The sequence below is a fragment of the Malaclemys terrapin genome, chromosome 4 (genome assembly GCF_027887155.1).
Source record: "Malaclemys terrapin pileata isolate rMalTer1 chromosome 4, rMalTer1.hap1, whole genome shotgun sequence".
NCBI classification, from domain to species: Eukaryota; Metazoa; Chordata; order Testudines; family Emydidae; genus Malaclemys; species Malaclemys terrapin.
Genome location: NC_071508.1, coordinates 21338569 through 21481018, shown reverse-complemented (window position 1 = coordinate 21481018; position 142450 = coordinate 21338569). Strand labels below are relative to the sequence as shown.

The 142450-nt window shown below is 51.1% G+C and overlaps 3 protein-coding genes across 3 annotated transcripts; 1 reads left to right on the top strand and 2 right to left on the bottom strand.

The window, feature by feature from the left end:
* Positions 1-33271: 33271 nt before the first annotated feature.
* LOC128835700 (voltage-dependent L-type calcium channel subunit alpha-1S-like) lies at positions 33272-139048 on the top strand. Its single transcript, XM_054025286.1, has 19 exons — positions 33272-33327; positions 34114-34201; positions 34648-34755; positions 35620-35672; positions 37929-38042; positions 38349-38550; positions 43273-43431; positions 44019-44129; positions 45968-46055; positions 114576-114646; positions 122174-122302; positions 123161-123226; positions 123741-123832; positions 124804-124900; positions 126411-126513; positions 133199-133300; positions 133442-133566; positions 136512-136702; positions 138901-139048. The coding sequence occupies exons 1-19, from the start codon at positions 33272-33274 to the stop codon at positions 139046-139048; spliced, it is 2103 nt and encodes a 700-aa protein (XP_053881261.1).
* On the bottom strand, positions 61082-88543 carry LOC128836620 (solute carrier family 26 member 9-like). The gene is made up of 17 exons (XM_054027065.1): positions 88505-88543; positions 85236-85400; positions 83555-83707; positions 82136-82218; positions 79989-80136; positions 76506-76619; positions 75202-75279; positions 73850-73945; positions 71095-71201; positions 70357-70426; positions 69433-69525; positions 68121-68240; positions 66819-67136; positions 66371-66425; positions 64961-65106; positions 62173-62250; positions 61082-61150 (listed from the first exon to the last, which is right to left on the bottom strand). The coding sequence occupies exons 1-17, from the start codon at positions 88541-88543 to the stop codon at positions 61103-61105; spliced, it is 1911 nt and encodes a 636-aa protein (XP_053883040.1). The 3' UTR covers positions 61082-61102.
* Positions 94093-113909, bottom strand: LOC128836016 (N-fatty-acyl-amino acid synthase/hydrolase PM20D1-like). Its single transcript, XM_054026008.1, is given in 14 exon segments — positions 94093-94728; positions 98642-98741; positions 99478-99646; positions 101114-101185; positions 103856-103934; positions 104242-104303; positions 104600-104675; positions 105575-105694; positions 107627-107760; positions 108588-108674; positions 109518-109750; positions 110425-110511; positions 113695-113797; positions 113799-113909. Coding segments are annotated over 14 exon segments (1596 nt in total). The 3' UTR covers positions 94093-94565.
* Positions 139049-142450: the final 3402 nt, after the last annotated feature.

Here is a 142450-nt window from a genome sequence, read left to right as displayed (position 1 = left end):
AGGGGGTTGGGGTGCAGGAGGGGTGTGGGGTGCGACAGGGGCTCAGGGCAGGGGGTCGGGGTGCGGCGGGGGCTCAGGGCAGTGGGTTGGGGTGCAGGAGGGCTGTGGCAGGGGGTCAGGGTGCAGGATGCGGCAAGGGGTTCAGGGCAGGGCGTTCGGCTGCAGGAGGAGTTCGGGGGGCGGGCTCTGGCCTGCCCTGCCCCGCCCCCACGCTGCTCCGGGATGTATGTATTGCTGTTGCTTCAGGCACCGCCCCCAGCATCTCCCATTGGCCGGGAATGGGGAAACGCGGGCAATGGGAGCTGCTGGGGGCGGTGCCTGAAGCAACATCAACACACACAGCAGTGTGCCCCCTCTTCTCCATGTTCCGGCCGCTTCCCGGCACGGCGCGGGGGCAGGGCAGGCAGGCAGGGAGTCTGCCCTGCCCCGGTGCACGTCGGGCCGGAGCCGCTCTAGGTAAACGCTGGGGGAGGGCAGGAGCGGGGGCTGCGAGGGGCTCGCGGGCTGCAGAAAATTACCTCGCGGGCCGCATGTGGCCCATGCGCCGTGTGTTTGAGACCCCTGACCTAGACTGACCCCCCCTCCCCCCCACATTGCACAAGCCAGAGACCTGCCCCCCAATAACACCTAGAGTCTCCCACGGATGGGCTCCCCCAGCAGGGTGTTCTCACTGCGGCTCTTACCCTCTCCAGCCTTGGGCCGGGGACCATCAGGATCTCATGCAGCATGTGCCTGGCCACCACCGAGTCATGGACGCTGGTGTCTCTCATGCTATCAATAGCAGTGCAGAGGAAGTCCATGCGCTCGGATCCGTTGAGGTACTTCCCAAACATCTGAAACAAACCCGCCAGTGAAACCACTTTTGCTGCCCAGCGCGGTTCCAGTCAGTCACTGGCCCAGCCAGGAGTGCAGGCAAACCCCACTCTGCCGGGACAGGGCTGGGTTACTGCACCTGGGCAGCACAGTATCCAGTCAGCAATCAGGAACTGCCGTGCATGGCAGAGGCCAGCCGGGCAGTCCACGGGGGCACAATACTGCACAGCACGGATACACTCTCTAGTTCTCAGCAGGGGCTGGCACTGGTGCACAGATGCAATGATGCCTTTTGTTGCATTAATCTCTGGGGAAGCTCCCACCACGCCTGACAAGGAGCTGGGATCAGGTTTGGATGAGCCCCAGTGCATCTTGGGATGTGGCATGTAGGGAGGCATATTGGGCTGCATTAGTAGAAGCATTGCCAGCAGATTGAGGGAAGTGATTATTCCCCTCTATTCGGCACTGGTGAGTTCACATCCGGAGTATTGCATCCAGTTTTGGGCCCCCCACAAGAGAAAGGATGTGGACAAATCGGAGAGAGTCCAGCAGAGGGCAATGAAAATGATTAGGGGCCTGGGGCACATGACTTATGAGGAGAGACTGAGGGAACTGGGCTTATTTAGTCTGCAGAAGAGAAGAGTGAGGGGGGATTTGACAGCAGCCTTCAACTACCTGCAGGGGGTGGGGGGTTCCAAAGAGGATGGAGCTAGGCTGTTCTCAGTGGTGGCAGATGAGAGAACAAGGAGTAATGGTCTCAAGTTGCAGTGGGGAAGGTCTAGGTTGGATATTAGGAAAAACGATTTCACTAGGAGGGGGGTGAAGCACTGGAATGGGTTATCTGGGGAGGTGGTGGAATCTCCATCCTTAGAGGTTTTTAAGGCCTGGCTTGACAAAGACCTGGCTGTGATGATTTAGTTGGGGTTGGTCCTGCTTTGAGCAGGGCGTTGGATTAGATGATCTCCTGAGGTCTATGATTCTATGAGGTAGAGTGGGCCATAGGCAGGGCTCTGGCCCAGATGAATGGGCTCAGTCACACGCCTGGGTCTGTCCCTTCCCCCGACTCCTAGGGTGTTAATTTCTGACTCCTGATAACTCTGCGCACAACAATCCCGTGAAGCACTGACTGTACTTACCCATGTGATATCGCTAGTGTTGGTGAACAAGGTGTCCCAGGAGCCGTACAAGGTTTGCCTGTCCTTGAGGAGCTGCCGATGCTCTTCACTGTTCCCCAGTGGCATAGCTATAAAGGGAAGGGTGTAACAGCTGACCTGTGTACAGTACTATAAAATCCCTCCTGGCCAGAGCCCCCAAAATCCTTTTCCCTGTAAAGGGTTAAGAAGCTCAGGTAACCTGGCTGGCATCTGACCCAAAGGACCAATAAGGGGACAAGATACTTTCAAATCTTGGCGGGGGGAAGGCTTTTGTTTGTGCTCTTTGTTTGGGAGTTCGTTCGCTCTTGGGACTGAGAGGGACCAGACATCAATCCAGGTTCTCCCCATCTTTCTAAACAAGTCTCTCATATTTCAAACTTGTAAGTAAAAAGCTAGGCAAGGCGTCTTAGTTTTACTTTGTTTTCTCAACTTGTAAATGTACCTTTTACTAGAGTGTTTATCTTTGTTGCTATGCTTTGAACCTGAGGCTAGAGGGAGGTCCTCTGAGCTCTTTAAGTTTGATTACCCTGTAAAGTTATTTTCCATACGGATTTTACGGAGATGATTTTTACCTTTTTTCTTTAATTAAAAAGGTAATTAATTTCTTTTTAAGAACCTGATTGATTTTTCCTTGTTTTAAGATCCAAGGGGTTTGGATCTTGATCCACCAGGAGTTGGTGGGAGGAAGGAGGGGAATGGTTAATTTCTCCTTGTTTTAAGATCCAAGGGGTTTGGATCTGTATTCACCAGGGAATTGGTGAAGGTCTCTCAAGGCTATCCAGGGAAGGGAATTAGCTTTGGGATGGTGGCAGCAGACCAGACCTAAGCTGGTAGTTAAGCTTAGAAGTTTTCATGCAGGCCCCCACATTTGTACCCTAAAGTTCAGAGTGGGGAAGCAGCCTTGACAGCCACCATCATTGAGGCTGAGCCAGGGAGGGGAAACAGACAGCAGGCAATATAAATCAGATGTTCGGTTAGCAAACGGGAGTTTTGCAAGAAAGTTTAGAGAGGGTGTGTGAGAGACAAGTACATCTAACAACCATACTGTAAACTCAGGCCAATAACCCCCTCCCCAAAAACAAAACTAAACAAACTAACCCCCCTGGAAGAGTAAAAATAAACCAGGCAGAAGGGCAGCAGCAGCATGGGGCTCGCCAGTTGATTGCACTGAATGCAGCATGTATGATTACCAGCCCTATGGGCAGGTAGCATATGTGGGCATTTGGCCCAAGGAGCTACTGGCCCTCGGAGACCAGGAGGCCAGAGGGGCTGAACTGGTGGAGCCAAGGAAGACAGCGAGGTACATAGAGGAGACTTTTAGGGACACAGTAGAGTGGTCCCACCCCCAGTCTGACAGCCTCTGTGCTGCTGAGGAGGGTGAAAGTTTCGGGGAAGGAGAACATCGAGCTAGAGCAGAGGGAGACGATCCCATAGTTGGGACCCACCTTCCAGAGGAAGTCATGATGTCCTCTCAAATTGAGGTAGGAACCCCAGTTACAAAGAAAAGCCTGGTAATAATAATGGGGGATTCAATCAATAGACATATAAACAGTTTGGTTTGTGATGGCTGGGAAAACCACATGGTAAATTGCCTGCCTGGTGCAAAGGTTGCAGCTCTCACGAGACATCCAGACAGACTTATGTGCCCTGTGGTATGTAACCTAGCGTTTAAATCGGCCTCTGTATGAGATAGCTAATGTGACAGTGAATTTTAAAAAAGTCTCCAGATGTGATCCCTGGTAAGCCTGACTTCAGTACCAGGCAAATTGTTGAAACTATAGGAAAGAACAGAATTATCAGACACGTCGGTGAACACAATTTGTTGGGGCAGAGTCAACATGGCTTTTGTAAAAGGAAATCATGCTTCACCAATCTACTAGAATTCTTTGAAGGGGTCAACAAGAATGTGGAGAAGGGTGATCCAGTAGATATAGTGTCCTTGGACTCCTTTGACAGGGTCCCTCACCAAAGGCTCTTAACCAAAGGAAGATGTCATGGGATAAGAGGGAAGGTTCTCTCATGGGTCAGTGGTTAAAAGATAGGAAGCAAAGGACAGGAATAAATGGTCAGTTTTCGCAGTGGAGAGAGGTAAATAGCAGGGTCCCCCCCAAGGATCTGTGTTGAGACCAGTGTAGTTCAACATAGTCATAAATGATCCAGAAAAAGGGGTAACCAGTGAGGTGGCAAAATTTGCAGATGATACAAAATGACTCAAGATCGTTAAATCCAAAGCAGACTGCGAAGAGCTACAAAGGGATGTCACAAAACTGGGGGACTGGACAACAAAATGGCAGATGAAATTCAATGTTGATAAATGCAAAGTAATGCACATTGGAAATCATAATCCCAACTATATATACAAAATTATGGGGTTTAAATTACCACTCAAGAAAGGTTTCAGAGTAGCAGCCGTGTTAGTCTGTATCCGCAAAAAGAAGAACAGGAGTACTTGTGGCACCTTAGAGACTAACAAATTTATTAGAGCATAAGCTTTCGTGGACTACAGCCCACTTCTTCGGATGCAGAAAGAGATTTTGGAGTCATCGTAAATAGTTCTCTGAAAACATCCACTCAATGTGCAGTGGCAGTTAAAAAAGCAAACAGAATGTTGGGAACCATTAGGAAAGGGATAGATAATAAAACAGAAAAATATCATAATGTCTCTATATAAATCCATGGTGCGCCCACACCTTGAATACTGCGTGCAGTTCTGGTCGCCCCATCTCAAAACAGATATACCAGAACTGTAAAAGGTGCAGAGAAGGGCGACAAAAATGATTAGGGGGATGGAACAGCTTCCATATGAGGAAGGATGAAAAAGACTGGGGGCAAGTCTACACTTCAAACACTGTATCGCCTGTTGGAGAATAACAGAGTTCTCACTCTTTTGGTTGGGTACAGCACACGCCGTAGCTGCACTGGCGCTGTAGCATTTAAGTGAAGATGTTCCTATGCCAACAAGCTCTTAATCCACCTCCCGGAGAGGCGCTAGCTAGGTCAGTGGGAGAGGTGCTCCTGCGACAGGGGTGTGGATTTTTCACACCCCTGAGCAATGTCGTTATAACAATATAGGTCTGTAGTATAGACCTGGGACCATTTAGTTTAGATAAGAGATGACTAACGGGGGATATGATAGAGGTCTATAAAATCATGACTGGTGTGACGAAAGTGAATAAGAAAGTGTTATTTACCCCTGCACATAACACGAGAACTACGGGTCACTTTATGAAATGAATAGGCAGCAAGTTAAAAACGAACAGAAGAAGGTATCTCTGCACACAATGCACAGGCAACCTGTGGAAATTGTTGCCGTGGGATGTTGTGAAGGCTAAAAGTATAATTGGGTTCAAGATAATCAGGGCATGCAAACCCATACTCTGCATGTCCCTAAACCTCTGACTACCAGAAGCTGGGACTAGATGTCAGGGGATGGATCACTCCAAATTTCCCTGTTCAGTTCATTCCCTCTGAAGCATGAGGTACTGGCCACTATCAGAAGACACAATACTGGGCTAGATGAACCATTGGTCTGAGTCAGTATGTCCATTCTTATGTGAGTTATGAAGAGTAGCATATAGATAGGGGAAGCTAAAGACATCAGGGGAAACTCCATGGCTTGCAGGACTAAGGATAATAAGGAGGTTTTTTTAAAAAAGTGATTTAGGAACAAAAGAAATCTTAGCAGTGGTGTAGGCTCATTACTAGATGGAGACTCTTTAAAAGGTTGCAGAAAAGGCAGAAGTGTTCAAGAAATATGTTTTCCGTGTTTGGAAACCCCATGTTAGTGTATTTAGGAAGGACAAGGGTCTCCACGGCTCTTACATTTTAGCTGCAGCATGAAGGAGTAGAGGTGGTAAAATGCCTCCATAGACGATCGGCAGATCTCCTGCTCCGGATGGCACAGAGTGACACACGCCACCAGCTGGCCCAGGATTCTGAACTCCTCCACTTCCTGATGGAGAGAGGGCGCAAAGGGAGTCACTCGCCCCTGCAGGCCTAGCACAGCGTGTCCCCCTGGCATTGCCCTAGCAATGGGTTAGAACTGGGGGAGGCAGAGCCCAGTGCAGAGAGACTGGGGACAAGGAGAGCAGGAGGAGCCGTGGGGCCCATCACCAGGGGCTGAGGAAAGCTCAGCAGGGACGGGGAAATCTGGTCAGCAAAGTCAGCAAACCTTGCTCCCGAGTGGGGACCCGGGTAACGAATGAACTAACGTCCAGTCTCCATCTCAAGGGCAAGCGCCTAATCCCAGCCCCTTCTCCCACCCCCCACCCTCCATTGACCTCAGGCCCAGGAGCTTGGGGTCACTTTGGACTCCTCTGCTCTGCATCCCGCCTCTCTCACTCCATCCTGGAGTTCCCCAGAGCCCTCCCTTCCTGCGCCATCCCCAGCCTGCCGGCTCTCTCCCGCCGGCTCTCTCCTGCAGGCTTGTCCTCTCATCTCCCCCTCCTGCCAGACCTTCCCTTGCCCCTCCTGCAGCACCTGCGCTGGCTCCCTGCTCTTCCCCACCTCGCCCCAAACCCCTTGCCCTCCTCTCCAGGGGTCTGCACAGCCTCCCCACACCCACTCCCCAGTGCTCTGGCTCCTTTGGCCCCTCCCATCCCTTTCAGTGTGTCCCCTCCCACCTCCCTCCTTCTGTTCTGCTGCCCCAGCCTCTGGGGGCACATCATCCAAACGCCCCCCTCCAGCTGCTGGAGGGGAGGCCCTGACACAGGGGGGATGGAGCAGCTGGAGCAGCTAAATGGCCCTGAGCACCCAGAGCAGGGGGCGTTCTTCTGGCAGCCTGGCAGGAGCTGATGCCAAAGCATCCCACAGGCAACTGACAAAGGGGGTGAACAGATACCTGGGTTCAGAGGCTGCTCTCAGGGCCATCCTGTGTAAATGCACTGACCCTGTGGAGCAGACTTTGGTGCTAGGGGAACAGCGGGGAGAGTCCTTGGAGACAGAATTATGGGGCTCGACCCAAAGCCCACTGGAGTCAGAGGACAGACCCATCGACATCAGTGCTCGGTAGATTGGACTCCTACCGAGGATCTTGCTGAGTCACTATTCTAGGCCCGGGTTTTCCCTGCCAGGGAGCGCTGCACCGCGAGGCTGCTCAGTGCAGTTAGGAGGCGGCCAGGGTCACAGGCTGCTCACCTTGCATTTGGGTTGACAAGCCATTAATTTCATGAGGAAGGTGATCCTTTCCACTGCCCTCAGCTGCCCATGCACCTCCTTGGATGCGGTCCAGGGGAGCAGGGCCTGAGAGAAACAAATTGGGACAAATTGCTGAGGAGAAGTACCAAAAAATAGCACAAGCACATAGGGAGAAAATCAGAAAGCTTAAGGCAAAAATGAGTTCTAACTGGCAAGGGACATAAAAGACAATCAGAAGCAGCTCTATAAATGCATTCGGAGCAAGAGAAAGACAAAGGAAAGTGAGGGGCCACTACTCAGCAGGGAAGGAGAGCAAATAATGGATGACACAGACAAAGCCAAGGTGTTTAATGCCTTTTTTGCTTCAGTTTTCACTAAAAAGGTTAATGGCAACTAGATGCTTAACACAATATTAACAACGAGGGGGAAGGAAAACAGGCCAGACTCGGGAGAGAACAGGTAAAAGACAATTTAGGTCAGTTAGATGAATTCAAGCTGGCAGAGCCACATGATATTCACCCTAGAGGGAGCTAGGCAAAGCAATCTCTGACCCGTTAGGAGGGCTGAGGTCCCAGAGGACTGGAGAAGGGCAGACACAGAACCTATCTTCAAAAAGGGGAACGAGGAGGCCTCAAGGAATTATAGACCTGTCAGCCTAACTTTGGTACCCAGAAAGATACTGAACAACTTATTAAACAGTTTGTAAGAACCTAGAGGAGATAATAGGGTGATAAGGAAGAGCACCATGGATTTGTCCAGAACAAACCATGCCAAACAAAGCTAATTTCCTTCTTTGACAGGGTTACTTGCCTAGTGGATGGAAGGAGGCAGTATATGATGATGTATATGAAGTTTAGTAAGGCTTTTGACACAGTTCCACAAGACATTCTCAGAAGCCAACTAAGCCAGTATGATCCAGATGAGATTACTATAAAGTGGGTGCACAACTGATGGAAAGACCATACTCAAAGAGGAGTTATCACTGACTCGCTGGCAAAGTGGAAGGGTGTCTCAAGTGGGGTTCCCCAGGGGTGTGCCTGGATCCAGTACTAGTCAATATTTTCATTAAGAACTTGGTTAACGGAGAGGAGAGTATGCTTGTAAAGTTTGCAGATGACACCAAACTGGGAAGGGTTGCAAGCACTTTGGAGGACAGATTAGAATTCAAAATGAGCTTGCTAAATTGGAGAGTTGGTCTCAAGTCAACAAGATGAAATTCAGTCAAAACAAATGTGACGTAACGCACTTAGGAAGGAAAAATCAAATGCATAAAAACAAAGTGAGGGATAACCGGCTAGGTGGCAGTACTGCAGAAAAGGATCTGGGGGTTATCATGGGTCTCACACTGAATAGAAATCAACAGTGTGATGCTGTTGTGAAAAAGGGAAATGTCCTTCTGAGGTGTATTAGCTTGTAGCACTGTGTCCAGTTCTGGGCACCACGCTTTAAGAAAGATGTGAACAAACTGGGGCCAGTCCAGAGGACAGCGACAAAAGTGCTCAGCGGTTTAGAAAACCTGACCTGTGAAGAAAGGTTGAACAAACTGGGCATTTTCGTCTTGAGAAGACGGAGGGGGCACCTGGTAACAGTCTTCAAATACGTTAAGGGCTCTTATACAGAGGATGGTGACAAATTGTTCTCCATGTCCCCTGAAGGTAGGACAAGAAGTAATGGGCTTAATCTGCAGCAAGGGAGATTTAGGTTAAATATTGGGAAAAAGTCTAAGGGTGGCTAAGCACTGGAACAGGTGACCTAGGGAAGTGGTGGACTCCCCATCACGGAGGTTTTAAAAAACAGGCTGGACAAACACTCATCAGGGACGGTCTAGGAATGCTTGGCCCTGCCTCAGTGCAGGGGGTGGAGTAGATGACCTCTTGAGATCCCTTCCAGCCCTGCACTTCTGTGTTCCCTCTTCCCAGGCTCTGGAATCGAGGAGACCGAATCTCTGTCAAGGACATTTCCCTCTTTTTGGAGCACAAACCACCCACAGAATCTACTTCCTGTGGCCCCAGAACTAGAACGTTGGGGGAATCTCGCTCTGGGCTCTGGCCAGGTTGGTGGGGCCCATGGTGAACACAAATGAATGCCAGGGTCAGATGGGGGCTCAGTGGAGAACACGACAGATCCTGCACTCCTCCACCCCCACCCCGTGCAGACGTTTTTCAGATATAATGGGGGCACTTGGCCCTCCAGCCCAAGAACCTTTGTATAGAACGTACTTTGAGGAGCCAAAGGCACCGGGGGGGGAGGGGGAGAGGAGGAGGAGTGTCCCATGCTTGTGATTAAATGGAGTCTTGGTCCCTGAGCCCCACCCCAGCTACAGGACTAGTCCCCTTCCTGCCCCCACGGCTCCAGACCTCCAAGATCTTCTCCACCACCAGAAGTCTGGGCTCCTGATTCTCACACGCCAAGGCCTTCAGCATCTGATCCATGGCTCTCAGAGTCTGTGTGCAGAGCAGAGGAGACACCAGAGCAAGTGGCATTACCCAGCCAGGAGATGAACCAAGGCCCTGGCATGTGACACCCCCCAGGCCACGGCAGCACCTGGTATTCCAGCTCACCCACTCACTTGTACCCACAGGGGACCTACTGCAAACTCCTGGCAATAGGACACCACTTGCCTTTGCTGTCCCCAGAAAGGCCACTGCATGGAGTCTAACCCACTGGAAGAGTCAGAAAGGACTGCACATTTGGAGGGGAGATTTCCAGCCAAGCTTCGGTTCCTCTGGCCTGTGTGCGTCTGAAGCAGCCAATCACAGGCCTGTGCCCCCAGCCACGCACTGGGGATGAATGTGCTTGTGAAGGGAGTGTCTGTTCCCCACTAATTGTCGGTGCATGTGAAGGAGAAATGCCTACTACTGCTACCCTATGAGGGAGTTACTCCTTTATCTGCAGTGGTGGGGCCTGTGCTTTGGTGCTGCAGGTCCTGAGCTGAAGTCCTGCCGAGGAGCTGTGATTATTATACTCATGTGCCAGTGCCAGGTTACCCGGGGGACAGGTACACGAGCGACCGGCAGGATTCCCACTTGGTTTCGGGTGGCTCTGCGTGGCCGGTTTGGGGCTTACCTTGGTGTAGAGAGCAGCCTCCTTGCCCTGCATGGTCTCTGCTGGAGGCAGGGAGAAGACGCTGGAGAAGCAGGCTGCGAGCAGGTTGGATCGTTCCAGGTCCTGCAGCGGTGGCTTCACTCTGCTAAGAGAAGAGACACGTGCGGATTGGAGGGCTGAGGCGGGACTGATGCGCTAATGTTGGCGTCAGGCTCCCAGGACATGGAAACACCTGAGGGGGCTCCAACTGGGGGGTGGCAGATGAGAACAGGTCAGGGGGCGGTGGAGGGAGCTGGTGCTGCCTTCTCTCATACCAACAGGCAGGGACTTAGTGCAGTCTGCAGCTGTCTGCTGTGACCCCACCAGGACTCACCAGCTGGGGCAGAGAGCGCTGCGCTTCGCCGAGAAATGACATCCCGCAAACGGCACGGACGGGAGACTAGAGCCTGCTGGCACCAAAGTGCCTCTGAACCAAGTGGCCACAGTGCAAAGGAGCCTGCCAGTCCTGTCCCGCTGGGGGCAAAGAGACTTCCACCACAGCTGTCTGCACTGCGGCTGCACAGTCCGGGCCAGCAGAGAGATGCTGCATCAGCCCGCAGCAGGGCAGAATCCAGGCAGGGATCCAAGCCCTGCCCCTTGCCCAGAGCTCTCAGCCTGCTGGACAGGGCACCCAGCTGTGTGCAGGGGGGGAGGAAGGTGGAGACAGCCCAGACAGCATTAACCCCTTCACCCCCACTGCCAGAGCATGGCCCCAGCACATGCAATGAGGTGCCAGGTGACTACTTGCCCCCTGCAGGACAGAGCTGCGCCCCTCGTGGCAGGCGGCAGCCAGTGAGGAACAGCTACGCCCACTGCTGACGCAAATCACCCCCCTCCGCCCCAGCAGAGACGGGATCGTAGCCAATGCTGTCGCCTGCCCCGCTGTCAGGAAGCCAGTGCCCAGTGGGGAGAGCCGCTCCAGCGCCTGCTCTGCCTCCCCCTCCCATTCCTGGGGAACCTATTGAGCCAACAGCGAGAGCCCAGCTCCAGCCTGCAGCATCTGCCACCTCCGGACGCCTGATGGGCAGGCTTCTGGGAAGCTCAGAGCAGGGCACCAGCGGCGCTGAGAGAGAGCCCCCCATGGCACAGACAGTGCCACGGGCCAGGGCTCAGCCTGTCCAACTTCTCAGCCACAGGGGGTCGCTGAGCTGCCGGTGTGACGCAGCTGGCACAGCTGGCAGTGACTTCAGTTGCTCCGCTCCAGCAGCACCCAACTGCCCCTCTCCCCCCAGAGCCATCTCCTGCGGGGTCCCAGAGGGGACCAGTCCTAACCCCCTCACTCCCTCCCCCACATCTTCATAAGGCCACGTGGAGAGGTCGCCAGGCATCGAAGAATCCTCCACCATCTACCCACTGGTGCCAGCCCACATGCACCAGCACCATCACCTGCTGCCACGTGCCCGGCGGAATCAGAAGATGGGGGAGGAGCAGAGGGGGGAATGCCCTGGAGAACTGGCCATGCCAAGAGGCTGGCGTGTCTGGCTGCACACAGCACTGGCTGGGGCTGGGCCGGGCAGGCTGGGTACCTCATCTCCATGATGGTGAGCATCGCTTGCTGACGCACCATGTCGGTCAGGGAGTCGACGGACTCGTGCTGAAGCAGATCCTGGGGAGACAATGTGGGGAAATGCCAGCCAGGCTCCAAGCTCCTTCAAGGCTCCGACTGGGGAGCAAAGCGCAGGGCCTGCAACATGTGGGCTCGGCAGCCAGGTCGTCCTACTGCGGACTTGATGGTGTGCAGGGCTCCAGACGGGGAGCGCAGTGCAGGGCCTGTGGTCAGTGCCCGGCCTGTGGTTAGTGCCCCAGTGTCACGCACCAGTGCACTGAAAGGCTCCATCCGCATTAGCACCCAGGGACACCACCTGAGATCAGGCCCCCTTGTGCCCGGTGCTGCACACACACAGTGAGAGCCAGTCCCTGCCCCAGAGAACTCACGAGCTAACTAGAAGAGACAAGGCATGGAAGGGAAACTGAGGCACAGAGGGGGAAGTGACTTGCCCAAAGTCTTACTGCAGAACTGGGAGTAGAACCCAGGTGTGCTGAGCCCCAGCCCACTGGACCACCCCCCAGCCCACGCTGTCCCACGTTCAGGGAAGGGAGGTGAGCTCTGGAAAGCTTTCTGCAGTGCTGGAGAGCAAAGACTTGCCAAATCTACAGAGCAGATTTGTTGCTAGTTCCCTAGTGGGCACTGACTGCAGAGTGTTGGGGCTCTGGGCAGGGAGACTGGCGTATACAGAGCGACCCGGTGACTTGGGAAGCTGGGTGCAAGGGAACAATCTACATTTCCATACAGTTCTATGTTTAGGAACAAAGAATGCAGGCCACACTCACAGCATGGGGGGCTCTAACCTGGGAAGCGGTGACCCTGGAAAAGACTTGGCAGTCAGGGTAATCAGCTGCCCATGAGCGCCCAGTGCGATGCTGGGGCCAAAAGGGCTAATGCCATCCTGGGATGTAGAAACAGGGCAAACTCCAGTTGTTAGAGAGGTTATTTTCCCTCTGTATTTGGCACTGGTGCGACCGCTGCTGGGATCCTGTGTCCAGGTCCGGTGCCCACAATTCAAGGAGAATGTTGATAAATTGGAGAGGGGTCAGAGAAGAGCCACAAGAGTGATTGGAGGATTGGGAAACATGCCTGACAGTGAGAGACTCAAGGAGCTCAATTAGTTCAGCTGAACGAAGGGAAGGTTACAGGGTGACTTGATGACAGTCTGTAAGTACCTACACGGGGAGCAAATATTTGATAATGGGCTCTTCAGTCTAACAGACAAACGTCTAACACGATCCAATGATTGGCAGCTCAAGTTAGACAAATCTGCAGAGATCTCCAGGCCAATCACTAAACCCGCCAGGTAACACAGCCCCAGTGTGTGTTTTACTCACCGCTATCTTCTCCACTAGCAGGGCTTTGCGGTCCATATCTATTTCTGGGCTCCATGCCACGATGTCTATGACGAGGTTCAGGATGGAATTCAAAAAATTCATTTTCTGGGCCTCGTCCTACGCCCCGCAGAGATTAGACACAAACAGGAAGGTTAGCGTGGAAAGGAGCTGCCAGTGGGAGAGATGTTAGAAAGCTTCCCCCCAGTGCTGCTCAGGCTTTGATATGCCGAGTGGCAGAAGGCCATTCATCTGGTAACAGGAGTGACTATCTGGGGAGGGCAGGGCAGCTCTGTGTGAAACCGGACTAGAGAGGGAGCAGCTCTCACGGGGTAGGTGTCCAAAGAGGAACTGCAACATGGGGGGTAGGCAGCCAGACAGTGTTACTGGGGGCTTGACAGAGTGGGAGGAACAGCTGGGTGGGACACCCTGACACCCCAATATTCGCCACTGTCATGTCATTAGGATATGTTTTGTACAAAGTACGTATTGTAAGGTATCATTCTAAAAGTCTTTATCTGCTAGACATTAATGTCTCATTGGATTGTATGTGCTATCGTTGTATGTGAAATTATGAAGTTCAGCTACGTCTGTGTTCCTGAAACACGTTGTGAGGTTCAAAACAGCCTTTCAGGTACAACAGTAAAAACGCCAAACAATGGCTTATTGAGGAAATGCACATAAGCAGCAGGGTTACCCCAGGAACTGTCCACAATAGAAACCTCTCCGAGAGAACGCTACACAATGGGAACTGTTGGACCCAGGTCACAGCAAAAGAGTTTTCCAGCGGGTGGGAAGAGGAGATAAAAGGGGAACAATGACATCAGGGGGGACCTCACGCTCCCTGCAATAAGACACCTGGAAACACCTGAGGGACAAAGATTGAACTATGAGAAGTGATGGTGCCAGGCTGGAGAGAGATTCCTAGCCTGTGTAAGAAAACCTGGGAAATCCAAGCTGCAAAGCCAAGGCAGCTTGTGCCTTAAGAATCTGCCCACCTGTTTATCACTCAGGGTGAGAATTTGCTCATGTAGAGCCTATCTATCCAGTGTGGAAAGCTTAGTTTGCGTGTTGTGTTTATTTACTAATGCAATCTGCTTTGTACCGTTTGCTATCTCTTATAACCACTTACAAGCTACCTCTTGTAGTTAATAATCTTATTGCTTGTTTATACCATAACCCAGTTTGTGCAATTAGTAACTGGGGGGAGGGGCAAAGAGTTGTGCATACCTCTCTCCACATGGAGGGAGGGGGCGAATTTCATAAAACCTTTGGGTCTGTACTCCAAAGGAGGTGGGCACCAGAGTACTGGGACAAGCCCTTTCACCTGAGTCTTCCCAGAGCTGATCTCAGTGTCTGTGTCTTTCTGCAGCTGGGCGTGGCCCTGCCTGAGTGTATGGCTGGAAGAGGCTTGTGAGCCTAGCCCAGCAAGACGAGGTAAAGGGGGCCCAGGCTGGCAGAACAGGTGGGCTCGGTGGTAGCCCGGTACAGCAGGTGGCACCTCAAAGGGGGGCAACCCGTCACACTAGGGACTGACCAAATCCAGTGGGCACAAGTCCACAAGGGGCTGGAAATTGAAGCTAGACAAATTCAGACTGGAAATGTACGTTTTTAACAGAGAAAGTAATAGACCATTGGAACAACTGAGCAAGGGGCATGGTGGGTGACCTTTTGTAACTCAAGATGGGACTTTTTAAAATGCTGTAGTTTAAACAGGAATTATTTGGGGGCAGGTCCCTGGCCTGTGTTATACAGGAGGTCACAGTGGTTCCGTCTGGCCTTAGAATCCATGCATCATCTGGAGAAGGGCAGATGTGGATGTGGACAGGGCACTAGCTGACAGGTCAGAGGAGGGCTCTTGGTACCTGGTCATTGCCCTTCAGAAAGGAGTCTATGCATTCCAGGGCCTCTCTCTCCTTCCAGTTTGGCCCCTTAAAGCAGGCGGTGCTACATGGCCATCGTGAATCTGATCAAAGACAGAGCAGTGGTAATACCTGGGTCTGCCAAGCTGCAGTCTGGGTGACAGAGATCTTAGAGAAAACCCTTGCCCCCACTCCCGCCCCAGCAGGGGAGCAGCCCCGATGCACGGCAGGGTCTGGCACAGCGATCCCTGGCTTCCCCACCTCTTTGCTGCCCAGCCCAGCAAAGACCCAGTCGGAGCCCTGGTTCCCAGCGGCCACCCCACTTCCCCGCCCAGCATGCAGGCTCAGTCTGGGGATTTGGGGAGCGCCACACCTGGAAGGAGGGACGATGTCAGGCCATGAGGGGTGTCCCCACTCTCTGGCCCATTGCTGGAGGGGGCAGAGGGACTGGGAGTGAATCGGTCTGGTCCTTGTAGCAGGAGAGGGAACTGCTGCCCAGTCTGCATGGGATATGGGGACCCAGGGCCTGCCCGTTCTGCTTGTTCTCACTGCCTCTCCTGCCACCAACAGTCAGCCAGAGCCACTGGGTGTAACCTGGGCAGGCACTGGGCTCCCATCGTCAACACTCCCCCCAAATGCCCTGTGCTGCGACATGCGACAAAGGAGCCAACAGATGGGGCTGCAACATCAGGGAGCATCTTATGCTCTGGCCGGCGCCCTGCAATCCTAGGCTTTAACAACCCACCGTGCACCAAGCATCCCCTTCGACTGGTGGAAAACATCCTCTGACCCAGCAGCGTGACAGATCGGGGTGGGCGAGTCAGTCAGTCTCCACCTGATGCTTCTGCCGCTATACCCCAATCTGCTTTAGTGGCTGCAGCTGCTGCCAGCAGGAGGGGCCATTCCCCCCTGCCTGGGTTTTCCTGTCTCTCCATCTCGTGGCAACCCAGAGCAGTACAAGGTCTATGGAGTCTTCTCCCCACAATGACACCCTAGTCTTGCCCCCCAACCCCCACAGGGGCCAAGCCCCACCCCAATGCAGGGCCATGGCCCCAGCCATTTTTGCAGCTCCCTCCGCCCACCCAGAAGGCGCCCACTCACCGGGATGGCGCGCACACTGCTGCTGCTGCCATACCCTCCTCTGCCGACTCTTCCCTGGGGGAGGTTTTGTCTCCTCCCAGGCGAGCCTGGGCTCTGGGCTGCCCTCCTCAGCCATCCTACAAGAAGCCAGGACAAGGCATTGCTTGTGAGTGACAAGAGGCGATGGCCCCGTTCAGCATCAGGGCCAGCCCAGTTATTTCTGTCCCACCAGCACCTACAGATGCCAGCTGAGTTCAGGGCCCTGTTGCACCAGGTGCTGCAGACAATCGCTGGGCTGGAGGGCTCAGACTCTAACTAGCCAAGGCAGCCAGCAGGGAAACAAGGGAAGAGATGTGCTCAAAGTCACCCAGGATTAGAACCCAGGTGTCTGAACTCCCAGGCCAGCAGCCCATCCCACAGGCCAAACGGCCTCCTCTGGGTCACTCCCACCTCTCCTTCTCCCGGTTCACAAGCTGCACAGCAGACAGGCTGGATCCAACCACTCAGGATTCTTCCTGCCCAATGAAATGACCCTGATCCCTTCCCCAAGGAATATTGGGGCCGTGGCAGTTCGCAGGTGGGCGAGGCCAGCGGGGTGGGGGAGGTGGGGCGGGCTCGTGAGCAGCAGGAGTTGCTCAGACACACCCGTGAAGGGGCAGGAGCAGAAGGCAGGAGAGCGGCAGGGAGGCTGGTACCTTCTCATCCAACCTCGGTGTGGCTGGCGATGCAATGGAAAAGCAGAGGCGGGCAATAGAAGATTCTCCTACCTGGAGTCAGGAGTGGGCAGAAGCTGGCGTGTATATGGGCCACCCACTTTCTGCTGCCGGTGGCGGAGCTGAAATGGCTGGCTCAGCTTTCCCAGCGGCACGTGCCAGCTCTCGCTCTGCCAGAGCCAAGCCTGGCAGTGAGGGGGTGAGGCTGTGCCAGCCAGCAGGGGGCGTGTCACAATGGGCAGGCGAGTCACAAGCCAGTCAATGTGTGACTGCCCAGCCATGGGCTGCCCCAGCCCAGACTAGTTCTGGCCTGGCCGGGGCTTTAGAGCCTCTCCTTCCCCACCGGGGTCATGGGAGGGACCTTCCGCTCCCCACAGTCACAGACTTTAGGCCGGAAGGGACCGCTGGGCTCATCTAGTCCCAGCTACTGCAGACCCCAGGCCAGAGCCCCTCCCCGCGTCCATACAGCTGGAGCCGGGGGGCGGGGTCTCCGGATCCCCGAGTGGGAGAATCAGTTCCATCCCGGTTCCTCCTCCTTGTGACAGCGCAGAACAGGGGTTCCCGAACGCTCCCCTCCCCCAGCTCCCAGCCCACGCGGGCGGCTCTTTGTCCTTGCCCAAGCTGCTGGGCGCCTTGGCCGTAGGATGTAAAATGGCCCCATCTCTGCTTCCCCTCCCACCGTGGCAACAACACAGAAACTGCTTTCATAGCACCCACCCCCCCGCCCAACTGAGCCTCAGGCCTTGCTAGCCGCTCAGTGCCATGGCAGCCCCAGGAGATGATTGCTGCAGGAGTCTCGGCCCAGGGGGAGGCAGTGACTCCTAGAAGCAGGGAGAGCAGCAGCACCATAGATCAGGGAGGTCTGGCAATGCCAGTGGCTGGCTGGGGTCTGACAGCCCAGTCAACCAGAGCAGAGTGTCAAAGGCCAAACCCCTCTCACCACCAGTTCTGTAGCTCCCCCTTGCTTTTGGTCTGTCTTAGGCACCATCCTGGCCCTCATCCTCGTGGCATCAGAGCACTGTCCAACCTCGATTGCATTTATTCTAACCTCCCCCTGCAGGGCAGGGCCTGGCTGCTACCTCCACTGAACAGACAGGGAACTGCAGCACAGAGGGAATAAGGGATTTGCCTGAGGCCACACAGAGCATCTGTGGCAGAGCTGGGAATTGACTATGGGTCTCCTGGGTCCCAGGCTGGCACCTTCTCTTCCAACCTCCTGCCCCCTTTGTCCCTGGTTCAGTGTGAGCTGTGAGAGCTCTCTGGGGCACAGGAGCTGGCTGGTGCCCAGATGGAACTACATTGCCTATTGCACATATCTCGCTTTTCCCAAACATTGAGTCTGCTGCTACAACCATACCAGGGCCCGCCAGGATCCTTGCAGCTGGTCAGTGCTAAGTTTTGAACTGTGCTAAGTAGGGAAGACAAAATAGATCTTCCATCACTAGCGCAGCTCTGTGTTACTGGGGACTCACTGCTGGCTCAACCCAACAAGCCCTCCTCACACGGAGCCTGAAAATCCTCCAGCCCTGCTGTTCTCCTTTGTATTTCGGCAGTGCCCAGAGGGCTCAGTCCCGGATCACGGCCCTGCAGTGCTAGACATTGTACACACACAGCCCGATTCCCCCCACGCTGGGTCTCCTGAATGGCTCCTGCCCGAAGGCGGGACGGCTCTATTCCTCACCCAATGTCTCCTGCTGGCAGAGATGCTCTGAGAGACGTCTACGCTCTGGGTCTCTGGGCTTCCCGGGCTGGGAGGCAAGCGTGGCTGTCTCCGGGCGGTTCTGCTGACTCTCCAGCAGCTGCACTTCCGGTGTCCTAATGCAGCCCTAGTCCTCTCCAGTGCTCAGGGGCACTGTCCTGGCATCGGACTGTCCTGGTAAATAGAACAATGGCTCCTGGCACCCTGAGAATTCCTGTTCCCCCGGCAACCTCAGTGCCATTTCCTATGGAAGTGATGGTGTCAGCAAAGGTGATGGAGGTGGTCAGGCCTAGTGGTTGGAGCTGGACTCAGGGGGCGGGGCAGAGCATGGGTGGAGCAAGGCTGGACGAGACCAGGGCTGGAGTAGGACTAGGAACAGGGCTGGAGCAGGCTCAGCCTGTTGCCTATGTCAGGCAGGAGCGAGTTCCTGGCCCTGGAGTGATGTTGAGCGGACTGAGCTGCTGCTGTGAGACTGATATACCTGCTCTGGGAGACACAAGGCCAGTTCCTGGCTTGTGGATTAGCTGAAGCCCAGCACAGGAGGGAATCAGCACCTTACAGATGGCTCCCGGGACGCTTGGCTCCCGGCCCTCTGGGTATTGACATGCCAGGTGCAGGGGGTGAGGTGCAGCGCCAGGGAGGAGATTGGGGAGGCAGGAGCACTGAGGTGGGGCTGAGCGGGCAGGTGCTGAGGAGTTGCGGCCGGCTGGCCAGCAGAGAGGAGCAGCAGCAGCTCGGCTCTGGAGGGCCCAGCTGCAGCTCCACACAGGGCGCTGCCAGAGCCTGGCAGGCGGCTGGCTGAAGTGGCACTTTGTGATCTGGCACGGGCGGGAGCTAGCTCCCCACATCTGAACGCTCCGCAGCGCCGGTGGATTCAGATCCAAACCAGGATCTGGCTCCAAATTCACAGCTGGCCCCTTCCCCCGATCTGGAGCAGCTCGCACCGTCTGGGGGTGAAAAGAAGAACAGGAGTACTTGTGGCACCTTAGAGACTAACAAATTTATTAGAGCATAAGCTTTCGTGGACTACAGCCCACTTCTTCGGATGCATATAGAATGGAACATATAATGAGGAGATATATATACACACATACAGAGAGCATAAACAGGTGGGAGTTGTCTTACCAACTCTGAGAGGCCAATTAATTAAGAGAAAAAAAACTTTTGAAGTGATAATCAAGCTAGCCGAGTACAGACAGTTTGATAAGAAGTGTGAGAGTACTTACAAGGGGAGATAGAGTCAACGTTTGTAATGGCTCAGCCATTCCCAGTCCTTATTCAAACCGGAGTTGATTGTGTCTAGTTTGCATATCAATTCTAGCTCTGCAGTCTCTCTTTGGAGTCTGTTTTTGAAGTTTTTCTGTTGTAATATAGCCACCCGCAGGTCTGTCACTGAATGACCAGACAGGTTAAAGTGTTCTCCCACTGGTTTTTGAGTATTTTGATTCCTGATGTCAGATTTGTGTCCATTAATTCTTTTGCGTAGAGACTTGGAATGGCTGAGCCATTACAAACGTTGACTCTATCTCCCCTTGTAAGTACTCTCACACTTCTTATCAACCTGTCTGTACTCGGCTAGCTTGATTATCACTTCAAAAGTTTTTTTTTTTTTTTCTCTCTTAATTAATTGGCCTCTCAGAGTTGGTAAGACAACTCCCACCTGTTTATGCTCTCTGTATGTGTGTATATATATCTCCTCATTATATGTTCCATTCTATATGCATCCGAAGAAGTGGGCTGTAGTCCACGAAAGCTTATGCTCTAATAAATTTGTTAGTCTCTAAGGTGCCACAAGTACTCCTGTTCTTCTTTTTGCGGATACAGACTAACACGGCTGTTACTCTGAAACTCGTCTGGGGGTGGTTGATTTCACAAGAGAGGGGGCTTCCCACAGACTCTCCAACTCCCTCACTGTGACAAAGTGGGACTGTTCTTAATGTTTCCTCTGAATACTGTAGGGGTGCCTCAGCTTCCCCTATGCATTTCTTAAGTCTCTAGGTGTGGGGATAAAGGCCAGTGTGCATAAATGGCCAACACTCTGTCTCCTGGCTACTAATGGCCGGGCCCTTCCCCCCTGCAAGGGGATAGCTAAAGGTGTTGGAGAACAAAGATCAGGTGACCTCCTGGCCCGGGAAAGACACAAAGGCCAGAGAAAGGGGCTGGAGAGTTTCAGTTTGGAGCTGGCTGGGGACGAGGAGTGAAGTGCAGATGTGGGTGTCTGGCTCACTGCCCCCCAAAATGGACCCAGCTGAGGGGTCCTGTTCTCTGTACCTACAAGCTGTTTTAGACCATGTTTCTATCATCTAATAAACCTCTGTTTTACTGGCTGGCTAAGAGTCACGTCTGACGGCGAAGTGGGGGTGCAGGACTCTCTGGCTTCCCCAGGACCCCACCTGGGCGGACTCGCTGTGGGAAGTGCAAGGAGGGGCAGAGGATGCTGAATGCTCCAAGGTCAGACCCAGGAAGGTGAAAGCCCTTTGAGCTTCTGGCCCAGAAGACAGTCTGCTCACAGAGAGGAGACTTCACCAGAGTCCTGACTGGCTTCATAGGGAGCAGCTCCAGAGCATTGTCTGGGGACTCCATGACACACACCTCTCATGCTTCTTCCCATTTGCCTTTAATCACCCCCACATGGCCCATGTTGGCCACCAGCTACCTCCCTGTCTGGACCCTTACCTGGCCCCATCATGGCAGTGGCTGAGCACGCGGGTGTTGTTGTATTTAGCCTCTCAACCCCCCGCATGGAGCAGGGACCTGTTCTCCCTAGTTTGCTGAGGCCCAGAACGACAGGGACTCACCTGATCTCACACAGAAGACTTACAGCAGAGCTGGGAACTGAACACCGCTCTCCTGAATCCCAGCCCAATGCCTCATCTACCAGCCTGTGTCGCCTTCCCGTGCCCTGCCACCAGCCCCGCCAAACCCTCCTCCCTGTCTCCATTAGGGTGACCAGACGTCCCGATTTTATCGGGACAGTCCCGATTTTAGGGGACTTGTCCCGCGTCCCGACCTTACATTGGTCGGGACGCACTTTGTCCTGATATCGGGGGGACCGCGGCAAGCCGGCACTGCTCACGTCTTCTTCCGGGCCCTGGGGCAGTGCAGTTGAGTTTCTGCTGGGCTGGCCGGCCGGCAGACGCCTGCAGAGTGCTGCAGCCCCACTCCCCAGGCACGCACAAAGGCAGGGGCGGGGCTTGTAGGCACAAGCAAGCGAGCCCCCCCGCCCCTCAACCTGACCTGTGCCGGAGCTACGCAGACAGGAGCCAGAGGGACGCTCCCTCCTCCCCCTGCTGCCAGCCCTGTGAACATGGCTGCAGCACGGCCCCGCTTCTCCCTCCTGCTCCTCGCCCTAGTTGCCCTGCTCCTGCCCGCACAGTGGCCCCTCTGCTTGGCCGCCAAGCATCCGGACCGGTGCTTCGCCGAGTGCAAGCGCTGCACCGACCCAGAGTGCAGCAGTAAGTGGGTGCGGGGTGCTGGGGTCCCCGGACAGGACCTGCCTGCTGGATCCTGAGGCTAGCACTGCGGGGGGGGGCTGTGCCAGGCAGGCTCTGGGAGGGAGGACTGGGGGGGTCCGATGCTGCTCTGGGTAGCCCGTGCGGGATGGGGTGATGATGCTGCAGGGACGGGAGACCCATGGGGAGGCCGGGGTGGAGGCAGTGCTCTCGGGGCCGGCCCTCGGGCAGGGCCATGGGGCCGCACTTGTGGGCACCGCGATCCGGCCATGAACCGGACGTTTTTCCGTCCCTTTAAAGGGCCAGTAGCCCAGCGTCCTGTCGGGCGGGTTCTCCCACACGTCCCGGTCCAGCCCCAGTGCGGGGTGTGAGGGGAGGCGTGTGTTTGGTCCCAGCCCCATCTGCAGCGTTGGTACGTTCCAAGCGGAGCGGGAGGGGAGGCAGTTGGCCGAGAGCGGGTGGAGGGAGGGGGCTGGGGGACGTGGCCTGAGCGCACCCTCTGGTGCTGGGGGGGAGGGGGGTTTCAGGTGCGCACAGGGGAGGGGCTTGTTTTTTGCCCCGCCCCCCCCCCACGTCCTGATTTTTCACTTCTGTCATCTGGTCACCCTAGTCTCCGTCCCCTCCGGGCTGGACTGGTGTGACCCCGTCTGTCTGGCCATCACAGACTCCCTCCTGTGCGCATGCCGCTGCCCACTTCCTCACTGGCACCAGGCTAGACAGCCGGCACCGGGGCACTTGGTAGACGTGCGCCGCCCAGCCAGGAGCTCGGGGAAGGCTCGGTGTGGCTGGCGATGCAATGGAAAAGCAGAGGCGGGCAATAGAAGATTCTCCTACCTGGAGTCAGGAGTGGACAGAAGCTGGCGTGTATATGGGCCACCCACTTTCTGCTGCCGGTGGCGGAGCTGAAACGGCTGGATCAGCTTTCCCAGCGGCACGTGCCAGCTCTCGCTCTGCCAGAGCCAAGCCTGGCAGTGAGGGGATGAGGCTTTGGCAGCCAGCAGGGGGCGTGTCACAATGGGCAGGCGAGTCACAAGCCAGCCAATGTGTGACTGCCCAGCCATGGGATGCCCCAGCCCAGATTAGTTTTGGCCTGGCCAGGGCTTTAGAGCCTGTCCTTCCCCACCGGGGTCATGGGAGGGACCTGTGATGGGTTGGATCACAGAAACCCCCCGGGAGCTGCCACCTGATGTGCCAAGGCTACCTCTGCTCCTGTTTTCTCTGCCAGCTTGGGGCCCCAGCACCCTGTCTTGCTGAGCCAGACACTCCCGTCTGCTCCAACACAGACCCAGGGTCTGAATTACTTGCCCCAATGCTGCAGGTTTACCTGAAAACAGCTCACAGAAGTGTGCTGGTCTTTAGCACTCAGATGCCCAACCCCCATGGGGTCTAAACCCAAATAAATCTGTTTTACCCTGTATAAAGCGAATGCAGGGTAAACTTATACATTGTTCACCCTCTATAACACTGATAGAGAGATATGCACAGTTGTTTGCTCCCCCAGGTATTAATACATACTCTGAGTAAATTAATAAGTAAAAAGTGATTTTATTAAATACAGAAAGTAGGATTTAAGTGGTTCCAAGTAGAAACAGATAGAACAAAGTAAGTCACCAAGCAAAATAACATAAAATGCACAAATCTATGTCTAATCAAACTAAATACAGATAATCTCACCCTCAGAGATGCTTCAGTAAGTTTTTTCCTCAGACTGGACACCTTCCAGGCCTGGGCACAATTCTTTCCCCTGGTACAGCTCTTGTTGCAGCTCAGGTGATAGCTAGGGGATTATTCATGATGGCTGTCTCCTCTCTTCCACCCCCTTATACAACTTTTGCATAAGGCGGGAATCCTTTTGTCCCTCTCTGAGTTCCCACCCCCTCCTTCTCAAGGGAAAGACACCAGGTTAAAGATGGATTCCAGTTCAAGGGACATGATCACATGTCACTGCAAGACTTCATTACCCACTTGCCAGTACACAGGTATAAAGGAAGACTTACAGGTAAAACACAGCCATTTGCAGACAATGGTCCTAGTTAATGGGAGGTTTCAGAGTAGCAGCCGTGTTAGTCTGTATCCACAAAAAGAACAGGAGTACTTGTGGCACCTTAGAGACTAACAAATTTATTAGAGCATAAGCTTTCGTGGACTATAGCCCACTTCTTCGGATACATACCAAAGAAGTGGGCGGTAGTCCACGAAAGCTTATGCTCTAATAAATTTGTTAGTCTCTAAGGTGCCACAAGTACTCCTGTTCTTCTAGTTAATGGGAGTCATCAAGATGCCAAATCACCATTAATGGTCCACACTTTGCATAATTACAATAGGCCCTCAGAGCTATATTTCATATTTCTAGTTTCAGATACAAGAGTGGTACATTTATACAAATCGGATGATCACACTCGGTAGACAATAAGCTTTGTAATGATACCTTACAAGAGACCTTTTGCACGAAGCATATCTCAGTTACATTATATTCACTTATTCAATGTTTATAAAACCATACAGACTGCACAACGTCACACCACCGCCCAGGCCGGCGCTGGGAGGCCACCTGTGAGATTCAGCTCCCTGCCCAGTCCAAGGCTCCAGCCCTGCCCTGTGATGCTGAGCCAGGGCAGCAGGCAGGAAGGCCGAGTGCTGTAGACAACAGGCTGCCGAGCTGGGCCCCATCCCTCAGCAGGCTGGGATAGGGCTGGCCCTGCCCATGCCCTACTGTCCAACCTTGTTCCTAGCCCACCCCAGTGGGCCCTGTGGGCTGGCCCCAGCCTCCATGACTCAATGTACCCGCCGCTGGGGCTCCCCTACATTCCAGATTCAGCAACTGCCCTGGAATTCAGCAGCCGTTCGCCTCTCCTGAGCTCCACCCCAGGCCTCCTGGCTCTCCCCTCGGGCTGCCCTCCATCCGCCCTCTGCTCCGGGCCAGTCACCCGCTTGTCGCCATCCTCCCCCCAGCCCTTCGGCCAAGCCTACACAGTGTAGTTAGCGCCTAACAATTCTCTTCCTCACTCAGCTCCTCCATCACCTGGCTCTTTCTCTGCACCTCCTCCTGTGGCGTTCTGCTGCTGAAGGGCCTAGACCGGCAGAGGGGCATCCAGAGGACGGGCTGAGGCCTGAGGAGCCAAGTTCTCCCCAGCAGCGCGGCAGGGTGCCCGGCTCCCCCGCGGCACAGCTCCCGTTAGGGCTAACCCTGCAGAGACATGTTGGCAGCTGGGAGAGAGAAAAGCTGGTTGCTTTGCTGCTCTGCCAGCAGCTCAATTTCCTGGGAGGATGAAAGCCCTCAGCCAGCTCCCACGCCCAGCACAGGCTGGTGAGACCCAGACAGTGCTAGGGGCTGGCGGGGAGGGGAGCGGGGACAAGGAAGGGGAGAGAAAGGGAGCGAATGAAGGGAGGGGTGGAAGGGCAGAGGGGGGAGGTGAGGCAAGCAGAGTGCTGGGGGGGGGGGACAGAGAAGGGGGGAAGGGAGGGGTCGGGGTTCCCGGGAATGATGTGCAGACAAAAGCTCCACCCAGGAATCTGCTGCTGCTGCCTAGCCAATAGCTGGGAGATCCGCTGTGCAGGGGTGGGGTGTGCAGTGGCAAGGGGCAATTCAGCGGGATGGGGTGTGCAGTGGGCAGAGGGGGGCTGTGCAGTGAGATGGGGTGTAGCAGACAAGGGGGCTGCGGAACGGTAGAGGGGGCTGTGCAGTGAGATGGGGTGTAGCAGGCGGGAGGGGCTGTGCAGTGAGGGGGTGTAGCAGGCGGGAGGGGCTGTGCAGTGAGATGGGGTGTAACGGGCAGGGGGCTGTGCAGTGAGGGGTGCAGTAGGTGGTGGGATCTGCCGTGAGCTGCGGTGTAGCAGGTGGGAGGAGCTGTGCAGTGGGCAGAGGGGGGCTGTGCAGTGAGGGGATGTAGCAGGCAGGAGATGCTGTGCAGTGGCAGAGGGGGCTGTGCAGTGAGGGAGTGTAGCAGGTGAGAGGGGCTGTGCAGTGAGATGGGGTGTAGTAGGCGGGGGGCTGTGCAGTGAGGGGGTGTAAGGGTTTTTTTTTGTTTTTGTTTTGCTCTGTTTAAGAGCCGGGCTGCCCGAGCGCTACCGGCTTCGGGCAGCCCCCGTGCCTCCGGACCCTGCGCCCCTGGAGCCCGGGAGGGGAAGTGCCCGGCTGGGGGCGCAGGGTCCGGAGGCATAGGGGCTGCCCAAAGCCCGAGCGCTACAGGCTTCACGGTTTGCCGGGCAGCCTCCAGACCCTGCGCCCCCGGCTGGGCGCTTCCCCTCCCGGGCTCCAGCTGTGCTGGGGAAGCGCCGGCCAGGGGCGCAGGGTCTGGGGGCTGCCCGGCAAACCCTGAAGCTGGTAGCGCTGGGGCAGCCCTTTCCCCATGGCTGGGAGTGGGAGGGAGGAGGGGGCGGAGTTAGGGCGGGGAAGGGGCGGAGTTGGGTGGGGCTAGGGGTGGGAAATGGGCGGGATCAGGGCCCGTGGAGGGTCCTCTTTTTTTATTTATTAGATATGGTAACCCTATCTTCAGCCCAACCAACAAATAGGTGCTGCTTCTCCTCCCATCTGTCAGAAACCCAGCAGTGATCAGCGAGAATAGAACCTGGAACCTCCCGACTGAGCTACAAAGTAACACCTTTAACTGTAATGGGCTGTTACAGCCTCTGGAGCCAGCTGGGCCCACACGCTGTCCCAGGGTCGAAGCATGCCGGGCACACAGAATGAGGGGTGCCACCCCCGAGACTCACGCAGGGATCTCCCCAGCTGCACCACTCCCCAAGCTCTAACCTGGGCTGTCACTCAGCCCCTTGGAGCTGACAATGCTTTGACTGCCTGCCTCCCCTCTCTCCCTTCCCCGGGATCCGAGTGCTGTGCCACCGAATCGTCAACGCCACCTGGTTCACCAACTTCATCCTGCTCTTCATCCTGCTCAGCAGCGTCTCCCTGGCAGCCGAGGATCCCATCCGGCCTGTGTCCTTCAGGAACAAGGTTCCCAGGATGGGCTGTTGGGGAAAGCAGTTTGAGCCACCAGAAATGTGCAGCTTCAGGGGAGCTGCTTGCCAGTCTATCGCCTTGTGCCCAAGGAGAGTTTAGTGCAGGGGATGAGGAATCAGGAGTCCTTGGTTCTTTTCCTGGCTCTGGAAGGAAAACCTGTTCCAGAGCTGCAGCAGGGGATTCTGGGTTCTCATTCCTGGCTGGCACTAACTTTACTTTGTGGCCCTGGGCAAGTCACTTCCTCTCTGTGCCTCACCATCCCAGTCTGTAGCAGAGGGATAATAAAGCTGCCCTGTGAGGTTACATTCGTTCCCCGCTGGGATCTGCTCGGCCCCTGTGGTGCAGGGAGCGGTAGAGATACCCACAGAGAAGTCCATTGCCCTGTGAAGCACTCGGAGACCCCACAAGTGTGGATGGAGTTATTCATCAGAACTCCACGGCTGGAGGTGGGCCATTGGGCAGGGTGCAGAGGTGGCACCAAGCATTCGTGCTGTCAGGCGCTCGGCTGGCTGGTTCTTGCTCACGTGCTCAGGGTCCAACCGATCACCATATTTGGGGTCAGGAAGGAGTTTCCCCCCAGGTCACACCAGCTGGCATCTTGGGGCTGGCTGGTTTTGCCTTCCTCTGGGGCACAGATCACTTGCAAGGACCCGCTGGGTATGTCTCAATAAAACAAATCCCTGCCATTGCAGGGGCCTGAGCCATTGGTGGGCCCCTCAATCACTGGACTGCTGGCTTAGGTTTCCGTGGAAAGCTCAGCAGCGTGGGGCACACAGCTGAGGTAAAATGGGACTGCTCTAAAAAACTGGAATCAGGACTCCTGGCTTCTGCCCCTAGCACTGCCACTAACTGCCTGTGTGATCACTGGCAAGTCACTTAACATCACTCTGTCAAGTATCAGGGGGTAGCCGTGTTAGTCTGTATCTACAAAAACAACAAGGAGTCTGGTGCATCCGAAGAAGTGAGGTTTTAACTCACGAAAGCTGATGCCCAAATAAATCTGTTAGTCTTTAAGGTGCCACCAGACTCCTTGTTGTTAACATCACTCTGTGCCTCAGATTCCCCACCTTTAAATTGTCTTGGATTGTAATATTGTGAATGTACAGAGCCTTTCATCTGAGGACCCCAAAGCACTGTCACTAACCTCGTTTTACACACAGGGAAACTGAGGCCCAGAGAGGGGAAATTACTTGCCCAAGGTCACCCAGCTAGATGCTTACAGAGCTGGGAAAAGAACCCAGGGATCCTGACACCTTAGGCCATGGTCGTTTCCCAGAACCAGGAATTGAACCCAGGAGTCCTGACCCTAAATCGCCAGCATTAACCACTAGAACACTGACTGGCGAGGCCACATCTGGAGTACTGTGTCCAGTTTTGGGCCTCCCACTACAAAAGGGATGTGGACAAATTGGAGAGAGTCCAGCGGAGGGCAATGAAAATGATCAGGGGGTTGGGGCACATGACTTACAAGGAGAGGCTGAGGGAACTGGGATTATTTAGTCTGCAGAAGAGAAGAGTGAGAGGGGATTTGATAGCAGCCTTCAACTACCTAAACAGGGGTTCCAAAGAGGATGAAGCTCGGCTGTTCTCAGTGATGGCAGATGACAGAACAAGGAGTAATGGTCTCAAGTTGCAGTGAGGGAGGTCTAGGTTGGATATTAGGAAAAACGATTTCACTAGGAGGGTGGTGAAGCACTGGAATGGGTTACCTAGGGAGGTGGTGGAATCTCCATCCTTAGTGGTTTTAAGTTCCGGCTTGACAAAGCCCTGTCTGGGATGATTTAGTTGGGGTTGTTCCTGCTCTGAGCAGGGGGTTGGATTTGATGACCTCCTGAGGTCCCTTCCAACCCTAATCTTCTATGATTCTATGAACACTCTCCCCTTCCAAAGATGGGAACAGTAGCTAGGAATCCTGGCTCCTGGGCTCTAACCCTTGGACTGCTGTGCTCTGCTAAGGATAATCCTTTTCTGACTGCTTTGGGGACTGGGAGGCTTAATTCATTAGTGTCGTAAAGATGCTGGCGCGAAAGAAGCAGTCACAGTGCAAAGCATGTATGTATTATTGTGGTATTTATTATTAGCACCAGGTGTGCAGTTTCCATTCAGCGGGGCAGTGTGCCGTCTGTCTGCCAAAGCTCCTGGTTGTAGGCCGTTCAAATAACATCTGGTCTCCCGAGTTACCAAAACCTCTCCCTGATTTTTATCTTCAGGTTCTGGGATATTTTGACATCGGCTTCACCTCCGTGTTCACAGTTGAAATAGTCCTGAAGGTGAGTCACACCCCATCTTTCTGGAGCCAGTGCATAATGGGGTGATGCCAACGGTGAGGGGAGCCGCTGATCGGGGCAGAGCAGAGGCAGGCGTCAGCAGTGGCTGCAGTGAATGGGGAATCTTTGATTGAGGCTGCTGCTGCACACAGACAGCACTGGGGGTTCGCTGGCCAGCCTGTGCCACTTACTGTCACCACTAGGGCGGCCTCCTCCGTACAGCGAGTCAGAACATTTGCCTCAAACGTTTTTCGTTAGTTTCTCCAAAACTGAAATTTGTCATGAAATTGTGTTGATTCTGACAAAAATTCCTGCCAAAAAAAAAAACACGTTTGGAAATGTTCAAAATGTTGTTTAGAATTTGATGTCCTTTCTTTTTTCATGTTTACATTATTTCATACCATGGCAGGAGTAACACTGCACTAGGTTTCCATCAATACGAACTACCAACTGCCATTAATGTACACCCATAATATGCCCTATTACTGTGACATGTCATAATATAATAGAAATTAGGGCTGTCAATTAATCGCAGTTAACTCATGCGATTAAATAAAAAATCACGATTAGTCGCAGTTTTAATCGCACTGTTAATCGATAGAATGCCACTTGAAATTTGTTAAATATTTGTGGATGTTTTTCTACATTTTCAAATATATTGATTTCAATGACAACACAGAATACAAAGTGTACAGTGCTCACTTTATATTATTTTTGATTACAGATATTTGCACTGTAAAAATGATAAATAAAAGAAATAGTATTTTTCAGTTCACCTCATACAAGTACTGGAGTGCAATCTCTTTACTGTGAAAATGCAACTTACAAATGTAGATTTTTTTGGTTCCATAATTGCATTCAAAAACAAAACAATGCAAAACTTTAGAGCAGGGGTGGCCAGCCTGTGGCTCCGGAGCCACATGCAGCTCTTCAGAAGTTAACATGCGGCTCCTTGTATAGGCACCGACTCTGGGGCTGGAGCTACAGGCGCCAACTTTCCAATGTGCCGGGGGGGATGTGCTCACTGCTCAACCCCTGGCTCTGCCACAGGCCCTGCCCCCACTCCACTCCTTCCCTGAGCCTGCCGTGTCCTCATTCCTCCCCCACCCCAGAGCCTCCTGCACACCACAAAACAGCTGACTGGGAGGTGTGGGGAGGGAGGGGGAGGTGCTGATCGGCGGGGCTGCTGGTGGGCAGGGGATGGCGGGGAGCTGATGGGGGGCTGCTGACATATTACTGTGGCTCTTTGGCAATGTACATTGGTAAATTCTGGCTCCTTCTCAGGCTCAGGTTGGCCACCCTTGCTTTAGAGCAGTGGCTCTCAAACCTTTTTTACTGGTGACCCCTTTCGCATAGGAAGCTCCTGAGTGCGACCCCCATTATAAATTAAGAACACTTTTTTATATATTTAACACCATTCTAAATGCTGGAGGCAAAGCGGGGTTTGGGAGAGGTTGACAGCTCTCAACCCCCCATGTAATAACCTTGTGACCCCCTGAGAGGTCCCAAACCCCAGTTTGAGAACCCCTGCTTTAGAGCCTACAAGTCCACTCAATCCTACTTCTTGTTCAGCCAATCACTCAGACAAAAAAGGTTTCAAAGTAGCAGCCGTGTTAGTCTGTATCTGCAAAAAGAACAGGAGTACTTGTGGCACCTTAGAGACTAACAAATTTATTTCAGCATAAGCTTCTTCAGATGCATAGAATGGAACACACAGACAGAAGATATTTATACATACAGAGAAGGTGAAAAGGTGGAAGAACGCATACCAACTGTAAGAGGCCAATCGATTGAGATGAGCTATCAGCAGCAGAAGAAAAAAACCCTTTGAAGTGATAATTGAGATGACCCATAGAAGGTGTGAGGAGAACTTAACATGGGGAAAAAAATTCAATTAGTGTAATGACCCAACCGTTCCCAGTCTCTAAAGTTTGTTTACATTGACAGGAGATACTGCTGCCTGCTTCTTATTTACAATGTCACCAGAAAGTGAGAACCGGCGTTCACATGGCACTTTTGTAGCTGGCATTACAAAGTATTTACATGCCAGCTATGCTAAATATTCGTATGCCCCTTCATGCTTCGGCCACCATTCCAGAGGACAGGCTTCCATGCTGATGACGCTTGTTAAAAAAATAATGCATTAATAAAATTTGTGACTGAACTCCTTGGGGGAGAACTGTATGTCTCTGGCTCTGTTTTACCCGCATTCTGCCATATATCATGTTATAGCAGTCTCAGATGATGACCCAGCACATGTTGTTCATTTTAAGAACACTTTTGCTGCAGATTTGACAAAACGCAAAGAAGGTACCATATGAGATTTCGAAAGATAGCTACAGCACTCAACTCGAGGTTTAAGAATCTGAAGTGCCTTCCAAAATCTGAGAGGGACAAGGTGTGGAACATGCTTTCGGAAGTCTTAAAAGTGCAATATTCTGATGCAAAAACTACAGAACCCGAACCACCAAAAAAGAAAATCAACCTTCTGCTAGTGGCATCTGACTCAGATTATGAAAATGAACATGCGGCGGTCCACTCTGCTTTGGATTGTTATCAGTCAGAACCCATCGTCAGCATGGACGCATGTCCTCTGGAATGGTGGATGAAGCATGAAGGGACATACGAATCTTTAGCGCATCTGGCATGTAAATAACTAGTGATGCCGGCTACAACAGTGCCATGAGAACACCTGTTCTCACTTTCAGGTGAGATTGTAAATAAGAAGCGGGCAGCATTAGCTCCTGCAAATGTAAACAAACTTGTTTGTCTGAGTGATTGGCTGAACAAGAAATAGGACTGAGTGGACTTGTAGGCTCTAAAGTTTTACATTGTTTTATTTTTGAATGCAGTTATTTTTTGTACATAATTCTACATTTTTAAGTTCAACTTTCATGATAAAGAGATTGCACTACAGTACTTGTATTGGGTGAATTGAAAAATACTATTTCATTTGTTTTTTACAGTGCAAGTATTTGTAATCAAAAATAAATATAAAGTGAGCAGTGTGCACTTTGTATTCTGTGTTGTAATTGAAATCAATATATTTGAAAATGTAGAAAACACCCAAAAATATTTAAAGAAATGGTATTCTATTATTGTTTAACAGCAAGATTAATCAATATTAATTTTTTTAATCGCTTGACAGCCCTAGCAGAAATATTATTTTAATATAGTTTATTTTAAAACTCTTTAAGGGCAGCTGCCACTTAGCATGGATTGAAACAGCTTCGCTTTTCTTTTAGATCAAAATGTCTCCTGTTTGTGTTGTAATGAAATAGTTTGACACTGGAGTTACAATGCAAATCACAGACGTTTTGACCTAGAAGAGAAGATGTTTCAATCAGTGCTAAGTAGCAGCTGCCCTTAACTGTTTTTAAAATGCACAGATTAATCCATTCCAAGGCTAGAAGGCACCACTACGATCACCTGGTTTGACCTACTATGTGACACAGACCATAGAACGTAGAGAATGCCTTTAGAAAAACATCCCCTCTTGATTTAAAAATTGTCAGTGCTGGAGTCTCCACCACGTCCCTGGGTAAATTGCTCCTATGATTAATTACCCTCACTGTAAACAATTTACACCTTCTTTCCAGTCTGAATTTGTCTAGTTTCAGCTTCCAGCCATGGGACTATATTATGCCTTTCTCTGCTAGACTGAAGCACCCGTTATTAAATATTTAAAATAAAATCAATAGAATCATTAAATGATTGTCATTTTACGACACCAGTAGTAGTAGTGTATGCCACAGACATGTCATTAAATAATAGAAAAATAAAAATATTAAACAAACAAACAAAAAGAAATAAAATAAAATAAAATAAAACAAAATTTCAAAGTGTTCCAGAACCAACATTTTTCAAAACTTCCATTTCATGGGATATTTTGAAAATATTTTTTTTGTTCCAATCAGGACCAAAACCAAATGACGATGTGTCGAAATTTCCCCCGAAACAGAAATGCCGAGTTTTGACCAGCTCTGCTCCTGAGTCCCACCCTAGACGGACCAGTCAGAGAAGGCCCTGCGGGCCGTGCTCTACTGTGGCCGGTTGGGCGCCCAGGGAAGCATTTGTTTAGTGGCTGTCAGCCCAGTTCCTAGACCACAGGTGTCTGCGTGAGAAAAGCACCATCACAATTGGCAGCTGGGCCAAGAATGGGCTGTGGAGAATGAACTCCCTGGAGAGACTCCTGTGGGGTGGGGCTGAGGCTCGCTGGCTCCCACGGTGGGAAGCGCCTGGAAGTGCTGCCTTTGGGGAGCTCTGTCAAACTGGATTGCAATCCCCTCCTAGAACACATGACAGCCTGGCCCCGCCAGAGCATGCTCCCGGCCTGTCCTTCTGGCCCTGCCGCTCCGCACCCCCTGGCCTGCCCCCTGCAGCACACCGCCAGCCTGCCCCCCAGCACGCCCCCTCCCGCTCTGCACCCCCCAGCCTGCCCCCTGCAGCACACCACCAGCAGGCCCTCCCAGCGCGCCCCCTCCCGCTCTGCACCCCCCAGCCTGCCCCCCAAGCATGCCCCCCAGACTGCCCCCTCCTGTCCCTGTCGCTCCGCACCCCCCGGCCTGTCCCTGCAGCACACTGCCAGCCTGCCCCCCAGCGCGCCCCCTCCCGCTCCGCACCCCCCAGCCTGCCCCCTGGAGCACACCGCCAGCCGGCCCCCCCCAGCACGCCCCTTCCCGCTCCGCACCTCCCAGCCTGCCCCCCCAAGCATTCCCTCCAGACTGCCCCCTCCGCCCCTGCTGCTCTGCACCCCCCGGCCTGCCCTCCAAGCATGTCCCCCAGCCTGCCCCCTCCAGCATGCCCCCTCCTCGCCTGCCTGTCCCCCCAGTCTGCCCCCTCCTGTCCCTGGCAGGTACAGCTCCCCTGCCCATGTTGGAGGGGCACAGGTGTTGGCTCTCCCCCGATGCATCGCTGCAGGCCGGTTTGGCTCCTGACGGCGTGTGAGGAGCTGATTTGTCTGGCCAGACCCCAAGCTGGCTGAGTCAACCCGTCTCCCCCCGCCCTCCCCAGGTCCAGCGCCATCTCCGTGGTGAAAATCCTGAGGGTGCTGAGAGTCCTGCGGCCGCTGCGGGCCATTAACAGAGCGAAGGGGCTGAAGGTGAGAGCAAGGTGGGGACAAGGGCCCTCCATAGGGGGTGGACACGGCCCCCCTCAGATCTGCCACAGGAATCCAGGTCCTGCCAGATCATGGGCCATCTGAGCAGGATGCCAGGACTGCACGTCCCAGGGCTCAGGCCACCTGATTTCACTCTTACCCAGGTGTTTTGTTAGGTGTCTGTGGGCAGCTGGGAGGTAACCCATTGGTTTTGTATTAGGTCCCCTGGCTGCATCTGGAACAGCCGCTTCCCCTGCACACCAGTGTGGTGCCGGGTCCCCCATCCGTGTCTGGGACGGCCGTGTCCCCTGCACACCGGTGTGGTGCTGTGTCCCCCGTCTGTGTCTGGGATGGCCCCTTCCCCTACACAGGGGCATGGTCGATACCCACAGCAGGTCGTGGTGCTGCAGGCCTGGCCCATCTCTGCATTGGCCTCTCTCTCTCTCTAGCACGTAGTCCAGTGCGTGTTCGTGGCCATCAAGACCATCGGCAACATTGTGATTGTCACCACCCTGCTGCAGTTCATGTTGGCCTGCATCGGGGTGCAGCTCTTCAAGGTGAGAGCCCCTCCCGGCCAGAACCCAGTGCTGGTCTCACCCAACCCACCCTGTCCTGGGGAGAGCTGGGGTGGAGCTGAGCTCAGGGAAGCGCCAGGAAGTGGCTCCTCTTCGTTTCTTTTAAGAGAGGGGATTCCCCCATGTCAGAAATTCAGAGGGAGGCCGAGGACCATCCCCGGCCATCCCCTTGGGGGTACCAGCATGCTGCAGGCAGAACAGGGCAGTGTATGCATAATCTGTGCCCACGCAAGGCAGCCCCATGGCCCAGTGGGAGTCAGCCAATTTGGGGGTCTCTTGCCAGCTTTGGTGCTGACCAGCCAGGTAGCCTTGGGCCAGTCCCTTCCCCACCTGTGACTCGGTTTCCCCCGCCCGTTCCAGCTCCCCACCGTGTTGCAGGATCACAGGTGTTTCCTCCTGACCACCCGTGGCACTGCAGGCCGGTCTGCGCTTGCGCTGTTGTGCGAATGGATGAGGTTGACGTGACTCTTTGGCTAGAAGTGCTACGGGTTGCTGCAGCAGTGGTCTGGCCTTCGGGCCTTGCAGGGCTCCTAGGGGTTGTCAGTGCTGCTGAGTGCGCAGGGAGAGTTGAGGGCTGGCACATCTGGCTGGGCTCTAAGCACCTCTAAGGAAAGGCCCAGCTGGGGTAGGGCCCAGACGCTCACGGCTGGCACTAACCAGCCCCTATCAGGCTGGAATGGGCCGTGGAGACGCTGCCCCCTGGGTCGGGGCCAAGCCGTGGGGTCATGTCAGGATGTACTGCAGTTGCCAGCAGCTGCCCTTGTCCTTACTCCCCAGGTCTATCAGTCAGGCTCCCTGCGGTTCACAGTACAATCCCTGATTCTTCTGCTCTCTGCTTAAACCTAGGGGAAGTTTAGCAGCTGTACGGATCCGGCCAAGATGACAGAAGAGGAATGCAGGTAGGAGCCCCCTGTCATCACTGCATGTACCTCGCAGCCAGAGCGCAGGGACCGGGGGTGTCATTGCCTGAGGGGGGACTGGTGGGGAAGGCGAGGAACCAGTCCTGGTTTGTTGTCTCTTGTGCTCACAGCCTGTTCCCGGGACCCTGCTGAGCAGAGGAGCCCAGGCATGGGTCTCTATGCAGAGCAAAGCCTGCAGCACAGGGCAGTTTGCTCTAGGGGGCAGGGAGCCGAGGGGAGTGTTGAATGGCCAGGACCAAGGAGGAGTTGGGCTATAAGCCAGAGGAAGGCCAGGCCAATGGTTAAGGCACTAGCAGGGTTGCCAGGTGTCCGGGTTTTGACCGGAACACCTGGTCGAAAAGGGACCCTGGTGGCTCCGGTCAGCACCACTGACCAGGCCATTAAAAGTCCGGTCAGCGGCACAGCAGGGATAAGTCAGCCGCGGCTTCTGGAAGCAGGAGCATGTCCCCCCTGTGGCTCCTATGTGTAGGGGCAGCCAGGGGGCTCCGTACGCTGTTCCCGCCCCAAGTGCCAGCTCTGCAGCTCCCATTGGCCAGAAACTACAGCCAATGGGAGCTGCGGGGGGGGGGGGGTGCCTGCGGACAGGGCAGCACGCAGAGCCACCTGGCCGCACCTCCATGTAGGAGCCAGAGGGAGGACAAGCCACTACTTCCGGGAGCTGCTTGAGGTAACCGCCGCCCAGAACCTTCACCCCTGACCCCCTCCCACGCCCCAACCCCCTGCCCCAGCCCTGATCCCCCTCACGCCTTTGGCTCAGAGCACACTCCTGCACCCCAAACCCCTCATCCCCAGCCCCACCCCAGAGTCTGCACCTCCACCTCCAAACCCCCTGCCCCAGCCTGGAGCCCCCTCGTGCACCCTGAACCCCTCATTTCTGGCCCCACTCCAGAACACACACCCCAGCCCAGAGCCCGTACCCCCTCTCACCCCCCAGCCCCCTGCCTCAGCCCGGAACCCCCTCCCATACTACGAACCCCTCAGCTCCATCCCCCAGCCCGGAGCCCCTCCTACACCTCAAACCCCTCATTTTTGGCCCCACCCCAGAACCCGCATTCCCAGCCGGAGCCCTCACCCCCTCACGCATCCCAACCCCCTGCCCCAGCCTGGTGGAAATGAGGGAGTGAATGAGAGTGGGGAGAGCGAGTGACAGAGGGAGTGAGCAGGGAGCGGGGCCTGGGAGGCAGGCAGGGCTGTTCAGTTTTGTGTGAGTAGAAAGTTGGCAACCCTAAGCCTGGGACTGTCTTGTGTTTTATGGAACGACCTGGGAAAGCTCTTTCAGGCCTTCTTCACTCATCATCAAAAGCAGGAGCAGAAGATGGCAGCCCCCAGGCATGGGTGGTGGGTATAAGAGCCAGAGGGGGCTAAGCCTCCCCAAACAGACGGCCTGCCGCCTTTGGAGCGCACCGCTGCCAAAAGGGTGGGCACCCTGGCTGTGGTCCTGCCCGCACTCCACTTGAGTTCCCGCTCCCACTCGTCCTCTTCCTGTCCCCAGTCTGCTTGCAGGGGAGCCTTGCAGGAGGGGGTGAAGAGACACACGCATGCACGAGGGGTGAGCGGCCGGAAGCCGGCGAACAGGCAGGGGAACCCCAGGGGAGGGGCTGAAGAGGCGCAGGCGGGGATGAGTGGGGCAGGAGCTGGAGCAGGGGCGGGGCCATAATCTGGGCACACGCAGCCTCCCCAAATGGAGGAGTCACGTGCCGCCCATATCCCCAGGTGTTATGTCACCTTTGCAGGTCCCCTTTCAGACACGCTAGTGGGTGAAGTATGTGTCTGGGTGTATAGGGGGCTCCCCTGGGGCATGAGTCTCCCTGGCTGTGGAAGGGCAGAGCTCATCCCGGACGGCAGGATTTGCCAGGCATGTGATGGGATTTGCCAAGCTGCTCCAGCCTGTAGATCCAGGCTGCCACCTGATCCCAGGTACTCTGGGGAGAGGCACCAAGGGTGGATCTTGGTGAGGCTGCTGGGCAGGTTGTAGACGGGTTGTAGCCCTGGCATCCACATGTGATCATTCCTCAGCACACCCTGATTGCATGACTGCCGATTCCTGTTATTGTCAGAACTCGCATACTCGGCCATGGTGCTTGTCGCGACCAGCACTGGCCTCTGGCTTCCTGCTGCTGTGAGTTCCCCAGGTTGATTTGGTGAGACAGTAACGTGCTCTGAGCAGCATGGAGTCTTCAGCAGGCGGGCACGTGTGTGTCATGGGCAAGGGGACCGGAGAGTTTCTGGGCCCAGTCCCCCACTCGCTCACCCCTCGTCTGTAAATGCGCACAACGACTTCCACTTTGACAAAGTCATCTCAGCCATGATGTCACACTTCACCGTCTCCACCTTCGAGGGCTGGCCCCAGTGAGTCCGTCGGGGGGAGCACGCAGCATGGGGGCCGGGCACTGGGTCAGGCTGCACGGGGGGAGATCCCAGCACCCCACTGGCACTGCTGCCTGGCTGGGGAATGCCATGTGAGGGGACTTCTCCCGAAGATGGAGAGAGGGGTCAGACCCCCCCACCCCCGATCAGGGGCAGAGAGGTGCCAGTGCAGTCAAAGGGGAAGCAGCTGTCTGGGATGTCCTGACCTCTCTGCCTTAGCTCAGCTGGACTGAGCCGCCCCCCCATGCAGCCTGGTAAACTGCATGCTCTCTACTCGCTACCCCCCAGGCTGCTGTACAAGGCCATTGACACCCACACCGAGGACATGGGCCCCATCTACAACTACCGGGTGGAGATCGCCATCTTCTTCATCATCTACATCATCCTCATCGCCTTCTTCATGATGAACCTCTTCGTCGGCTTTGTCCTCGTCACCTTCCAGGAGCAGGGCGAGAACGAATACAAGAACTGCGAGCTGGACAAGAACCAGGTACTCCCCGTGGAATCCCCCCCATGGAACCTCCCCCACCCTGCCGAGACCTCCCTCCGACCCCCCAGTCTCCTCCCACCCCAGCCCCCATGACCTGGGTAACTCCCGGTTCCAGGGATGCCCAGGCTCTGGGTGCGAGGAGCCAGTTGTACCAGAGCTAGGTGCCAGGGTCTGGACGTGGCTAAGCATGCGGAATGAGTGCCAGCTGGACGAGAGCCGGGGTGCCCTAGCTGGGTGTGAACTAGGCAAGACCAAGGTGCAGGGGACCCCAGGCAGGAGAGGCTGGGAGCCCAGGCACGAGGGTGTGTCCAAGCTGCAGAGTTGAAAGATGAGACCCCTGTTCTTCTGTGCCTCTCTCTGTCTGCTCTCTGACACCTTCACCGACACATCCAGGCTTGGCCACCACACTGGGAGCCCAGGATGGTTCCAATAAGCCAGGCTGCACAGACCACTAACTTAGGGTTACCATATTTCCACAATCAAAAAAGAGGACGGGGGGGGGGGTGGTGGTGGTAAGTTCCGCTCTAGACCCGCCCTGCCCCCATCCACTCCAACCCACTTCCCACCCCCTGACTACTCCCCTCAGTACCCCCAACCCCCCCCGCTCCTTGTCCCCTGACTGCCTCCTCCTGAGAACCCCCCACCCTAACTGCCCCCATAGGACCCTACCTGTCCCCTGACTGCCCCGACCCTTATCCACATCCCCACCCCATAGTCACACCCCTGCCCCCAGACAGACCCCCGGGACTCCCATGCCCTATCTAACTGCTCCCCGCCCCCTGACAGGACCCCCAGAACTCCCGACCCATCCAACCCCCTCTGCTCCCTGCCTGCCTCAATCCCTCTCTACACCCCTGCCCCCTGACAGCCCCCCCAGAACCCCTGACCCATCCAACCCCCGCCCCCCGCTCCCTGTCCCCTGACTGCCCCCCTTCTCCAACTCCCCGGCCCCCTTACCGTGCCGCTCGGCTTAGAGCAGATGTCTGGCTCCGCCCCGCCCAAGCGGCGTGCTGAGACTGTGGAGGAGGGGTGAAGCGGGGAGGGGCTCTGGACACCGCTGCCAGCCCCACCGCCGCGTTCCCTCACAGGTGCACAGCCCTGCCCCCAGCGTTGCCGGGCGGCGTGGTAAGGCTGCAGGGGATCGGGGGAGCTGGGAAGGGGCTTTGACTGCCGAGGCCCCAATGCGAGCGGTGCTCGGCCACCCTGTCAGCTGCTTTTCGCTCTTTAAATAGCCGACTGGGGGAAATCCTGGACATTTTTAGATTATTAAAATTCCCCCCGGACGGCTATTTAAAGAGCGAAAAGCCGGACATGTCCGGGGAAACCTAGAAGTATGGTAACCCTACACTAACTAGTTGTGACGGAGCGAGACTCACCACCATGGCGCCTCCTGCTGGCCATTCTGGAATTAGCTCAAATCCTTCCACAGGGCGGCCTCCTCCGGTGGTGTCTCGCTCGCCGTTACTCCCGCTTTGCTGTCTCCACAACTCTGTGACCCGCGTTGCTCCCCGGCGTCCTCTTCTCTCCGCTGTCTCCCACCCCTTTCGGGGGGACTGGCAGTCTATAGTCCAGCCACTCGCCTCAGTGGCCTGCTGCAGTCACCAGTCTAGTCCCTTGCTCCAGGGGCAAACTGCAGTCTGTGTGAGCCACTTCCCTCAGGGCAAGTCGGGGGCAGCCCTAACATGTTGTCTGCCCTTCCTCCGGGGCCTCAGTCTGGCAGTGGTCAGCCAGAAGCTCCTTCTGCTCTGCTACCCTGCCCAGCACTGCTCTAGCCACGGTGCTCCTAGGCACCCAGCCCTTCTCCCTAGCAGACCAGGGAGAGACTGCCTTTTGCTCTGTTGAGCAGCCCTTTATATATGGCTTCTGCTGGCCCTGATTGGCCACTGCAACAAGCCACCTCCTGATTGGCTCGCCTCTCTAATGGGAGGGTTCTGCGCAGGCTCCCTCTGGCCTGCTTTAACCCTTCCTCCCTGTGTGGGGCAGCCGCCCCACCACACTAGCGTATTGGCTATGTGGGAGCAGCACAGTATCGACCCTTTGAGCTGCAGTGGGGGCCTGCCCCAAGTCAGGAGGGTGACCAGACGTTCCGATAAAATCGGGACTTTCCCGATATTTAACTCTCTGTCCTGTGTCCTGACCGATGTATGATGGACATGAATCCTGCATGACAGTCGTGGTGGGAACTAGCACCACTGGGAATGCTAGAGGTCCCTCATGCGGTGTGGCTCGGGCCCAGCTGCGAGGCCAGTGTGCAATGGTGGGAGCGTTTTCTGCACCTTCTTAAAGGGAGCAGCAGGTCCCACTCCCAAGGGGGCTCCCCACCCCATTTGTCCCAATATTGTAGGGCTGCCAGGCCTCCGGTTGGTGCAGAGCTGGTAGGCTCCCTACCCAGATGGCTAGTGGTAAAATCTCCCTCTGGGTCCTAAGTGCAGGGACGGCTGGGGGGCTCTGCGCACTGCCCCGCCATGAGCACCGGCTCCGCAGCTCCCATTGGCTGGGGACTGCGGCCAATGGGAGATGCTGTGGCGGCACCTGTGGGCGTGGCAATGCACAGAGCCACCCAACCGCCCCTCTGCCTAGAAGCCAGAGGGAGATGTTGCCACTTCTGGGGAGCTGCCTGATGTAAGTGCCGCCCAGAGCCCGCACCTCTGCCCCAGCCCTGAGCCCCCTTCCACACCCAAATTCTCTCCCGGAGTCAGCACCCTGAACCCCCTTCCTGAGCCCCAACCCACTGCACCAGCCCTGTGACCCCCTCTTGCGGCGGGGGCCAGAGCAAGGCCGTGCGTCCCCGACTTGCGGCTTGCAGAGGGGGCTGGAACCGGCGCCGTGTGTCCCCGACCCGTGGCTTGCAGAGGGGGCCGGAGCCGGGGCCATGCACCCCCCTTGCAACTTCCTAAGGTTGTGCACTCCCCACCCCATGCCTCTGGTGTGCCCCCCCATGTGTCCTGATATTTTACTCTTGAGATCTGGTCACCCTACAGGTCAGTGACTGGCGGTGGCCTGCCAACAAGGGGTGGCGGTGGGCTGGGGAGCCCCCTCGGGAGTGGGACCTGCTGCTCCCTTTAAGAAGGTGCAGAAAATGCTCCCACTGTTGCACACTGGCCTCGCAGCTGGGTCTCAGCCACACCCATGAGGGACATCCGGCATTCCCAGTGGTGCTAGTCCCCGCCACGACTGTCATGCAGGATTCATGCTGCCCCCGGTGCCCTCTCAACTGCCCAAGGAAAGCTAGAATATGGCCCTATATGGCACATTCCTGCCTGGGAGTGCAAGGGGCTCTGGCTTCCCACCCAGACTAATAACTGGTTAGAACTGGATCCAGGGAAGGCAAAGTCCAGGAATGAGCCGAGGGTCAGAAGCCAAATGCCAGAGCCGAAGGCGTGGTAAGCCACGGGCAGAGCTGGGGATCGAAGCCAGAAATTTGAAGCTGGAAGGGAGCAGGGACTGGAACAAGGGCAAGTGATGCTGCAGGCAAGGTACCCGGTAAGAAGCCGCTGATCTGCGGTGGGGGCCGGGCTTAGAACTGTCAGGGGCTGTGACCTCTCTGTCAGTTCCAAGGTAGTGCAGATAGGCTCACTGATTGCTTTGCAGCGAAGTTAGTCAGGGACTAGGCCAGCGGCTGGTCCTAGCTGGTCTGATACCTGACAGCAACCCGCTTCTTTTAGGGTTGCCTCCCTGGAGCCCTTGGGCTGGGTTTCTTGGGGAGCCTGCAGGAGGTCCCGGGCATGGACTTTTCCAGGGATTCCCACAAATGCTCTTCTGGGCCGCATCCCTCCCCATCACTCAGCTATTGGAGTCATCCCCGGACTCGGCGGGAGTCCCGAATCCGCTGGCCCATGCGTTCCTCTTGGCCCAGCCCAGTTATTGGCAGAGGGGGAGGAGTAGCATGGGGTGGGAAGGGATTCTCGGTGAAAGGTTTCAAGAAGGAGATGTGGAACAAGGGGTGGACTTTGAGGGATTCTGGCAGCTGCAATCAAAAGGTTACCGGGTCAAGTTTTTCTGTGATCACAAATGGCCCTAAGGACTTGTGGTCCAGCTTCACAGATGGATGGGTGGATCCCAGATCCTGAGCACCTGGGGTTGTTATGAGTCTCATGCCCAATGTGCAAGAACAGAGGGAGTTAATCCAGGATACCTGGGCCAGAAGGGGCTGAGAGCAGAACGCCCAAGTGATTGCTGGTAACCGTGCACCAGGGCAGCGTGGTGTCAGAGAGGGGCAGAAATGTTTCATCACAATTCTCCTATGGAAAATGCTGATGCTGTTGAAAACGTGTCCCTTCTGATGAAATATCATTTGGAACCCCCTCCCGCAATGAAGCGTTTTGCTAGCGTCAGCCATTCAGCCATTTTCTGAATGGATTGTCTGGGGGGGGTTTGGTTTGATTTTTCATTCGAAACAAACCACAGATTTAAGCTGACGAAGGTCGAAGGCGGCGGGAAACATTCCCGTTTTCTCAGAGCAAAACATTTAGATCGGCTCCAAACACAACTTTTGTTTCATGGGAACTTTCTAATTTTTATGTTTTCAGAACAGGGAAAAAAATGTTCAAAATCACAGGATTTCCTGCGCATTGAGAAATCGGGCCTGGCCTGGCTCTGCAGGGGAGAGGGGCAGGGAATGGAGCTGGAGGTTTTACAGCTGGGAGTGTTTCATAATTGTCCACGGTGCCACCTCTGCTCCACGGGCGTCAATGCTTGACCTTTTTCCTCCTGTCACCCCAGCGCCAGTGTGTCCAGTACGCACTGAAAGCCCGCCCTCTGAGACGCTACATCCCCAAGAACCCCTATCAGTACCAGATTTGGTATGTGGTGACCTCCTACTACTTCGAGTACCTCATGTTCTTCCTGATCATGCTGAACACCATCTGCCTGGGCATGCAGGTGAGGAGGGAGCAAAGCTAATGACCTCGCTGTTGGCTGGCAACCTTTGATCGCTGTCCATGGGGCCTGGGGGTGGGGTGTCCGAGACCACCCTGCTCTTGGTAGCAGACTAGCAAGCCATCAAAGTGAGACTCAGGCTGGGCCACTGGTCGGGTGCCCCTGGATATCTGGGTTTGGATCTTGGCTTGGGATACTTCAGGCAATTCAGCATCACTGCTCCAGGGAGGCCCCTCCTATGGAAAAGCCGCAGGTGCTGTAGGTGAGGAGGGAGGGACGGTGGCACACTGTGTGTGAGTGCGGAGACGGCCCGGGCTGTGGATCAGGAGTCAGGAACATCTACAGAGCTGTGGGGCAGGACCCAGGGCTGGAACAGGGAGGGGGCTAGGGGGCAGGACTATTGGCAGGGCTGTGTGTGGAATGGGGGAAAGCATCACAACTTCTGCTCACATTCCAACCCCGCCAGAGCTCTAGGTTTGTATGTTGCTCTCAGGCTCTCACATCTGGCCCAGAATCTGAGACCCCAGCCAGCCCCATACCTGCTCCCCATAGCCCAGTGGGCTAACCTGTGCCTCTTCCTGGCTCCCCAGCACTACAACCAGTCAGCTGAGATGAACCACCTCTCAGACAACTTGAATGTGGCCTTCACCATCCTCTTCACCCTGGAGATGTTCCTCAAGCTCATGGCCTTCAAAGCCAAGGTGAGTGTGGGGTGAAAGTCTGGGGGCATGAGTCTGGAGAGGGGTGCAGGGGGGGGGTACATAACGTGACCAGGATGTGGGCAGCCATGCCCAGTGGTTGGAGCAGGAGTCAGAGCCCAGGGTCAGAACCGAGTTACCTGAGCTGAGACAAGGCAGAGCTGTCCCAGCCATGGACAAATGCTTTGAGTAGCCACTGGACTGCTGCTACTGCCGCTGCTGGGCTTAAGAGCCTGTCCACTGGCTCTCCCCACCCCTCAAGCGCGGTATCCATAGGCATCCTGCTGCAGGCCAGCTGTGCTCGTTGGGTTGCCTGGAGACTGGCTCCACTGCAGACCCTGATTCCTGACTGGCGGGTGCGAGTCCAGAGGGGAGCCCAGGGGGTGTGAATCTGGAGGAGGGCAGGGGCTCACCCTAAGCGGTGGGCATGGCATTTTCTCCCTATGCGGCATCCCGGGAACACAATCGCCTCAGAGCCTGGGGCCCCGAAGAGACCTGCTCACGCCCAGTCACTCATGTGGACAGTGCCACTGAAGACACCTGGGCAAGGGCTGCAGGCTGACCTGGCAGCTCCTGAGGGGAAGAGCCTGGCCAATCCAGGCCACAAGGGGGAACCCTTCCTCCAGCTACCTGTTCGCCCAACACCCCCACCCCCACTCCGCTGCTCTCACTGTCCTGGGTGTCTCTCCAATGGGGGTGGGAGGCTAGTGGTCCTCCCGGGAGCTCTCCGGACCCCCCATCAAACCAAGCTTGCGTGTGAGAGGCCCTGGGAGAGCCCCTGAACCTCCCCCCACCACAGCCACTGAGCCACGTGAGAGGCGAGGCAGAGCCCCCCGCCCCACCCTGCAGGCATGTCCCCGATGCCCATTGAGAGATGGCCATCACCTCCGTGGTCCCTGTCGATGTACCCGGAGGGGAATCCCTCCCCTGCCCGACCTCACGAGCGATTCAGCCACGTGAGCCCCTGCTCCATGGGCTGCCTTGGCATCCAATGGTCGCTTTTTCCCTGAACCCCACCAATGCCAGCCCTCGGGGGTAGAGAACCCCAAATGTGGATGGTCCTCTGGGAACCAAGCCCCCTCCAGGTCATCCCTCTGAGCGTAAGGGATAATCACAGGTTGTCTTGCTGCCACTTGGTTCAAACAGATCCATGCCCATCGGGCACTTACCTAGTACAAAATCAGCCTCCTCCTGCCTTCCCTATACGCCTGTAGACCCAGGCAGCCAGCGTGGGGCATGCCGCAAGAGCCGCTGCTTGCGACCCATCCACAGTGATGTGGGCCGGGGCAGGTGCACTGCAGGGAATGTTTCCCAGTGCAGCTCCTTGGCCACACACCTCCCCTGTACTCGTGAGCTGTGTCTTCCCCACCATCTCAGCCCTGACTCGAGCTCCCTTGATGGACAATCACATTGTTGCTGGGCCTGTTGGGGGCTAGGAGCATTCGTTCCCTGGCGTGCCGAGGACTCGCCCAGAATAAGCATCGGCACCAATCAGCTGGGAAGGTCTGACCCCAAGACCTCAGTGGGTGCTGGGTGCCAGCGGATAAGAGTAGACATGGAAGGAAATCTAAATCCAAGCTCTGCAGTGCTCTCTCCATCTCGGGGCATGGGGGGCAGCCTGGCCGTGCTGGCATTGTTCTGCGTGGGCGAACGGAGACCATCCCTCTGGCGCGGTGAGCAGGGCAGCGGTTTGCAAGGGAGAAAGCGCGCTGCGCTCAGGAACGGCAGGTCTCCTCCACAGGGAGTTTATAACTCCCCTGTCTGACCCTCAGCTTCTTCCTTTCCTTTCCCCCTGTTCAGACCCCCAGTCATTCCCACCTCATTACTCTCTCCAATCTCAGGGCTATTTCAGCAACCCCTGGAACGTCTTTGATTTCCTCATCGTCATCGGTAGCATCATCGACGTCATCCTGAGCGAGATCGATGTAAGTGCCGCGGTGGGCGGAGGGAACGTGTCCAAGAGCACGGGCAGGACAGTAATGTCATGGCAGTGACAGCCTTGGCAGGCTGCCAGCGTCCCACTGTCACATGGGAGACCCGGGTTCCTGCAGGACTGTGCGGGACACTGGTCCGGCTGGCAGAGCAACCTGGGCCAGGCAGAAGGAGAATGGGGCAGGGGCGTGGGCACACGGGTTAACCTTCTCCTCGCTGTTTAAGAGGGCTGACGGGATCTCTCCTCAGCCATTACACAGCCATGGTGGACCCCCCCAGCCTCAGTGACCCTCAACCCACCCCTCCTCCTGAATCTGCCTGGAGAGGTACCCTGTGGAAACTGCCCTTGTCCTGGGACAGAACCAGAACCTCAAGCTGACTCCGCAGTGACATATGCCAGTACTCCCCAGAGGCTGCACCCATGCCATGCCCTGCCCGCGTTCTTTAAACACATGCCCAGATGGCTAGTAATCAGCTCATTGGCCTGAGATCACCATAGAGATGGCTGAAAGGGTTCCCCTTGCCTCATGGTCCCTATAAGAAGTTTCTGCCCTGCGCTCCGTGAGGGTCAGGCACCGTTTCAATCTGCTGCGTGTGCTTGGAGTGTGTCAGTGTGTATGACGATTGCCACATATACCCGGTGCCTACTCTGTATATGTGTGCCTGTATATCCAATAGACACCGGAGTATATTCGGTACATACCGTCTACATGGTACCACATGTGTACGCTGCAGTGGGTATGTACCGAGCAGCCTGCACACAGGAGCATTGTCAGAGAGGTGTGCACAGCGCATTGCTGGGAGCTGTGTACCTCGTTGCTAGCATGTGGCACGGAAACCGGCTCCATACACACATCGGGTGTGCGGTGCGTACAATCGACCCAGCTGTAGTCGGAGAAGTAGCTTCTGAAGTGAGCACTCCAGTGGGGTTAGCACGTCCTCGCTAATAAAAAAGCCCATCCAGTTGTCACTGCAGAGTGTCCCTGCTGTCTGTGCTGTCCCAGAGTAGCTGGGTAGCATCTGAGAGCGAACCATCGGCAAGGAGATCTGGCCCGGAGGAGATGAAATGTCATCCTCTCCTGTTCTCGGGCACAGCTTCCCAGCCCCAATGCACACCAGTCCTGCATGGTGGATTGCCCTCCCTACAGCCCAGAGGAGCCCTCTGGCTGACTCCGTTCTCCTGAGGCGACTGCACTGGTTGAGCGAGCTGCCGAACTCCAGAGAGCAGGACTCCTCAGAGCCGCCCCCCACCAGGTATTGGATCATTGGCACCATTCCCATGTCACCACCAGCTAACAGCAACCAAAAGCCCTCCTAAGCAGGACTGCCACCCCGGCTTTAGTGACCGGCACTGTGTCAGCCCCTCCACTTTTTCACCATTCCCAGCCAGCACGAAGGACAAACCCCTTAGGGAGCTTGCAGAGGTCCACAAATTGCCTGCTCATTTGGGCAGTTGCCAGCTGCTGTCAGGAGTTCCAGGCAGAGCAGCAGCTACCAGCCCCTTTCCCCAAGCACCGAGCTGGCATAGAGCGGCTCTGTGACCACGGAGTGCTCTCTGTCTGCCCGGGGGGCCTTGAAACACATTCTGGGCTGCTGTGTCCTTCCCAGCAGTTCTCAGGCCTGGTCTACACTAGGCGTTTATGTCGAAGTTAGCGCCGTTACATCGAATTAACCCTGCACCCGTCCACACTGCGATGCTATTTAGTTCGACATAGAGGTCTCTTTAATTCGACTTCTGTACTCCTCCCCGACGAGGGGAGTAGCGCTAAATTCGACATGGCGATGTCGAATTAGGCTAGGTGTGGATGGAAATCGACACTAATAGCTCCGGGAGCTATCCCACAGTGCACCACTCTGTTGACGCTCTGGACAGCAGTACGAGCTCGGATGCTCTGACCAGCCACACAGGAAAAGCCCCGGGAAAATTTGAATTTGAATTCCTTTTCCTGTCTGGCCAGTTTGAATCTCATTTCCTGTCTGGACATCGTGACGATCACAGCAGCACTGGCAACGATGCAGAGCTCTCCAGCAGTGATGGCCGTGCAGTCTGTGAATGGAAAGAGGGCCCCAGCATGGACTAATCGGGAAGTCTTGGACCTCATCGCTGTGTGGGGCGATGAGTCCGTGCTTTCCGAGCTGCGATCCAAAAGACGGAATGCAAAGATCTATGAGAAGATCTCTAAAGACATGTCAGAGAGAGGATACAGCCAGGATGCAACGCAGTGCCACGTGAAAATCAAGGAGCTGAGACAAGGCTACCAGAAGACCAAAGAGGCAAACGGACGCACCGGATCCCATCCCCAGACATCCCGTTTCTACGAGGCACTGCATTCCATCCTCGGTGCGGCCGCCACCACTACCCCACCAGTGACCGTGGACTCTGAGGATGGGATAGTGTCCACGGCCGGTTCCTCGGACATGTTAGGGGACGGGGAAGATGAGGAAGGAGATGAGGAGGGCGAGGCAGTCGGCAGCGCTCACAACGCTGATTTCCCCGACAGCCAGGATCTCTTCATCACCCTTACAGAGATCCCCTACGAAGCGTCCCCAGCCGTTACCCCAGACACAGAATCTGGGGAAGGATCAGCCAGTAAGTGTTGTAAACATCTAAACATTTATTTTTAACAGAACAGGAATATTAACAATTAAAAGAATGGGTTGTTCATGATTACTGTGCCCTAGGCGCTTAACGGTTTAGTCATGGGCAGTGCAAGTTTTGAAAAAAAATCTAGCAATGTCCGGTTTTCCGTGATTGTCCTGCCCAAGCCGCTCTACTGTTTAGTCCCTGCTACTGCAGCTACAGTAAAATGCGGTCTATATGTCCGGGGATAGAGCAGTAATCCTCCTGGGACATCTCGATGAAGCTCTCCTGGAGGTAATTGGAAAGCCGTTGCATGAGGTTCCTGGGGAGAGCGGCCTTATTGGGTCTTCCAAAGTACGACATGTTGCCGCGCCACGAGACTATCAAGTACTCGGGAATCATTGCTCTGCACAGCAGGGCGGCATACGGCCCTGGTCTTTGGAGGCTTTCCCGGAGCATTCTCTCTCTCTCGCTCTCAGAGATCCTCATCAGGGTGATGTCGCCCATGGTGACCTGCTTTGAATTAGGTAGGGGAATGTTAGTGTTGGGACTGCTTGCCCATTCCTTTACAGAACTGTAACCACTGGTTTGCAGCCACGCGGTGGAGGCGGGAGAGGGGCAGCCGAAAGGGATCGTTCCCGGGGACAGCCGCGAGGGGGTGGGACAGGGGCAGAGTTCCCGCTTGCCGGATTGCTGGCAGCAGGGACTGACATTGCTTTAAATGTGAAATGAGGCCAGTGGTAATATAAAAGTTTTAAACTGCCACAAGTCTACTGCTTACCATGTCTGCCTGCAACAGAAATTCCATTGTGCTGCCCTGCTTCTCAAATGTGCTGTGCAAGACCCCAGGCACTGAATGCGAAGGCCGAGAATTCGACCTTGTGCTGAGTGCGCATGTGATAGGTGCTGTGCATGGTCTTGTTCACAGAGAAAGACTATGTTCTTTGTTCACAACTACATTTATCTTTCTGAGGAATTCACTCCCTTTTTCCCATTTCCACAGCCCCATCTGCGACTGTCTCACAACCTAGCCTGGCATCACACTCCCAGAGGCTAGCGCGGATTAGGCGTAGGAAGAAGAGGACACGGGAGGACATGTTCTCTGAGCTTATGGCCTGTTCCCAAGCCCAGGCAGCACAGCAGACCCAGTGGCGGGAGAACTTGACCCGAATGCACCAAGCAAACATGGATCCGGAGGAGAGGTGGCGGCAGGAAGACCAGCAGGCGACTCAAACGCTGCTTGGACTACTGAGCGAGCAAACAGACACGCTCCGGCGCCTTGTGGATGTTCTGCAGGAACGGAGGCAGGAGGACAGAGCCCCGCTGCAGTCCATCTCTAACCGCCCTCCCCCGCCACCAAGTCCCATACCCACCTCACCCAAAGTGCAAAGAAGGAGAGGCGGCAGAGTCCGTGCTAACTCTCACTCCACCCCTGCAGAGAGCTCTAGTAACAGAAGGCTCTCATTCCCCAAAATTTGAAAAGTTCTTTCCTTCCCGCCTGACACAAGCCCCCGTCCAAGTTTCACCTCCCAGTTCCATGTGTAGTTGATAATAAAAAATACGTTTCTGTTAACTACTGTTTCAATCATGTTCTTTTGGAGGAGGAGGGGAAAGGGGGTTGGTAATTGGACAGGACAGTCACCTTTGGCAGGGTACATAGGCGGGGGCAGGCACAGCACCAGGGCACATACACAGTGCAGTGATGCAGTGACTAGTTACCCTGGTTAGTCTGGGAGGTTGTTTTCATGTTATGTGGTGGGGGGTGGGTTGCTCTGTGACTTTGTGGCAGGGGAGGGCAGTTACAGATCTTAAGCGGCGGTCCTTATGCAGGATCACAGAGCCACACAGCAGGGGATCTGTAACCGTCCTCCCCCTGCCACAAAGTCACATAGATCCCCCATACACACAGTCCCGATCAGGAGGGGTGACAGGCTCCGTTGAAACAACCATCCCACCGCAGCGGAGCCTGTCAATCCTTGAGTTTAGAAGCTGCATTCGCGTCACTACACTACACCCGCTCCGCACCACAGTCTGCGTCCCAGTTTTAAAAAATTCCCGCGAAAACAGTATTAAAGAAAACGGTGTGCATTAACAAAGTAGAACTATTTTTATTTCGAAACGTGTGTTGGAAGGGGGTGAAGGGGGTATGTAACTGGATAGGACAGTCAACATTAACTGGGTAAAGAAACGGGGGCAGGTTCAGCTTCTCTGTACACAAACTTTAAAGTCACAGGTTACCCTGCTCACTCAGGAACTTTGCTTTCAAAGCCTCCCGGATGCACAGCGCTTCCCGCTGGTCTCTTCTAATCGCCCGGCTGTCTGGCTGTGCGTAATCAGCAGCCAGGCTATTTTCCTCAACCTCCAACCCGGCCAGAAAGGTCTCCCCCTTGCTCTCACAGAGATTGTGGAGCACACAGCAAGCTGCTATAACAATGGGGATATTGGTTTCGCTGAGATCACAGCGAGTCAGTAAGCTTCTCCATCTCCCCTTGAGACGGCCAAAAGCACACTCCACCACCATTCTGCACTTGCTCAGCCGGTAGTTGAAGAGTTCTTTTTCACTGTCCAGGGCGCCAGTATAGGGCTTCATGAGCCAGGGCATTAGTGGGTAGGCTGGGTCCCCGTGGATGACTATAGGCATCTCCACATCCCCAACAGTTATTTTGTGGTCCGGGAAGTAAATATCTTGTTGCAGCCGTCTAAACAGACCAGAGTTCCTGAAAACACGAGCGTCATGAACCTTGCCCGGCCATCCCACGTAGATGTTGGTAAAACGTCCCCTGTGGTCCACCAGTGCTTGCAGCACCATGGAAAAGTAGCCCTTTCGGTTAATGTACTGGGTGGCCTGGTGGTCCGGTGCCAGGATAGGGATGTGAGTTCCATCTATGGCCCCACCGCAGTTTGGGAATCCCATCGCTGCGAAGCCATCTATGATCGCCTCCACGTTTCCCAGGGTCACTACCTTTGGCAGCAGTACATCAACGATTGCCTTCGCTACTTGCATCACAACAACCCCCACGGTAGATTTGCCCACCCCAAACTGGTTCGCGACTGACCGGTAGCTGTCTGGCGTTGCAAGCTTCCAGAGGGCTATGGCCACTCGCTTCTGTACACTCAGTGCAGCTCGCAACCGGGTGTCACTGCGCTTCAGGGCAGGGGACAGCAACTCACAAAGTTCCAGGAAAGTTCCCTTCCGCATGCGAAAGTTTCGCAGCCACTGGGATTCATCCCAGACCTGCAGCACTATGCGGTCCCACCACTCAGTGCTTGTTTCCCGTGCCCAGAATCGCCGTTCCATGGCATCAACATGACCCATTGCCACCGTGATGTCCTCGGCGCTGGGTCCCGTGCTTTCTGAGAGGTCTGTGCTACTCTCAGACTTCAGGCCATCACCGCGGTGCCGTAGCCTCCTCGCCTGACTTTTCTGCATCTGCCTCAGGGAAACCTGTATGATAAGCTGCGAGGCGTTGAGAGCGGCCACAACTGCAGCGATGGTCGCAGCGTGCTCCATGCTCGCAGTGCTGTGGCGTCCGCGCTGTCAATGACTGGAAAAGTGCGCGAACTGATTTCCCGCCGGCGCTTTCAGGGAGGGAGGGCGGGAGTGATGGACGGATGACGACAGTTACCCAAAAGCACCCTCGACACATTTTGTTACCCAGAAGGCATTGCCGGCTACACCCAGAATTCCAATGGGCAGAGGGGACTGTGGAAATGTGGGATAGCTGACCACAGTGCACCGCTTCGAATGTCGACGCTTTCACCGTTAGTGTGGACGCACAAAGTCGAATTACTGTCCTTAGTGTGGACACACACGTTCGACTTTGCAATATCAATTCCAAAAATTAGATGCAAGTAAAATCGAACTACTCTCGTAGTGTAGACAAGGCCTCAGACACGAGGGCACCTGGGCTCCAGATCCCTTTGTTGCTTGGGAAGGGATCCACTGGAGCTCTGGCTTCCCTCTGGAAAGAGCTTGCCATTCAGTGGGTATCGAGAAACACTAATGGGTTGGGCACGCTGCCCAAATCACCCCACATCCCCTCCTCCAACAAGAGACCTCGGGGCTGGTTTTTTGGTCTCGTTCCAGAGGGTTCACTCGGCCATCCCACGATCCCCCCACCCCTCATTTCCCCCTTGACATCGCTCCCAGGCACACCGCACCTTGACAGCCTCCCTCATGGCCACTGTCAAAGCTCCAGGGGTAAGGGGAGATCCTGTCTGGCCACCAGGAGCTAAGGGACCCAGAGTTCTAGGGACCGTGCTGGAGGTTTTGGTTAGGGGGAACTATGCTTAGTGAAGCTGGGCATGTAGCTGGAGAGCATCAACCCCACCCGGTAAGTACTCCTCTCTGCCCACCGTTGGCAGCTGGGGTTTCTGGGTCATTGCAAGTGGTCATTGCCCATCAGGCTATGTGTTTGCACCTGTCTCACCTGGAGTCTGTAGCCTTGTCTGCTCTGGAGACTGAGCGATTGCTTAGGGCCCCGAGCAGCTGATGGGGGCTCCCTACTGGCTTTTTCAGTATGTGCTGTGTGGGGGCCCCTCAAAATGTTCCTGCTTAGCCCAATGGGCTAGCACTGCCTCTGGCTCTGGAATGCTGCTTCCTGCCCAAGCGCACAGACCCTGGGAGCACTGTGGTTTAGGGAGACAGCACCCTCACGAAACTCTGCCAACTGGGTCCCAGCGGCGCCACTGGGACGGGGTCACCAGTAACAAAGCCGTCCCTGGCAGTTGTTTTCTCCCAGAAAAATGTTAACGCTGGTTTGCTATGTCTATCCTCTCTTGCCTGCTCTCTGCTTCCTTTCTCTCTCGTGTTTCTGTGTATGGCTGTTCACTGACTCGTGCAAGATGGGGAGGAGAATGCCTTGCTATTTGAAGCCCTTTCCTGAGTCACTCAGGTCCCGATCCAGCAAAACATTTAAGCACATGCAAGCGGTCCCAATGGGACTTAAAGTTAAGCACCGTTGCTGGATCATGCCCTGTGACCGTGATCCAAAGCCCACTGAGTCAATACACTCGTTGACATCACTGCACGGTGGGTGAGGCCTTACAAGTGAAATTCACTCCTGCACACAGGGCCAGCACGAGGGCTAGACACCACTTAGGCCTGGTGTGACGCTGTAAGTGGTGCTTGTAGCTGTATTCCGGGCATAGGGGAGAATTGCTTTCTATCCGCGGACTATTTTTGCAGATCGAATTTGGATAGAAATTTTGTATCCGCTCAGGGCTCTAGGAATAGCTACTCTCTAGGAAGTAACGAATTCAGCACACTTGGGTGAGAGGGTTTTGTGTGTGGACGCAAGCCGGGGTCGGGGCAACACCCGAGAAAGAGCCTGCATTAACTTGATAGTGAAGATGAACCCGAAGTGACTTAGGAGCTGAAGTCTCATTTTCAAAAGTGGCTCAGACACCTTGGTATTTCCTTCAAACTGCCCTAGGGGTTGGACCCGGATTCAGATCTGCCTTGTTCTGTGTGTTAGATTTTCATAGATTCATAGATGGTGGTGATGGGGGACTTCAACTATCCGGATATATGTTGGGAAAATAACTCAGCGGGGCACAGACTATCCAACAAATTCTTGGACTGCATTGGAGACAACTTTTTATTTCAGAAGGTTGAAAAAGCTACTAGGGGGGAAGCTGTTCTAGACTTGATTTTAACAAATAGGGAGGAACTCGTTGAGAATGTGAAAGTAGAAGGCAGCCTGGGTGAAAGTGATCATGAAATCATAGAGTTTGCAATTCTAAAGAAGGGTAGAAGGGAGAACAGCAAAATAGAGACAATGGATTTCAGGAAGGCAGATTTTGGGAAGCTCAGAGAGCTGATAGGTAAGGTCCCATGGGAATCAAGACTGAGGGGAAAAACAACTGAGGAGAGTTGGCAGTTTTTCAAAGGGACACTATTAAGGGCCCAAAAGCAAGCTATTCCGCTGGTTAGGAAAGATAGAAAATGTGGCAAAAGACCACCTTGGCTTAACCACGAGATCTTGCACGATCTAAAAAATAAAAAGGAGTCATATAAAAAATGGAAACTAGGACAGATTACAAAGGATGAATATAGGCAAACAACACAGGAATGCAGGGGCAAGATTAGAAAGGCAAAGGCACAAAATGAGCTCAAACTAGCTACGGGAATAAAAGGAAACAAGAAGACTTTTTATCAATACATTAGAAGCAAGAGGAAGACCAAAGACAGGGTAGGCCCACTGCTTAGTGAAGAGGGAGAAACAGTAACAGGAAACTTGGAAATGGCAGAGATGCTTAATGACTTCTTTGTTTCGGTGTTCACCGAGAAGTCTGAAGGAATGCCTAACATAGTGAATACTAATGGGAAGGGGGTAGGTTTAGCGGATAAAATAAAAAAAGAACAAGTTAAAAATCACTTAGAAAAGTTAGATGCCTGCAAGTCACCCGGACCTGATGAAATGCATCCTAGAATACTCAAGGAGCTAATAGAGGAGGTATCTGAGCCTCTAGCTATTATCTTTGGAAAGTCATGGGAGACGGGAGAGATTCCAGAAGACTGGAAAAGGGCAAATATAGTGCCCATCTATAAAAAGGGCAATAAAAACAACCCAGGAAACTACAGACCAGTTAGTTTAACTTCTGTGCCAGGGAAGATAATGGAGCAAGTAATTAAGGAAATCATCTGCAAACATTTGGAAGGTGGTAAGGTGATAGGGAACAGCCAGCATGGATTTGTGAAGAACAAATCATGTCAAACCAATCTGATAGCTTTCTTTGATAGGATAACGAGCCTTGTGGATAAGGGTGAAGCGGTGGATGTGGTATACCTAGACTTTAGTAAGGCATTTGATACGGTCTCGCATGATATTCTTATCGATAAACTAGGCAAATACAATTTAGATGGGGCTACTATAAGGTGGGTGCATAACTGGCTGGATAACCATACTCAGAGAGTTGTTATTAATGGTTCCCAATCCTGCTGGAAAGGCGTAACGAGTGGGGTACCGCAGGGGTCTGTTTTGGGACCGGCTCTGTTCAATATCTTCATCAACGACTTAGATATTGGCATAGAAAGTACACTTATTAAGTTTGCGGATGATACCAAACTGGGAGGGATTGCAACTACTTTGGAGGACAGGGTCATAATTCAAAATGATCTGGACAAATTGGAGAAATGGTCTGAGTTAAACAGGATGAAGTTTAACAAAGACAAATGCAAAGTGCTCCACTTAGGAAGGAAAAATCAATTTCACACATACAGAATGGGAAAAGACTGTCTAGGAAGGAGTACGGCAGAAAGGGATCTAGGGGTTATAGTGGACCACAAGCTAAATATGAATCAACAGTGTGATGCTGTTGCAAAAAAAGCAAACATGATTCTGGGATGTATTAACAGGTGTGTTGTGAGCAAGACACGAGAAGTCATTCTTCCGCTCTACTCTGCTCTGGTTAGGCCTCAGCTGGAGTATTGTGTCCAGTTCTGGGCGCCGCATTTTAAAAAAGATGTGGAGAAATTGGAAAGGGTCCAACGAAGAGCAACAAGAATGATTAAAGGTCTTGAGAACATGACCTATGAAGGAAGGCTGAAAGAATTGGGTTTGTTTAGTTTGGAAAAGAGAAGACTGAGAGGGGACATGATAGCGGTTTTCAGGTATCTAAAAGGGTGTCATAAGGAGGAGGGAGAGAACTTGTTCACCTTAGCCTCTAAGGATAGAACTAGAAACAATGGGTTTAAACTGCAGCAAGGGAGGTCTAGGTTGGACATTAGGAAAAAGTTCCTAACTGTCAGGGTGGTTAAACACTGGAACAAATTGCCTAGGGACGTTGTGGAATCTCCGTCTCTGGAGATATTTAAGAGTAGGTTAGATAAATGTCTATCAGGGATGGTCTAGACAGTATTTGGTCCTGCCATGCGGGCAGGGGACTGGACTCGATGACCTCTCGAGGTCCCTTCCAGTCCTATAATCTATGAATCTATGAATCAGTTCACGCTCATCTAAGTGCAATTTCAGTGTACCTCTTGTTGGGGCCAGCAGACTAGGAAATCCAGCTATGGCATTAACAATACTTTTAAAATGAGAGAACTCTTGAGAAAAAGGAGCACCCTTTACTGATAAATTACCATGTGATTTATATAGGAGAGTTGTGTAGCGTGGATTCTATAAGAGTAATTAATTCTGCAAAGGCGTAGAAGCATACAGAAACTCCATTGAAGTGTATAATTCTGTATGTTACATGTGTTGTGTTTGTTGCTGCCGTTAGCAGCAGGAGGGCAAGATCTGTTCTCTAACATAACTCAGTTCACGCTCATCTAAGTGCAATTTCAGTGTACCTCTTGTTGGGGCCAGCAGACTAGGAAATCCAGCTATGGCATTAACAATATTTTTAAAATGAGAGAACTCTTGAGAAAAAGGAGCACCCTTTACTGATAAATAACCATGTGATTTATATAGGAGAGTTGTGTAGCGTGGATTCTATAAGAGTAATTAATTCTGCAAAGGCGTAGAAGCATACAGAAACTCTAGGATAGCACGGGTAAAATAAATGAACTATAGGCATACTACCACCATACTACCAAGTAGAATTGGCATAAGGGTTCTGGGAAAGTGTACTCCCAAATCAGTAGATAAAGCATATGATCAGTCACATATTGTTTATTATCAAAAAAAGAAGAACCAAACCAATATTAAATTAAATAAATTACACAAACATTTTGAGCTGGTTATGCATCATGCAAGTATCAAATAAGGCTTCAAAGTAATTACATATTAATATCACTAGACTTTCAGAGACATAAAAGGTCATTGGAAGTTTAGAATTTTCCACCCCAATGGACTCTCTTTCTGAGTTTCTCTAGTTCCCTGGTCAAGATACCCTGGAAATGAAGCTTTCTGAGCTGGCCACATAGAACCTTTGAAAGAGAAATGCAAGTCATGCTAACTTGTCATTCTGTTTTGTTCAGATTGGTGAATGTCGCCTTTGAAACTAATGTTCGGGGACCCATAGGCTTGTCAGGGTTCTACATCTAAAACATTTGTGCTACTCAGTAGCAAAATGGTGACAGGAGTTATGCTTTCAAAAATACCATCAGTCAGCTGCTGAGGGCTGCATTTGTCACCAGAATTGGCACTGGGCTACAGAAACCAAGTATCCCTCTACCCGAGACTTCAAGGTGGCAGAGTATGTAATTATTGCCACTACTTTCATGGCATCATTCGTGACATCCCATCCATCATGCTGCTGGGAACTGCAAAGGAAACAATACATCCTTTGCACAGGGATCTGTCGCTCTGAGGTTTCCTGTATTTGAACTGATACTTTAGCTACCAGGCCTGTGGGACTGTGAACTGAATCTTTAGCAGACACACTCTGATTCCTGAATTGCAATTAGGAATATCACTAATTCAAAGTGAGGTCACCACAGAGCTTTTCTTATAATGAAAAAGTCCCTTGTTCCATTGCACCAAGCTGTTTGTTTATTCAAAACAGCAAGAAGGAGGAATGTTCAGGCAGCAGAGAAGTAGACCAAGGGTACATCTACACTACAGCGGGGAGTCGATTTAAGATACGCAAATTCAGCTACGTGAATAGCGTAGCTGAATTCGACGTATTGCAGCCGACTTACCCCGTTGTGAGGACGGCGGCAAAATCGACTTCTGCCGCTTTTTGTCGGCGGCGCTTACTACCACCTCTGCTGGTGGAGTTAGAGCGCCGATTCAGGGATCGATTGTCGCGTCCCGATGGGACGCGATAAATCGATCCCCGAGAGGTCGATTTCTACCCGCCAATTCAGGCGGGTAGTATAGACCAGACCCAAGAGTAATTAATTATGGTGCATTAGCCTCAAGGATAATTTGAAAGAATTAATGTTAGCTTGTAGGACATGACAGTCCCAGCAAAATTATGATTGTCTCACTAAGGTCAGAATGAGCAGTAACCTTTTTTTAGTGTGTTGTTCTTCTCCCATCGAAAGAAAACTGTACTTCTGTTTGTTTTCTCCTGCACCATGTAATCAGAGACTGAGGTAAAGCAGTGGTGACTTAATTAATGAGGTGCCACACAAAACCCAGGCAGCTCTGATGTTATAACATGGAATGTTTGCATAGCCTGGATGAGTCATGCAGCTCTATTTTCATTGCAAGTGGGGCATCATTTATCTGGGAGCCACAGTACAGCTGCATTTTCTTTCCCTGATAATGTTATCTCAAAGACCCTTTTATCAGGGTGGTTTAAGACTGTTTTATGAATTAAACAGATTTAAAACCATATAGTAAAACACAAAAGTGTTATTAACATCTTAGGTTATTAGAACAGAAATAACTTTTTAAAAGCAAATTTTCTTTATATTTATTAAGGCCATTATTTATTTTTGCATTCCCAAAAAACAGACTAGTCAGTTTCACATTTGCTTCTAAGCAGTTTCATTTTCTGGCCCTTATGCTTTATCCCAAGGCTGGAAACACCACGTTTAAAATCCCGACAAAAAACTGTTTTCATCAGAACTTTAAAAATATCATAGACAAAATTCTGCTAATCTTAATTTTTGGAGAATTGTTTTTCACAAAACCTGAATTTGAGACCTAAATGTATTAATAAGTGTCCCTTTAATCCTCAACATACTGTATTTTTCAGCATTTACATATACTTTAAATGCATTTCCTCTAGTCATAAGCTTCAGAGAATCAATATGGGGATGAAAGGAAGGAACTATAACAGAAAACTAAAATAGCAATAGTTTTTAGCATCACTCACACTTTTATATATAAAAGTATTAGGATTTAAAAAAAAATTAAAAAGATCTCATCTGTCTATGGGTTATCGAGTCAGGCTTGTTTGCCCGAGAGGTAGATTGTCCTGGTAGCATCAGTTTGTGGTGATTTTTATTCAAATTCATATAGCGCATGAGGGACCAGACACCATAGCAGACCCAGCAGATGAGCTTTCTCTTGTCACTTAGGTGATTACCTAAAATCTCTTCACCTTGAAGCTCCAAGTTTGGAGAGGTTAGTGCTGGGTATCACAAGAGCTGCTGACTCCTGGCATACCCAAAATATGCTCAAACTTTAATTATACTTCTCCTGAGTTATAGCATCATCAAAAACTATTGGATGTATGCACTGAGCTGTCCCTAAATTTGCTAGGGATGGGCAAACTGGTTAGGAAAACCCGCTCACTCTGAAACACTTACCTATTTCTAGAGCTGAATCTAAACTGAACTTTTTAGTAATGTCCAGATACTGAGAATAGGAAAAGGAAGCATCAAAATACCACAGGAATAGCTGCTCTCGTGATATTCCCAGACTAAAGGCCTGACCCAAATCCTGTTAAAGTAAAAGGCAAGATTCTCCTTGACTTCAATGGGCTTTGAATCAGGCCCTAGTTCTGCCGGTATTTTGAATAAGCTTTATTTTAATTCAGGGCTGCCCGGGGGGGGGGGGGACGGACGGGTGGAAGTGGGGCAATTTGCCCCAGGCCCCGGGCCCCACAGGGGCCCCCACGAGAATATAGTATTCTATAGTATTGCAACTTTTTTTTATGGAAGGGGCCCCCGAAATTGCTTTGCCCCAGGCCCCCTGAATCCTCTGGGCGGCCCTGTTTTAACTACTCAAACAATTGGGAAGGCCAGTGTGTGCATATAACACCCACTAGAGCTGGTAGGAGCTCTTGGTCATGTGAACTAAGGGTGCCTGATATCCAAAAATAGTCTGAGCATGTAATACAGAATGCAGCATTACTCCCATGCAGTGGTACCAAGGATTTTAGGGTAACAAAAATAGAGCACTGGCTCAGTAAATGGTACCTGTAATAGACAGGACAGCGCAGGAGGGCCTGTAGGGTAATAGAGAATACAGAGGTGGTTTTGGGCGGCAACCCCAAGAAATTCACAGGCTTAAATTCAGTGTGCAGATTCCCAAAAAGTCAGTGCACATTTTAAAATATTATCACCATGCAAACCTGCGTCACTGCATCTTGAGAGGGTTATTTGTGGTTGTGAATTAAAGCCAGGAAAGGCTTGTAAATTTCCTTATATTTCACCTCATTGGAAAAAGGAAGGAAAATAAAGGTGGTGCCTAGGTTATGCAATCCATATGACTGGGTATGTGAGTGGGTTCTGGAGGAGGAGAGACAGAGATAGGGTTGACAACGATGACGAATATTAATAATCCTTCTGCCTGGAGGCACTTGCCATTAAATGAAGTTGCTGCTCTTCTACACCTAGATGAAAGTTATTTCCTGAGTTCCTGCTTCTGTTGTGTTCTGCTACCTGCTCCAAGAGTCTGTTGCTCTGAATTCCACACACAGAGGGAAGGAGAAGAGAGGATGTCAGGAGGAGAGGTGTGACTGCCCCTTGCCTCGCAAACTCACTGCTACCCCGGGTTGGAAGCACAGAAAGGCTGCTCTGCGCACCACTCAGACAGGGGAAGCATCTTCATAAAGGAATATGTGAGAATAGTCAGTTCCGGAGGCTTTGCCAGCACTTTAACATTCCCCCAGACACTCACAGCGCTGTCTGGGCCTCCGAACGGAACATGGTTCCAAACATCTCCTAAAGGGACAAGAAGATGGGTTTGGTTAGAACGGTACCAGCGATTTACACATGTTGGTGTCCAACCACACAGCTACTACACTTGATCTCCACATCTCTACCCAGCATTACACCTTCTTCATTTCCTTTTGAGGGGTAAAGCTCAGGAAGGTTATTGGCATTGTGACTGCCTGGTTTCTAGGGTTTTCTTTGCATTGTTCCTTAATAGGCTGAAAGGGTCAATTTTCCAATGACTGTCTTTCTTGAGCTAGACTCTCAGCGGATAGAAACAGTGTAGCCCCCATAAAAGTCAATGGAGCTACACTGATCTATACCAGCTGAGTGCTTGGACCAAGATCTAGTGATAGGCCTCATGCTCCACACTCTCCAATCTTTGGAGGCCTTCAGGACCTGAACTTTGTGGCACAGGCCCATCTCTAATATGAACCCAGGAGTTCCTCTACTGGAATCGACCAACAGCCCATCTAACCCGGTATCCTGTGACACTGGCCAGTGGCCGATGTTTCAGAGGAAGACATAAACCATCCACCACAGTGTGTAATACCATACCACGGAGGGTGAAGGTTTCTTCCGGTCCTCACCCCATCCACCAAGCTTCTGCATTTAAGCACGAGGACTGATAGCCCACCAGCCTCCAGGCACATGACAGATAAAAGGCAGCAGACACAGCAGCAAAAGATGAATGAGTCTCTCATGAGAGGAAGGACGGTCTTATAGTTAAGGCACTAGACTGGGAGTCAGGAGATGCGGGCTCAGTTCCTGCTGCTGCCACAGACTGACCTCTCTGTGTGACCTCGGGCCACTCACTTCCTCACTCTGTGCCTCAGCCTCCCATCTGCAAACTGCATAACACCTCCCCCTCTCACCCACCCTTGGTCCATCTCATCTATTGTGGTTCTAAGCTCTACGGGGCAGGGGCTTATTATGTATACGTACAGCTCCCAGCATAATGAGGCATCAGTCTTAGTTGGGGCGGCTGGGTGCTACCACAATACAAAGTGATTCCTGGTCCTATTACTCACCTCCTCCAAGTTCTTGAATTCTGAACTGCTTTCATCCACAGATTCATCATAGATGGAGAGCTCCGTCTGACTTGGTCTCTGCATGGGAAGAAGTCAAAATCAATTATTAGCAGGCACAGGACCAAAAGGGATAAAACTGTAGCTAACCCATGAACAGCCTATGAAGTTGCCCTATATAGTTTGGAAGCACAAATTATTCTTCGACATAGGCCTGGACCAAAACATCAGACCCAAAACCAGTAAAGTGGATACAGAAAATGAGTGGGCAAGTGCATTGGTGCTGATTTGCATTTACACTAGGGCTGAACTACACCACTCTGGCATTACATTTACCTTCACAGCCACTTTGTGGCCCCTTTTGGCTGTGAAAGTGATATAAAGTGGCAACGCAAATGAGAATCAGACCTATTGCCTTTTGGATCTTCTTTGTAAAAAAAAAAGAAAAACCAATATATTTGTTTCAGTGTGAAACTACCTCTTTAAAGTACAATAACTGGAATCTGGGGCCCAACTGAGTTAACAGTGACCCTGAAAGACACCCACCGCCCGCCCCAACATTTAGATTCAACAAACAAAACTAAAAAAGAGTCAGTTGTTTCCTTGTCCTAAATCTCAGTGGTAGCCAGGCGGTTTCACCTTCAGCAAATCTCTTAAAAAGCAAATAATTGCTGTGCGGCAGTGATAAGGTCTTTCCTAGTATCAGCCCAAGGTTGGGGCTGCAGAAGTTTTATCAGGTGTAGCAATGCAAATAAGTGGGCTGGGAGCAGCCCATGGCTGTGAGCAGCTAGTTACAGTGTAGGCAAGGGAGAGGTCAGACCACAGTTCGCTTGTTCAGGGAATAGTGAACTGCAAGACTGGTGTTCAGAAGCGGTCACTTAAAGCTGTGTGCGTCACGCTGTTTGTGTTGGTTCACATACAAGCGTTCATCACTATGGTGTCTGATTGTCTCTCCTTCACCAGGAGAAGAACAAAACAAATGATTGCACAGCTCTGTGTCTATCTGTGATGCCCTCATCAGCACTGCAGATGTTATACTTCAAATTCCAGCTGCCCCGTGGTTCCCTGGGATATTGCCCCAAGCTGCTTGCCCCGAGCCCTCCCTGACCCTCGCACGAGGCTGTCGCTGCACAAGGCTGTCATTGCTTGCTCAAGCCCTGCCTCCCCCTCTGCGCAAGGCTGGCATCGTCCCTTGCCCCCCCCCCCCCCCCGCACATTCCTTCGCACCCCACTTTTTTGACAAAAGTGGGCCTTTGTCCTGTTTGCTCTTGCCAACTGATCAAGTCAGCAAGAGCAAATGGGACAAATTCCTCCTTTTGGAAAAAAAAAGTCAGGCCGACTGGGACAGGGCTTAAAAAAGGAACTGTCCCGGCCAAAACTGGACGTATGGTCACCCTATAAGACTGTCCAACCCCCACTCTCTTGAACATACCCCATCCTATTGGTTGCTTTTCCTGCTACTCCCCTTGGGGTGTAAGGTGCACATATTGTGTGCACCCACTGAAAGCCTCATTAGTGCACGGGCCAGGAGTCAGTTGCGTACGTTGTTTTAGGAAGGTTTTGCCCTTGTGCTGGGAGCTAAAAAAGCACACCATTTTTGTGTTTTTCGGGAGACAGCATAAACTAGTGGATATTGCACTAGACTGGGATTCAGGAGGCCTGAGTTCTCTTTCTGCCATGTTGCCGTGCCCATATCACTTCATCTCTCTCTGTGCCTTTGTTTCCCCTCCAACCCTGTGTCTGCCTGTCTATTTAGGTTGCTAGCTCTTTGGGGCAGAGACTGTCTCTTAGTATGTGTGTATACGGCACCTAGGTCTCTAACAGCTACTGCAATGTAAATAATATGTGGGTGATCAGAAAGGGAGTATGTGGTGATTGACAGTGAGAGGACAGTGAGAGGGTAATCATAATAATTCTTCTTCTTCCTTCCAGGCTGCCATGGAGTCCTACAGTGCCACTGCTGCTCTTTAGAAATGCTGTCTCACCCACTCCCCCCGCAACCCTCCAGTGGCAGTAGCATATTTCCCCTGGCTGAGCTGCTGTTTGCGCACACGCATAGTGGCAAGTCTGGATGTTTTAACACGTTATCATGAGATAAACTCGGCAGCCCGGCCATTGTTTCCATTCGAGTTACTATGCAATAACCAGCTGGTATCTTACTGAATAACCTATGTCACCCCTGTATTTACAGCACGTGCCACATTGCTGCATGTCACTTTCCTTGCCCCTCCCATTGGTAGTCTCATCCAGTAGAGAGGGATGTGTTCTGCCTCTAGTTTCTATGGACTGATCTCTGCCCTTGTTTGCATCTATGGCTCCCCATTGGTAATCAAATTATGAGCAAAATCCTGCTCCCAGTTACACCTGTGCAATGCTTTTGACTTCAACAGGGTTGGACAGTGACCCCCATCTGGATGTCTGGTCTATACACTTGGGCCTCTGCCACTTGAGCTAATGCAGGGGTTCTCAAACTGGGGGTCGGGATCCCTCAGGGGGATGCGAAGTTATTACACGGGGGGTCGCGAGCTGTCAGCATCCACCCCAAACCCTATTTTGCCTCCAGCATTTATAATGGTGTTAAATATATTTAAGAGTGTTTTTAATTTATAAGGTGGGTCGCACTCAGAAGCTTGCAATGTGAAAGGGGTCACCAGTACAAAAGTTTGAGAACCACTGAGCTAATGGAATAACAGTAGTAGGTTCTTATCTTCTCATGGGTAGTGCATGTGTGTAGCTGAGGGCAGAATGCAGCCCTGCGGTTCTGCAACCTGGTGGAAAGCCCAAGGCGTACCTCTTCTAAACCAGGAGGACGGAAGACTCCTTTGGCATTTGCCAGTGCAAACAGAACAGCATCATGGGTGGTCAAGAAGATGTGACTTGGGTCTAGGCCCCCTTCTTCGAAGACTCCGCCTGTGCTAATATCATGGTACACCTGGGCTGCAGAAGGGGAAAAGACGCTATGAGCAAAGAGAAAGCGACTGAAGGAGGAGCTGTTTGAAAGTAAATGGGGCTGATGGAGAGTTCCTGAACCTGTAGCAATCCCGGTGGGCAGACGCTTACCAGATCAGAAAGGAAATGGTTGGGAATTCTCCCGTACGCAGAGCAGAGTGCCTGTGCATTACTGGCGTCTCATTTAAAGCTGGAGGGCCCACTGCTGTTGATGCGCTTGTAGGTGTGTAAATAAGGGCAGAATTTTGTCCTACGTTCTGTGCTATGGTTGGTTTCTGAGGCTGTGACTGAAATAAGATGGTTTGTTGGGCTAAGCAGGAGGAAGGTGATTGTACTGGCATCCCAGGGAGGGTTTTCAGTGGTTCATGGGGGCAGCAGTGGAGAAGGATCTGACTTGGACAGGCAGTTTTCCATGATTTGGGGATGGGGAGGATTCTGGCAGAATTTTGGTCCTGGGGTGAGGCAGGTCAATAGTGCAGGCAGGATGGTTGGAAGAGAGAAAGGAAGGGTGAGGAGAGACAGATTTACTGCATATATATGTATTCTTATAGGTGCAAACTATGGTACTACAGCTATATCCAATCCCAGATAAGATGCTTACATTTATGCACACCAAGCGCAGACTTTTTCCAGTCTACATTCCCCCTCCTTTCTTCCGTCCCATCTGTTCTGATTTGCTCTGACATGTCAATTACACATTATTATGGAGAACAATGAAGCCCAGGAAAGTCTAAGTATAATCCTGTCCTATGGTGGGCCGATAAACTTGCATGTTTATAACCATTAGCCACAGCCGTTAAGCTCCAAAGAGAACACAATGGGGCCTGAAATAAATGTTTTCAAGCGGAAAACATATCCAAAAGCCTCAATCACAAAGAAAACCATCCCCCTTTTCATTTTGCCTTTGTGTAATGAAATAGCTCTGTAAACCCTTTCTTCTTGCTACAAGCTTGCTTTATTCTCAATGGCCCTGAGCTATGAAATCCCGCTTCCTAAAATAATCAGCATGGAGTGGCATGTGACGGAAACCTCATCACTTAGGAGATTTCATAGTAGCACTGGGGAATATACTGTAGGGAACAATCCTGCATTAGTCACAGAAGAGGACTAGATACCTGAAAACTTCTTAGGTTCTCTGCACTTTCCTCCCACCCTTTCCATTGATTCAATATAAGAAATATATCACCACTATGCCTGTGTCTGAGAAATGAGGGAAAGAGCACAAAGAAATATGCTATGCTTGGATGCTTACCATGCACATTTGCCAGGAAGACTTTAATCCCAATCTTCTGGTAGCTGGAACACAGCTGGACGGGAAGATGGAGAAAGAGGATAATAAGAAACAATAATAATATTTAGAGATGCTTTGGACTTATATAAGGCCTTTAATCCAAGGATCTGAACCCACTTTGCAGATGCTAATTCATACACCCTCACAAGCTGCAAGTGAGGAAGATAAGAGGAAGTTACTGACCTGTAACTGGAGATTCTTCAGGATGTGTGGTCCCTATCTGTATTCCACTGTATTCCTTCTCACTGGCTCCGGGCGCATGGTGCACCCGTGTAAACCCACAGTGGAATACAATAGGGACCATCACTTGAAGAAGTATCTTTATCCCCATTGCATGGAAGGGAAACAGAGTTGCAAAGAAGTGACTTGTCCAAGGATTCACATGCTGAATTAGTGGCAGAGAACTAACCTTCCCCAGAGCTTTTGTGCCCATCAGATCTACGAAGCACACTCCACTCATGTCCAGGATAATGGTGTGGAAGCTGACATAGGGCGGTGCTGTGATCATCAGGTCAACGTTGGCAGCTGGGATAACACTGCAAGTGCTGCCCCGATGACTCGAGATGCTGCCCTGTTCACTTGAGGTATTGACCTGCCCGGCATTGTTTGCGGGGGGGTGGAATGTGATGTAGGAGATGCTGGTGCCGTTGGCAGTCGTTTGATTATTGTTGGTGTCCGTCGGAGAGGTGCTTTCAAAATCTTTCTGGAGCTCTTGCACTGACAAGGTCTGCAGTCAAACAAAGGCAACCAGGTCAGGATGCGATTATCAGTGCTCTTGAACCTACCTCATGAGGCCAGCATCCAGCCCAAATTTTGCAGGTGAGCTACCGCATGTATTTTAGAAAGACATCCATCAGGCCAGTTTCATCGGTGGCATTACTCTGTACAGTTCAGTGGCGTTACAGCAGGCACAAGCTGCTTTTTGCTTGCGCCCAAAGGATCAGCCAGTTTGTCAAACATCGTCAACGTCTCAAACTGCAAGCTGCATTCTGGTCACCAAGCCCCCTCCCCCCACTCCCACTCGGCCCATTCGTTACTCTTGGCTGGGCATTTAAGGTACCCAGCGGGCAACAGGACATTCGACAGCCTCCCTGACCATGAAAAGAGCAGCCAAGGGGCGAGATGGAGAAAGCCCTCAGCATCCAGTCAGGAGGAGAACAATGTGGAGGCACAGTCAGGGCTGACACAGCCTCTGCTTCCTGGATCCTCTAAGTTGTCTTCCCAGGTACCAATTACCTTGGCCAGCTGTGTTCAAACACGGGAGCCCACTTTGACAACTTGCCAAAAAATTCCTCGGGGCTAGATCTACTTTGCATATATATTCACATACATTTTAATAATCAAGACTGGATACACTGTGCCCATATTCGCCCCCTTCCATCACAGATGTCATTTTGGATTCACTAGCCACAACATGAAGAGGAGACCAGATCACTAATGGGTGATCTTTCCTTGCAGCTACAAGCTATGGGCTCCCAGGCTGGTCATTCCTGAACTAGACACTCTGGGCAAATTGAGCTGAATCCTGCTCCTACCGAACTCAATGGGATTTTTGCCCCTGAGTTTGGTGTGAGCGTGGTTTGGCCCTTTGTGTAGGTCACTGTAGCATGTGCTATAGGTAAGAGAGGGAACGGGGAAGCACCCCGGGGAGGTTGAACACCTGGACGTATGTGGGGCTATACAGTAATCAAAGGAACCCAGAGTGAGTTACCTTCTTGTTCCCGAAGAACAATTTTTGCAGCTTCGTTGTTTTTTGTGATGCCGCCTTCTTCTCCTGGTGTTTCACGTATTTTTTCCTGGCTAAGTACACTTTGCTGGGGTCTACCCCAGTCTGCGGAGAAGGAGAGATAGTGAGTTGGGTTTGCTTATGTAGCTCATCTGTCAGTGACGTGAGCTCAAGAGCCTTGTACCCATATATGAGAAACAAAAACGGACCACTGCCCATGCTGGCCCATGGTCCAACAACACTTTCCTTCTCAGGAGCACAGAATATGAAGGCAGCAGGACTAGAGGGGCTGGAATGGAAGCGATTGTGCTCCCAGCTTACATACTCCCCATTTCAGGGTGAATCTCTGCCTCAGCTGCTATGTTCACTCTGCTATTTTTAGCGTGCTAGCTTGAGTCCTGCGAGTGTGAGTCTGTCCAGCTGGGCTGGAAGGCTTGCTCCCAGCTGCAGTGTAGACATACCCTGAGTGGAGCTCTTGTAGCAAACTGCACAAAACTTGGATGGAGGAGCACAAGTTGCAGGAGGAGGGAAGAGTTTGGAGGAGGCACCGGGAAGTCAGTCTGTGTGCACATGGTTGGTATGCTATCAGCCATTGCAGCACCTCTGGCAATAGTTGTTTTAATAAAGAGCCTGTTTAGTTTAACATGTAATCATCTCATGTTATTACCCAGCATGTGGTACATGAGATGCGATAGTAACAGTGGGATTACATTGCAGCTGGTACACTGTGTCTGAGTCAGGTGACCAAAAGTCACATGACAGCAGCCAGGAGGGTGCATCAGAGGAGGACAGTAGAGAGACCCACTGACCAGGGAGGAAAAGGACTACGCCCTGGAAGGGTAGAAGGGATTATTTATGAAACCCTGCTGATTGGGAAAGGAACTGCTGGTACCTGAGAAGGCAAATGAATTGCTTATATTATGGAACCCGAAGGACTTAATAAAGCAGGCCCATGCAGGGGAAACATTAATTAAAACTCCTGGGTGTTTGTGACATGATTGGACAGCTAAGCTGGAAAATGGAGGCCATGTTGCTATGCTGGGAGGTGGTCTGCTGTCGACCGCACTCTGCAATGCTCCTTATCAGCAGAGGCCTCAGCAGAGCTCCCTTCCTAGCTAAGGTGAGTGACATGAGAAATGATCTCTGCCCTCAGAAACTGAACACACAGTCTCCCACGGTGCTCCCAGGCCGTGCTGGCTTTGGGCAGTCAGATCGGAGGCTGAGAGCCACATACTTTTGAAACCAATTAGTGCTTTCCATCATCTCTGCAAACAGAAGCTGGCTAAGGTTTTCTTACCTTCGCTATAACCTTCTCCCTGAATATCTCTGAGTTGGCAAAGTACAATGGGGAGCAGTAGGTCACAATTTTAATCCCATCAAGTTCCTGGACCTGCAACAGACATCAGAGTTCAGACTATGCACAACAACTCAAGCCTTTGCATGGGCTTGTGGGGTTTGGGGTTTTTGCAACAAGAGAAAATACAGGTGGGGTGAATAGATCTGGCAAAGAAATCTCAGGTAACCTTCAATAAGTGCTTATCTGTGGGGAACACAACTAGAGCTGGGCGAAAATTTTTGCCTGAAACTTTTTTTGGTGATAAATCCAGATTCGGCGACACCAAAACGTTTCACAAATTCATGTCCGTTTTGCCAAATTGTTTTGGCTGGAAAAAAAAATCAGAAAAAAATAAAAACATTCCATGTTGACATTTTTGAAACAAAATGTTTTAATTTTTTTGACTCCAAATGACTTTTTGTTTCAAAATTTCTTTAAGTTTTTATTACAAATCAAAAACGTTTAAAAATGGACAAAATAGAAAGGAAACGTTTTGCTCGACCCAAAGCAATTATTTCTGGGAATTGCCAGTGAACTGAAACATCAGTTATTTGCACAACTCTAGACACACTGTCAGCTCCCTCCGCTTTACCATGGAGTAATAATGTAACCAATGAACCAGCCCTGCAGGTGGGGCAGACGGGTGGAAAATCTGGGGGCCTTCTGCTTAAAATGAGACCGACAGGTAGTAAATGATCACAAAGGCCTCCACCAGAAGGAGCAGGTCTACTGTTATGGCTTCTGAAAATAACAAGTTGAGCTGAATCAGGAGAGACAGTAACACAGCCTACAGCCCCTTTGAATCACTTATTGGTCAGGTCATGCAGGAATGAGAAACAGGGGGCCTTGCATTTTTGGTTGGGAGATTTTAGCTTCCACACTTACCTTATTGTAGGTTTTGGGGTTCTTGTAAATGTCGGTGGAAGTTACCTGACCCAGGGCAGAGCCGTTACGACTAGGGGGAAAAAATACAACAGATAGATTCAATTTAAGACGGGGAAGAAAAATGCTGCGTCTCTTGCTGCCATGCAAGTGTGCAGCATACGAGGATTATCGTTTATTTATATTATGGTAACACCTAGAGGCACACGCAAGACTGGGTGCCTCAATGTGTTTGGTGCTGGTGAGAGCAAGGTTAATTCACAAGACTGCTCTGTTCTTTGGCTGAAATTCACCCCTGTGCAGAGGGCCAGCTGGACGCCTATGCGCCAGTTAAGGCCTATGCTGAGGGGAGTAAGTAACACATAGGCTTTGTGCCAGGCTCTGCACGGGGTGGATTTCATCCTTTATGAGCAATGGATTCCTTAGGGAAGGACACATGGAGCTGGTGTTTTTCTGGGCACGGTAAATAGCAGCGGGTAAATACACCCGCTTTGGAGCAGACACCTGAGTTACTGTGCACAGGAATAGAAACCAGGTAGTAATTAACAACTGACATTCCTGTTTGCACATTGAGATGGGAGGGTTTAGAGCCTCCATTTTCCCAGGGCCTCCTGTCAGATCCTCCTTCGAAAATCTAGCTCGAAGGCCATTGATACAAAGAACCCCCAGGTTGTTTTGTAACTGGAAAATGTTCTGCAGTTGCGTGGCCATATTGCGGCTTGGCACTGAGATGCTACTTACAACTGAGTGTGGAAAACCACCACCAACACAGAAAATCCCACTTCGAAAGCGAGTCCGAATGGCAGGCCCAAGAAGAAAGCCGACAGGAAACTCACCACCCAGACCAACTGTGGAAAGACGAGAATGGCAGGTCACTTCTCTGTGCCATAGGCAGTGGGCACTCTGATGAAGCATTGGCAAGGACAGATGGACCAGAACCAAAATACCTATGGCTTGGGGATAAAAAAACCTAAATCTAAATTTTGCAGCTTAGACCTTTTTCTACTTGTAAATTGCTGTTTGGTGCACAAGAAAAGTTTTCATGTGCAGTGTCTGTTCTTGGGACACTGAGGCACAAGTGCCATAAACTCAAGTTCCTCAGCTTTAGCAAGGTGTCAGTACATTTGTACAATACTTCAGATACCCCTCAATACCCAGACTAGCTCACTCAGTTTCACTAGTCAAGACAGGACTTTTGCTGCTAAGTCACGCCTTTCTGAAAGCCCCTGCTGCGGCTAAGTCTTTTAGTAGAGATGTGCATCTACTTGAAAACATTTTTTAACAGCTGGTATAAAAGACCTAGATATGTATCTGATGCAGAAGCAATGCCCTTTGAGAAGCGTTTTAGAATCCTCATCCCACCCACAACAGGAGTAATTGGCCTGATTCTGGTTTCATTCACACCAGGGGGTAACGCCACTGAATTCAAATCCCAGATTTACTCTGTTATAAGAGAGAAGCAGAACCAAAACCTTTCATTTGATCAGTGACTTCCCCCTCCTCATAAGCCCTTTATAAACTATGTGATACCTGAAGAGTGATCCATGCAGCCAGCTCTGAGGTGAAGCATTACAGCCATCTGATATCACATAGCAATGTCATGACAACAGTTTAGGACAGGAAGTGGAGAAGGTCACTGTATCCAATTGAAATTCCAGGGAAAATTTAGGTCAGCAGAATGCAATTAACCTAACTGAAATTTGGCCAGGATACTGGGATCAACATCCCTTGTGTTACAAAAAAGGGTAGTGCCATTTTTCTTGACCACAGGTGACCAGAGAGCCCTGCTTTATTATCTGATCCAAAAGACGGCACAGCTTGGACTTATGTCAGTAAGATGGATCTGAATTCAAAAATTGGATCCAAGCCTCTTGAACTTTATGGAAGAACACAGATGGATCCAAACTTTGGGTCTGTCTGGACAGGTGTTTTTAAAATTGGGTTAGGTAATAGGACTCGAGTTTGTCTTGACTAGGAAAAGTGGTCTGGTTTAGATTGAGTTCAGTGAACAAGTTGTCTAAGCCCAACCTAAACTCAAATACTTTTAGTAGTCAAGACAAATCTTTAGGCTCTCCTCTAGGCTACAACAAAACCAGCTGGCACCATTTTAAAAGAGTTAAACTGTGTCTAAACTAGCTACTAAAGTGGTGTTTCAAGTCAGGTGAGTTCACTTAGTTTAGAAACGTACCTTTTTGACTAGTCAAGACAGAGAGTTTGGGTTTGTCTGTGCTTAAAGGTTTTGTTGTTTTAACTATGCCATAGTCTGGATGCAATTATACCAGTATAAAAAAGTGCTTATACACGTATAGCGTATTTCAGTTCAGGCATTTAAATAAGCCATACAGGTATAAGGCACCTTTATGCCAATAGACCTGGCATCCAGACTAGGGCTTTTACTGGAATAACTATGAATATGTCTACGCTACAAGTGCCGCAGTGGCACAGATGCAGCACCATAGTGTAGACAGTTACTACCATGATGGAAGGGGTTTTTCCCTCACTGCAGTAAATCCACTTGAGAGGTGGTAGCTAGATTGACAAAAGAATTCTACAGCTGCACCACAGACCTGAGCCATGTGGCTAGGTCGAACTAACTGTTAGGCACACTCCTAACTCATAGGTATTCTGGGACTGCTTTTAAATATAGATCAGCCCTTTGTAGCTCAGAATCTTTGCTAGTGTGTTGTTATGTGGTGCATTCATGTGATGGATTGAACTATTCACACAGCTTTAAAAGACCCTGCCTGGAATCATCACCCATCTCCTCTCCAGCACCTGTTTGAACAGTATTTTAGGAAAGCTCAAGTGAGGCCTTTTGGATTCCTTGTTTCTCTGATAAAGCAGCTTCCTTGGGATTTGGCAGGCTATTCTGGCCCAGTTTGCACAGATACCACCCACCAGCATAAGTCCTGTTCAAACAAAATCTTTAAATGTCAGACATTTCCAAATTCCTTTCTGTCTCCCCCATGCTCTCAGATTGGGTTTATATGTCAACCAGTGCCTGGGATCCTTATCTTTCATGATGGCCTCTCCTTCCCCTGGAGGGCTATTGGCTGAGTTTTTAAGTCATGACTCGGAGATATTGAGTAGGGCCGGTTTGGCTTGTTCTTGACAAACAGGCTCTTAACGTTGATTGGCATTTAAATAGGGCAAGTAATAGTTCAGATCTCTGCATTATATGCATGAAGTGCGACAGGGCTCGACTAGACCAGACAAATTCAACATTGCACCTTACTTGTGATCATCAAGCTAAACGCCGACTAGCACTGAGTCAGAGGCGTTATTGTGCTTATAGGGTGAAACTCACCCTTCTGCATGCGGCCAGCATGAGGCCTATGCACTATTTGAGTCCTATCTAAGCCCTGCTTTGAGGACTCAAGTGGTGGTGCCTATGTCTTGGGCTGCCCCACCACGCAGGGGTGAGTTTCACTCCTATTGAAAAACGTCATCAGATTCTGCTCCTTCTCCCCCAGGACTCTCGCGGTGGGGGACTCACACAATCCAGCTTGCTTTTCTTCCACAGGTAGAAGGGATCAGCCAGCTGCTTGAGGGAGTTTTTCAGGTTCACTGCTATCAGGGCTCCCAGCACAGCCTGCCAAGGAGACGGTATCAAATTAGACTCCAAGACAGGAATCGTTAAAGTGTTATTGCTCAAGGGGAAACTGCTTGTTGCAAATATTGCCTGCTCTCAGGTCTGGCTGCCAAGAGGGATTAGCAATGGGTGATGAAGCTAACGAAGATCATACTTGAATCTGGATCCAAAATAATTTGTTTTATCCCCACCAGTTCCCTTTCGTCTGCCAGAGAATCAGTGTGGACGTGGCCCCTTCACACTATGAAACTATGCTATGGGGTGGCTCAGTTTACCTGGGCTTTATGCAGAGGCCAGGGACCATCTTTTTGTTCTGTGTTTGTACAGCGCCTAGCACAGGGGAATCCCAGTACATGATTAGGGCTGGTAGGTGCTACTGTAGTACAGCTAATCATAAATAATTAACACCAGCTAAGTGTCATTATTAGAGACAGGCCTGAACCAAATACCTGGTTCTGAACACACCCAACACTAGAGCAGCTTGGCTTCAGTCTAAATAAATGGACCAAACCAACACCCTGAATCCAAAACCCCAGGGAACTTTGGGCCAGATTTCACAGCCCATACTTAGTTACTAAATAATCACATAATTACAATAGTAAATCATTTATTGATAGGGCATCCCCCACCTGGACGTACATAATTAAAGTCAAAATGACGGGAAGAAAAAGGCAGCATGGTCTAATACTTCCCTGAAATCAATGCTTCATTTGTAATGAAAGAGGTGCTAGGGCTCAAGCAATTAGGTGCCGGGACTCGAACAATTTTTTTACATTCATAACTGATGCAGCGAGCCCAGAGGCACCGGGGCTCTGACCTGCCAAGCCCTGGCACAAATTAAGCACTGTCCCAATCCCATCACTTTGCTCCCTCTGGGTTTCAAGTTTTAATAAACCCAATTTCTAAACTCCAAGTTCACGCCAAGCCTTTCACTAGTTTTTGTGCCGAAACCAGGAATTAGCTCAGGTTCTCTTGACACTTGATCCAGATTCACTCAGTGGATCTGGTTTTGAGAAAACCCCAGATCAAGTGAGTTTCGTGGGATGGGGATGAGGAGTGGGGAGGGGAGCGTTGTTTATTAGAGCTACGTGCAGTTTCATCTGGTGGCTCTTTGATTTACAAACCGCAAGGAAGGCTAACCTGGTTTGGCTGGACATAGATGACACAGGAAATGGAGCAGGTTAGTTATACCCCGTGGTGTCCCTACTTACATTCCCTCCGCCCTCCATGGCCCTCCTGGTTGCATGTGGTTTTACCTTTGGAAGGGGGTCGAGGTAGATTCCCAAAGCCAGCATGATTATCATAACCACCAGCGCTACAAAGAAACTTGCCATCTGAGGAAACAAAAAGAATAATTACAGTGGTAACCTGGCGTTTTTAAACCTTATGTCATTCCTTAAACTGGGGACCAATTAAATTGGGGCAACTACAGAGCGAATGGATTGAGCAGCAGGATGGGGGTCAGGATTCTGGGGTTTTATCTTAGTCCTGCCACTGATTTGCAGTGAGGGCTGGGGTGTGATACCTAATCTCTCTGCCCCTCAGTTCACTTGAGCTCTGTGCTTTTGCCCAAGACTTGTCCCTGGGACAGGCCCCCATTAAAAGTCACTGCTGTTGGTGCCAGATGAAACGAAAACAGCTAAATAGTGAAGAAGGGTCTGGCCTCACATGACCAGTGCCCACCTGAAGATCGTAAGGAGCAGGGAATTCTTCTCGGGGGACCCAGTGGAATGACCAGCATGTTAGACACAGGAGTGCCTGCTGGCATGGAGAAGAAGAGCTTTCACGCTGAATGCATTTAGTATTAGTGAAATCTCCTGGATTAGCAGCAATGGAGAACAAAGTGCTTCCCTTAGGCCTGATCCTGGGAGGTGCTGAGCACCCACAATGCCCAGTGCAGTCCCAGGGAGCTGCCTTCACTGAACAGCCTTAAAGATCAACAGGTGCTTGCTCCACAGCATGGGCAGCAAAAGTGCCAGTGCTAATGTGCCCCAACCCTGACGAGGAGGAACCCCACTCTGTGGGAGAGAGGGCAGTTCGGTCTTGGTGGCCCATGTGTCCTTGACCTCTCTGCTGAGTCTGTCAGCACGACAGCCAGTCAGGAGCATGGGTTTGGTGATGTAGACCCTTGCTCAGTGGAAAATGGATTGAGATTCACCAAACCCATCCCATACAGAGGCCATTAGAGACATCCATCAGATGGTAACAACTTCTAGCCAGATAGAGACCCAGTCTGGATTCCAGCTGGCACTCTGGGGAGTAACAGCTCTATGATCATCATTAATCATGTGAGCCAGCTAGCCCCTCAGAAAAACAGCCTTCAGGTTCACATTCTGCTCTCAGTGACAATGGTGTCAATCTGGAGTGACTTCGCTAAAGTCAGTGGAGTTACTCTGGATTAGCAACAGTGGAGTCTGAATCTCTGGCTCTGAATTTTAGCAGAGAATGGCTCCACTGGACACATTCAGGTGCCCCTCTGTGGCCGTCTATACACTAATCGTGGAGGTGTCATCACGGTTGCTAGTGTGAAACTGGGCGCCAGGAAGAAGAAAGTAATAACCTGAGATTTTCCTCCAGCCCCGTCCACAGCTAGGGTTACAGACAGAGCACAGCAGATCACATGGATTTTGAAAAAGGATCCAAAGAAGTTACTGCAGCCCAGGGCAAGCATTTCCTATGGAGAGAAGAGGAAGGTGTTTGTCAGAGGAGGAAGGAAGCACCTAAGTTTCCTCTAGCAGCAATTAAAGGGAGGTGAGAGAAGTGGGTCACTGGGATTCCCCTCCTCTGCTTGGTGAGCGGCACTGTCTTTGCAAAGCCTCTGCCCTGCACACAGCAGTCATTCCTGCCCCTCCTCCTCACCCAGAGGATTGCTCCTTCTCCTCCCAGAGGCATTGCTGGATTCCCTAAGTTATGCCCATGATGACACATCAACTCCAGCCAGTGCCTGGCAACAAGAGACCCGCTGGATTTCTCTATAAAAACTAGGTCTTTAGGAAGTTTTAACAAGTTGGCAAATCCTTGCCATGCAAACATCAGAAACAAAACAATCATCACAGCCGTTAGCTTTTGTTTAAAGAGACATTATTCAGGAATATAGTCATCAGATCTTTCTGTCTCACAGGGTGTTACCATATTACAGAGTGAGCATCATTACAACACCTATACTATGTCGTCTCTAGCGACTATAAATACTCCCAAAAACTGGACAGGTGCTAGAGTGTTTTTTTGCAGGTGTATGTACTTTGTCTGAGTATTGAATAAAAGGTAACCAAATATCTAAGTATCTATCTGTCCTCTGCCTATTTCCTAGGTACGTAATTGGTGTGTTTCCCTAACCACAACCTCCCATTGTTGAAGGCCTCAGCAGCCAAGCAACTATTAGCAGAGCAGATGAGAGATTAATTCTTCATTTCCTCTTGTCTGACCATTTCTGCTGGGAAGCCCCAGGAGGATTACCAAAGGTTCATTTGGTAACAGAGAGCCAATGATTTGTGATATTTGGTTACAGCCAGGGCCGGCTCCAGGCACCAGCCCACCAAGCATGTGCTTGGGGCGGCACCTGGATGGGGGCGGCGCGGCACTCCGGCCTGAGAGCGGGGCTGCGACTGGGCTCGCCGCTCTCCCTGCGGCGCTCCGGCCGCCGGGGAGAGTGGAGCCGCAGCGGGCTCGCCGCCTTCCCCCGGCGCTCTGGCCGCCAGGGAGAGCGGAGCCCCGGCCAGGCTCTCCGCCCTCCTCCCGGCACTCCGGCCAGTCGGGGAGAGCGGGGCCCCGGCCGGGCTCTCCGCCCTCCTCCCGGCGCTCCGGACGCCAGCGGAGCCGCGGCGGGCTCACCGCCTTCCCCCTGGCGCTCCGGCCGGTTGGGGAGAGCGGGCCCGTGGCCAGGCTCGGCGCCCTCCCCAGCCGCACTCCCCACCGGGGGCGGGCGGGGGGGAGGGGCGGCGGGAGGCTTTTTTGCATCAGGTGGCAAAAAAGCCAGAGCCGGCCCTGGTTACAGCTTGCATCCAGCACTCTCTGATGACTGGACACGTGCACCGTATATACATAAAATCTCCTCTTTCACTGCAGTTTCTCCAACATTTATCCCTATTCAATCGCTATGTATTTTTTAGCCTGATGGGTTTGAGATACCATTGAAACAGTATCTTAAAGACATTTTCTTTTATTGTGCTACAGACTGTGCTTGCTAGTCCTCCTTTCCAGATCAAACCCCATTCCTCTGGTGTCATTTGTCTGCTAGGTCAGGGGTTCTCAAACTGGGGGTCAGGACCCCTCAGGGGGTCATGAGGTTATTACGTGGGGGGGTCGCAAACTGTCAGCCTCCTCCCCAAACCCTGCTTCACCTCCAGCATTTATAATAGTGTTAAATATAAAAAAGTGTTTTTAATTTATAATGGGGGGTCGTACTCAGAGACTTGCTGTATGAAAGGGGTCACCAGTACAAAAGTTTGAGAACCACTGGTCTAGGTCCTTTCCCCAGCTGTTTCACCACTTCTGGATGATTCAGTGTTGCAGTGAGGCTGATAGCTGGACCCAGTTCCCAAATATCCTGCCTTAATTTGTGTCTGCGACCAGCTGCAGAGGCATTTTAAAAAGGAGGGAAAATGAGGAATAACAAACGTTTGGAATCCCAAATGAACCTAACATCTTTACAAGGGTGCGTTCTGCATGAGTCAGACAGGCAATAGTCTTCCCCTCCTTCGCACTCTGCCTGAAACACATGGACGGAACAGAGAGCCGTGTGCTGATCAGGGGTGTGCCTTCTGTCGCACGTGCAACTGTTTCCTTGCATAGGTCTCGAGCAGATCAGGGAGCCCTGATATTAGGGTGCCTGGGAAAGGAGGCCTCCCGATGCGGTCAGTTGGGCGGAAGGAGAGAGAGAGGTGGGACTGTGGTGGAGGGAAAGCAAAGCAGGGGGATCACACCCCAAACTCCCCCCAATCCTGTACAATCTCCCTCTAGCCCACAGACAATCTGCATACAACAACAAACCAGTGCACTTAGCCCCGGATTCATGAGCAACCCTACCACTATGCAAGTCTGAGCGCAGGAGAGAGAGACACAAATTTCAAAGAAACAGAGTGTGTTTAAAAGCTCCCAACTTATTAAATAGGCTTCCATTTTCACATCCATTATACCCAGCAGCATCTTGACCAGAGGTGGGCAAACTACGGCCCTTGAGCTCCCGGCCGGGGAGGCTAGCCCCCGGCCCCTCCCCTGCTGTCCCTGCTCCCCCGCAGCCTCACCTCGCCGCGCCGCCAGCGCTCTGGCCCACTACTCCTGCCAGGCAATGCAGCGGTGTGTCTGGCTCCAGCCGGGCGGCGGGGCTGCGAGTTCCTGCTGCTCTGAGCAGCATGGTAAGGGGGCAGGGAGCGGGGCGGGGGGTTGAATAAGGGGCAGGGGATCCCGGGGGGCAGTCAGGGGACAGGGAGCAGGGGGTGGTTGGATGGAGTGGAGGTTCAGGGGGGGCAGTCAGGGTACGGGGAACGGGGGGGTTGGATAGCGTTCCGGGTCTTTGGCGGCATTTCGGCAGCGGGGGGCCCTTCAGTTGCTCCGGATCTTCGGCGGCATTTTGGCGGCGGGTCCTTCAGTGCTGCCGAAGACGTGGAGCGAGTGAAGGACCTGCCGCCGCCACCGCAGACTCGGAGTGCCGCCCAGTGAGTATGTCCGCTCCCCCGTTTTGTCCCAGGCCCCCTGAATCCTCTGGGCGGCCCTGCCCGGGGGGGCCTGTCAGGGGGCAGGGGTGTGGATAGGAGTCGGGGCAGTCAGGGGACAGGGAGCAGTGGGGGTTGGATAGGCGGTGGGGTCCTGGGGGGGCTGTCAGGGGACAAGGACCAGGGGGAGTTGGATGGGTCAGAGGTTCTGAGGGGGGCAGTCAGGGAGCGGGAAGTGGGAGGGGTGGATAAAGAGTGGGGGCCAGGCTGTTTGGGGAGGCACAGCCTTCCCTACCTGGCCCTCCATACGGTTTCGCAACCCCGATGTGGCCCTTGGGCCAAAAAGTTTGCCCGCCCCTGATCTTGACTATATCCTTTTAAATAAATGTTACCTGGTTGGGGTCTACGTCATAGCCATGTTTGGTTCCTAGGGTTCGTCCCATGGCCAGGTTGATCACGTAGCCCACAATGGCAAGTGAAAAAGCTGTGCCAACCATATCTTTCCACTTGCTCACCAGTGGGAGTGTGGGGACTGGGAAGCTGCAGCCAAAGAATAGAGGAGAAAGCTGTCAGGACATAGGTGTTTAGAGATGGAGCCAGTGGACCAGGATTTGACTTTATATATACAGGATTCACTTCACCCACTACTAAAATGCAGTCACCTCTGGGAGGAACACAGCAGCTGTTTAACAGTGCACAGCAGCACTGCGCAACTGTTCAGGAAAATGAGTGAAGAATGACCCATCCAAATGAAACTGCGGGGGAAATTTAGGTCAGTGGACTCCAGCTGGGATTTGGTCAGGATGCTGGGGCTTTTGCAAAAAGTGCCAGAGGATTTTAAATGATCCCAAGTGACCACATCTTTTGTTCTCTCTTTAATCTGAAAGACTGCACCTCCAAGCAACACAGCCCCCTCTAGTGCCATGCAGAGCCGTTGGCTCAGAACCGACCGAGAGAGGAGTGCCAGGAACTGCATCACCAACACCAAAGAATGAGAGCTCCTCAAAAATTTTCCAGTGGAAGAGTCAGGAAGTTTGACTAAATCGAAACATTTCACAGGAATGAGACAATGTCGATGAAATTTCATTTTGAAAAAAGATCAAAACGATTCAGTTTGATAAGGTTGAAACCATGTTTTGACTTTCTCATTTTGAAACAACTTTTTCATTTTGACTTTTATTGTACATGATATAGTATAATATGCAGTGTCGTTGTAGCTGTGTTGGTTCCCGGATATTAGAGAGACCAGGTGGGAGGTAATATTTTTTCTTGGCCCAACTTCTGTTGGGGAGAGAGATGAGCCTTTAAGCTTACACAGAGCTCTGCTTCAGGACTGAAGAAAAAAGAGCGTGTCTCTTCCACCAACAGAAGTTGGGCCAAGAAAAGATATTACCTCCCACCTTGTCTCTCTGATAGAATAATTGAAACACAACATTCCAATTGAACCTAAATGGAATATATCTCTACAAAGAATACCAATGTGATCCCCAGGCTTACAGAACTTACCGTGCTTTGCACATGCTGAATAATATCCTAGACACAATCCCAACTCTAGCCTTGTTTATTATTTCGACACAGGACTGGTGCTGTGTGTCCCTTGTAATTATAAGATTGTGCAGCGCAGTATTGTATGCTTTGCACAATTATAGCTTGGTAATTATATACTGCCCTTTATAATCCACTAATGCATTGACTCAGGTAAAGAAAGAAGGATTAGGAGACATTTTCCACTCCAACCTAGCCTAGATTCTGTTCTATTTTGGTTCTTATGCCTCAGCCTGCACAATGGTATCTGAGTGCAGTGCTGCAGGGCTATTGCTACTGCCTGGGGTTAGTCCTTATCCTAGGATATTGTAGGATGATTTACGAATGCTCAGGCAAATTAGTGCCCTCTTTGGATACCAATCACAAAAGACAGTCGCTCCCTGCTGTAGTTATTATTACTTGTTACAAGTAACTTGTATTATGGTAGCGCCTAGCGGCCCCAGCAGAAACTGTTGCCCCATAGTGCTGGGTGCTGCACAGACACAGGAAGGGAGGATTTTACATTTCCCAGATGGGAAACCAAGGCCTGGAAAGATAAAATGACTTGCCCAATGTCACTCAGGGAGGCTGTGGTAGAGCTGGGACGCAAACCCAGGTCTCCTGCGGTCACTGTACACACCCCACTGGAGACAAAGGTCACATTCAGCTCCTGCCTTGTGCAGAACCTGAACCAGGGTGGAACCCCTCTCTACCCCCTCGTAGTGCCCAGTGGTGCCTTTCTGCATGAGGCTGTTTGTTAGGGGCATAGATTTTGCTGAGGACAAGGCAATCACTCAGGGAGAGCTACGGAGGAACCTCAGTAAACAGGGCGAAGGTCAGTAATAAAATGGTGTCCCTTTCACTGAGTTCTCTATTTCAGCAGGCAGTGTCCTTCGTTATCCCTCACTTCTGTGGGGGTTGTATCCCAGATTGCAGCACGGGCTGGTAGGGGACTATCCCTGGTCCAGAAGGAATCAGCCCTTGGAAATGGATTCAGGCCTGCAGGCGCACTTACCCCATCTTAATCTTCCCAACGATTGGCATGTTGTATTTCTCAGGCATGTTCAAGCAGCCGGAGACCGCGGTAGCTACTATGACCTGAAATCACAGAGAGTAAAGGAGCTGTAAGGGGAAGCAGCATTGTCAGATCCTTACGCAGCGTTGCACGGACTTAGCTGTGCGGGATGGTGAGATAGTGGCTAATGCCTACTACAGACGAGAACGATACCTGTAAAGCCAAATTCAGCCCTGGATCAAGCGGGAGAAACATCCATCCGCTTCAATGGGTGTTATGTCCGTTTATGTCACAGATTAGTTTACCCCCATAGACATTAAAGGAGTGCACTGGCAATCCAAAATATGAGGGAGAAACAATGCGGGGGGGGGGGTTCTCCTCCTCTTGAGAATATAATAATACTTGGGCTTCCCTATCCCCTTTCATCACAGGATATCCAAGCACTTGATGAGTATTACTGGAGCCACACAAGACAAGGTTGATCAGTCACGTCATCCCCATTTTGGAGAACTGAGACAGTGCCCTAAAATAGCAGCGAGCTGGGATAGTGAGGAATAGAACCCAAAGTTCCTGACCCCTAGTTTCCTGTCCTAAAATCTCGGTAACACTCCCTCCCCCATGGAAGCTTGTGGTCATTCTACACATGCTCTGAGGGGAGACTTAGCCCGTATATGGTTGAGAGAGAGCTCACAGCAGGAATGTGGCTGGCAAGGCCTCTGCAGATATGAACCTAACCCGCTGTGGCTCTGTGGGGGCTGGGGAGATGTATAGTTTGTCATGGTTTCACTTAGAGGTGAACCACAACAGGGTGACTGAATCCGTCACACACCCACCTGGGATTTGGGGGTCCCCGAGCCAAATGTTCTGACTCAGGCCCAACCCTCGTTCTGACATGAAATTCAGTGGGGTCAGCAGCTTCTCTCGGAGGTTCTGGAGCTGCTGAATTTCTGAAACTTAAGCCAAACTCAGGGGCCCCGGTGTCCCGTCGCCCTTGAATTGTGCACCCGGTCAGTGCAGGGTGTAAAAGTCAGAGCAGGGTGTAAAAGGCAACCAAATCAGAAGTGTAGTGCTCTACACCCACTTCGTCCTGGTGTAAATGACCATGTGAAGCAGGCACTGGTGCACTGGGCTCAGTGGTGCGAGCCCCCCTGAACCGAAACCAAAAAATCTAATTAGAGTGACACTGCCGGTGCCTCCTGCTTCCCCAAGCATCCAAGCCATGCAGGTGTCCTGAGTCCGACATCATGCCTCACCAGGTGTCAAAGCAAGGGTGCTTTGAAATCTAGGCCCTTTCCCTGCCTGTCCTAGATAGGCACCTTCCTGCAAAGGCTGGGAAGAGATGAGGGGAAAAGTCTCTTTCAGGGAAAGGTTGTTTCCTCTCTAATGGACAGAGGATGACAGAGCTCAGGTGTCACTTACTATGACAATCTCCATGGGGATGGGCACCCGGATCTTCTTCATGTATTTCATGTTGAGCTCTTTCACAATAATAAGGAGCACAGTGCTGATCAGGGCGAAGATCAAGGAGGCCACGTTGGTCTTGGGGAGATTTTTGCAAATATCAATAAATGTCTAGAGGTGGGAGAAGGGACAGCCGTCAGCAAAATGTTGAGAAGGGCTACTTGGAATTCCAGTGGGCAAAGCAGCGAACACCCCCCCCAGCCCACTCTGGCCTCTCCATGGACATCTCTGAGCCACAGGTGCTGGAACTAGGGGTGCTGGAGGTGCTGCTGCACCCTCTGGCTTGAAGTGATTTCCATCATATCCAGGGTTTACAGTTTGGTTCAATGGCTCTCAGCCATTCCGTTCCAGCCCCCCTGCTCTGAGCATATGAAACAGGCACTGGGGAATGAAACAAGCACCAGAAATCCCAAGACAGCCTGCTTCTGTGTCTGGCTACTTCAGTTACGCAGCCAAACTTCCAGGTGCATAGGACCCGCGGAAGTCAATGGAAAGGACTATGGATCGGCCCCAGAGAGGGGCGGGGCCATCTCCTCAAGTTCACGTAAAGCACATCTCCACTGACTTCAGTGCAGCTACCCCATTCATAGCCGTTGAGGATCTGGGCCTATATATTTAAAAACATTCAGTGCCCTTACCCATGCCCCTAATGACATCTTTGATTATTGAAACTCAAAGCATTTGAAAAAAACCCGCTCATTTATGTTCCATCGTTAGTGCTGATTGCATCCTTTTTTGTGTTATTTCGCTCATCTGGGACAGTGAAAATAGATTCACCAGGGCCTGATTCCCCTCTCATACCAGTCTTATGCCACGGTCACTCCATTGCCATATATCAGTCAGAGGCGGATGAAATGTGGATCAACCCCATATGGTTCTCTTTTTTTTTTCCCTAGTCCCTAATTCTCATCCACTTCCCCAGTGCTGCAGCACCTGACTTGCAAAGAATGCTGGGAAATGTTTAAATCCAGACGGAATACCTGCGTTCATTGGAATACTAAAAATCATGGAGGTGTCTCTAGGGATTGTAGGTTTGGATTTTCCTGCATCGGCCCCAGGGACGCTCTGACATGCCCGACTCTCTGCTGACTCATCTGATTCTGTGATTCCAAACCTAAACAGGCTAAGGTCAATCCAGCAGTGTCGCCTCAGAGGAACTGCCAGGCTGGACCAGACCAGGAGACCATTTAGTTCAGTGTCCCATCTCTGACAGTGGCCAGCACCAGATGGATCAGAGGAAGGCGCAAGAGGTCATATTTATGGGATAACCTGCAGCCACGGGTAGTTTCCCCTGACCCCTAATAGCTAGAGGCTGGCTCGTGCCGTAAAGCAGGAGGGCTAATATTCCTTCCAAGACTCCCTCAAGACCCATCAATGGAAATAATTAAAAACGATCAGGCCTCAGGTCTGATTGTGGTTTTATTTATGACAATAGCGGCACAAGGGACCCTGGGTACAAGCTGAGAGTGCTGGGAATGGAGCGGACTGCCATGTGCTTGCACCCTCTCAGCCCTCTGCTCATTTGATTTAGGATTCATTAAGTAACGTCCCCATGTATTTGCTGATGCAGTGTCTGCAGCGTGCTAGCCCCTGGGCCGAGGTGTGGAGAGAAGGTCCCTACCCCAGCGAGCTCACTTACATAGACGATGGCCAAGGGCCCAGTGTAGGCCGGGATCGTCAAGCCAAAGACATATTTGAGCACCGAGATGAGGATCTGGAGCCCTGCTGCAGTCATGAAGCCCCGGATGAAGGATTCCGAGAGGTAGATGGCAACGAAGCCAAACTGCACGAATCCCAGACAGATCTAAGGTGGACGGACACACGCATCACAGTGAAAACGTACTGGAAACAGCCCAGACCCCGTCCCCAGGGGCCATCACAGAGATCATTAACGGAGAGCTGCTGCACACGACAGGCTGGCCCCTGCAGTGTGGGGCAGCCACATGGCGCTGGGCACTGGGGCGGTCTGGAGACAGAGCCAGCGTAACTAGCCCAGGGAGAGTCATGCCAGGCTGGGAGCATGCTCAGGTGGCAAAGAGCCAATACAGAGGCTAGGGGAGTGTGGCTGGGATGCCATTTTGTTCCCTTGGGGCCACTAGTGTCGCCCGGTGAGTGCTCTAATCAATGACTATCTCTGCTCACAGGATTGGGAGAGTGCACAGGGTGAACTTTGCACCATCTTGGCAACTGCATCCTCCCCCCAGCCCTGCACCATGAGCCAGACGCCCGCTCTGAACACAGGCAGTGGAAACACAAACTATGCCCAGGGCCGGTGCAACCACCAGGGCGCCAAGTGGTTGGGGGCGCCAAAAAGCGGTGCCCTGGCTCGGCAGGGAGGAGCCGCCTTCCGGAGGCACCGGAGAGCCAGAGCGTCGGCTTGCGGGGGCGGCGAGCCCCAGCCATGGAGGAGCCGGCGTGGCGCAGGGGGGCAGCAGCCCTGCAAAGGCGGCGGCACTGCTAGCTGGGTCTAGCCGGGCCCCCCGCTCCGCCTGCCCAGGCTGCGGCCTGGCGCCCCCCCACCCCCAGGGGCTCCTGCAAGCTGCAGCAGATGCATGTGGGCGCCGGCCCCTGTGCACCCCTCAGGTCCCCCCTTGTCCCACTCGGGCTCTGCAGCTCCCCGGTATGTGAGTTGCCACCACTGCTGCCCCTCCCGAAGCTCCCCGCTCTCGCTGCCTCAGCACTCTGCAGGGGAGGGGCTGTGCATGCGGCAGTGTGTTTTGCCTCCACGTGGAGCCAGCGTCTGACCAGCATGGGCATGGTAAGGGGAGTCACGGGGGGGCAGTCAGGGAGCAGGGGGAGGGTTGGATGGGTCAGGAGTTCTGCGGGGGAGGTTGTCAGGGGGCAGGGGTGTGGAGAGGGATTGGAGCAGTCAGGGGACAGGGAGCAGGGGGGGTTAGGTTGGGAGTTCTGGGGGTCCTGTCAGGGGGTGGGGAGTGGTTGGATGGGGCGTGGGAGTCCCGGGGGTTTGTCTGGGGGTGGGGGCTGTGAATAAGGTTTGGGGCAGTCAGGGGACAGGTAGGGGGTGGAGTTCTGGGGGGCAGTTAGGAGCAGGGGTCCCAGGAGGGGCAGTCAGGGGACAAGGAGCAGGGGCGAGTTGGGGGTTCTGAGGGGGGCAGTCAGGGGGTGGGAAGTGGGAGGGAGTGGATGGGGGTGGGGCTAGGGCAAGGCTCTCCCCCCCGTCCTGTTTTTTTATTGTTGAAATATGGTAACCCTAGGTGAGTGGGAAGCCGGGGGCGCATGGGGGTTGGCGCCCACATGCATCCGCTGCAGCCTGCAGGAGATCCCCGGGGGGGCAGGCCGCAGCCTGGGCAGGAGGGGCGAGGGGTGCAGCCGCTCCCTGCTAGTGGCGCCGCCGCCTTTGCAGGGCTGCTGCCCCCCTGCACCATGCCGGCTCCTCCATGGCTGGGGCTCGCCGCCCCCGCAAGTGGGATGCTCTGGCTCTCCGGTGCCTCCGGAAGGTGGCTCCTCCCTGCCGAGCTGCTGCAGCGGCCCAAGCCCAGCAAAGCCAGTGAGTGGACTCGGGGCGGGGGCCGCCAGGGTGTGGTGGAGAGGGCTCGCCGGGGGGGCTGTACTGGGACCTGTGTTGTTTAGCATACTGATAAATGATCAGGAAAAGGGGGTAAACAGTGAGATATCAAAGTTTGCAGCCGATACAAAATGATTCAAGGTAGTTAAGTCCAACGCTGAGGGCAAAGAGCTACAATGGGATCTCACCAAACTGGATGACTGGGCAACAGAATGGCAGATGAAATTCAATGTTGATAAATGCAAAGTAATGCGCATTGGAAAACATAATCCCAACGATACATACAAAATGATGGGGTCTAAATTAGCTGTTACCACTCAAGAAAGAGATCTTGGAGTCATTGTGGACAGTTCTCTGAAAACATTTCTATGACTCCGTGGCCTTGGAAGGGGCAGGACTCTGCAAAGTGGACTGGCCAGAGGACTCTATGGTTGGAATAGGCCAAAAGACAGTTGGGGAAACTGAGGCAAAAGTCGCTGCAGCACCACAGCCATCCAGGAGGGGGCATGTTGGGCTGGCAACTTTTTCACAGGATCCATGCTCTAGAACAGGAGTGTCAAAGTCCAGAACTGAAGGGCACTAGCAGAGCTGTGTATGTGGAACCCTTCTCTAGAATAGCAGGGATGCTGTATGCCAGAACTGAGGATCACTGTCAGAGCTGTGAGGGGAACCCAACTCTAAGATAGCCAGGGATGCTGCATGCTGGGATTGAGGGGCGTTGCGTAAGCTGAGAGGGGAAGTTCCCACAGGATCTGCATGAAAAAATGGTCTCACAAGCTCTACAATCTTAAAAGAAAAAAGAGAAGGCAAAAAGGAGCCAAGACTGCAAGATGGCTGGAGGAAATGCTTTTGTAAATACTCTGTTCCTGCCTGCTCCTCTCACTCAGTGCTTGACAGTCATGGACAATCATCCACAGGCACCCAGGGCTCAAAATAAACCCGGCCCTTTTAACCAGAAGCCGGTAACAGAGCTTTCTTTAGAAAATGCAGATGTGGAATTTGGCCTTTCCTTAGCTGTGCTGCAGTCAGCCCTATATGCTCTGGTGTGATCCAGGCCCTGCTTGGCTACCTGATGGCTGTTAGACAACCATAGACATGTTCATGTTCACTTTCGTAACTATTGTCAGAGGATTGTGAGCTTCATGGACATGGGATGGGGGGTAAGGGGAAAGGACAGAGCAAAGCTGAATACAATAGGGAGAGGAAAACTTCTCCACATACATAAGAGGATCATAGTAGTTCATGATGTAATGAAACTGAGTCCAAGCTGCAAAGTTGAGATTCAGAGCAGAAGTTTCCCAACGTTCACGTGTACTTGGATCAGGAGTTCTGGCTTAGGCCCATTTCTCTACTGGATGTAGTACCTCAGAGAGCCATAGTACCTCAGAGAGCATGTAAGAGAATGAAGCCATAGTATCCATAGTGCGGTTTCTATACTGTGCTCCGTTCCATAGTAAAAATTACTTACCCATGTCAGGCTACATTTGATCTTTACAAAAAAGGCCAATGCATCATCCTTACACTGCACTTTATGCATTACCTTAGATCTTAAATACCATTTAAATGGGAGGCATTTTAGGAGGCATATAACAAGCCCGTGAGAAAGACTGAATGGGATGGAGAAAGAAGCTATTCTGTAGGGAGAGATTTATAGCCATCAGGGTGATGTGTAACCCTGTAAAAACCTAGACAGGTTAGCGAGACTTGACGGCCAATAATGGCACTAGGGGGAAGGAGAATAGGTGTAGGGGAGTCCTGGCTGATGGGGGAAACCCCACGCTCACCATAAAAATACGGCTCAGTTAGGAAGTGGGGCAGCTGGAGCAATGGGTTAATACTGCAGGCCTGTACCACTACAGACCTCAGGTTAAAGCCTATCGAAAGCACCTGAGTGTGGTGGTTTCAAGTTGCATCTCTGAACCTTTATCTAGGACAGACACTGTACAATCCCAGCTTTGGCTCTGGGCTGGAGGAGCAGGGCCTAAACGAGGCTCAGACCTGAGGTGCATTGGCAGAACGGTGTGGCACACATTCACCCAGGACCTGCCACAACCAACCCTGCCTGCCAGTGCTATTTGCCCTACACTTCCCCTCACAGTGAAATGTGCTTCATTGAATCTCATTTAAAGACATAACCTTGCGTCAAGGCAGAGGGAAGTTTGTGTGGTAGCCGGACACTACAAAATGTAAAGGACATTTTTGCCTGGCTTGCTTCCAGCAGGGCCCTTTTGCTCAGATTGCTACAGACAACAGGGGGCAAATCCCCCTTTTCAGGCCACAGTATTTGCTTATACAACGTGACCTGAGTTAGGATTATGCAAACCTGCAGCACTCGCTTTGTTTATGCCATGCCAAGGCAAGAGGCTGAAACTTTCAGAGCAGAAACCACTGCTGCGGCCGGTCAGAGGAAGCTGCCTCTCACTTTTGTGGGGGAAGAGGGAGGGAATGGGGTGTGCTACATTCATATTACTTTTGTTGTTATAATGGGTGCAGGATTAACGACATTATAGTATGTGGACTGAAATTACATGGAGGACAGACGACTGGAGCGAGTTCCTGCCCAACCTTATATATTGCAGTATGTCATGCCACAGACGCAACTAACTTGGGGCACTTAAAAATGAGTTAATGTGACTAAATACAATAAATACTTTAATGTAATCGATACACCTCATTATGCCAGCTTTACTTAATTGTATCATCTTATAGTACAGGGCATTTACTTCTGCTGTGTGCTAGTGGGAAAGGAGAATTGGAACCAGTGTTTTCACATTGTTAGAGTACAGGACTGCTCCGCTTTCATTTCACCGTGTAACCTTAGGTGAGTCATTTAGACCCTGATCCTGCAAAGCACTTGAGCACCTGCTCAAAGTATAGGAGAAATTGTACTGGCATCAGCAGGGATAGGGTTAGTCCACTGCCTAAGTGCTTTGTTGAACTGGAGTCTTAGTCTCTGTATCTAAATTGTCCCATCTGTACCCTGGGAAATAATTCCCCTTACCTAACTTTGAAAGAGGCGTTATGAGACTAAACTAGCTCTTTGTGACTCATCCGGAGATACTTAGTGGAAAGTATGGCCCCCGGGCCAGGTAATATATTATTTTTATCTCCATATACATGTGTAAAGCCCTTAGCATCAGGAACTAATGTTTATTATATTCGTATTTATATTCTAAAGAATCATCTGTAAACTCTAGTCCAGGGGTAGGAAACCTATGGCACGCGTGCCAAAGGCGGCACGCGAGCTGATTTTCAGTGGCACTCACACTGCCCAGGTCCTGCCCACCACTCCAGGGGGCTCTGCATTTTCATTTAATTTTAAATGAAGCTTCTTAAATATTTTGAAACCTTATTTACTTTACAAACAACACTAGTTTAGTTATATATTATAGGCTTATATAAAGAGACCTTCTAAAAAGGTTAAAATGTATTACTGGCACGCGAAACCTTAAATCAGAGTGAATAAATGAAGACTCAGCACACTACTTCTGAAAGGTTGCTGAGCCCTGCTCTAGTACTTATACTCCTACGTTTAATGGTTGCACAGCTCCCAAACCATCATTAAAGAGAGACAGAAGGATCAAGGGGTAGAGCAGGACATTGTCAAGTTGCACTCCAAATACATGATCAGCTTGAAGGATTTTTTGTCAATCCATAACCCACCTAATTCTTAAGGTAAGAGTTACCCTAGGCACGCCTCTGCACATCTCTCCCTTGCTGTTTCCCTGTCAAATGGGATGACACTTACCCTATCTCACTGCAGATGGGTGCTTGTGAGAATCAGAGGACTTGATCCAAAAGCCATTGATGTCAGTGCATCTCCATTGACTTCAGCAGACATTGGATTGAGCAAACTAACTACTGTTTGTTGAAGGGATATGAGCGGGACAAGATTGCATTTGTCAAGGCTGCAGAGAATGAGGGGCGGGCGGGAGATCAGGCTGGAGCAGGGAAGAGGAACTGGCAGGAACTAACGAAAGCCCTGATCCCACCACAGTTCTAAGCCCAGAGGCTGAGGTCTGCTCACCCACAGCTCACTGCAGGATTGCAGCCTATGTAGTGTTAACAAAATGAAGATGAAACATGCTCTATTAAGCGCCAAGTCTTATTAGAAGTCTGGCTGGGAGCTGCTCTTTAATTTACATTAGCCTGATTAAGATAATTATGTGCTATGTGGAATGTTACTTTGTTTCATGCCCACTGCAAACAAGGCCGAATCCCGGGAGAGTTGAAGGTACTCTACCACTTCAGAAACCGTGAGGGGTCCACACAAAGCCGTGCAGGCAGGGGAGAAACAAAAGGTTACTTAGCAAACTCCCCCACCACTAAAGACTTAATGAAACCTCAACATTTTCTCTATTCCTTTCTAAACAAATCAATGGGGACATTTTTGGGAACATTCTGTTGCTCTTGGCTTAAGGCGGAATGCTGTGAAAGTGGTGATTATGGTTTCTACACTTCTTAATCTTCCCCTTTGAAACATGACAGTTCCTGCACAGTTAAATGGTGCTGCAACTTGGTGTGTCTGAATCAGTAAGGGAGGTGGTCTGCCTCCATCTCCAAGGCCTTGCCTACCTGCGATTGCAGACATTGTTGCAACTGCATTGGTGCAAACCCCTAGTGTAAATAAGCAAAATGTCAATCAGCCACAGTGCATTGGGTGCAGCTCACTCTCTGCTTGAAACCACATCAACCTGCATTGGTGCAAATGGCAGCTTGGCCCAGAACTTAGTGTGTTAACCACTAGGTTCCCCCACACAAAGGTGCTTCCAACACCACCTAAACTATGAGATCACCATTTGGATTAGACGTCCATGTGGGTCTTCAACGTGCCGATCTCTGCTGCTGAAGGGTGAGTGCGGATAGGAATCACTGGTGTAACAGATACAACAGTCCTACTGTTGAGGGCTCCTGGCTGGTTCAATTACCAATGGTTCGTCTCTATTTTAGATTCAGCCTGATACTTCAAGGGACAAGGGGATTTCAGGGGAAAAGCTATGTCATTGCAGCTTTCTAAAGCCACACAGGTAGCTTGTGAAAGTTGACTTTGGGGTGGTAGTCTCCCTACTTGAGAGCTGCCACTCCAAGCACAACAGGTTTCTTCTCAAAGCCAGCCACGTGGTAGCACAAAGGAGAGATGCACTTGATTAAAGGCTTCTTGCTACCTAGCTCAGTGGGGGTGGGGAGTGTCAGGTTCAAGGGGAACCTCCTGTCACGGAAGTGGCAAATCCTGCTGGATATTTAGGCAGACCCCTAAACAGTTTATGGAAGGAAATAGACAAAGTTAATTGACACAGGCTTCGTACAGAAAGGAGGGCACCAGGGAGGGGAGATGAGGGCTGGTTGGAAAAATGTGGGTTTTTTCCTGTTTTGGCAAAAATTTGTTTTGATGGAAATTTTTTGACTAGCTCTAGTGAGGACCCAGGTGTGGAAATGACTGATGGCAGGGAAGAGATGAACCTCTTCCCAGCATTTATACATTCATGTTAGAATATTAAATAAAGACCGGGAAAAAATCTGCAATCCCATTTTTATTAGTTTCAAAACAAGAGCAGGTTTTATTTTTTATCAGTAATTTAATTTTAGTACATCTGTTGCAAAAAAAAACAGTGTGCACATAAACAGTTTGGTAAGAAGGAAAGTACAAGAATCAGTTTAATTATTTAGTGTTTTCCAAGATGACATTTCATTGTACCGTTCCTTATTCCTATACATTCTTCACCAAGAATAGAGAGAGCACCTTCCATTCCAATGTATTACTTAGCAGACATCTATGGAACAGTGCAGCTGAAAGAGGTTTTAGCTTGTTTCCAGCATTGCATTGCCTGTGTTAGTAGTACATGAAGTGGCTTTCACCCTATTTGCACTTGGGGATAGCACCTGGATCAGGTGCCCCTTCTTGGCAACTGTTTGTTTAATAACGGCAACTTTAGTGAAAGGGAACATTTTTGCAATAGCCTAAAAGAAGGATACTTAATCCTGGTCTACATTAGCACTTTCTGGGAAATCTCCCTCTGGTGCAAACCCCTGGGTGGTAACAATGATGAGTGCACTAGTGCAAAGCATGCGGGGTTAGATGACATGGTGGTAAAAATGCCAATGGCCTGTCTACACTTAGGCTGCCATCATTACTAGGGCAACGGGTGGGTGATTTCCTGAAAAGTGCTGGTGTAGACCAGGGCCGGCTTTAGGCCAATTCCACCAATTCCCCCGAATCGGGCCCCGCGCCTAAGAGGGCCCCACGCCCAGTGGCAGGGCTGCCCAGAGTGGGGGACAAGTGGCAGAGAATCCCTTCCCTGGCTAGAGGCGCCTTTTTAAATTTTACTCACCCGGCAGTGCTCTGGGTCTTTAGCAGCACTTTGACGGCGGGTCCTTCAGTGCCGCCGAAGACCTGGAGCAAGCGAAGGACCCGCCGCCAAAGATTAGGAGCACGGCCCGGTGAGTACAAGCCCCACGTGGTTTTTTCATTTTTTTTTTTTTTTTTTTAGGAAGTGCGGGGCCCCGTCGAAACTGTTGGAATCGGGCCCCGCACTTCCTAAAGCCGGCCCTGGTGTAGACACAGCTTTAGCGTGCTAGGGACCTTTCCAGTAAAGTGCAGAGTGTTCTCGGCTCCACCTGATTGGAAGGGAACTGGAGTCATTCTGCACCATACAGAAACAAGCTAGGAACGGAAAACTAAAGATGAAAAGAGAAGAATCACACCTTTTCTTAAGATTTACTTTTTCTTAAAGCTGCAATTCATCATTCTGGCACCACGATCACATAGTGCCTCATGGAGCTTACCAAAGAGAGCTTCCATTGACCTCCGCTCAGCACCTTGCAGATCGGTGCTTGAGTGTTTTGAGAATACATATAACGATCCATTTGGATGAAATTCGCCCATGTAGAGGGCTGGGACAAGGTGTAGGCACCACTTAAATCCTAATTAAATTCCTACTTTAGTGGGACTTAAGCCCTCCAGATAGGACTTGGGTGGTGCCTAAGCCTTGCACTGACTCTTTCCACTGGGGTGAATTTTGTGGTACAGTAAAGGAGTGGGGTTATGAAAGGAGATGGATTTTTCCAGAAAATAAATCTTTATTTTCTGGCCATTTCCACAGTTTTTCCATGTTGTGCTTGTTCTGTGTCTCCTTAACATTCCCTCCCCCAAGCTCCATCCCATAGCATTTCCCTTTAATATTAGCATGTATCTAATGGCTGCAGGTGAAGGTAGGGAGATGAGTTGGTGTGAAGATCAGAGGCTTTTTCCATTGCTCCAATTCTCTTCTGCCATTTCAAGTTTCCCTTTACTTTTTGGCAGGCTTTGTATCTGCTGACAGCAGCCTCATTGCTTTTCATCTCTATGCAAATTACCATCCACAATAACCTAGTTCCAGAACACAGTGCAATGTCAATAAGTAGCTGTTTTGTATACCCCAAGTCACTGCCATCCCATGAGTCACCTCAATAGCTGCTCCTCTCCCCATTTCTTTTGCTCAACAGCTCATGGGAGTTTGCATGAGGCTCTGGGAGCTTGTTGATATCAGAGTTCTGAATCAGCTGGTAGAGAAACTCCACTTGTTTCTCATAGCCCTCAATTGAGATCCTCTCATTCAAGCCATGGACTCTGTTAAAGTGAGAAGAATATTTTTCATTACAATATGCATGAGCCACCTACATGGGAACAGCAAACCCAGTCCAGACTGCTGATTCCCCAGTTCTCTTTATAAAGGCTCGGGAATGTCAGGACTTAAGTAGGAAACAGTGTGAGACAAATAAAAAAAATCTACAGAACAATGGACTCCAAGCAAGATCTTTTCCCGAGGGCAGCACAAGTGGCTTACTGATTCTAAGGCCAGAGCACAGTGGGTAAGACCATGGAGTGGGTAGACAGGGCAGGAAAGTGGAAGTATAGCAGGCACTGTCGGTCCCTGCATTAACATACCACAGGCCCTTTAGGTCAGAGTGCAGAACAGCTACCTGAACACTCTGCTCCTATTTCAGTTCCACTCGCATGGAAGATAAAATTGATGCGCTAGCAAGTGAACCAACTCCTAGCATGGTCAATACTTTTGTATTCACATAACTCCCAGCTTTAAAGGGTTAATCGACTGGCAGTATCACGTTTGCGCCGGCATGTGGACATGCATATTAAATAAGGGCTTCACACTAGAACCAAACCTTTCAGAACCCAGAATTGTATTTGTGATCCAGCCAACCCTGCAAGTTCAGCTGTCCCACTGGAAGGAATGTTTGAACCAGGTCCTGTCTACATTTTAAACAGAGAAGAACAGGGGCTAACTCTCTCCCATAGCAGTTCTCACCCATTATGTATGCAGCGGGACTCCGCAGGAAATGGGTGGCTTTTGTGATTCTGAGGCACCCATACTGCCACACCACGGTATACAAAGTTGGGTTTCATTCTCTAGGCCAGCACATGCTCTAGGCCATGAGGAGGGCTTTAAACTAGGTTCGACGGGGACAGGTGAGCAAAGCCCACAGGTAAGTGGGGAACATGGAGACCGGGGAGATGGGTCGGAAACGAGAGGGAGTGTGGGCTATATTGGCAGAGAGAAAGGAGAGTCAGGACAAAACTGGGAGGAAAGATCAAACCAGTATCTTAGATGCCTATATACAAATGCGAGAAGTATGGGGAATAAGCAGGAAGAACTGGAAGTGCTAATAAATAAATACAACTATGACATTGTTGGCATCACTGAAACTTGGTGGGATAATACACATGATTGGAATGTTGGTGTGGATGGGTACAGCTTGCTCAGGAAGGATAGACAGGGGAAAAAGGGAGGAGGTGTTGCCTTATATATTAAAAATGTACACACTTGGACTGAGGTAGAGATGGACATAGGAGACGGAAGTGTTGAGAGTCTCTGGGTTAGGCTTAAAGGGGCAAAAAACAAGGGAGATGTCATGCTAGGAGTCTACTACAGGCCACCTAACCAGGTGGAAGAGGTGGATGAGGCTTTTTTCAAGCAACTAACAAAATCATCCAAAGCCCAAGATTTGGTGGTGATGGGGGACTTCAACTATCCGGATATATGTTGGGAAAATAACACAACCGGGCACAGACTATCCAACAAATTCTTGGACTGCATTGGAGACAACTTTTTATTTCAGAAGGTTGAAAAAGCTACTAGGGGGGAAGCTGTTCTAGACTTGATTTTAACAAATAGGGAGGAACTCGTTGAGAATGTGAAAGTAGAAGGCAGCCTGGGTGAAAGTGATCATGAAATCATAGAGTTTGCAATTCTAAGGAAGGGTAGAAGGGAGAACAGCAAAATAGAGACAATGGATTTCAGGAAGGCAGATTTTGGGAAGCTCAGAGAGCTGATGGGTAAGGTCCCATGGGAATCAAGACTGAGGGGAAAAACAACTGAGGAGAGTTGGCAGTTTTTCAAAGGGACGCTATTAAGGGCCCAAAAGCAAGCTATTCCGCTGGTTAGGAAAGATAGAAAATGTGGCAAAAGACCACCTTGGCTTAACCACGAGATCTTGCACGATCTAAAAAATAAAAAGGAGTCATATAAAAAATGGAAACTAGGACAGATTACAAAGGATGAATATAGGCAAACAACACAGGAATGCAGGGGCAAGATTAGAAAGGCAAAGGCACAAAATGAGCTCAAACTAGCTACGGGAATAAAAGGAAACAAGAAGACTTTTTATCAATACATTAGAAGCAAGAGGAAGACCAAAGACAGGGTAGGCCCACTGCTTAGTGAAGAGGGAGAAACAGTAACAGGAAACTTGGAAATGGCAGAGATGCTTAATGACTTCTTTGTTTCGGTCTTCACCGAGAAGTCTGAAGGAATGCCTAACATAGTGAATGCTAATGGGAAGGGGGTAGGTTTAGCGGATAAAATAAAAAAAGAACAAGTTAAAAATCACTTAGAAAAGTTAGATGCCTGCAAGTCACCCGGGCCTGATGAAATGCATCCTAGAATACTCAAGGAGCTAATAGAGGAGGTATCTGAGCCTCTAGCTATTATCTTTGGAAAGTCATGGGAGACAGGAGAGATTCCAGAAGACTGGAAAAGGGCAAATATAGTGCCCATCTATAAAAAGGGAAATAAAAACAACCCAGGTAACTACAGACCAGTTAGTTTAACTTCTGTGCCAGGGAAGATAATGGAGCAAGTAATTAAGGAAATCATCTGCAAACACTTGGAAGGTGGTAAGGTGATAGGGAACAGCCAGCATGGATTTGTGAAGAACAAATCATGTCAAACCAATCTGATAGCTTTCTTTGATAGGATAACGAGCCTTGTGGATAAGGGTGAAGCGGTGGATGTGGTATACCTAGACTTTAGTAAGGCATTTGATACGGTCTCGCATGATATTCTTATCGATAAACTAGGCAAATACAAATTAGATGGGGCTACTATAAGGTGGGTGCATAACTGGCTGGATAACCGTACTCAGAGAGTTGTTATTAATGGTTCCCAATCCTGCTGGAAAGGCGTAACGAGTGGGGTTCCGCAGGGGTCTGTTTTGGGACCGGCTCTGTTCAATATCTTCATCAACGACTTAGATATTGGCATAGAAAGTACGCTTATTAAGTTTGCGGATGATACCAAACTGGGAGGGATTGCAACTACTTTGGAGGACAGGGTCATAATTCAAAATGATCTGGACAAATTGGAGAAATGGGCTGAGGTAAACAGGATGAAGTTTAACAAAGACAAATGCAAAGTGCTCCACTTAGGAAGGAAAAATCAATTTCACACATACAGAATGGGAAAAGACTGTCTAGGAAGGAGTACGGCAGAAAGGGATCTAGGGGTTATAGTGGACCACAAGCTAAATATGAGTCAACAGTGTGATGCTGTTGCAAAAAAAGCAAACATGATTCTGGGATGTATTAACAGGTGTGTTGTGAGCAAGACACGAGAAGTCCTTCTTCCGCTCTACTCTGCTCTGGTTAGGCCTCAGCTGGAGTATTGTGTCCAGTTCTGGGCGCCGCATTTTAAAAAAGATGTGGAGAAATTGGAAAGGGTCCAAAGAAGAGCAACAAGAATGATTAAAGGTCTTGAGAACATGACCTATGAAGGAAGGCTGAAAGAACTGGGTTTGTTTAGTTTGGAAAAGAGAAGACTGAGAGGGGACATGATAGCAGTTTTCAGGTATCTAATAGGGTGTCATAAGGAGGAGGGAGAGAACTTGTTCACCTTAGCCTCTAAGGATAGAACCAGAAACAATGGGTTTAAACTGCAGCAAGGGAGGTCTAGGTTGGACATTAGGAAAAAGTTCCTAACTGTCAGGGTGGTTAAACACTGGAACAAATTGCCTAGGGAGGTTGTGGAATCTCCGTCTCTGGAGATATTTAAGAGTAGGTTAGATAAATGTCTATCAGGGATGGTCTAGACAGTATTTGGTCCTGCCATGCGGGCAGGGGACTGGACTCGATGACCTCTCGAGGTCCCTTCCAGTCCTATAATCTATGAATCTATGAATCTATGAATCTATGAATTTGCTTTGACAATAGTCCCTAGAGCATTCCCCACACAAGCAGAATATAATACCTGGGTAAATCGTCCGGTTTAAATACTAGTGGGTTAAATCGATAAATGGCAGCTGTGAGATTAGTGAAGTGCCGGCTGTCTGTGTTTCCAATACAAATACCTGGAAAACAAACCCACAGGTCAGGTTGTCTCAGCACAAGTGAAACCAATTAGCCTTCAAGGAAAAAGGCTCGGCTGATGTTGCATTTCTACACTTTGAAAACAAACTCCTTTTGAAAACAAATTATTGTTCCCACATCAGCACAGGAAATAAAGAATGCGGGAACTCTTTCAGCAACGAGAGGAGCTGAGCACCACACCTCGTTGGTTTCAATGGGAGCATCTGTCAGGATCAGGCTCTTATTTTTCTGTGTGTCAATTTCAAGCTTAAGTCCCTATCCCATAAACTGTGTAGCGTGGAACAGCTGGCATGATAAGGGCTTTAGATAGTCAGGTACAGCACAGATGAAGAAAGAGGGTTTTGTCAGTCATGGAAGTGCAAACTGAAGAGCTAAAACGAGAAGACCTCCCCTGCCACTCCTTACATCCCTGAAGAGATTCCCTGGTATGTTTTGCAGGGAGACTCAATTCGAAGTTCATTGTTTCTGCCAGTTTCCTGTTTGCTTTTTTCTATTTCCACCATAACTCACCACCCACCCACACACTCGCTCGCTCTCTTTTACTTTAAAGCAGAGAGATGGAACCTAACAGAAAAGGGAACAACAGCAGTTTCCAGTCGTTAACAGCTGGGGTGGAGGGATACACAGAAATGGAAACAAAGCAACTGGGGGGCAGGGGGAGGGACAGGAATGTGGAAGTATAAGAGGAAACAATAATCATCATGTGTTTGCTCTTACCTGGAGCTACGTTGCTGACATCGGGGAAAACATCCAGTAGGGTTCTTTGGATAATCTGGACTCCAAAGACATGATTATCCCAGGGGCTGACAGGGAGTGGGTCAAAGGCTTCCTGTAGATGTATCTTTACTCTGTCATCAGCAATAGTGTTTTTGACTATCTCTAGCACCTATGAACACAGCCAGAGGAACAAATAAGCAAAGGGAATGAGAGTTTTCCTTGTGGATGTCTGTGCAGGTGCCAGTTTCAAGGCTTGCCTTGTAAATCAATTGCCAGCTATGGCTCCAAATGAAGACATACAATCAGGACAGGGGCCATGTAGTGGCCTCATGGTGGAAGTCTGTTTTCCTCTTACACAATGCGCTCCTGGCATTAAAGGTCGAAGTACTTCCAAGGCAATCATTTATGGGTCAGTGCCTCAAAAGGCCTTCCTTAACCCCTTCAGCACAAAAGGACACCACTGTGTAGCTGGATCAGTCAAGTGAATGGAATACAAAATAAGCTTTCGGCATGATTGTCCAGAGAGAGGGGTTTGATATTATTCATAGATAATGGGCTATGTCAGACCTACTCAAGTGTGAGAGATCAGGTCACCGTCTAGTGGCTGCAACTGATAGAAGATAAGCCTTAATACTATTACATAAGCATGTATGGTCCATGGCAAGATTCCCAAACCATGGATCACCACTGGTACCATGTGAGCTCGATGTTTCATCAATTCACTTCACAATTTTTTTAAGGCGGGGGTATGTGAACCAATGAAGTGTGGGAGCCACTTGTCTATGGGTTATTCTGAAGAAGAATGAACCCCAAAGGCTGCTTAACATTGCTGCAAGTCTATATTTCATAGAGGGTGTCCCTCAAAATCCGTGCTGTCTCCTGTTCTCCTCCATATTTAGAAGGTAGTGTTTAGAATCCAAAGTGAGTCTTCAAAAAGAGTCCTGTAAAACAAGCCACTGAGGGTCTCTCTCATTTATACTGCATTCATCACTGTGATATCTGGCACATATAACAAACATTAAAGCAACCAACAGGCCCAAAGAGACAATCTCCCCTGGTTACAAGCCCAAATAAAGAAAAAGACACAGTGGACACGTGCATCGTATGCTATCTGCTCAAAAGGAAAAAAACCTTGGATAAATTTGGCTCTGGCAGACTGCAAGTTGCAGAACACTCCCTTCCCCTAGACTCTAAACTTGGGGACAGCCAATGAGAGCTTTCTGATGGAAAAGACCTGCTGCAACGGGGGATAAGGTATTCTCAGCTGGCCAGATGCCATTACACTCAGAGATTTTCAGAAGACAACCAATAGCTTGACTTGCACCTGGAAGCATAAAGGAAGCCAGCACAGATATTACATGCTCACATCTGTCATCTGCAAAACGCAGGCAAGCAATTTTGCACTATATGAAGCTGCTGAGGGGTCATCTATGGGAACCCTAGGTAGAGTGTATTACAACTGCGCAGTCTGGAGATGGCAGAGGCAAGATCCACAATAAAGAGGAAAGCTTGCAATCTCCAGACCAATCAACAACTGTCTATTTCAAAGGTACAGGAAAGTTAAGTAAATGACATGTCAGGGACAAATGTCATGATGAAAAAAAATAGGTGACCAAATGTAACATGCAGACATTACCTCTTCAACCTTTTGTGATGGGTGGATCCGAAAATTCACAGTTGCTTTTGCGGAAGGTGGGATGACATTGGACTAGGGGAAAAAAGAGGCTCAAACAATATAGAGAAAGCCATAAGCAGAGTCAAAGGCCAATCACAGAACTGCCACTGTAATATTACATCATCCTGATATGCACTGCTATCAAAAAGTTTTAACTACTGCTCATGCAATTCCAGGGCTCAGGATATAAGGCCCCAACCAGCTCCCATTGAAATAAATGCCCAAACCTTCCACCATTTGATCTCTGTAAACATTAGTCTTTACAACACAGGTAGTTATATAAGGATTAGGCACTTTTCATTTAGAATTTTTTCTCTATGTGAGGAAGGGTTTGGCATGTTTTTTTTTTTTTTTTTTTAAATAATAACTTCATTTTATCTGATGTCACTCTTCTAAAAAATCCTCCTTTATAGCTGAGTCCATTTCCCCAAAGGACACCAGGCATGACCCATGTACGTCACTTAACAGCATAAGTACAGATATGGAATTCCTGTTTTCTACAAAATATATTTTATACTTTGTTAAGTATGCAAGTTACACAGTCTTTGAACACACAGTAAAAAAGCAAGCAACATGTTATTTCTCTTCTCACCACTCAGTGTCACTGTTTACCTATTACATCTTGTTTTCTAGACAAGTGATCCTTTTCAGTAAAGATTTCCTTTGAGGAATGCACGAAGTAGGCCCAAACTATTAATTGCTCTCATAGACATAGACTTAAGGTCAGAAGGGACCATTATGGTCATCTAGTCTGACCTCCTGCATAACGCAGGCCACAGAATCTCACCCACCCACTCCTGTAACAAACCCCTAACCTATGTCCGAGTTACTGAAGTCCTCAAATCGTGGTTTAAAGACCTCAAGGTGCAGAGAATCCTCCAGCAAGTGACCCGTGCCCCACTCTGCAGAGGAAGGCGAAAAACCTCCAGGGCCTCTGCCAATCTGCCCTGGAGGAAAATTCCTTCCCGACCCCAAATATGGCGATCAGTTAAACCCTGAACATGTGGGCAAGACTCACCAGCCAGCACCCAGGAAAGAATTCTCTGTAACAACTCAGATCCCACCCCATCTAACATCCCATCACAGACCATTGGGCATATTTACCTGCTAATAATCAAAGATCAATTAATTGCCAGAATTAGGCTCTCCCATCATACCATCCCCTCCATAAACTTATCAAGCTTAGTCTTGAAGCCAGATATATCTTTTGCCCCCACTACTCTCCTTGGAAGGCTGTTCCAGAACTTCACTCCTCTAATGGTTAGAAACCTTCATCTAATTTCAAGTCTAAACTTCCTAGTGTCCAGTTTATATCCATTTGTTCTTGTGTCCACATTGGTACTAAGCTTAAATAATTCCACTCCCTCCCTGATATTTATCCCTCTGACATATTTATAGAGAGCAATCATATCTCCCCTCAGCCTTCTTTTGGTAGACTGAACAAGCCAAGCTCTTTCAGTCTCCTTTCATAAGACAGGTGTTCCATTCCTAGGATCATTCTAGTAGCCCTTCTCTGTACCTGTTCCAGTTTGAATTCATCCTTCTTAAACATGGGAGACCAGAACTGCACACAGTATTCCAGATGAGGTCTCACCAGTGCCTTGTATAATGGTACTAACACCTCCTTATCTCTACTGGAAATACCTCGCCTAATGCATCCTAAAACCTTATTAGCTTTTTTAACAGCCATATCACATTGGCAGCTCATAGTCATCCTGTGATCAACCAATACTCCAAGGTCCTTCTCCTCCGCTGTTACTTCCAACTGATGTGTCCCCAATTTATAACCAAAATTCTTGTTATTAATCCCCAAATGCATGACCTTGCACTTTTCACTATTACATTTCATCCTATTACTATTACTCCAGTTTACAAGGTCATCCAGATCTTCCTGTATGATATCCTGGTCCTTCTCTGTGTTAGTAATACCTCCCAGCTTTGTGTCATCCGCAAACTTTATTAGCACATTCCCACTTTTTGTGCCAAGGTCAGTAATAAAAAGATTAAATAAGATTGGTCCCAAAACCGATCCCTGAGGAACTCCACTAGTAACCTCCTTCCAGCCTGACAGCTCACCTTTCAGTATGACTCATTGTAGTCTCCCCTTTAACCAGTTCCTTATCCACCTTTCAATTTTCTCATTGGTGTTCCAGAGCTGCAATTCTCAACCGTGCAGTTTATCAGGTTAAGACCTTGACTGTACCAGCCAGAACCTGCTGCCTCTCACTCTGCTGTGCTTGCTCTAACCCATTGTGGATTTAGGGATATCAGTCTTGTGACCATGGGACAAAGGTCCCAGCTATAGTAGGAAGTTGTCCTGTTGCTGACAATGGGTGGTCCAAAGTCTCAATCACACTCTGTGTAACAGGGTTGAAAATGTTTTTTATCCTGTCTACATTAGCACTTAAACCATTTTCAGCACCAGTTTAGAAAGAACTGGATAACAAATATTGTCATCAGTGCAACAATTTTCTATTGTAAACCCTAAGGTGTGAACTGGGCTATACTTTCAGATGGAGTGAGGTTGGCAAAGCATGAAGGCCCAGTATAGAGGCTGAGTTTAAAATTAAGTGTAGGAGGAGACTAGAAAACCAACCATTCATTGTGGTACATCTAGTAGTATGTGGGAACCACCATTCTAAATAATACAAGCGTTCTCCTCATGCTACGTGGAGGAAAAATCAAACGCACACATGAAGCTACCTTGATTCCTGCATTAAACATGGTGATTGCTGTGGTGGTCCGAATCAAGGCATTAGTGGAGGGCTTCTGCTCGAAAATTCTGCATGAAAATAAGTTTTTAAAAGGAGTTTTGTATTTATAAAAGATATAAATGACAAAAGTGAGAATTAAATTGATTAGACCAACCTATGCATTAGCAGAGCAGCTACAGTATGTTTCAATTATTAATTAAAGCAAGGTAAATGCTTTATAGTCTGATAAACTGAGAAATAGGATGGCTGATTTCCAGGGAAGATCAGGCTTATTGGCAAGAAAGCTAGAGGACTAAAGTTTCTAAATGGACATTGGTTCCCATATTTCATGGGGGCAGAGGCTGGGAGTGTGAAGAGGGGATGTGTTCCCTTTACCTGCTGACGATGGGCGAGAACAGCCACAGGTTGGTCATGACGAGATTGAGAGGAAAACGGAACTAAGTGGTAAGAGAAAACAAAGATACACCAATTATCAAAATTCCAGCTTTGGAGACTGAAGTGATGTCACGACTCAGTGCAGAACACAGGGCTAAGGGATCCATCTATGTACAGTATGAGAGGGATGCTGCAGAGGGAGAACTATTGCACTTAAGCTTTGAATTCTCCTTTCTGAGTTAAATGAGTTTAACAGAGATTAGGAAACCCCCCTAGGTAATTTACGTCTGGGGCTACTTTTAATTTATTAATATCAATGATGTGAAACTTGAGAATGAAGCTACAGTTGAATACTTACCTCTGAAGCCAAGTGCTCAAGAATCATGATTTCTGGTTCACGGCCAAACAGATTGGGCATGGGATTCTGCTCCAACCTACAACAAGCAAATGAGCATTTGAAAAAAAACCTCCTCATTCTACATTATTGCAGAAAACAGGTTGCATTTTGATTCATAGATTTGACCAAGAGCTTGAAATGTAGCCATATCTCTCTCAGTTCACAAATCAAGGAGAACAACTTCACCACGGATTTCAGAGCATTCCTGTCTCATCCAAAGATGATATTTTGGGGAGGATGAAGAGATAGCCAAGGCTGGCTCCCAATGGGAAGGAAGGGACAGTAAGGGAGATGTGGAAATCTATAAAAATGGTAGGCCAAAACGATAGCAAGTCTCTCTTTATTTCAGGCACTTCTATAAAACAACACCCTTGCCCCCATCAATCTATTCTTTATCCATTGGGATAGGGAGACTGAGAAGCAGGAGCACTACCTTGTACCACAGCCTACAGGATATAACATTTTGATACCACATCATGTTTATTTGCTTGCATAGATTCACCTGTAGGCAGCAGATACAGTCACAAAAGATTCTTGGAGAGAAATTCTGGCAACAGACAAAAGGACGGAACAAAAAATAGATTCCTGTCACCTTTGCGGATATCCAAATTCTAGGGCTACTGAGTGACATTTAGGCCCCTGGCGTAAGTCTGAATAGCCCTGATGATGATCTAATTTATGCCTGGCTTTTTAGGGTTCCTAGGGACCATTCCAGGAAGTGTGAATAGCTGGAATGCAGAGGTGCTCCAGCCATGCCCTCTTCCCCTGACCACAACCCCTCTGCCAGGGGTTGCATATCTGCACACTTATATGAGCCATAAGCTTCAGTTTTAAACATACACAGAGAGGTACAATATATAGCGCTGAGGTCGAATCTGTTTAAGGAGATTTTGCATGACAAGCTTAGGTCTGTTACACAGCCAGGTAAACTCTCACCTGGACAATGCCGCTGCAAGAATACCGATACTCGTCTCCTTAGGAGGGACAGAGGAATGACCTTGCTCTTTTTCCACACTGAAGTTCGCTGTAATTGAACCCTTCTCTGTGATAGCTATTCTGATGAACAAGAAATAACTTCATCAAGCCAATTCCAAATATTACATAACCGGAGTTCTTCAGCCTCTACAGACTGTAGACAGAGGGAGCTGATAGAGTATTTTTATTTGGTTTTAAAAAATAAGCATAACAGCAGCAGCAGCAGCAACAAAAAGCATTTAAAGCCACACCTGAGTGGTAGGAGCACTGAGGTCTTAGCTCTTTCTCCAGATTTCACATCACACAACTAACACACTTGCTCTGGTACAGCTGCAGTACCCTGCTTGTGACAGCTCTGCTCAGAGACTGAAAGTAAGTGCAGTCGGACGGCTCTTTGCTTACATTTTGCACCACGGCTGCAGTATTGTTGACAGACCAAGTGTCTTAAAAACAAATGTCATTTAAGTATAACAAGAGCGTTTCATGGTAATTAAAATGAATGAATGATTACAAACACCTCTGTGGAGGTTGACAATAGGAAATACTTATCCTATGCAGTGTTTTTAAAAGCTTAAATGAGAGCATTTTAATTCTTGTTTGATGTCAAGAGCCAATTGCTGTCTTATTAAAGCTAAACTGCATTCATATTTCAATATATAGGTATTATATTTTCCACTGGGAGACTGGCCCATGCACTTGTCCATTTTATATGCTCCCACAGCCAACACGAAGATTATGGGGGTCTCTTTTTCACTACAGTTCTGCATGAAAACCAGAATGCTTCCCACAAAGACTAAATTGCAGCTTTGAAGAAGGAAATAGATTGTAAAACTGAAACACCTATACGCAGTCAGATCTGACCCTTCTACCAACAGTGTCTGATAGTGCCCATGCTTATCACATTTGTTTTGTCACCAAGTTCTTTATATCACAATTCCAAATCTCATTAGCGCCTGGTTGTCTTTTCCCTGCTTTTTAGAACAACAGATAAATGAGACTGACTCATCACAGGGCTTCCTAAATTAACCACCAGGTCTTCAGAGGATTGTCTACCACAGAGGGAAAGGGACAGAATTCATAACTCAACAGATAGCCCATTTCCTCATTCTTTCCTACTCAAGATAAAGGGTCACCTTTGCATTCCCTCAGAAAAGGTATGAATCAAGCTTACAAGCTGCATGCCAAAGACAAACTTTTGTTACATAAACACTTCACAGGTAAATCAGGGTTGCTATCTAAGCTTTCCAAAGAGAAATAGCATTGACTGCATGCCCCATCCTGCCATGTGCACAACCAGCAAATAGCAGTCAGGGGGCTGACACACTGATTGCCACAATGGTGAACCAGCCTCAGGTTCTGTTGTCAAAACCTCAACTACACATCAAAGTTACTAAATTTTTATCTAAAGAAAAAAAACATAAAATCCCTGGGGAGCTATAAATGACAGCCTAGGAGACAGCTACGTATAAATATGGGCATCTCCATCCTTAGCACTGTGACTCAGCTGTAACCTAGCCAAACTCACCTACTCAAGTAAACAAAGAGGTATAACAAGAGGGTGATACAGTGACTGGTGGGATGAAAACCTAAGGGTGGGTTTCCCAGCCAAGTGCTCTATGCATTAGCTAAGGATGCCTAATCTTTGCAATACCGAGGGCTGCAATGAAAATCTGACAGGAGCTTAAGAGCCACACACAAATGTATGTAAGTATGTAAATGTACTTAATTATTAAATATGCACACAACCCAAACATTCGCTTGTATTTATATTTTCACTGAGATGAACAGAAACTGCAATCAAGTCACCAGCAATAAAACCCTGTAGTTCATCGGCTGTGTCTTCACCAAGGAAGAAAAGAGCAGCTGCAGGCCACATTTGAAGACGCCATAGAGGGCCTTTATTTTGTATTATGGACACCGCTGCATTAGTCCAAACTAGCAGAGTCTCTCACACTTACCCATAAAGCCAGGGATCAAGCCCATTGTGTTAAATTCTCTTCTTTCCTTACTTACACTGCTACTGGATTCTTTATTCCCACCAAGAACCCATCTAAGATAACGCTTCCCTCATCTAGCAGGAACGAAAGCTTCACTCCTCTAGTTTTCAGCAGAGCTGCAATCTTCATTGCTCCCTTATGACCAGATACCTACGAGAGTCCAAGTCAGAGGAATTGCCATATTGAATCGCACAAGCAGTCCATCTAGTACAGTATCCTGACTCTGACAGTGACCAGTGCTACATGAGAAAGGCGCAAGAAACCACAGAGTGAGCAATTAAGAAATAACCTGTCCATGGGATGAAGTTTCTTTCTAACCCCTGTCAATTAGTGGTTGCTTATGTTCTGAAGCAAGAGAGTTTACATCCAGTCTAATATAATTGAAGATGTTCTCATTATTCATGAGAAGCCTCAATGCTACCCCACAGCAATGAGCTCTACAGCTTAATTAGGCATTGTTTAAAAAGGTATTTAATTTGATCATTTCTTATCTTTCAATTTCACTGAATGCCCTTCTTGTCTTTATGAGAATGGGCAATTCTGCTACCCTATCATTCTCTATTTCTAACTCTATGTCATTAATGAAGACTCTGTTAGATAACACTGTTCACCTGGAACAATCAAATACATCTTAACCTGGATTTTCACATTTCACTCATGCACTGTACTTTTTACGTCTGACAGCCATAGAAAAGCCATACCAAAGAATAGTACAGATTTACCCTTTTCCTCTCTCTCCACTGAGTAAAACCCTGATGCCCAGGTCACTGAGAGCTGAACTGTCAATTTATACCTATGACTGCAATGCTCTAAAGAGTGATTTGTCAATGCAACAGTGATCATCAGGGGGTTTCATGGTAAATAATCCTTAGAAAGTTGATTTAGTCAAGTATAAGGACAATGCAGGCAACTGGCTATCCAAGAATCAAGCTGCTCTTATAGGAGGAAACGAGAGAGAGACAGACTGAGAGAAATACCTCTTCATCATGTCCAATGCCAATATAGAAAGATCTGCGAGGTCTGTAGTCTCTTCTCAGCAGGAATTCTAGAGCTTGCAGAATACCCTGTGGAATAGAGGCAGCATGTTAGTCACTGTGTCCTTTTGCTCGCTGAGGTTGCAAAGAAGAGCTACTTCATATGGCGAAGAACATGAAGATGTAAAGGAAATCCAGTACTTTCACAGTCCTCAAGCAGGCTTCATTCTTTTAACTATTTCAGGGTTTCTTTTCACTCCACCTAGTTGATGATAATCATATTCTTTTGCAAACACAATCCAAGAGACTTAAGAATCCTCAGGACTCAGTGTGTCACATAATATCAGAATAAATATATAAAATAGAATAGGCTTGATCCTACTCCTACTGGAGGCCAAGGCAAACTCCAACTGACTTCAAAGGGAGCATGATCGGGGTCTCTATGCCTGAAAAACCCCCACTTAATTGAGCCTTTTTATTGCATCTAGATTGCATATGGTATGGCTCTCGCTAGTTGTAGCAAACCCATTACTTTAATGAGGATTAACTTTTTATACAAAAACATTACTAAGGAAGAACAAAGAAAAATAAGAACAGTGGGGATGAATTTTGTAATCTGTTAACACTTGTGTTTTTCCAGTCTCGTCTATTTTTTTTTCTTCCTAAACTGTGGTCATTGTCTGATCAGCAGTGGTTAGTTTGTATTTCTGCTGTCTTGCCGCATCCATTTTGCCTCATACATTGCAATGGTTAATTTTGATTTAGTTGTTTATGGGATTATTACCGCCATTCTCAATAGCTAACTAGTTCCAAAACAGAAGTTCTCAAATCACAAAACTATGGGACTGTTAATTATTTACCCATCAGACTCTGAACAAAAACATTCCTTAGAGTTTTTCATCGCTCTGAAATGAGGTGACGGAGAAGACATACTATAGCAGAATTTTTGTTGTCCACTGTTCCTCGTCCATAGATGAAACCATCAAGTTCCTTAGCCGAGAAAGGAGGGACATGCCACCCCTCTTGGGAAGCTGGGACTACATCCATGTGAGCAAGCAGCATGTAGGGCATGAGCTGGGGGTCAGAACCCTGGACAGTGAAGAGATGGCTGTATCCCCCGATGATCTCATGTTGAATGAACTTGGTAGAAAATACAGCAGGAAAAACTGTTTAAAAATAAATTCAAAAGAAGAGAGAAATATACAAAGGAGAAAAATCAGCAAGATCTTTTCTATTCCACCACCAAAATTATTGGGAATATGACACGAACCTGTTAGTGGAATTTTGCCACGGACTTTAAGGGAAGCAGAGTCTATAGTGAATTTTAACACGCGTGGCAATAAGACTACAAAGCTTGATACGTTGCAGGCAGCAAATGTGCAAGCTTCTCTCAAACAGCTTTACCAAACTGTCCCAATCTGCAATGGAAACTATCACTAGAGCCTTGTCTTCCTTGGCAAAAACAGGATCTGTAATTCACCACCACTGCAGCTGTATTGGACGATGGAACCTACAGACAGGGCTCAGACAGGTTTAGGCTTTTTTATCACAAGGTTGTCTAACTGTCTTCAGAGCAGGGTTATGACATGGAAGTAAAAAAAAACACCTATGCCCTGTCTATGCTCAGTTTCTACCATCAGTGGAAATACACCACAGTTGAACTGCAGGTCCCATTTTGGCCCTTATGGTAATCCAGTCCCCTTTTGAGAAAAATCAAGATAAAAAGTGCTACACCAAATACAGTACTATTCCATTATATTCAGAATCTAAACCTTCTTCTCAACTTGTTGCCAACCTCCTGCCCTTTTATTAAAAATATGTAGGAATGTAAATTCTGTACCTTTTTTAATATAATTCCCAAATTCTGCCAAGGCTGTTGTATTTTGGTCCTCTGGAGAGAAGGAAACTGTTTGGATTTTGATGGCACCTTAAATGAAAATATGAAGTAGAGGATTTTTGGCAATGATGACAATCGGTCTGACAGTCCTTTTAACTGTAATTTGAATAGGTAGGAAAACTAAGATCCTGAGTATTTTGTAGACTTTACAGATCCCAAGACAGAAGGGTAGAGGTAGTATTATCCTCAAAGAACTGACCACATTTTAACCTCATTAAGTACATTCTGGCTACCCTATTAATGCCTGTGCAGTTTCATATAGAATGTTCTTCTTTATTACTTGTTCTAAATTGTTGTGTCTTGTTGCTGTGCATTGTTAAAAATGCTACTGCTTTCCACTCTGGAAGCAGCTGCATTTCACTGGATTGTGAAGATTGATTCCTTGTCAACATAACATTTTAGGATTAAATGCAACTATATTACTAGATGGGAATTGAAATATAATTGCACCATCTTTTTCAATAAGCTTCCTAATGAAAAACATTACTTTGGGCTCAAGCCTGAGTACACTCAACTCTCACTAAATGCTTAGCACCTCACAGGATCTTGCTGAGTGGAAAATGTGAGTCGCCTCATCAGATTTATATGGGAACAGTGGTGTTAACTGAATCATCCTTTACCTCAGACGCTGCTGCTCCATGATGGCTCATTATGCCCCACTATGGGCCTGCTCCTGCTCCCATCTACTTCATCAAAGGTCTCTCTAAAGAGGATTTTTTTGGTTTCTAATTAAAAAAAAACATTTCCACCTGCTAGGTAATAATTCCATCAACTAAATACAGAAGAGCTTTTCCTCTATTTTAATAGTTGTAACTATTGTTTGATGCCTGTGTCTGGTTTTCTACTAGCTGCCACTCCTAATGTAATCCATATACCCCACTAGCTGTATGACAGGATGTCTGCAAGGCAGAGGTACAAGATTTGAGCGAGAAAGGAAGAGGGGGCACTAATTTATTTAGTGTGGCAAAGGGACATCTGAAGATGTACAATTGCAGAATGCAGACAAACTGTGTTTTGTATGTAAGAGGGATGAGGTATTGGAGAAGACTGTCAGTGGGAGGAAACAAAGGCTGCAGGTGTGTGAAATTCTGGTTCCAGTTAAGACAAGAATATCTGCTGTGGGAAAGCATAATAATTCATTTATTGCCCGGTTTCATCTTTGCACTACAATCATTTGGCAGATTCTAAAACATTTATACAGCTTTCTGGACAAGTTTTTCCCTGCCATCCACTGCAAATATGGTGCAGCCTCATGGATTCACCTACTTCTTATCATCCCTCTTCTATAGACTTAATATGTTTATGAACAAGGGATGAGGAATGGGCCAACCAACAACAACACTAGCACCTTGCATTTACAGATCATCTTTAATCAAAAGTGCTTTATAAACTAAAACAGCTATGCCACTCTGAGACATCCAGGCCCCTGGTTGTGGAATCCCTCAATATCCTCTCTTCCTTTTTCATTAATATCTACATTGGACCACTCAGCAAGATTGTCAGAGTCAGGTGTTACCAATACACAGATGAGACTCAGGTGTATGTGTCCTCCACTATCTCCAAGACACATCTCCAGGTTTTGCTTAGGATATCTAGTGGGGTCAAAGTATATGGCTGCAAATGTAAATATACCAGGTATTTTGAGACAGCCATTGCATCATGCAGTGCTAAAGAATCTTAACTGATAACAAGCAATGACTTATACAGAGGAGCTATTAAAACAATATTATTCCCTTCTTTCATTTGTCAGCAGAAGAAATAAATCCTCTTTTTTTTTTTAAAAAAGAAATGATTTTCAATCTTTTTCTTCTGCAGTTTTTCTTTCTTCCCTATCACCCATAGCATGTACTTTCTGCAGTGTCATGGAAGCAGGGTAGGGAGGGATGTAATACACAAGTGAAGTGCCTTATGGGGATAAAGGGAGGTTGTCAGTTTCAGGGTGGTGTCAGCTGCCTCAGTTGCTGGAGGGCAGTCAGTGGAGGGGTGTCAGAGCTTGAGGATGGGTTAGCTGTTTCCTTGGGCATGTGCCAGTGTCTGAGAAGTGGTGCTGGGAGGGGAGCAGGCCAATGTGTAAGCAAGCAATAAGGGGCTGAATAGATGCTTAAAAGTAAAGTGACACAATGGGAAGAAGACACCGGGGGGGGGGGGGGGGGGGGGGGGGGGGAAAGAGAAGGTGTTGTCAGTTGAGAGAGCGCTAATGCTCAAGCAGTTTCTGTCTGTGCCTGAGGGTGCATGGTACACATGGGAGAGAAGTGCCCACTGAGGAAATTCTGCCAAGGACACCAGACTAGAGAGGTCAGTGCCCTGGGGGTTTCGGTAAATGGATGGCATTAGTAGCTGATGAGGAGGCATCAGTACTTAAGGGATTTCTGGGGGCTTAGTGTCTTCAGGGCAGGCTCAGGCCCTGGAGAATTCAGGTGGAGGATGAGTCCTGAGTGGAGGGGGGTTTCAGAGCACTCAATCTCAAGAGGGCCCTAGGATGTTGTCTTAGCCCCAGAGGAAATGGGGGGAGGCAGCCTAGTAGAAGTTGCTTGGGGGAGAGTCATGATGGAGTTTTGGTGGCCAAAGGTGGGGCAGTTAAGGAATGTAACTTTAGGGAACCAAGGGGGTGCACTCCTCAGCAGAGATGGCGTGCTGGTCCGGGCGGGAGACTTAGCCACGAAGGGGCAGGGGCTGAAAAAGGTCCGTCATCAGGGCGGATCATCAGGGATGGGGGGAGTGGGGGTATTTGGGATGGGATTACAGGGTCCAGGATTTGTCGAGGGGTGGAGTTGGTTCTGCTGGTGGGAGCCTGCCGGGAATGGCGGCTTGGCCCCAGGGGGTTAGCCTGGTTGGGGGTGTGTGTGTGTGTGTGTGTGTGTGTGTGTGTGTGGAAAGATTTAGTCTGGCAGCAGAAGTTCTCGGGAGCAGTGTTGGTTTGGGGAATCCCTGGTGGGGGTGGTGGGGGGCTAATCGGGGGGTGAGGGGTTGTTTGGTGGGAGAATTAGTCTGGGGGTGGGGACCCCCGGAGGGTTTAGTCGGGGGCAGTTCCCCTGGAGATCAGAAGGGCAGTCTGAGGGGACTGGGGAGTCCCGGGGGGTTGGCTGGGGGTCCCCCCGGGGTGGAAGTTAGCCGGGGGCCGGGAGTCCCAGGGGCGGGGGTTGGCCTGGAGGGTGCCTGGGGGCCGGGGGGCTCCCCCGGGGATGGGGCTCTGAGGGGTCCCAGCCCCTTCACCTCTCAGCGCCTCCTTCAGCTCCTGTCTGTCGCGGGCGCTGAGCTCGAAGCCCAGCGCGGCTCGCCGCCCCCAGAGCCGCGGGTCGGGCGGGGGGCGGGGGGCGGAGGACGTAGGCCCGCACCAGCAGCACGGCCAGCAGGGCCAGCGCCGCCCCGCAGAGCCCCAGGCAGGCGGCCCAGGCCTCCCCACGCAGCCGACACCACCGCTTCGCCATGCCGCTCCGCGGGCCTCGCGCGCCGCCCGCCAATCACCAGCCGCCAACTCAGAGACACTGGCCAATAGGCGGCTTCGTTCGGCCTTCGTGGCAAAGCCTGCTGGGAGTTGGAGTTCCCTGGCCCTGACATTTCCGGAAGCTGGACAGCTCACGTGCCGTGCCCAGAGCAGGGGGCTGGAGCCAGGGCTCTTGGGGCCTGTTCCCAGCCCCGGGCAGAGTGTGGGTCCCACCCTAGGGGCTGGGGTCTGTTGCTGCTGACTCCCTTTGTGACCTTAGGCAAATCACTTCACCTGAGTATTCCCATGTGTAAAATGGTAATCGTACCTACTGGCTAGGGATGTTTTGAAGCTTAATTAATCACACAGTTTAACACACAACGGGATCTGCAAGTGAACACCACCATTGAAGTGTATAATTCTGTATGTTACATGTGTTGTGTTTGTTGCTGCCGTTAGCAGCAGGAGGGCAAGAGCTGTTCTCTAACATAACTCAGTTATTTTGGGCCATCCTACCCTGTCTTCTCTCTCTCTCTCTCTCTCTCTCTCTCTGTTTCCCATCTTTCCCTTCCCTCCAAGGATCTGTGTCTCTGTCTGGCTCTCTCTGGAACCCAGCCACCTGTTTCTCTTTCTCTCTCTGTCTCTCTTTTGTTTCCTGCCTCTCTGACAGTTTCTCTTGCTGACTCTCTTGTTCTCTCGACAGGCGGACTGTACTGCCTAAGCGGAGGCTGTAATGGCATTGTAAACATCAGCTGCATGTGCTTGCAGTGGGTCTCCTTATTTTTCTTCCTCTAGTTGTTTCTCTGCTGCACTCGGCTGCTGTGTTTGCGTGGATTGCATGGTGTGAATCCAGGGAGCTGCTCTGCAATGCACAGGGTGACTCTCCCATAGCGGAGCGGGGGTAGGAGCTAAAGACACCAATGGTCTGGGAGTGAAACACACCCAACCTCCAGGAGATCTTCTTACCTCACATTGAAATGTGATCTCCATCCATCTGTCTATCCATCCACCCCTCCCTATCCCACTCCGACCCATCCATCCATATTACACTTTTCTTCTATCCATCCATCCTTCGTCCATGAAATACAGCAAAACTCAACCAGAGACAGAACCATCTAACTAAGGTTGCATCCGGCTGTTGTACAGACAGGACAGTCGCTCTACCTGCTCATTGTATCATCTAACGCAACATTAGTTTGTAGAAGGTCTCTCCCCCCAGCTGTATGCGCACAGCTACTTACAATGTGATTTGGTGCAATTGCAGGGATACGTTTCTCGAACCTTCCTTTCTCTGCGGAAGGTTAGTTTCCCTCCTGGCCTGACATTGCCTTGGGCTCTGGGTTCCCTCAGTCCCTGTTCGGCTGTGTATGGTACAGAGCCTGTGCTGGTGTCAGTGGTAATTGATCCCCTGGTGATGGACAAAAGTCAGGAGTCCCAGAAGCAATGTTCCCTCTAATTTTTCCCACCCATGTGCGGAATGAAGTTTATGTGCACCAATATGGAGGTGATGTGTGACACATCACCTCCATATTGGTGAACATAACAAAATTCATGTGGTGGGGGTGGGGTTGAGGGGTTCAGAGTGTGGAAGGGGGCAGAGGGTTGGGGTGTAGGGGTGTGCGGGCTCCAGCTGGGAGTGCGGGCTCTGGGGTGGGGCCGTGGATGAGGGGCTTAGGGCTGGGGCAGAGGGTTGAGTGTAGGAGGTGAAGGATCAGACTGTGGGTGTAGCCTGATTTGGGGTGTGTTAGTAGTGTTAATTTAATGTATCCACTTAATTTAATTTTATTTAAATAAATTTTTACTTAATTAATAATTTTAATTATTATTATTATTGTGGATATCAATTAGGATGGGTTTTGGCTCGCCAATTTGTTTGATCAGAAGATAAAGTTCGTCCTGAATCAGGCTTCACAGAGTCTATAAAAGGAACTTCGGGTGTATGACAAGAACTTTATACTGAGACGACAGATATAGTCATAAAGACCTTTTTATTAACATCAATGACGATAGTAAGCAAATGGTAAAACAGTTAGAATTACAGAGTTACAAATATCACAGTTCCTTAAGATATATTGATATATATATGAATATAAGATTATAAGCTGCAAAGTTGATTTAATACTCACACCCTGTTTTGATAACCCGGTGTTGGGAGATGTGATACCACGCCTATGGCAATTTCCGTTTTCACATCTCTGGCAGAGGAAGCTAATGCAGAGCTGTTTACTCTCTTTTAATTTAACTCTAAGCTGTACTAAAATAAAATATAAGGGAGATCAAATCCCTATTTAACTTACAATTTGAAAAGAAATAGAAATACGGCCTATTAATAGTTAATAGCCGTGGTAGCTGGGTAGCATCGATACGTAGTTGAGGCAATGAAGAGTTGACAGGAGCAGATGGGTGGGTAGATTGCCTGCCTAATGGTGAGCTGCTTCTCCTTTTTATAGGGCATTAGTCGGAAATCCTTCCTCTTATGCCCAAATTTCATTCTTCCCCCACGGAAATGTTAGGGTACACTTACCCCATAGGCTAGTATGTATGTGCGTATGGATGACAGGTATGTACGCATTTGTGGTGTATCTGTTAGAATTGTGGGCAAAAACCCCTTTTTATACCCTTTATTGCTGTTGGTTCAGGTAAAGGTCTCTAGACATCTGCGTGGGTGTTTTGTCTAATTTTACTTTTCTGTGCTCCTAAGTCACGTGGGCCCTTTAACACCCCCCCCCCCCCGCCCCCACAGTGAAGCTCTACATAGCCGCTTTCCTAGCCGCCTCAGACACTGTCCCCGTGCTCCACCCCAACAGCCGAGATCAGTTGAGACAGTCCCTGGCAGCCCCCAGCTTTGAATGTCGGGGGGGCCAGAGTCTGGGGATCCTTAATGGTGGGCAGGGGCCCTGACTGCAGTTTCCCTCCCCTCTTTGGTACAATGGGGCCCAGGACTATTAGGCATTTGCCCAGGTGCTGCTAGTTTTCTTTGGGCTCGGGGCAGTGCCGAGTTCTTTGGAGCTGGCGGTGTGTCACTGAGTCAGATGTTTCGAGCGGCTGCACACACCCCAGGGAAGATGGCAGGCGGTGTTGAGACAGAAAGAAAAGGGGAAAGAGAAGGCGAGAGAGAGAAAGGAAGGGAGGAGCAGGCAAGCAAGAAGCACGTTTTCCAGCTGAGATGTGACGTGCGATCAAAGCTCAGTGAAGCGGAATAGCACAGGGAGGCAATTTCCAACAGCCGGCGATGCAGTGGAGAAGGCTCTCGCGCCAGCAGTCATGAAGGAAGCCGGCGGTGGACAGATGGAGGGGAACAGAGAGAAACAAACTCCATCAGTTCGGCTGGAACAAGTGGGGGTGTTTTAAAGCAGAAGGCGGTGCCCAGAGACCTGGAAGAGCTTTTGCTGCTGGTGCTGATACTGCTCTGGGTAGACAGCAGCACGCTGGAGCGTGAGGAGAGGCCAGAGATGGAGGCTGGGATGCGATTTGGGGCCGAGATGGAGCTGGGGCAGGGATAGCAACAGGCTGATTTTTCAGACCAGGAGCCCTTTGGAGAGCAGAATTCGGGACACTTCACTAAACCCCTCGGGATAAACCCACTCTCTCCTTTGCAGAGCTCCCCCCATACGAGCCAGCCCCTGGGCTATCAAGAGGGGCAGCTGGGGTTTCAGTGTGGCAACCTGGAGCGGCTGGAGATGACCTGCTGTTTTTGCTGGACCGCTGCCTCTGGCACTGGCACCGCTGTGGTGTTAAAGCCTGGTGACCAAATGTCACTATCCCCCTTGGGCAGCTGGGGAAACTGAGGCACAGAGCGGGTCAGTGATTTGCCCAAGGTCACCCAGCAAGTTTAATTAATTATTTTTAATTAATTTTAATTTAATTAATTAAGTTAATTAATGGAGATATCCCATCTCCTAGAACTGGAAGGGACCTTGAAAGGTCATCAAGTCCAGCCCCCTGCCTTCATTAGCAGGGCCAAGTACTGATTTTGCCCCAGATCCCCAAGTGGCCCCCTCAAGGATTGAACTCACAACCCTGGGTTTAGCAGGCCAATGCTCAAACCACTGAGGTATCCCTCCCCCGCAAAGTTGCTGGTGGAGTCGGGATTAGAACCCAGGACTCGTGGCTCCCCACATCAAGCATTTGGCCACAGCTGCCTTGTGGGGAGTGGGATCTTGTACTATGATCATCTGATCTCATGCCCATGGCCTGTGCCTGGAACACCCCCTCTGTACATACAGGCAGGTCAGGTCTCTGCTCCCCCCTCTGCCCCACGCCGCCCAGTGAGTCAGTGTGCCAGCCACGGCTCCTCCCCAGCGAACACTACCGAACAAGACGGTGCAATGAGACAAGACAAAGCTTACGTGGGCGGGGCGGAGGCTTTTCCCCACAAGCTGTGATCCTGGCTGATCAGCACTATGGAGTGCTGTACAGCAAACAGGGAAAGATTAAGAATAAGCTCTCAAAACTGGATACTCTCATAAAAAAACAACCTTCCACACAAACTTCCTCATGGATAGACTTTACAAAAACTAGACAAGCCATTTACAAGACAAACTTTGCCTCTCTACAAAAGAAAAAGGACACTAAACTATCTAAACTGCTACATGCCACAAGCAGCCACAACAGTAGTTCCCTTAACCCACCCAGCAATATTGTTAATCTTTCCAGCTATACTCTTAGCCCAGCAGAAGAGTCTGTCCTATCTCGGGGCCTCTCCTTTTGTCCGTCCAGACCCACGAACATGATACAGTTCTGCGGTGACCTAGAATTCTACTTTCGACGTCTCCGACTCAAAGAATATTTCCAACATACCTCTGAACAGCATACTAACCCACAGAATCCCCCCTACCAGCACTACAATAAAAAGGATTCTGCGTGGACTCCTCCGGACGGTCGAAACAACAGACTGGATTTCTACATAGATGGCTTCCGTCAACGTGCAAAGGCTGAAATTGTGGAAAAGCAACATCACTTGCCCCATAACCTCAGCCATGCTGAACACAATGCCATCTACAGCCTCAGAAACAACCCTGACATCATAATCAAAAAGGCTGACAAAGGAGGTGCTGTCGTCATCATGAATAAATTGGAATATGACCAAGAGGCTGCTAGACAGCTCTCTAACACTACATTCTACAGGCCATTATCCTCTGATCCCACTGAGGATTACCTAAAGAAACTACACCATCTGCTAAAAAAACTCCCTGACAAAGCACAGGAACAAATCTGTACAGACACATGCCTAGAACCCCAACCAGGGGTATTCCATTTGCTACCCAAGATCCATAAACCTGGAAATCCTGGACGCCCCATCATCTCAGGCATTGGCACCCTAACATCAGGCTTGTCTGGTTATGTGGACTCTCTCCTCAGACCCTACGCTACCAGCACTCCCAGCTATCTTCGAGACACCACTGACTTCCTGAGGAAACTACAATCTATCGGTGATCTTCCAGAAAACACCATCCTAGCCACTATGGACGTAGAAGCCCTCTACACCAATATTCCACACAAAGATGGACTACAAGCTATCAGGAACAGTATCCCTGATAATGTCACAGCTAACCTGGTGGCTGAACTTTGTGACTTTGTCCTCACCCACAACTATTTCACATTTAGGGACAATATATACCTTCAAGTCAGCGGCACTGCTATGGGTACCCGCATGGCCCCACAGTATGCCAACATTTTTATGGCTGACTTAGAACAACGCTTCCTTAGCTCTCGTCCCCTAACGCCCCTACTCTACTTGCGCTACATTGATGACATCTTCATCATCTGGACCCATGGAAAAGAAGCCCTTGAGGAATTCCACCATGATTTCAATAATTTCTATCCCACCATCAACCTCAGCCTAGATCAATCCACACAAGCGGTCCATTTCCTGGACACTACTGTGCTAATAAGCGATGATCACATAAATACCACCCTATACCAGAAACCTACTGACCGCTACACTTACCTACATGCCTCCAGCTTCCATCCAGGACACATCACACGATCCATTGTCTACAGCCAAGCTCTAAGATATAACCGCATTTGCTCCAATCCCTCAGATAGAGACAAGCATCTACAAGATCTCTATCAAGCATTCTTAAAACTACAATACCCACCTGCTGAAGTGAAAAAACAGATTGACAGAGCCAGACGAGTACCTAGAAGTCACCTCCTACAAGACAGGCCCAACAAAGAAAATAACAGAACACAGTGGTGTCACCTTCAGCCCCCAACTAAAACCTCTCCAGCACATCATCAAAGATCTACAACCTATCCTCAAAGATGATCCTTTACTCTCACAGATCTTGGGAGACAGACCTGTCCTCGCTTACAGACAACCCCCCAACCTAAAGCAAATACTCACCAGCAACCACACATCACTGAACAAAAACACTGACCTAGGAACCTATCCTTGTAACAAAGCCTGATGCCAACTCTGTCCACATATCTATTCAAGTGACATCATCATAGGACCTAATCACATCAGCCATACCATCAGGAGCTCGTTCACCTGCACATCTACCAATGTGATATATGCCATCATGTGCCAGCAATGCCCCTTTGCCATGTACATTGGCCAAACCGGACAGTCTCTCCGCAAAAGAATTAATGGACACAAATCTGACATCAGGAATCATAATACTCAAAAACCAGTGGGAAAACACTTTAACCTGTCTGGTCATTCTATGACAGACCTGCGGGTGGCTATTTTACAACAGAAAAACTTCAAAAACAGACTCCAAGGAGAGACTGCTGAGCTGGAATTGATATGCAAACTAGATACAATCAACTCAGGATTGAATAAGGACTGGGAATGGTTGAGCCATTACAAACATTGAATCTATCTCCCCTTGTAAGTATTCTCACACTTCTTATCAAACTGTCTGTACTGAGCTAGCTTGATTATCACTTCAAAAGTTTTTTTCTCTTACTTAATTGGCCTCTCAGAGTTGGTAAGACAACTCCCACCTGTTCATGCTCTCTGTATGTGTGTGTATATATCTCCTCAATATATGTTTCACTCTATATGCATCCGAAGAAGTGGGCTGTAGTCCACGAAAGCTTATGCTCTAATAAATTTGTTAGTCTCTAAGGTACCACAAGTACTCCTGTTCTTTTTGCGGATACAGACTAACACGGCTGCTACTCTGAAACCTGTCACTATGGAGTGTTTGCTCAGCTTGTTTCAAAAGTTATTGGGAGCCTTTGATCCGACACAGACACCTGGGGCTCCTGGTGGGGAAGGCAGTGAGTGAGCTACAGGAAAGATGGGGTTAGGGCTCTAGCTAAGGAGAAGGAAGGTCCAGGTTCAATTCCCTGCCCCAGGCTCCCTGGGGAAGTCACGCTGGGCCTCAGATCCCCGTTAGAACCTAGCCCTGCCTTACCGCCCAGTGGGTGCAAAGACTGGGATCTGTGAATTGCTTTGAGATCTGCTGACGCGAAGAGCTAGGAGGTGTTATTACTGCAGGTCCCATGCCCAGGGATGCACCCGCCGAGCAGCGTTTGGCTACTCGAGCGGGTGTCGTGCTGTCAGTTGTGTGTCTGTGGCCCTTGTTGTGGAGCGGAGAGTTCCCACTCTTGCCAAGAGCTTTTCTCTCCTGATAGCCTCCTTTGCTGCACCTCCCCCTTGGGAGGGCTCCGATCCCCACTTCCCTCCAGACAGGGAGGGACTCGCGGGGACCTGGGGCAGCAATATCAACTTTCGAAGGTCTCCCCCACCCTAACCTATCCTTTTCCTTCCTTCCCTTCCTCCCACCCCACCCTGGTCAGCCCCGCTCTATGACCCCAAACCAGACATGCCCAGCCAGCTCAAACCCTTTGCACCCTGCCGTAGACTTGCTCTCGGGCCCAGTGTGGTGGCAACCAGAGCCCCAGGTGAAGCAGGAGGGACCGGATTCCATCATGTAACCCTTGCCGGTGGAGCTGAGCATGGGGGAGGGAGGCTCTCTTCTGGATCATCCTCGCTGGCATGTACTGACTTGGTAGCACTCCTCCACCCTCACTACAGCATGCAGCTCCCCTGAGCCGGCCCAGCGAGTGGGCTTACTCTAACACACAACACCCAACTGCAGGAGAGCCCTGAGCCGGGCTGCAGATCCGAGAGATCCCTGGGCTGTAGTGGTGAACGGTGGGGGAAATGCCACCAGTTCCGCACAGCAGTGGCTCCTCCCTGTGGCCGAGCAGCCCCGAAGAGCTCAGCAGGTCTCCTGGGCCTGCTCCCTCCCTCCCCTCCCTGGGACTTTTGTTCCCACTGAGCAGCTAAGGGGCGTGCTTTGCCTGCAGGATTCTGCAGACAGTACCCGCATCTCCATCACCTTCTTCCGACTTTTCCGGGTGATGCGGTTGGTGAAGCTGTTGAACCGGGGGGAAGGAGTCAGGACCCTGCTCTGGACCTTCATCAAGTCCTTCCAGGTGCGTATGGACCAATTCCCAGTGTGGCTGGGCAACTGGCTTTGAAGATGGGACCTTCAGCCCCAAAGCACAGGCCTCTACTGCTCAAGAGCTCCATTAGCCGGTAGCAGCAGCAGGCTGTTAACCTCGATATGGACTGGTCACTAGCTGGCACGCACTTGACATGTATCCGAAGAAGTGAGGTTTTTACTCACGAAAGCTTATGCCCAAATAAATCTGTTAGTCTTTAAGGTGCCACCAGACTCTTTGTTGTTTTTGTAGATACAGACTAACACGGCTACCCCCTGATACTTGACTTGACATGTATGTTATCCAAGCATCTAGGAGTTCAGGAGGAGCCAAGAAGGGCTTCCCAGATGCTCATTCATACTGGTGTCAGCATGTCTCAGAGCCTCAGTTGGCCCCATATTCCTCAGACCAGATCAGTAAGATCGCCAGCTCCCTTGGACAGGAACTTCCAGGACTGGAGGGGCGCTGAGGGTGCTCTCCAGCACCTCAGTAGTAGGCACCTGTTTGTGCTGAGATTGTGCATGTCCCTTTCTCCCTCCCCCGCCCCCCCCTGCCCCAGTGCTTGTCCCAGCTGCAGGGGCAGGGAGCTCCCTGTGCAGGCTGTGGAGTGAGTGACAGCAGCAGGAATGCTGGAGAACTGGTGTTTTTAGTGGCAGCTTCCAGCCCCAGCCAGCAGCAGACAGCCTCACTCTCTGGCCAGCTGCCCCGCTGGACCCCTGGCTGGCACCAGAGCTTGGTAGCTCCAGCCCGGAGAACTCCTACTCCTAAAGCAGGCGGGATCCACAGCGGGGATAGGCTGCTCCCTCTCAGCTCCACTCCCACATGAGCCCTGGACCTTTTGTCTCACAGGCCCTGCCCTACGTGGCGTTGCTGATCGTGATGCTGTTCTTCATCTACGCTGTGATCGGGATGCAGGTAAGGAGGTGGGGACAGCGCTGGGGCCCCAGCTGGCAGGGCGTGGGAGAGCCAGGATCCAGGGAGCAGGGGTCACCCCTCGGGCACTCCTGCCGCACGACAGATACAACCCCACTGTCTTTCCACCAGGGGGGGTCTCAGAGTGCTCTGTAGTCACTAGTGAATCAAGCCCCAGCAGCCTCCCTGCCAGGGGGAGACCATGTTATTATCCCCATTCCACTGATGGGGAAACTGAGGCACAGAGCTGTCAAACTCCTACGGCTTCACACAGCAAGTCAGTCGCAAAGCTGGGAACACATCTTGGGCCTCTGACTCCCAGCGCTGTGCCCAGTCCACAAGGTCATCCTGCCAGGCCAGCCCTTTCCCTGTGGTGCCAGGCTATTGGCTGGAAAGGAGCCAGCGGGAGCAGTGGTGAGGCCAGGAGCGGGAGCACGTGGGGTGGAGGGTAGCGACGAATGCCTATGGCAGGGCGTTCCTCTGCAGGGCAGCTGGGACCTGAGCATGTCATTCACACATGTTTGGGAAAATCGCCCTGGTGGATGGAACCCAAATCAACCGGAACAACAACTTCCAGACCTTCCCACAAGCCATCCTGCTGCTCTTCAGGTCTGTGTAGGCCCCCACCCCTTCCTCATCCCACCGCATCCCTTCCCATTCCATCCCCTGGGGGTGCCCGGTTGTCACGGAGTATTGGGGAACTCAGGGCCCTGCACCCCCGGCTTCCTGCGATTCACTGCGACTCTCAGCCAGCCAGTAAAGCAGAAGGTTTATTTGGATGACAGGAATACAGTCCAAGACAGGTCTTGCAGGCACAGACAACAGGGACCCCCTCAGTTAGGTCCATCTTGGGGTCCCAAGGCATCCCAGCCCAGCCCCCCTTGGGAGGTCAGAGCCATCTCTGCCTCCCAGCCATCTCTCCAGCCTGCTTCCCACACTCTGGCTTCAGCGACCCCTCCCACAGCCTTTGTTCAGTTTCCCGGGCTAAGGAGTCGCCTGGCCTTCAACCCCTTCCTGGGTTCTCGTGTTACACACTCAGGTATGCGCCCTCGGGCTGTCTCCCATCCTCCAATGCAGACTATTCCAGCCACACTCCCCTGTCAGCATTCACAGACCACAGTGAGAACAGGCCCAGTTCGTCACACCGGTACAGCCAGCTTGGGGGCATTTGTAATGCAGAGCCACTGCTGGGGGAAGCCAGCCTGACTTCCCCGAGAAGCGAAGACCCCAGGGCTAGTCCCTCACTCCCACGGGTCATTAAAGGGCCCCTCATGTGTGCCATGAGGTTGCACTGGATCACAATGCACCAGTCCATGGCGGTGCAACACAAGGGCCTGGGTCCCCCTACACGGAAGCAACAATGAGGTGTAACCATCCTGGCACTGTCATCCTGACCATCCCCAGGAGCTGGACCCAGCACCTCCAGAGCTGAACATGGAGCTTGTGCTGCGGGGCTACGATCCAGAGCCTCAAAGATATTTCGGCATCACAAGCCAATTAACTCCCCACCCCCAGCCAGGGTTTGCAATTCTACCACTGGAGCAGATGGGTAAAGCACAGCTTTCTCTTGATTCCTTCAGGGGAAGAATCAAACATCTGGATGTGGTGACCCTGCTGAGATGCATCCAGCCTCCCCTGGGCTTTGGGAAGTTCTGTCCGCACCGTGTGGCTTGCAAGGTAACTACCCCTTTGCAAAGGGAAAGGTTCCATGATTGACATGCTGAACGGCTCTATCCCAGTCCCGGCCCCCTCCCTCCAGCACACCCTGCAGCCTCTGGGTTCCCCAGCTCCCACCGAAAGGGGCTGGGGAGAAATCCAGGGTTGGTTTTGTGTATCCTCGTGATCTGATATCAAGTGTTTAATGGAGAAGGAAGCTTTTGGGGGGAGCAAGACAATTTAAACGGGTGGACACACTTCAGGTTTCCTGAATTATAATCCTCCATGGTACAGTCAGTCCAATACAAGGCAGAGGTCCCCACCTCTGAGAAGACCCTGAAGCTCTTGGTCAGACACAAATCTCAGCTAGAGATGGGTCCAAGCTTCATGGCTCAGCTCTAGTGTCCCCATGTTCAGGTTTGGGGTTGGGGACCAGGCCCTTCTTCAGCTTCGGTGGGTCCCATTGTAGCTGCATGAAAGCTCTTATGGTGGGAGTCCAAACTCCTCAGCGGGGAACGTGTCCCATTGTCCGCAGGGGGCAGCTCTCCAAAAGCCAGGGGCTGCAGAGGGAGCAGGGAGAGTGGGCGGCACTTCTTCCTGCACCCGCTCATTCTCCACAGAGCATGGGAGACATTTCTGACTCGTGCCATCAAAGCGTTAACAAAGCCACCCAGTTCCTGGGTCAGAGTTCAAGGCAGTTTTGCCATTTTAAACCAGCTGTGGATTTTGGAGCACTGGATGAAATGGCATGTTATCAAAAGGCCATGCAGTCTTATCCCAGAATCCTTTGGGTTGGACGGGCTCTCTAGTGGATCCTCTAGTGCACCCCGCTGCCTTTGTGGTTGAATGGATTTCACTGATCCCATCCCTGATAGAAGGATGTCTTGGTCCTGCTTTGAGCAGGGGGTGGGACTAGATGGCCTCCTGAGGTCCCTTCCAACCCTGATATTCTATGATTCTATGTCTTCCCAATTCCCTCACCTTCGACATCTCCCCTGGTGAGGCCACACCTGCCATATGCAGCCTGCCGAATAAACCAACCTGTCTGAGAGTTATAACCTTTAACCTGACTGTTCCCATGCAGCCTATGCCTCCGTGGTCTGTCTTTGCTGACTGGTGAGCTGTTAGGGTGACCAGACAGCAAACGTGAAAAATCGGGACGGGGGTGGGGGGTAATAGGAGCCTATATAAGAAAAAGACCCAAAAATCAGGACTGTCCCTATAAAATCGGGACATCTGGTCACCCTATGAGCTGTGCTCTGGAGAGCGTCCTTTGCACAAGTGCCGTGCAATAGAGATGGATCTCCGTTGTCATGAATATAAAGGGTACTCTTTCTAAGGGGGCTGCTGGACACAGATGGACCAGGAGGGTCTCTCTGGTTCCCTAGCTCTCAGACTGTGCTGCCATTGTCACGACGCAACATCTTCCTTAGGCCTGGCCTGAGTGGTCCTGCCGGGGTCTGCTGCCGGCCCTGTGCGTGGGAAATGTGCTCCGGGCTGGGGGTGAACGCAGTTGTCGTTTGTTGTGTAGCGCCTGGTGTGCATGAACATGCCTCTGAACAGCGATGGCACCGTCACCTTCAATGCCACTCTCTTCACTCTGGTGCGGACTGCCCTCAAGATCAAGACGGAAGGTGAGGGACACGCTCTGTCTGCTTTGGTGCCCTGCCCTGCCAGCATAGCGCTGGCTGGTGCATCTATAGAGACTGCCTCCAGAATGCTTCCCTAGCCCCACCCATGCAGGGGTCCCTCCCCAGCCATCAGGGTGAGATGTGAGTAATATCGGCTACCCTGGTGCATTTCATCTGAGACCGAGGGCCAGATCCTTTGCTGCTGCAAATCAGCATGACTTGACTTCAAAGGAGAGTCGCCTGTTTACACCTGCTGGGAACTTGGCCCCTTGTAATTTAGCCTCACAACACCCATGTGAGGTAGGTGAGGGTTGTGTAGGGATCCTTTCACCCATCCACAGAATGCTGCCTTCTTCTCTGAGGAGTGTCCCTGGCGGTGCTCCACCCCGAGCACCTTTGATTGGAGATGTTCACTAGCAGTGCCTGTTCGTCCCATGCATGCACTCCAGACATCCCCGGGCTCCGTACTGAGGGTATATAGAGCTGCCCAGGCAAATTGCCCTCGATTCCTTCTCAACTCCCCGCTGGCCTGAGACAGAGCATCAAGCTTGCCCTCTTCCGCTTTGCTCTAGCTTAGCCTCGAGTTCCTAGTTCAAGGTTTAGTTTAGTTTACTTGCCTCTCTCCTTTATTTTATAATTGTCCCTCTTCGGTTAATTTGAGGAGGTTCTGCTTAATAGCCCCTTTTTTCCTCCTCCCCCTTCCTGAGGGGTTTGCCTTGGGGATTGTCATCAACCTGGTGTGCCAGGATTCCTGGGATGCAAGCGCTGCCTTTCCCGCTGGGAATCGACCCTGGTCAGCGACGGACATTCCCAGTGTATCCGCTGTCTGGGACACACCTTGAATTCCAGCCAACTGCAAGATCTGCTCAGCTTTTCAAAGCAGATCTAAAAACTCCTGGAGATTCAGCTTAGGATCCTCATGATGGAGCTCGTCATCCAACCAGCTCAGGGTCCAGGCCCAAGAGACCCCCTGTACAGTCGCAGCCAAGTGAGCACAGTGCCCCCCAATCGCCGTACCCCGCTCGCCTAGGACTTTGCGGGTAGGAAGACAGAGCGCACTGCTCAAATTCCCAAGCAGAGTTCCGGCTCTCCTCCTGGACGGCCCACTTCAAACGACCCTCAGTCACCGTCAAGATCGACCGTTTCAGAGACCTCCTGTCCCAGGTGTCAGGAATGAGGGCCTGCAGCTGAGCCTGGGACTAGCTAGTCTCCAGGCATAGCAAGCCCAGATGGGCTGCAGCAGGACCACCTGACTGGTTGAAGGGAACCAGCCAGTGTGCTTGTAAGCCCAGCAGCAGCAGCAGGTCACTGGCTGCTCAATGCTTCACCCACAGCTGCAGTCACCCCAGGCCTATCTTGCTCCAGCCTTGTTCTGCCCACTCCCAGCCCTGCCCCAGCCTGATTCCTGTTTAAACCCAGTTTACTCTGGCTCTGGACTCTGACTCCTTCTTCCTGACTCCGGTTCTGCCCCTTGGGTCCGGACTAAAGCTCTGATCCTTGGCTCTGGTTCCCAGTCCCTCCTTGCTCTGGCTCCAACTAGTAGGCTGGGCTGCCCCGGTCCTGACACCGGGAAGGGCACCGCTGAGGCTCCATCCTGCTACAGAAATGACCCTAAACGCTCTGCCTCTAAAAAGTCTATAGCATAAACAGACTTTTCAATACCACCTCCAGTGCCTAAACATGTGACCCTGACAGCAACATTGGTTCCTCCGAGCTCAGCATCTTCAGTATCAGCGCTATTGACTAGACAGATGCCACCAGAACAATCCGCACCCTCGGTACTGACACTGGTCGCGTCAGAGCCCCATCCAGTCCAGGTTCACCCAGTACCACAGAAGCTTAGATTCTCCAAAGGCTTGCTGGAGTCTGATGAGCCAGAATGGGTACCACATGGCTATCGGTAGTGAAATCTGCAGGGCTGAGACCTTACTTTCCTCTGGTACCCCCGGGTTCTCCTGTACCACCTGTCCCAGGTGGAGAACAATCCTCGCCTCCAATGTCTGCTCCTCCTCTGGACTGTGCTGAGGACTCCACTTCAGATTCTCAGCTATCTGTGCGGGGATCCCCTAGGTACCACCATAGCAGCATCTCTCCTGATACCTTTTGTGACGGGCTGGACCCCCTGGGATGTCACCTGCTGTGCTGGGATTTCACTGAGTCAGACCATTCTGCCAGCCCGGGCCCCCCTTTATCTGGTCTTGCTGGGCTCGGCTCCCCCATCTTTTCCAGCCCAGCACGCAGGCAGGGCCACACCCACCTGCACAGAGAGACAGAGATTCACTCTGGGAAGGCTCAGCTTAAGGAGCTTGCCACAGCATCCAGATGTCCACCTTCCCTTGGAGTACAGACCCGAAATTATATGAGATTCGCCTCTTCTCTCAGTGTGGAGGAGGGTGTGCACATCTCCCCCCCCGCCCCCATTAGAAATCACATTGACTGGGTTCTATTGTAAACCAGAAATAAATGTATTAACTAGAACAGGTGTATTTTAAATAGTTAAGGAGGTAGCAGACAGAACAAAGCATATCTGCCCCAAGTGTTTTCTCCAAAGTCCTGGCAATAGTAGCTGTGCACAGGTGGGGAATAATCATCTTTCCTACCACGACAACTGGCTGTTCAAGGACCATTGTATGTCAAAGTCTTCTCTGCAATACAGAAGCCATCTGGAATGTCCACTTTGACTCCAGTTCAACAGATAAACTTCACAGGAGCATCTCTGAATGCCCGAACATCCAGAGCTTACCTTCCTTCCGACAGATTTCTGATACTGATGAGTCTTATTGCCAAGATCAAATAACCCCCTGACAACAGCAAGAAATTGCCTCCAACTGCTGGCTCATATGGCAGCTTGTACTTTCATAACACAACATGCCAGGTTACATCTTGCTGCTTCCAGGGTTGGCTCAGAATAGTCTATCACCCGAACAAACAAACAGTCTAGACAATCTGGTGTCTGGCCCTCATCATGTGCTACACTCGCTCAAGTGAAGGACCTGTCCAAAGTCCGGGCAGGAGTTCCTATCGCCCAGCCGCCTCCTACCATCGCCATAACTTTGGATGCCTCACTTGTGGGATGGGGAGTGCAGCTAATGGGACACACTGTCCAAGGCAAATGGTTGTCTCAAGAGTCTCTCCTGCACATCAACCTCCTAGAATTAGGAGCAGTCAGGAATGCCTGTATCCACTTCCCTCCCTTAAGCAAGGGCCAATCCATGAAGGTCATGACAGACAATGTAACCTGCATGTTCCACGTAAATCTCAGGGAGGGGCGAGATCCCCTTCTCTTTGTGCTGAAGCAATAAAGCTGTGGAATTGGTGTCAAGCCAGTCACGTCCTCACAGCCGCTTACCTTCCGGGCATGCAGAGCACCATGGCCAATGATCTGAGCAGACATTTCTCCCACGATTATGAGTGGGAACTGGACCTTCAGATCCTCAAACAGAGATTCCTGACCTGGGGTTTACAGAAGCAGACATTTTTTTCAATTACCGCCAACAGAAAGTGCAAGAAATTCTGCTTGAGAAGAGGATTGGGCCATCAGTCGTTGGGAGACACCTTTCTCATTCCTTGGGCCTACTCTATACATCTCTGACACCGTTGATTCAGAGGGTATTGAACAAGATCAAACGAGACAAAGCCAGAGTCAGTCTAGTTGCACCAGCTGAGTTGAGGCAGGTCTGGTACCCTTCCGTGACTCACTTCACTTCCTGTTCAGCATTGCAACTTCCAGCCATGTCCTATGTGCTATCCCAGGACTCCAGTCGGACTCTCCATCCCAACCTGGCCATCTGCTGACTCCAAGCTTGGTTCCTCAGTAGTTTTTGGGGATAGAGGTTTCCCATTCGACAGAGATCCAACAGGTCCTATTAGAAACATCAGAAAGATCTCTACTAGAAATACCTTCAAAAATGGACCTTGTTCCTTCTTCCCTCTCCCCTGTTTTTGGTTATCTATTGGATTTAAAGTATTCAGCTCTTTCTGTGAGTTCCGTCAGAGTTCATTCATCAGCTACGACAGCCTTCCGTTCCCCTGTGCAGGGATTCATTCAGGCTTTGCTCATCCCACGACAGCAAAATTCATCAAGGAATTGGTTAACCTTTTCCCGCAGAGCCTGCTCCCGTATGGGATTTGAACTGTCTCATGAAATCTCCCTTTGAGCTGCTCACTAAGTGCTCTCTGGTGCACGTACCTACGAAAGTGGCATTCTTAGTGGCAGCATTGGGGAATTAGCACTGGGGAATTAGGAGCATTGATGGCTGATTTCCTGCCCCCCTTCCCTGTTTTCTTCAAGGATAAGGTTTTGTTAGGCCCACATCCCAAGTTCATACCTAAAATATCCTCTGATTCGCTCATTAACCAAGTTATCCGCCTTCCTGTGTTTCCCCCAGACCCACGCCAGACTAGAGAGGAAGCTGCCCTCCATAGCTTGGATGTTAGAGGGGCGTTAGCGTCTATGTGGACAGAACCAAGCCATTCAGACAGTCTCCCAGACTGTTCATCTCAGTTGCGGACAGATCCAAAGGATCCACGGTCTCCCCCCAGAGACTCTCAAAGTGGGTTTCCAGTTCCATTCATGCTCGTTCCCAGGCTGCTAACGGTCGGCCCCCTCGAGAAGAATAGCCCATTCTCCAGCCTGCCTCCAGGGCACTCTTCAAAATGCAGCCATTGCTGAAATTTGCAGAGTGACGACCGAGGCCTCGGTGCACACTTTTCCCGAACGCTGCGCCCTGGTACACGCCTCTAGGTCAGAGGCAGCTCCACAGTTCCCTCCTCCTTCAGGGGCTACTGCAGTGGAGCACCCATTGGGACACTCCTTGTAGAAGAAGGAGCGGTTACTCACCTTGTGCAGTAGCTGGAGGTCTTCAAGATGTGTGTTGTTATGGGTGCTCCACTACCCACTCTCCTTCCCCTCTGCTTTGGAGTTCTGTCTCACGGGACTTCAGGGTCGAGAAGGAACTGAGGGCAGTTCACTTGCGCAGCCCTGTTTATCCCCGACACAGGGTAGGAGGCTGCTGGGAGGGCATGCATGGGCCGAATGGGAACAGTTACCAAAAATCTCCAGTCAGAGGCGCATGGGGCACATGCGCACCTGAATTGGAACACCTATAGGGACACACCTCTCGAAGACCTCCAGTTACTGCACAAGGTGAGTAACCTCTCCTTCTCTGGGTGGGATACAGAAGCCATCGGAGCGCAGGTAGCGACACCACCCAGCAGGTAAAGACAGGAAGATGAACCGCAATTCCATCTATTTCAAATGGCAGAGGGAAATTTGGGAGGTGGGATTGAGATGGAAGTAGGGTTGCCAACTGTCTAATCCCACAAATCCAAACACCCTTGCCCCGCCTCTTCCTGAGGCCCCGCCCCTTCTTTCAGGTGCCCCCCTCTCACTCCACCCCCCCTTCCTCCGTTGCTCGCTCTCTTCCACCCTTACTCACTTTCACTGGGCTGGGGCAGAGGGTTTGGGTGTGGGAGGTGGTGCAGGCTTTGGGCTGGGGCTGAGGGGTTCAGAGTGTGGAAGGGGGCTGCAGGCTGAGCCTGGGGCAGGAGGTTGGGGTGCAGAAGGGGGTGCGGGCTCTGGAAGGGAGTTTGGGTTTGGGAGGGGGCCCAGGGCTGGGGCAGGGGGTTGGGATGCCAGGCTCCAGCCGGGCGGCACTTACCTTGGGCCACTCCCGGAAGTACCCAGCATGTCCGGCTCCTAGACTGCTCCGCGTGCTGCCCCTGCCTTCAGGCACCTCCCCCGCAGCTCCCATTGGCTGCAATTCCCAGCTGCAATTCCCAGCCAATGGGAGCTGCAGAGTCGGCACTCAGGGTCGGGGGAAGCGTGTAGAGACCCTCCCTGGCTGCCTCTCTGCCTAGGAGCTAGAGGGACTTGCCAGCTGCCTTTGGGAACGGCGCAGAGCCATGGCAGGTAGGGAGCCTGCCTTAGCCCCGCTGCGCTGCCAGACTTTTAGTAGCCTAAAATCTCCTGGATTGGCGTCAGTAGCCTCCCGGCCAATCCGGGAGGGTTGGCAACCCTAGATGGAAGCTGGGAAGGCCGTCAGGGTCAGCACTTGTAAAAAGGTGCCCTTGCATTTTTAATGGCCATAAATGGCCAAGACAACAGTTTCGTATCTCAAAAACCAATAGCCTCGTCCACGTGGTGACCCCTAACAGCCCTCTCTTAGGGCACTGACTACTTCCCATGTTACCAAAGCTGTTTCCTGTAGCATCCAGGTGTGCCAGCAAAGTCTCCCATCCACAGCAAGGCCAGACTGTTCCCTGTTTAGCATGTTAAAGCCCAAGCTCACAGCCCAAGATAGCCGTCACAGCATGCTGAGTGAGCCCCCTCCCTAGGCTCACCCCTCCCATTTTTCTAGGCTTGTCCCAGTTTCAACAAGGCCAGGGCATGTCATCCCATCCTGCCGCCTCTCACTCTTCAGGCACTATGCCAGGACAGAGCCACAAAGTCAGGATGACAAGAGACAGTGTTTTTTTCCCCGAATGAACCTAACGCAAGTGGTGGGAACACAGACACAGCTGCGAGGGGAAGCCCGAGTGCTCTAGAAAACACGGATGGGCCTTCACGCGAGTGACCGCTGATAGGATGGATTTCACCCACTGCATCTTGGCTTTCCCTTTAGCCATTGGCTGTGTGCGGTGTTCCCTCGGAGCGGAATGAACGGATCGGTGGTTTGTTTCCCCACAGGTAACTTTGAGCAGGCCAATGAAGAGCTGAGGGCCATTATCAAGAAGATCTGGAAGAGAACTAGCATGAAACTCCTGGACCAGGTCATTCCACCAATTGGAGGTGCGTTTTTGCCATGCTCCCTGGCTTATTTCTCCCCAGCACCCTCCGCCTGCCCCCTCCGCTGCCCCACACCGCTTGGACGGGGGCGGGGTATAGCCACTGGGCAGTGTTAATGGCCTCACTTGGCTTTCTCTCCTCCAGAGGATGAGGTGACTGTGGGCAAGTTCTACGCGACCTTCCTCATCCAGGAGCACTTTAGGAAATTCATGAAGCGCCAGGAGGAGTATTATGGGTATCGGCCCAAAAAGAACGCCATTGCTATCCAGGTCAGTGCAGACAGGTCTGGGGATCCCAGCTGCTCCTCTTGCCTGGATAAAGCAGCCAGCTTGTCCCTCCTGCACAAGGGCAGGGCAGGGCTCAGGGGGCAGAATTGCCTAGTGGATAGAGACCCAGGCTCAGCCACCAGCACCGCTGGGCAAGTCATTTCCCCTCTCTGTGCCTCAGTTCCCCCAGCTGTAAAATTGGGATAGGGACACTGACCTCTGTGGTAAAGCACATTGGGATCTCCTTGTGAAAAGTGCTTCACAAGAGCTAGGTGGTGGTGGTGTTATATGCTGGGCAAGGTGGGAAGCAGGCCTAAGTATTTGAAGGTGTCGGTACGAGGCTGGCAGAGGAATTCTCGAGGACGGCCGGAGAGGAAGCACTGGGATGGAGCTGAACAAAGGGAAATGGAGACAGGGGAACAGTCTGTGGGTGGAAGCTCCGTCCCTTAGAACACTGAAAATGGGGCTGCACAAAGGGTACGTTGCATGGGAGAGCCCGTGGATGACCCCAGACAGGTCTCAGTGTGTAAGTGAGGGGACCTCATGTTAAGAGGAACAGTTGTGAAATGGAGGAGGCTGGCCCGTCCTAAGGGAGCGCTTGGAGGCTGCCTCCTCGGGGCCTGGCAGTTGGTCTCTGCTGCACACAGCTTGGACTGGGGCCTTGACTGAGCTCTGGGCTTTCAAGGGCTTCCCATGATGGAATCTCAGAGCTGGTGCCCCCACACCACCCTTCCTGCAGCCCTGCTCCTTCCACGAGAGCCCAGACTCAGTCTCTACTGAGGTAGCGCGCTCTAGAGGAGTAAGCACGGTGGTGAGCAGCAGGACTCCTGGGTTCTTTCCCCGCTCTGCCACTGACTCGTGTAGCCATGGGCAAGTCACCTCCCTCCTATCTGCCTCGGTTTCTCCACCCATGAAATGGGGACAAAGAGGCAGGAACAAGGGGAAGGTCTGAGGCTCGTGTCGCTCCCTGCCCCCCCCCTTCTGGCAGATGGAACGAACAGCCCCACGCAAGAGTTTCAAACTGGAGTCCAGTCTCCCTGCGTCAGAGGTCCTGGGGGGCATGTCCCAAGCACAGAGGACTCCTCCCCTGGGGAGATGGGGGCATTTCTCTTGTCCAACCTGGAATGCAGCCATGTCTCAGGGTTCCCATGGCCTCCCTGTGGGGTGTAGGATCATCTGTCCCTGGGTATCAAATCCAATTCCAACATGTGCAAGGTGAGATGTGCCAGCCCCCATGGCCCTGCGAGAGGGGCAGAGATGCCGCTGCCCTAGAGAGACACCCCCCGACCCCACGGCTCAGCCCGTTTACCCTCCTCCAGCCCCAAACCTCGTCACCGACTGGCTAAGTGGGTCCTGGGTCACCGTCTCCTCTGTTCCCAGGCGTTAGGGTGGGCAAAGTTTTTGGCCCGAGGGCCACATCTGGGTATAGAATTGTATGGCAGGCCCTGAATGCTCACGAAATTGGGGTTGGGGTGCGGGACGAGGTGAGGGCTCTGGCTGGGGGTGCAGGCTCTGGGGTGGGGCCAGAAATGAGGAGTTCAGGGTGTGGGAAGGGGTCTGGGCTAGGTTGGGGGGGGTGCACGGGGCGTTGAGAGCTCCGGCTGGGGGTGTGGGCTCTGGGGTGGGGCTGGGAATGAGGGGTTTGGGATGTAGGAGGGTGCTCTGGGCTGGGACCGAGGGGTTCGGAGCGTGGAAGGGGTATCAGGGCTGGGGCAGGGGGTTGGGGCATGGAGGGGGGGCTTAGGGGTGCAGGCTCCAGGTGGCACTTACCTCAAGCGTCTCCCAGAAGCAGCGGCATGTCCCCACTCTGGCTCCTATGTCGAGGCACGACCAGCCCCATCCGCAGGCGCTGCCCCTGCAGCTCCCATTGGCCATGGTTCCCGACCAATGGGAGCTGCGGGGGCAGTGCTTGGGGCAGAAGCAGTGTGCAGAGCGGAGTCCCCTGGCTGCCCCTATGCATAGGAGCGGGGACATGCTGCTGCTTCCAGGAGCCGCGTGGAGCGGCCCCTGACCCTGCTCCCTGGCTGGAGCGGGGCAAGCCCCAGATCCCACTCCCCAGCGGGAACTTGAGGGCCGGATTAAAGTGGCTGGTGGGCCAGATCCGGCCTGCAGGCCATAGTTTGCCCACCCCTGTGTTAGGTGGAGCTGTGGGCTGGTGACCTGAGCTCAGGGATCTCTGGGTTCTAATCCCAGCACTGGTGTTATCTCCCTGGCTGTCCCTTCCCCTCCCCTGTACAATGGGGATAATGGTACTGACCCCCCCGGACTGCAGAGCGGGATATTAACCAGTTAACGTGATGGAAGAGTGCTCATTCCGGGGATGGACTGGCTAGTGTGTATTGGCACCTCTGTCAGGTGCACAACTATGTGTCACAGACCCAACACTGCTGACAGATTCCCTCTGCACTCGCTATGCTGGGAGCTTCCAATTGGCTGTGGTGTAATGATAACCATGGCAACCCAGGTTGCCAGCAGTCTGTGACAGTGTCCTGCCCAGTCTCACTCCTCAGGGAATCCCTCGCGTTCAGAGCTGCCTGTGAGTATGGGAGGGTTTAGCTGGTAGGAGAGGCAGTACTGCCTAGTGGATGGGCTGGGAGTGGGCTGCAACTCAGGAGACCTGGGTTCTATTCCCAGCTCTGCCATGGACCTACTGGGTAACCTAAGGCAAGTCACTTCCCTGCTCTGTGCCTCAGTTTCCCCCACTGTGAAGTGAGGAGCTGACCCCCCTATTTATAAAGTGCTTTGAGAACAGCTCTGTAAGAACTGGGACTGTTATTACTGCTCCCCTGCTGTGCATGATCTTAAATTCAGCCACCATGACTGGCCTTTGCTGGCTCACCATGGGTCCAAACCCATCCGGACCGTCGGGCAGCATGTGCCACAGGCAGGGAAGCCTCGAGAAGCGCCACTGTCAAGGCCCACTCTGACCTCTCCCCTCTTGGTTCCAGAGGACGGGTGGCTTGTTCGGTCATGTTGACTCCTTCATGGAGCGGAACAGGCCCCTGCAGCCCCACGTGACCAACCAGAGACCCCTGCAGTTCACCGAAGTGGGGAGTGAAGACTTGGACTCCCCTGTCTTCCTCGATGACTTCCCCCCAGACAGGAACACCAACACCAACAACAGCAACACAGCCACACGGTAATGCTTGGCGGTCGGAGACAGCCCCCCAGGGCACGTGGCGGCGGGGGGCCACAAGGCAATGTGCTGTCTGTATAAACGGCGCAGTCTCCATAAGAGAGGAACCCGACTGCGTGGCTGCTGTGACTTGGGGAGCAGGGGGAAGCTCGGCGCTCGGGGACTGTGAGCCCGGGTGCAGCCCTGGGTGCTTGTGCGTGCGTGCACATGTGAGTGTGCACCTGTGCATATGTTTACTCTTGTGTGGGTCAGGCCAGACACTGGCCACCTTACTCCCCTTTAACCATGGGAGGGTGCAGTTTCTGCCTTCAGGTCTCAGGCAAAAACAGATGCTTGCATTGCCCAGGTCTCATTTACACACCTCCCCATGGCCAGGCAGCTTCACCCCTTCACCAGTGGTTCTCAACCTATTTATCATTGTGGCCCACAAAGTGTTACCTGGGTCACAGGCTAAGAACCCCATCTAACCCCCTCACAAACCCCTATGCTCAGTGCCCTCCACCCACAGACCCCTCCACAGAGTGGGGGCAGAAGTGGAGAATTGGATGTGGGGTGTGGGGCAGGGACCCCAACCGGGACGCTGCTGTGCAGGGACCCCTAACCCCGACCCCCACTGTGTGGGGCTGCGGGGCAGCCAGGACCCCACTGTACAGGGCCCAGCAGCAGCCGTCTGCCTGGACCCTGCCACGCGGTAGCTAGTTGCCTGGTCCCAGGGCCCGCCTTGAGGCCTCTATCACACAGCTGAGCGGGCCGCAGCTGTGTACTAATTGGGCCGCATGCGGCCCGCAGGCGTAGGGTGACCAGACAGCAAGTGTGAAAAATTGGGACGGGGGGTGAGGGGTAATAGGAGCCTATATAAGAAAGAGACCCAAAAATCGGGACTGTCCCTATAAAATCGGGACATCTGGTCACCCTACGCGGGCCATGGGTTCAGAACCGCTGTTCTACACTGTGCTTCCCATAGGGCACACGCGGGGTTAAGGACAATACAGCGCCTCTTAAAAAAAGTGGGAGCACAGTCAGGGCCGGCTCCAGGGTTTTGGCCGCCCCAAGCAGCCAAACAAAACAAAACAAAACAAAACAAAAAAAGCCGTGATTGCGATCGCGATCTGCGGTGGCAATTCGGCGGGAGGTCCTTCGCTCCGAGCAGGAGTGAGGGACTGTCCGCCGAATTGCCACCGAACAGCTGGACGTGCCACCCCTCTCCGAAGTGGCCCCCCCAAGCACCTGCTTGGTAAACTGGTGCCTGGAGCCGGCCCTGAGCACAGTGACTTTGAAAGCGACTATCCCAGTACAGCCGGCGCAGTTCCTGTTTACACCAGCAGATGTCAGACTAATCCCAGCAACAGGCACGGTGCGGCTGCCAGGCTGATTTACCCCAGAGGAAGATCTGGCCCCAGATTATTGGTGGGGCACTTTAGAGTCTCGAACAGAGCAGAGACCGATTTAGAGCAGCAGCGAGCAGAGCCGCTCTGACACCGGGGGCAGCTCAGCCCCCCTGCGAATCGGGCCGTGTGATTTCAGGCGCCCAGGCTAAAGCTCTGCTCACTGAGACTAGTTCTGTGCGCAGATGTGCAGCTTTTGTGAAGCCCCGGACAGCTGTAGGTGCAATGAATGGTGCCTGCTGGCAGACTGCCCCTCCAAGGCTGCCCCTGTGACTGTTATCCATATGGACGCTGCAAGGACCTTGGGCTGGCCCCAGGGCTGGCATAAGCAGCGTGACTCCTTTGGCCTGAGCCCAGTTGTGCCCATCTGCATGTGGCTTTCGGTTTCCCAAACACTTCTTGGCTCTCTCTGGCCCTGGCGGTGATGTTATGTAGTTAGACAGCTCCAGGGAGTGCAGAAAAGACACAGCCACCGCCCAGAGCGCTTGTAATTGAAGCATGACATGCCCCTGGCAGGGTCATCAGCAGGGGTTGGTTGAGGAGGCGAACCTCGGATCTGAACGCATCAGCTGCTACCGCTTTAAGGCCTGTAGCTCAGCAGCAGCAGAACCAGGAATATCTTTGCATGGTCCTGCCAGCAGGGGGCGATAGACTGCAGCATTGTGCTAGCCCGGGCCGGACACCTGAACAAAACAACACAGGAGGGACTGAAACAGGAGGGCGGCGAAATGGGGGGACAAGGGTTACCCCACAAACATAACTAGGTTGCCCTCATGAGCCCTTCCGCTATCGGTCCCGGTGGGTGCTCCACCCTAGGATGTGTGCACCCTGGACTGGAGCCTGCGACGTCGTGCTGGTGGGCCTGCGCCAGCTCCGAGCGACGGGATACAGGGAAGCGAGAGCCCGCCGCCACTCAGTTCCTTCTCAGCCGCCTGTGGCTCGAGACCGAGTTTTCGGCGGGTAGCTGTGTTCTGCTTCCCGCCTTTCTCTCACCTCAGGAAAGACTTTTCTCGCGTATTTTCGTTTCTCATTTGTTTTCTTGCCCTATATTTTATTTTCATTTGTATTTCATCTGGCACGTTTCTGTGCTCTGGGAGAGGGGGTTCCCCATCTACTCCTGCACCTTTCTTTGTGCCGATCAATCTGTTGTGCCTAACACCCCAGGGGCTAAGCCCTGCCAGACTTGCCACAGGTCTTTTCCCCGCAGTGACGGACATTGGCGTTGCCTACGGTGTTTGGGGAACTCCCCCATCCCCTCAAAGTGTGTGATCTGTCTGGGGTTTGAGGGCAGGCCCCAAAATGACAGGGAGACGAGACTAGTAGGGGTATGTCTACACTACAAAATTAGTTCGAATTTATAGAAGCCGGTTTTATTGAAATCGGTTGTATACAGCCGATTGTGTATGTCCACACAATAAAATGCTCTAGGTGCTCTAGTCGGCAGACCGCGTCCACAGTACGAGGCTAGCGTCGACTTCCGGAGCATTGCACTATGGGTAGCTATCCCACAGCTATCCCACAGTTCCCGCAGTCTCCGCCGCCCCTTGGAATTCTGGGTTGAGATCCCAATGCCCGGATGATGCAAAACAGTGTCGCGGGCGGTTCTGGGTACATGTCGTCAGGCTCCTCCCTCCCCCGTCACAGCAACGGCAGACAATAGATTCGCGCCTTTTTATCTGGGTTACCTGAGTTACCTGTGCAGACAACATGGAGCCCGCTCAGCACAGCTGAGCTCACCGTCACCATATGTCCTCTTGGTGCCGGCAGACGTGGGACTGCATTGCTACACAGCAGCAGCTGCTAACTGCCTTTTGGCGGTAGACGGTGCAGTAGACTGGTAGCCTTCATCGGCGATCTGGGTGCTGGCAGCCGTGGGGCTTGCCTTTTGGCAGTAAATGATGTATTATGACTGTTAGCTGGCCTATTACAAGTCGGGTCATCGCACATTAGCAGAGTCTTCCCTGAGCAGCAGCTCGTGCAATAGGCCTGAAGACCATCGTCATACACCGCCCCGTATTTGCTGCCAAGCACCCAGAAAGATGCCGAGGGCTATCAGTCACGCTGCACCGTCGTCTTAAGATGTAAAAAAATAGATTTTCTCTGTATTCATTTGCTTCCCCCTCCCTCCGTCAAATCAACGGCCTGCTAAACCCAGGGTTTTCAGTTTAATCTTTGGGGGGGACCAGTCTGTGACAGTTGTTTGTGTCTCTCCCTGATGCACAGCCACCGTTCTTTATTTTAATTCCCTGTGCCTGTACGCCATGTCGTCACTCGGCCCCCCTCCCTCCTTCCCCTAGGCCGTCAGATACTACGTTTGCGCCACAGCTCGAGCCGAGAAGCGGTTCGCGCCTTTTCTTTGAATTCTGGGTTGAGATCCCAATGCCCGGATGATGCAAAACAGTGTCGCGGGCGGTTCTGGGTACATGTCGTCAGGCCCCTCCCCCCTCGTCACAGCAACGGCAGACAATAGATTCGCGCCTTTTTACCTGGGTTACCTGTGCAGACAACATACCACGGCAAGCATGGAGCCCGCTCAGCTCAGCTGAGCTCACCGTCACCATATGTCCTCTGGGTGCCGGCAGACATGGGACTGCATTGCTACACAGCAGCAGCTGCTAACTGCCTTTTGGCGGTAGACGGTGTAGCATGAGTGATAGCCGTGGGGCTGGCAGCCGTAGTGCTGCATTGCACCAGCCCCTTCCAGGCGATGGTATATTATGACTGGTACCCGTCGTCGTCATACTGGTATGGCTGTCAATCATGGCCACCTGGGCAGACATGCTACTGTTTTGATGATGACGGTTACCAGTCATAATATACTATTTTCTGCCAATTGCCCAATATTGTCTGCTAAGCACCCAGAAGAGGCCGAGGGCGATGCTGGGTGCTGGCGGACGTGGGGCTGGCAGACGTGGGGCTGCATTGCTACACAGCAGCAGCCCCTTGCCTTTTGGCAGATGATGGTATATTATGATTGGTACCCATCATCATCGTACTGGTATGGCTGTCACTCATGCTGCAGCGTCGGCTGCCACCTTAAGATGTAAAAAACAGATTTGTTCTGTGTTCATTTGCTTCCCCTTCCTCCGTGAAATCAACGGCCTGCTAAGCCCAGGGTTTCCAGTTTAATCTTTGGGGGGACCATTCTGTGTGACAGTTGTTTGTGTTTCTCCCTGTTCCTGTACCTGTACGCCATGTCGTCACTCGGCCCTCCCTCCCTCCCTCCCTCCCTCCCGCCCTCCTTCTCCTGGTCCATCAGATACTACTTTCGCGCCTTTTTTCTGACCAGGCGCCATAGCTAGCACTGGGATCATGGAGCCCGCTCAGATCACCGCGGCAATTATGAGCACTATGAACACCATGCGCATTGTCCTGGAGTATATGCAGAGCCAGAACATGCCAAGGCGAAACCCGGACCAGGCGAGGAGGCGATTGCAGCACGGCGACGAGAGTGATGAGGAAATTGACATGGCCATAGACCTCTCACAAGGCACAGGCCCCAGCAATGTGGAAATCATGGTGTCACTGGGGCAGGTTGATACCGTGGAACGCCGATTCTGGGCCCGGGAAACAAGCACAGACTGGTGGGACCGCATCGTGCTGCAGGTATGGGACGATTCCCAGTGGCTGCGAAACTTTCGCATGCGTAAGGGCACTTTCATGGAACTTTGTGACTTGCTTTCCCCTGCCCTGAAACGCCAGGATACCAAGATGAGAGCAGCCCTCACAGTTGAGAAGCGAGTGGCGATAGCCCTGTGGAAGCTTGCAACGCCAGACAGCTACCGGTCAGTCGGGAATCAATTTGGAGTGGGCAAATCTACTGTGGGGGCTGCTGTGATCCAATTTGCCAGGGCAATGAAAGACCTGGTGATAGCAAGGGTAGTGACTCTGGGCAACGTGCAGTCAATAGTGGATGGTTTTGCTGAAATGGGATTCCCAAACTGTGGCGGGGCCATAGACGGAACCCATATCCCTATCTTGTCACCGGAGCACCAAGCCACCGACTACATAAACCGCAAGGGGTACTTTTCAATGCTGCTGCAAGCCCTGGTGGATCACAAGGGACGTTTCACCAACATCAACGTGGGATGGCCGGGAAAGGTACATGATGCTCGCGTCTTCAGGAACTCTGCTCTGTTTTGAAAGCTGGAGGAAGGGACTTTCTTCCCGGACCAGAAAGTGACCATTGGGGATGTTGAAATGCCTATCGTGATCCTTGGGGACCCAGCCTACCCCTTAATGCCATGGCTCATGAAGCCGTACACAGGCAGCCTGGACAGGAGTCAGGACCTGTTCAACTACAGGCTGAGCAAGTGCCGAATGGTGGTGGAATGTGCATTTGGACGTTTAAAAGCGCGCTGGCGCA

Coding starts and splice junctions, on each gene's coding strand:
- LOC128835700 (XM_054025286.1), top strand. CDS start 33,272: ATGAACTCCCTGGAGAGACTCCTGTGGGGTGGGGCTGAGGCTCGCTGG. Junction 46,056..114,575: donor CCTGAGCGAGATCGATGTAA/GTGCCGCGGTGG, acceptor CCTCTCTGACAG/TTTCTCTTGCTGACTCTCTT. Junction 133,567..136,511: donor AGAACGCCATTGCTATCCAG/GTCAGTGCAGAC, acceptor TCTTGGTTCCAG/AGGACGGGTGGCTTGTTCGG.
- LOC128836620 (XM_054027065.1), bottom strand. CDS start 88,543: ATGGATACTATGGCTTCATTCTCTTACATGCTCTCTGAG. Junction 80,137..82,135: donor GTTGGGAAGATTAAGATGGG/GTAAGTGCGCCT, acceptor CTTTGGCTGCAG/CTTCCCAGTCCCCACACTCC. Junction 65,107..66,370: donor CTTCCTGGCAAATGTGCATG/GTAAGCATCCAA, acceptor CCCCTTCTGCAG/CCCAGGTGTACCATGATATT.